Below are 143,349 nucleotides of genomic sequence, written 5' to 3'. Positions count from 1 at the left end.
GAGAAAAAGGAGAAGAAAAACAAGACGAAGCAGACACAGAAATTGAAGAAGGAAATCAATACAAGCTAGAAGACGACGGGTTGACCTTGTTAGGGGTGGTGGTGTTGAGTTCAGAGACAAGAATGACTGTGAACACTTGCCAAAACATCGGAATCAACATCAAAATGGTGTCAAAGGAGAACATTTCCAAGGCCAGAGCCATAGCTATCGACTGTGGATTAATACCCATGCGCAATCAAGACGAAGATGGATTGGTGATTGAAGCAAAAGACTTTAAGAAATACTCAGAAATGGTTGATAAAGTTCAAGTAATGGCTGGATCTTCTTCCTTCTTAGACAAGTTTCTCATGGTGGAGTGCTTGCAAAAGAAAGGGAATGTAGTCGCTGTCACTGGAACAGGCATGAAGGATGCCCGTGCATTAAAGGAAGCCGATTTGGGGTTCTCAATGGGGCCTCGAAGCACCGAAGTGGCAAAAGAGAGCTCAGATATTATCATTTTGGATGGTAATTTTTCTTCGGTCATCGAGACATTAGTGTGGGGAAGGCGCTTTAACATTTTCATTCAGAAATTAATTGAGCTCGAGGGCACAGGGAATATCACTTCGTTCGTCGTAAACTTAGTGGCAGTAGCTTCATTAGGCCAAACACCACTAACGGACTTTCAAATGTTTTGGTTGAAATTTTTTATGATCATTATCGGTCATTTTGCTTTGGCCGAATCACTACTTAATGAGGAAATTGTGAAGAAGCCTTCAATCGGTCGAAATGTAATGGTGGCAATCAAGTTCATGTGGAGAAACATCTTCATTCAAGCTCTGTTTCAGATTGCCATTTCATTGACCTTGGTATTTAAGGGACAAACAATTTTTGGTGTCGATAAGGCAGCTAAGAAAGCTTTGATTTACAACACATTATTTCTCTTCCAGTTCTCACATATGTTCAATGTGAGAGAGCTAGAGAAAAAAAAATTCTTGAAGGGAGTGCTTCAGAATTGGTTATTTTGTGGGTTGGCTGGGATGGCTCTTTTCTTCCATGTTGTGATGTTGGTAGTTTGGCCTAAATACTTCGGTGTTGGGCGATTAAATTGGAACCAATGGGGTATGTGTATAGGAATGGCAATTATGTCTGGGATAATTGGGTTGCTGGTGAAATGGATTCCCATTCCGGATAACCTAACGTTCTTCCCTGGCTTTCGAAATGGACCTTGTTGCTTCTACTCAATGGTATTGCGTACCGTGCAGGATTCCTACAGCCGCGTCCTTCATGGGAAAAGAAGTGGGAATGAGCCACAGCGTGTACACTCTGCTGTCCATCGACCAGAAACAGAGTTCACTGATATGCCAGATTGTAAGTGTTTGTAGTATTACTTTGTTTCTTTTTTTCCTGTCAAAGTTGATTATAAGAAACTTGCAAGCATACAATGTTCAGAGACAGTTGGAGTTCTTGTTATTGCTAGTGAGGTACCTATGAAGATCAGTGTAGTGTGATCGACATAATCAAACATCCGAATCCGTTCTCAACAAGTGGACACGATTATGAACAAATCTAGTATAAGATTGTCATATATCTATGAAGGAATGTTCAGGTACTCGGAAGAAAAATATAGGACACATTCAAATATTCTCTCTTTTTCTTCTCTTTGCCATTTTAACTGATTGTAGAAATTCTTGAGCTCGGTGTATGGATGAGACTATTTATTTTATGAATATATACGTAGTGTGTTAATTGCAATTTAAATCCTCAGCATAAAAGAAAGCAAATTTATTGAAATTTAGGAAGAAAGGCCATTGGCTCTCAAACAATAAAAATATCATCATTAAGAAATTTGACCCAAGGTCTAACGTTTCCAATCATGCATGTTGACGTGAGGGGTTTGTCTTTTATACAGTATGAGATCATCTTACATAAGTCTGTCAACAGATACTTAGTGGTCCGAATACAGTAATATCCTAATCCAAATCTGAAATTTTTATCTGATATCAGAATTCGAATTTGAATCCGATGGATGTTCGAAATTTCTATCCAATTATCTTATCGGATATCAGATAATATTCAATTAGAATTCGAATAATTTGTATATTAAAAAAAGACAATTTTTCCTTATCCAACTGATTTTTCATTATTAAAAAATATTTATTATATATTATATTATTTATATAATAAATAAATCGAATAAAATAATATATATTATATATTATTTCAAATCGGATATTATAGGATTTGAGATGTTAATATCCAAATCCATATCTGATAAGGATTTGAATATATGAAAACTATCTGAATTCAAATTGGATTCAAATTTTCGACTATCCATTGACACCCCTAATCATACACTCTGGTGCTTGGGACTTTTTTTTTGGGGGTGGGGGGAGAATAAGAATTCAAGAGCTCTGTATTTGCAAGGTTATCCAATGATAAAGTTCAGTAAGGATGAACCCCAAAATGGGGGCTTTGTTTATGGGAAAGGAAAGGTCATATAGCCACACCAAGAAAAATCATTTCAAGACACTCGTAACAAAAACAATATTGGAAAGCAAACACCACTACCAAGAAGAAAATCCATTTAACACTACCACTACTAATACAACAATATCACCAGTACAAGAATCAAAGGCATTACAACCCCACTTTGGTGCTTGGGACCTTATCTTTCATCATGTACGGCTGAAGAATCTGGTATCAACAAGGTATCAGAAATCAATTGTAGAAAATGTATTGAATCACAACCAGGAAACCTGGCTTCAAAATGAAGCACTGCAAGCTGACCCTGAGAGGGTCAAGAATAAGAATCTGCTTTGCCCACAGATTCAATTGGTGACAAGTTTACAAACAAAAACAACCAGATATAATGCATTCATCAATCCAGGCCCAAGATTTCCCTCGTCAAAGAAATACCGACTGGATACGATCTATGTATTCTGGTCTTCGTTATTGAATTATTTTTGGCAGGTTTGTCATTGGACTCATTTTGAAAAATTGGGGTGATCTTTGATTTTTCTGCATCTCCTGACTCAGCAATGAATTGAAGCCCCTGAAAGATTACAATCAAAAGATATAACATAGAAACAAGGAAACATCTTCAAGAAAGTAAAACTTATTGGACCTGGGGTGTTTTATCTTCAAAAGTTAACGTTGAACAGTCTGGTGCGAGTTTTGCACTGATATCCTATAACATTTAAAGAAAACAATTCATCAATATTGATGATCTCAATTAGGGGAAAGGCACCTGCGATGCAGATGATGATCAAGTATATTAATTGCTCAAGTGCTTCAATGAATAATAGATTATTTTTATAAACATTGGACAAAATTAATATCAGAGCCAACCCCAAATTCTTGGGATTGGACTTTGATGAAAATAATGAAAAGGTGAAATCGCTTTTACTGAAAGAAGTGGTCAACTTAAATAATTATATTGGTATTCTTTACCAAATTTTTAGCTATTAAAAAATTATAAGTTTTCAGAGAATTAAAATGAAAATAAATATCAAATTTGATATTTAATCAAGATTTGTAAGTAATGGAATCTCAATGAGAGCTTTCTAGCAGTTTTATTTCCAATGCAAACCAACTTCCAGATATGAAGTTCAGTAAATTTTGATTAATCTCACAAAAAAGAATTACTTAAAAAGAGGAGAGAGGAAGATACTTATGGTTTAACTCTGTTTCCAGTAAAAAAATTGGAAAAAGAAGGATAAGCTAGCTAACATAGTGATAAAGTGGCCGGCACTTTTGTACATTTTTGCAACCTAATGGGAAGTTTTGATGTCAGAACATAGGTTTTAGCAAAATGCTTGTCTTTGGAACTTTCAGGAACAAGAAGTAAAAACTAGTACAGGAGCATGTATTGGCAAAATTTCTCAAATTGCACCAAAAAACACATCTTCATACTTGTAATTAATAATGGCCGTAGTTTAAAGAGACTGTTAGAACTCTAAGCTGCAAAGAATAGGCTTGCATCCTGAAGAAGGATAAATATATATATTTTTTAATTCAAGAAAGCATAAAAATGTCTGACCTGAAAAGGTTTACCATCAAGTCCATCTTTAATGCCCCCGGCAAATTGGCATAGATAACAGAGACCTGAATTAGTGATATCCTGTAAATTGAAGAACACAGATAAATCAATAAGTTTATGAAATTCAAAGGGTACAAAGTGTAAAGGTAACTACTCATGGCAAGTACTGAAATAAAACCTGTTTGTTTTCAAGAAGTTCAATCTTTCCTTCCTGTGCACAATGAAACAACAATGAGAACATCAGTAGAATACCCATCCTGTAAACCTAACTCAAATTCAGCATGCCTAAACATTTGTTATTAACTTACCAACCCAGATACCATTTTCTGGATTATTTCAATGTCAAATCCAATTTCAGAAAGATCGGACTTCACCTCGTTTACCTGTAAATATACAAGTAACAAATGAATAGAAATGACAAGATTTAACCTCACCTAAATTCAATCTAAAACTGAGAACAAATGAGTGATATTATGCTAGGTGCAACATGGGTATTTATGAAACGTCTGTTAGGGAAGAACTGTGATTAAGTCCATTTGGAGAATGTGATCAAATAGGCTGGAACTTTCTTTACTCCAAGCCTTAACTTGAGTAATGACACCCATAGTAATAAACGGAAAGTAATTGATGATTAGGAAATACCCCAAAGCGGTTGTTTTCACTACCTTGGGTTCTATTATTCATAGGGATGGAGAGATTGAAGAGGATGTTGCCCACAGAGTTAAAGACGGATGATTAAGTGGAGTGCGCTTCTAAAATGCCATGTGACTGATGCATCCCAATCAAATTAAAAGGGCAATTTTATATGATGGCAATAAGACACGCTATGCTTTATGGAACTGAATGTTGAGTGATCAATAAGCAACTTTTAATAGCTTGAGTGTACAAGTAGTTAGAATGCCAATATGGATGAGAGGAATGAGAAAAACAGATAAAATTAGAAATTAACAAATCCGTGAACATGTTTCAGTATCCCCAATAAGAGATAAACTAAAAGAAAGCCAATTGAGATGGTTTGGTCGTGTACAATAAAGGCCGATCACAGCCCTAGTTAGAAGGAACATGCAAGTTGGATTTTCTAAAAGAGCGTGAGAAAGACAAAGCAATGTCAATTCAAATAGTGACAGTGGATGTGAACACACTTGCAATAGAATTGAATGGAAGAAAAGGATCCATTCAGCTGACCCCAAATATCATTCAGCCAACCCCAGATGGAAATTTAGACAAAATTTTCCTTCAAAGAAAATTTCTACTGTTTAGGAATTTTCAGCAAAATATAAAATTCTTTTCTAGGAAAAAAATTTCAACGCTTCCATTCAGGGGAGATGAGCATAAATTTCTTTTCTATGAATTTTTTTTCTAAGTTTCCATAACAGGGCCTTAGAGAGCCTTATTGCAGAAGACTCGAGCAATGTGCTAGATATGGGCATTGGGGAAAAGAATGTGGCCTTGAGATTATCTTATATCTTTAAACTAACCAGGGAATTGGCCTAGGTCATGAACATCTTGTTCTCCCTTATTCTGAAAATGGCTAATGATAGAGTGGATTTCTCAGCCAAAGGGAAGAGGAGGAGGAGGAGGAGGGGGGGGGGGGGGGGGGGGGGGGGATATGTTGTGAAGTGGACAGATAAACCTTAACAAAAGGAGTAACTTATAGTTTTCTCTCATAAATCCACACTTATAATTTAGGTAATGAGAAATCCTATTTGATGATGATTCTGCACCACTGGTTTTTTTTTTTCGGTTAGCCAAAAGGTTTCCTCCACTTGGATTTGTGCCACTGAAATACTGATAAGTTTTCCATGCAAGCTATCCCTTTAGCTTTCTAGGAGATTTGATTTAAGAAAAGTTATGGATGATACAATTCAATCCTTCACTCAATGAACAAAACATTTTCTTTTTTCTTTCTTTTTTTGATAAGCGAGAAAATCATTTCTAATTTCTTAATTAGCATATAGAATTTAAATAATCTAGAACAAGGGAGAGAACATTTTCTAATCCAAAAACAAAATATTCTATATGTTACCTCATTCATGATAAGCTTTGATGTTTCCTTCTGCTCATCGAGCTTCCCGTCCAAGTTCTCAAGCCTTTGTGTCAGATGTCTTTTTGTTGACTGGAAAATAAAGGTGATGATAAACTTCAGCAACTGTGGTGAAAAATTTTACAGGAGATATGATTGTTGATAGAATTGAAAGGAGCAATAGGATTCATTTTGCAGAGCCCAAATATCAAGGACTCAGGACAATGGCTCTGATAATGATGATATGATAAACGAAGGGGAAAAAGAGATGATCACTCAGTGGGAGTAACCATTTTTTTTTTCTTTTGGATAGGTTTATTGATGGTTCTTAACATACAGCTAAAACAGCAGATACTTGTTCCAACTGTTTTGACACATTGGCAACTGCATTGGCCATGTTTTGCTTTGTTACAAACATAACATCCGAAAAGGACAAGCCCTGCACAAAATAGAGAAAAATATAAAGCGTGTAAAAGAAGAAAAAAAATCTTATATACAATCCTTGCAATACACATGTAAGATCATATTTGTTCAGATAGGCTCTGAGAACTTATCAAACCATTAGTTGTTAAATCTTGCCTTCCACCACATATAGCAATATCCCATTGCTCCAACTGCAGCAGCTGGCACCAAGTAAGATGCAAGATTCCCTGTGTAAACAAGAAAAAACATGTCAGCACCTCTATGGGAGTATTTAACTGAAACATGGATTCATAGAACTTTAGTAATTACAAGCATAAAAATCTAAGCTGAGCTGCATGGTCATGCAAAGAATAAAAAATGTTAAACATGAATATCAACTGCGCATGAAGGTGGAAAGGCACACACTTGTCTACCATTCATCTTTCCTCTGCTAAAACTGATGACCCAAAGATCGCCATCAAATTCCACACCTTATCTCAGCTATTTAGTACCGTTCAACCCTATCTAATGTTATATCATCTGCCAAGGCATGTGTCTTCATATCACTTTTACTACCTCAATCCATTTCATTTCTGGTCTTCTTGCCTTTTTCAAACCTCAACTTTCTCCAAAGCACTCCTCATTAGAATTCTTATTGGTTGTGTCAAATATGAATAAACCATTTCAATCAACTTCCTTTTACTTTATCTCAAATTGGGGTATTCCTAATTTACCCCCAATGTGATTTTTTATTTTTCTATTTTGCAATTTTGGTTTTATCTTCCCTAGCCCTTCCAGTTATCATCTTAGCAATCTCATCCATGCTATACCCATTCTATTAACATGCTACTTCTTTGCTTCTCAATATTCATCACCATAAAGCATAGCTAGTCTTATCGCAGTCTTGTAAACTTTCCCTATAGTTGATTGTCTCCTTTTTAGCCATCCAATGCTAGTTCTAGTGGTAACATCATTATCAATCACTTCATCTTTAAGGATATAAAACCTAAATAACAAAAAATGCCACAAAATTTAGAATATCTAAGGCATATGTGGATAGACCATAAGACATCCAGATATCGGCATGGGTGACATGTACGCAAAGTGGTGAATTTATCGTGACCGTTTAGACTATATGTTTTCTTCATGGCTAGACATACTTAATCTTTCTAAGAGGAAAAAAAGGATAGAATGGATCGGATGCTGATTATCAGCCAATGATCAATTGTTTCCAAGGGAGTATTTCCTATATGGACAACCATGCATTGTTGACAAATGGAACTCCCATTAGTGAGTTTGCTTTCATCATTGACAACTTAACTACGCATTGAATAACAAAAGTGAATAGTGTACATACCGCTAGTGTCAGAATTTCCATTGAAAATGGTCACAGGCCTGGATAATGTCAACTCCCTGATCTCTTGTGTCAAATGTCGAATCTAAAAGGTAAGGGAAATCAAACAATATTAACACATAAATATCACCTTATTTAAGGATGATGATGGTCAATAAATAATTAAAAAAAAATTTACAGGTAAAATAATGACTCAAACCTTCACGATTGAGTATGAAGCTAAATACTTCAAGATAGGAGAAAATGACAACAGAGTCTTTCCCGAACATGTCATCACACAAAAAGAATAAGAAAATGATGAATAACTTGAACACTCTGTCCCCTAAAATGAAGACTTCTGACCACTAAATATATTCCCCTTCTTCCCTTTTCTGGTAAGTAGGCCAGAACTAAATCCATGACACCATGACAATGGTCACAATCAAATCTAGTTAATGAGTAAACCCTTTAAACTACAAAATAACATTAACACAAACTGTAACTACTCATGGCACCTCTTACACAGGAATAATAATATTAACCTTGGTGCTAATTTGGATTGATACATGATTAGCATGATTAAGGTGTTTAATAAAGACTATAATTGGGGGAAAATCTTAAACATATTGCACTTACCTGTTTTATGTGTAGAGGATGAATTTGGGTCAAACTCGAGACATCAAATTTCAACCTCTAGTTTCAAACTCATAAGACAGGTGATAAATTCATACAAGAACTGTGTTGTTTTCCAGGGGGAAAAAGCAATAAAAAAAGAAACTTGATTGTTTTCAACCTAATGCTAAAAAGGGCCTAAATCATTTTACCTAGTTAATAATAAATTAGGCCGGAGAAACTACAAAGAAACCGGATGTCTTATAAACACATATTGGCATGAGTAACATGAATCGTCTTAATGGATACAAATACAACATAGAAAATTCACCGAACCGAATATGTTCTATTGAATATCTAGCGTGCAAATATGTGGCTATAAATTTCAAATGTTTGTAACACAGAGAAAACAGGAAAGGAAGAAAAAAATACAAAGCGGATTCCACAACCAAAGCCCAGAAGAAGATACCTGAGCTGCAAGAATTGCATTATCATACTTGCCAGATGAGATATCAACTTCATTCACACCCTTCATTAGTTCCTAAGAAATAAGAAGCCAGATCAGACCACTTCATTATTTTCAACAGAGACTGAAGAAACCAAAACAACACAAACACACAGCCGAATACATAACCCATGCTATCAAGTTGTTTGTTGACGCAAAAGGGAAAAGAAAAACAAGGGATTTTCACCACATATCAATCCAACAATCCATTCGTCTTATTGAACATGAGTCCTTCCTTTGAATAACTAAATGTTGGCTAAGGAAGCAATCAGCAGTCAGCACAATGTTTTTCTTGGGTTTAGGAACTTCAACAAAAATAGCTTATATTGCAATACGATAAAGTTAGGAAAATTGATCACTATCCGTATTATATAAAAATTTCTCTATTTGTTCTATTGATTTCTATAATTAAACAATAATATCAAGAATTTTCATGGCTAAAGGTTACGGACTATTAATGTTGAGAAGTAAAGTTTTCAGGGTGAAGCTTGGCTTTACTTGAGTGCATCATTGAAAGTTTCGATCTATTTTTTTTAAATTCATTTATTATAAAAATTAGTAGCCATGACAGATTTTACTTTTAGTAATTAATTACTATGCAAAAGTGGTACCCATGTTGAAACATTCACAACAAAACACATTGTTTTTTATCAAGAGGAGTTGTATTTGTGAGTGTTTCAAATATTCTTGGTAACAGTCAACCAAAAGGTCCAACATCAAATCTATTTAAAACCAGGTAAGTGTAATGTAATAGGAGGAAAATGTTAAAACCAGTTTTTTTCTCCACCTCTATGTTGGATGAAACAAAACCCTTGATAATATGCAATCGGCAGTTATTTTCCGTTCATGGGCAGAACATTGCACAATGCAAAGATTTGCATGAAATATGTGGGATCAAAAAAATTATTACCTGAAGTTGTAAAATCACATCAGATAATCGACCACTCCTCAGAACAACTGAACCAGTCAAACCTAGGAAACAGGAAATAAAAAATGAAGGTAACTCGTAGTACAATTCAAAAGCACAATTGTATACGCCAGAAAGGGGTGTGCATACAATTTTCTTCAATCAATTAGAATCATTATCAAATAAAGCTACAGATAAGCCTTCATATACGTAAATTTAACAGGACGATCTTTCAGAAAAAAATTATTAGAACCCATCAGCTAATATACATTCAACTGGCAGACAAAATTCTCAGCAAATATATATATATATGGTTAGCAATTCACCAAATCTTTTGTGAAACCAAGGGAAAATAGACTAATTTGACAGCCTAATCCACTTAAATCTGTGATCCACAAATTGACACTAAATCTTCTTTCCCATTTAAATCTGTGATCCACAAATGGAAACCCACAACCAAACACCATCATAAGGTTGGTCTTGGAAAAAAAATAATTAAAATCACAATTTCTTTTTTTTTTTATGAATAAAAAATCACGATATTTCATTTTATAATCAAGCTAATTTTAAAAAAAAAATTTGTTCCTGGACTCGAAAATTGAAGCTTTTTTGTTCGTTTTGAACCATTAAAAGGTTCCATTGGATGAACAGATCCGCTGGAACTCTTAAGCACATCAGGATTTAAGCAATTTGAATTAATTATGAACTTAAAAATTATAAGCTAATATTCAGAAAATAAAAACGGAAATAAGAAAGATAATAATAGGGTGTTCAACAGCAAGTCCAGAAGTTCTCAAGCGAGTTTCTTGGAGATCTTGGGCCTGTTATATCTTTGGTCCAAGCAGAATATAGATTTCCGGGGAATTACTTTTGATGATTTTATTTTTAGATGGAACTCTTCTTGTTATCATGTTGTATTTTTCTTTTCTTTATTGCTGTGAGGCTTTCTCGGCCTCCGTGTTTCTTGTATCCCTCCTCCCTTTTTTTCAATATATTATACTTTTCAAAAAAAAAAAAATTGATAAAATAACACCAAGTTTCATAAACATACTTGGATCGATACAACACAAATAAAACAGAAAAAAAAAAAAAAAACGAAATTTAAAGAGATCGAGAAGAGTCAGACCTGCTCCAACGAGAATCAGAACTTTAGAAGTTGAAACTCCCGTCTGCATCGCCATGTTTTTTTTGCAGTTTCGGAATCGATTCTTCGACGGCTATGTGTAAGAGAGAGAGAGAGAGAGAGTTGCTTTTATATATTTTCTCTGTTTTCGTACTTTTCATGCGCAGCGTAGGAAGACAACAACTAAGGTAAGGCAGACACTTTAGTGGAACTTGGACCATTCAAGTGTTATTACACAATAAACCTTTTAATTAGACATACCCCTCCCCTTTTTGATGAATACTAGAGATGCCCCATGTTTTCGAACTGATAACATGCCTCCCTTGACCTAAGTTTTGTATGAGAGACTAACGTAAAATGACCTGAATGCCCTCGTCTTCACCATTTAGTTAAAATCCTTTTGCTTTGGTCCCCCAAAATCTGTGTAAAATAATTTGTAAACTGTTTTTAACCTATTTAATCTCCTCTTTTATTGTCCAGTAGAAAACTTTTGATCTTTCTATCCAAAAATCCATCCATGTACTTCTCCAAAAATCTGATCTTATCCTTGAGATTTGAAGGTTGAAGGAGAGAGAATTGAAGATGAGTTCAGCCCACAGTCGTGTCATCTTCAAGTTGTTAATCTCTGGAGTAAATTATATTTAACCTATCCGATGTCTCGAAACCAGCTACACAGTATTGATGGTAGGATTTTCAAAAACTAAATAGATCACAAAATATAAAATATTAATCATAGAAGTTCCTTTTATTGACAATCATTTTAAAACTAGAATACAACACTATAAATCCCAAACAAACACATTATTTTTCAAACACTAATGCTGGGGTGACATTGGATTTACTGAAATTCTCTCATTTCTGACGTGGAGGTGCATACATAACCGTAGATGCTTTTTACGCATATCTTGAGGAAACAATCTACGGTTATGTGCGCACCCCACGTCAGAAATGTGAGAATCACAGTAAATCCCAATGTCATCCTAGCATGACTCTTTTTCAATCCCAAACATAAAAATTAAAACAAAAAGTGAAATATACTAGCATCAAACGAATGGCTGGGATGGAAGAACATTTTTAGAGATTACCAAATGAAATGGATCTCTAGAAAGCGAGTACTGATTTCTAGGAAGCCCATGTCCTTCCTCCCATCTCAGCCTTATGTTAATGTTGTGTGTCAAACATTATTTGAGGTTATAAATAAAAGAAGTCCATGAAAAATACTGCCAGCATCCTCCCTTTGAACCTACTGTCGTAACATCATCCATCATTTGGCCCAGTAATGGTCCCCTTCAATCAAACTGCACAAATGTCAAGAATCATAAGTTCTTATGGATATAGGGACTACATAAACTACGGAAAGAGAGAAATAGAAAGAAGACCTTTGGCAGCCGACACCTTCTTTGGGGATAAGGTATCATTCTTGGTTGTCTTCTGAAGATTAAATGGGCCACGTCGAACAAAATTGATAAAGCGCTTTATATCCTGCTCTTCGTTTTTCCTCCATTGTAGGTTGTTCCACCACTCTAACTCCCCTTCAATGTCTATTTTACGACCGGCATTTACAATGTCAATGAGGCAAAGGGGGAGTTTATGCAACTTGGGACACAATTTTGGCAAGTACATATTGGACGCACAAATACTTTTTAGGGCCGAAAGCTCCCAAAGGCATAAGGTGTGTTACTGTGGGAACGGGGAAGAACCTTCTATCATTTGTTCTTCACCTTCATCATCTATTGTAGCCTCTTCAAACACTTTCTTCAATCTACCAAAAATCTTATTTCCAGCTTTTCTAAGCTTCTCAAAAGCCCAGCTTCATAATGTCCCCAAGAGAAAACATTCATGAGCATTGGGCAATACTCCAAACATATATGTTTTAGATTCATAAAGCATTCCTATTGAAATGGTCCCCTACACAACGTCATTAATCTTGAAAGATTAGAGACCCGAGGTCTCTGTAAGGAACTCAATGTATAGGAATTCGGAAACTCTTTTTGAGTTAAAAACAATCTCCATTCCATGGCATTTCTCAATCCAACACTTAACACTGAGCTTGAGTATCATATAGATCAAATTGCAATAATGATTCAACAAAGTTGTTGTTGCGTATGAACAAAAATTGGGTACACTTAAGAACAGAATTAAGATGCTTGGGGAGACTATTACCACCCTTGATCTCCAAAAACCCTACTTTGCTCATGCTCGTAAAATGAGTAAAATGTACGGTAGGGGTGAGAACCTCAATGTTCATGGAGGAGCGAGAGGATGAGCACTTGTGGTAAATATCTGAATAGAGGAATTGTTCCCTTTGAAAAGAAGGATGAGTGCCCTCTGTTCCTCCCCGCTCTGAGGAAGGATGGATGGTGGCATGGAATCTTGACAAGCTTTGTAAGAAGTTGGATATGTCCGTAGGTGGAGGTCCAAAAAGTTTAGTGTCACTACATACTGATATAAAAGCTCCACCAAGTGTCTCTTGGGGTTTATGGTCAAACTAGAATGGTAAATTATAATCTGAGTCGTCGGTGCACCGATGCTTGATTTTTTTCTAATCTACTTGACATAGGTGATTTGTGCCTTGTAGATACAGACGCTTCAGAGTAGTTGTCTCGTAGGAAAATTGTTTGATTTTGGTACCCGAAAGATCAAGCACCCCAATGCTTGTGACCCCTTCCAGCTACCGTCTCTTAACGAAAGATGAAATATGTGGGTGTTGGTTCTCGAAAGGTCGAGAAACTGGAGGTTTGGTAGGTTAAATTGCCCAAAGAAAGAGATGTCTTGTAGGAAGACACAACCTGATAGGTCGAGAGACGTAAGTGCAAGTAATTGACCTAAGTGAGTAACCATGATCCTTAAACTAGAACAATCTCTTAGGATGAGATACTTGAGGTTGATGCAGTAGGAGAGGGAAGGTATTTCTAGTAAGGATCTGTTAGATGAAACATCGAGCTGTTGGAGATTGTCCAAGTTGGAAAAGAATGATGATGGGAGGAAGGAGAGGAGATGGTTGTTAGAAAGATTGAGGAGACGAATTTTGCATGAGCCCTCAAATGAGATTTGTTTGTTATGATGAAAAGCAAGTGAAGTATCTAAAAGATCAAGTATATCCAGGTTTTCTAGAACTTGTATGGAAGTAGGAAAATCCTTAATGTAGAGACACTTTCGTAAGTTTAAAACTCTTAGATTTCGGGCCAAGCAAGTGAGAGAGGTAGGCAATGATGAGAGAGGTGTACCTGAAAGGTCTAGCACTCGAAGGCTAACCATTTCATTAAACAAGTCATCGGGGAGGTACTCCAATTGGGGACAACTGCTAAGCAGCAACATTGAGGCTTTCAGGCATTTCAGTGAGTTATGCATCCGCTGAAAGTGACAATTCGCCAAGGATATCCAGCTGATCTTTTGGTTATGAAACTTGTCATTCTTGTCTTCCACAGATGGGAGAAAAACAGTAGAGACCTTAATAAATCCGTTATGTTGTATACGGTCACTTAGCACTTAATACATCAGACTCTCCCGGTTATATGGAGTTATCAAATCCTGTTGTGTGAACTCTTTCATCAGCAGATCTTGCACCTTCTTCCACTCTTCAATAATGTCGAGGCGGATGTTTCCGCCTCCAATGAATCTGTCTCCTATCCAACAATAAAACAAATCAGCATCGAGAACTCCATTCTTACCAAGTATAGCCATGAATTTTAAACACCACATAATGGAGTCGAGGGTAAGAAGGCCATGGAACTTTGGAGAATCAACGAGCCCCGAGCACACTTCATCGACCATCTTATAAAATTCTACATCATCATCTGTGTCGAGCACGATATCTCTGTTGGTCTGCTCACCTTACAAACATTGTGATAGAGAGGTGATCAAGATCTTTCTTGAGTTCGTTAGGCCAATATGTGGAACACCAACGTCTACATACCTGATGCCTTTTAACAGTGGATCCTCCAAAACCAACAAGAACTTTATATCATTCAAGAGACGGTATATTTTCTTGGCTAGTTCCTTCTCATCCCACTTGTACTCATCATCATCGTCTGCTGTCATGTATGATGGCGACTCAAATAATCCCAGTTTCTCAAGGATTATCTTTTGGATCTTCTTCGGACCCCATTCCCTTTCAGATGACATTGAAATCCATATCACAATATCGTAGAGGTGACGATCCGTCGCTGCCTTCACAATATATTCCGTAGTCCTCAATCTCCCGAATCCAATTAAAGAAATAATTCCAATTTCCTCGTTTCCAAAGCATGCCAAGGCCTCTTCCCTAGCCTTTTGGATTATTGATGAGTTGCAGTTTTCATATCTCCTCTCCGACATGTTATCTCCTGCTTGCATTTTCTTTTTCTACCAGAGATTTTTTTTTTTTATAAAAATACACATGAGTAATTGTGGCTTTTCAATAGGACTTGTTTTGGTATCTGAAGATAAAGAACGAATTAAAAGAAGACAACAAAAACCATGAAGAGAACTATTCATAAGAACAAAGTAAAAGATACTTGGATAACTTGTATTAGCAAGAATAAGTGACCTACTTGAAAGTGAAAATCTTTATTCTTAATCTCATTATTCGTCTTTTGTTAAAAATGATTGCCAAATAATTTTCCAAAGCAGTACTTCGAAAATTTGAAGTACAAGATACCCAGGTACCCTGCAATGTGCTCTTAATCTCATGATTCTCCTTCGGGACCTCCTCATGCTTAAAGCAGAATTTTCTGGTCTGTTAACCAATGGAAACCGTAAAAAGGTTAAATCGGTGATTTGTTATGAGGGAGGTAATACGGGTCTGCAAAGAGAAGAACAGCCAGCATCTTCAAAAGTTTTTTTTCTTCTTTTTTTAACTAAAAAAGATATTACTTACTTCTGTTGGAAGTAATGGTATCTGTTAGAAGTACCAGATTCTCAAATCTAGCTCAGTGATCTCAGACTCATTCAACTCTGGAAGAAACAGTACCGCAATTCCATCAACCCGGGGAAACAAATTCTGCAATACCCAAGAAATAGGATCTGAAACTTCGATTCTCATTCAGCATCGGAATAAATGCAATAATATTTGGAGGGAATAGTTTATGTAATATCTTTTGGATTATTGTGTTAAATTGATAACTCAAATCATTCTTAAATTTATAAAACCGTTAATTTACCTAATTACAAATTAATCATATTTATCCAATTGTCACGCTCTTTTGTAGTTTTTTTAAGTTCTAGCCGACATCTTTGCAAATTTTTTACCGTCTAAAGGAGGCCATTATTCGCATAGGGAATGTATCGGCTCCTACCCGAAGTGTGGACCTGCAGTTGGATCATCCATCCGTTGTCGAATAAAATTTCAGGCAATTAGTTCATTGAATGAGTGGTAACTTATGTAATGCTTTTGAGATGGGTAGAAAATAAAAATTAGCACAAAAAAGAAATTAAGAAAAACAAAATTAGATATGATGAGGTGAGAGAAAACATTTTAGATTAGATGAAACTCAATAGCAACAAAGCTTACAAACAGAAAAGCTTTCAAATCCCAGTATAAGTTACAGATCACCCCAACCTCTCCTCCGTCTACTGCATCAACTAGACTAACTACATAATAATTTCATAGATGTAGCTTCGACTAACTCTCCTTCAGTTATTATCATGGAGAAGATAGAGTCGGCTCGGTATCAGAAACATGTGAGACTGCATCCTCTTTTGATATAGCGACATAGTTCACAGGAGCCACCGGCCTGGTATTGTCCTTCTTTCCTACTTTAGTTGTAGACTTGACACCATTGCCGCTGCTTTGATGAGCATTCAGAGACAACCGCCGTGTAGGAGTACCATTTGTTCCACCTCCATTGGTGCGTGGGCCCACCACCTTCTTCGGACCAATAGATCTGTTGGGACTCAGCCTTGATCCGAACAAGGACTCTTGTTCAGTGGTTAGTTGCTCGTTGAATCGTTTCTGATCCTGTAAACCATTAGCAATTTAATCAAAATTATGCAACTAAAAGAGTATAAGATGGTATCAATGGTCGATACACTAACCTTCATTCTCCGCTTCTCTTCTTCTCTTTCATGCCTTAGCAGTGCATATTCATCTAGCATCGCAAGGAGAGGAATGCCATCATACACAAAGGGCATACCGCGATCCTCCTCCCAAGCCCGAGTCTTGGACACCAAGGTGTCAACAAGAGCTGTGTGGCCAAGAAAATCAGTTATGAACTTTATGGGGCAAATTTAGGGTAAAAATTTAGTTAAATTCAACGATTTAGTCGTCGATGAGCCATGAACATTCCCACTAAGAAAATTCCGATATATCAAAAGTCAAATGGATTGGTTATTTATCCTAACTATACTTCTAAATAATTATTCTAACTGGATAATCTCACTCCCTCAGTAAATATTATAAATGAATATTGGTATTTGTGAAGTCCAATCATGACTGTTTTGGTGACGATGAATAATAATTACATTTAAAACTATGGTGCACTAGCTCGAACAATACCTGGAATTTTGTTCACCAGAATGCGAGCTTTCTCGGCGCGCTTGAGATTTATGTGTGCACCTCTGCTGGAATTATACCTATTCTCATCCTGTTGTAGTAAAGCACACGTCAGAGGTGAAAACCTAACTCAAATGTGCAAATAACAGGACGAGTGAATGCATACTGTAATTTGATTTTCATGTTTTCTTACAGACAGGTTTCTTTCCTCATTATGTCTGACCTCCTAATCTTTAGACAGCAAGCATCTGATAATGGAGGAACAAAAAAGATCATAAAATACCCGATTGTAGTCTTCAAGCCAACTCTCTCTTCACAAGCTGACATCCATTTTTCAACCTTATCCAATATTTCTTTTCTGCTGAGTGACTCCTCTTTCGCATTTACTATCTGATTGTCCATGTCAGCTAATAACTCCGAAGGTTCAACATTCCCAGAATCAACTAGAGCCATTATTTTTTCTCGAGCAACCTCTGGATCTATTTCGATGTGAGCACAGAGGTATATCTCTTCAAGCTCAGCTTGTTTCTTAAAAGCAATTTCCTTCATCCGGCTGGCTTTTAGCTGATCAAGTCTTTCAACTTCAACCTCAGCCTTCAAGCAAAAAAAAAATGAGGGTACAACAAGTTGATTCAAATCATAAATAGTAGTATACGGTTCATTGGTATACTCAGGTTCATAACTCTCCTTCACTACTAATTACTGGCCACTAATCTCGCTTGCCTAGTAAAAGAAGAAAAAAATCATTAGTATACTTGGCTAACCTGCTCAATCAGATCAAAGGCGAGAGCCCCAGGAACGGTGACGTCCTCCACTGAAGCCGCGATGTTACAGGTAATATGATCAAATAAATTGCGCTCCTCCGTGGGGGTATCCATAAGGTTCCACAGGTCAGATAGCTGTGCTGATAGCTCTTGAAGCTGAAAGACGTTGATTAGCACATTGATTAGTTGTTGCATTAATCAGACAATTCGAATTTACTTAATCTCATCAAACAAAAAGTGTGTAAATGGTTTGGAAAAGGTGTATCAATAATCTACTATGAATAAATAAAAAAGTGAGAAATCCAAGAATCATAGTGATTTTGTGCTTCTTATTAAAACAACGTGCACGGACATTAATTCTCCCCAAATACATATATGGAAATTTATGTTCACACACAGGTTCTTACACTTGGGACCCACACCCAGATATGAAATACTAGAGAATTACCTTTTGCAATCTCTGTTTCTTATCTTCTTCAAGTGTTAGTACAGTCTTAGCCAGTTTCGATAGTGTGTCATTGCTAATGCTCTTGGATTGCACACCAATCGAGTCATCTAAGCTTGGGTGAACTTCAGTAATAGTAGTAAAGAAATCCATCCCTAATACAGCAGAAAGGTCATGCACAGTGCTTACAAAGTCAAGGACCTTGTGCAATCTCTCACTCTGCCAAAACAAAAATTCATTTGAGATCATCATCAATGGAACAAACGAAGTTCCAAAAATTACTAAATCCATCAATTTCAATTTGATAGGTCATGGATTGGAGTAAAGAATTGTAGAATACTACCTTTTCTTTTTGAAGGTCTTGGAGTTGAGAATGAAATTCATCTAACTTATTCAGAGATAGGTCAGCTTCATCAACCATATGTGTCCCTTCCTGTTCACTAAATTTCAAGTTCCCGGCAATTTCTCCACATATTTTTTGAATCTGTGATTGAACATCGGAAAACTCCTTTATTCTCTCTTCTTTCAGCTTCCATAGTTGTTCCAGCACCGGGGCTATAGCCGCAAGTTGTTCCTTGATTGTCCCTGTTGACTTGTTAGGCTGTAGAACAATACATAGCATATCCATTAAGAAATGCAATGCCCATTCCCAATTCAATTGATAAAATTGCACCTTTTTTACTATATACAAGTAACAAACATATTGAAAAGTGGGAATTATGAGGTACGTGACCAATTTGGGGATAAATGGCGTAGTTGTCTACTCACTACGACAATAGATTTCTCTCCAAGGGCTAAGACAAGACTAGATAGTTCAATTTTGGCATCATCCAAGGCCTCGAGAAGGTGTGCCCTCGACTTCGCAGCTTGGTCGACTTTTCTCTTGTACACATCCAAGCACTCCTGATCTAACTGAAGCAGCATTTTGTCCCGTTCGTCATTACTCTCACCAACCTCATCCCATATTTGCTGCAATGAAAACCCAACCATTTTTATTCAGTTTTTCTTTATTTATTTATTTATTTTAATATCATTATAAAATGCAAAATAACACAAATAGCATATTACCTGTAAGTGCTGCAATAAAGACCGACAAGTAGTTTCTCCAACAAGTGGATTCTGAGCATCAGTGATGGCCATTAGAATTTCTAGAAAATTACAATCTCACCTGCACCACACACACACACACACTTCATAAGATATGCTGAAATAGTTCACATGAGAGAAAGCAAGAGAAGCTAAGAAAACGGGTGGCAGATCTACTTACCTTATAGACCCAAAATAGCACTTCACCAGAGAAGTGAAACATACACACTTGTTGACACTGTTCTACAGATTAAAATAAGACCCGGTCAGTAAAGATGATCAAGAAAGGCATGAGTTAAAGAACAACCAAATGAAGAAAACCTGGACTGGTACAATCTAGGGAAACTACGTAATCAAGCTAACCTTCTAATTTTATCTACTCCCAAAGCATTTCAAAAGCACAAAATCCCATAGAATGGGAACATTATACACAATCAGGGTAGAAAACTAAGAAAATGTGAAGTAAAATATCACCAAAGCTGACATTGTAAGAATTCATCTATCAGAGATCATCTAATTTGCATTATAGAAAAAAACTAAAGCAGTCTACTTTCTCAATAAACACTGTTGCAACTCTTGCCTAAGTTAAAAGCTAGTTTGGTCAGGAAGGATGTCTGGATCTGTATTTTTGGATCAAATAAAGAATTTTAAACCAAAAGATGGTCTCAAAACATCTTTTTTGGGCACAATATGGACGACCCAAGTTGTGCTTTCAACTCAAGATCTCAAACAGAACTAATTAAAAAAGAAAAGAGAACATTTAGATACAACATTACAAGATTTTGATCTCCTGAACTCTATAATCCTACTTCATTTGAACTAGAACAACTTAAAAACCCCCAAATCCAACACTCAAGTCAAAATCAAAGATCAAATACTCAAAAACAGCTAATAATTTCGCCACACTTAACTGCCAGTAATACCCTCCAAAATCCTCATTCATCCAAATTCACGCTAATCCAGTCCAAAAAGCTCACATTCAACTCAAAACCCTAAGATCTTCATCTCTCACGAAACAAATCCATTTCAATTCCCCAAAAGAACAGTAATCAAGAAGAGATCGAGAGATGACAAAGTATATATCATAAGAAGTGAGAAATGCAGTCTTACCAAGATCGTTCTTCGAGCTAGATTTGTGGGATTCTGGCTTTAGATCTGAGTGTTTATTCTCAGTGTTTGTGTCAACGGAGATTAGAAAGAAAATGTAGTGCAGTGCGACCGTTACCGTCAGTGATGAGCGTTTAAGACTTTGTTTGGACTTTGGAGTGAGAGTACGGTACACCGACTAACCTCTTGAAGAGGCAACGCTTTTTATATAGCAGCACGTGACAAGCTTCAGCTCTACTATTACGCTACAGACAGAATAAATAAATAAATAATCATTTTAGTGTACTATTCAATTTAATTTCGAAAATGGGTACTATTTTATAAAATATAATTTTTTTTTACTGCGTATTAAAATTAATTAGTTAAATGTTCTAATTCTCAAAATGTTTATTTACTATTTTTCAAGGAATTGTGATAATCTAATTACCACACGTGGCAAATTCAATCGACTACTCTGTCTTGACAAATTCAGGAACTGTAGATCTGTGCAATTGATGGAAGGTTCGTCTCAAACAAAACTATAGCAATGTGGGTCTTATAGTTGTATTTTATTATATAAATATAGTCCACATGTAACAATTTTATGGGGGGGGCAGGGGGGGGGGGGGGGGGGGGTTACATGTCCCATTTACTCAAAATTTTGTTGGTATAAACATCTCATTTGACTTTATTTTTTATAGGACTCACTTTATTATCTTTCATTTTCTTCCTTTTTAACGTTATTATATTTCATTTTTAACCATTTAACCCACTTTATTAATCATCATCTCTTAACCTCAAATTTTTTATAATCTCTCTAACATTTTTTCACTTTTACCCCCCTTAACCCTAAAGATGATGTTTGAGCACGACCAAACTCTAGCATTGATAATAAAACACAATCGTAGGGCTCACTTTTGTGGGGACAAACTTCCATTCAACTAAGATAAGCATTTCATCCAACAATAATTTATGTGAGACTACTTTATTTCCTTTATTCTTCACCCTTCTAATGTTACTATATTTTCTTTTTTACGCATTTTAACCCACTTTATTACTTTTCATCTTTTACCCCTTAACTTCGAAAAAAATTAATAATACCCCAACTTTATTTTTTTCACTTACCTCCTTAATCCCAAAGAAGATACCTAGGTTATTAAGCACAAATAAACTCTAGTTATATTATATAACATACCAATCACTAAATTATGCAAGTTTGTAAGGTTGGGGATAACCACTTTTTATTTTCTTTCCACAATCATACATTTTTGTTCTTAAAGCTCCAAATCAAATAAAAAAAATAGAGAAGTAAGGATGGCGTGGTTGAATTATCATCACGAGACATTTTTTTTTTCCTTCAAATTTTCACCAAATTGTAAATTGGCGTCTAATCACCTAGAAAATTTGTAAGGGAAGAGGAGGGGGGAGGGGCGATTGGAAGGAGATGAGGTGTTGGGGGCAACAAAGTCAAATGGGGCATGCCATTAGTTTAAAATGCGGGGATATCTCAAATAAAATCATAAATGTAAGGAAATAAAAAATAACCATACAAATTTGAGCGGAGACAATTGCCCCCATAGGTTCTTTACTAACTTTGCCCATGTCTTTCTTCTTTGTTGCAGCTAGAGACATGGGTAAAAGAAAACAAAAGCAATGGATTGATTAGTCCTAATCATAATATCATAGAAAATCATGTGTGAAAAGGGATGATAACAATCAAACTATAAGAAAAGAACATGATGTAGAATTCACGTTATTCGATAAAGATGCATATATTATTCATTATATTCGTGAAAAAAAATAGGGTTACAATCTCTCAATCTCACTATCTCTATAAATATATATATATATATATATGAAAATTATCATAGATCCCAAAACAATTTGTTTATAAATAAACATGTATAAATCTTAGAAAGATGAAATTGCCCATGAGGGTGCACCTTCATTTACTTAGTGCTTGTGATGTGTGGGCGTTGCATGTGCTTAGTCCTGGCTCTTCCAGTCTAGTCGGACATAAGTTCAAATTCCCCCATCATAAAAAATAAAGAGTTGTGTTTGCATTATTTACCCACATACAATCTCTTCAGCTAATTAAAGTTGTCGTCAACAAACGATAAGGCAAAAAATTTGTATAATAAAACATAAATATGGATCCTACCTTTTCTTTTTGATAAGTGGGTTTCCATGTAAATAACGGACTGAGCCCATACATGGGCTTTGCCCAATCCATAAACCATAATCTTGTCCAATGACTAGTCTCGAGACATGTGCAACGCTTGCACATCACGCACACTAGGTAATTGAGGTAGCACCCTTGCAGGTGGCCCTTGAGGAATTAATGTTCATACTGGATATCGAATTCACGACCCATGGGCATTAATCGTTTTTCGATCCAAAATTGCCATTGAGGCAACCCCTCAGGGTTGGATCCCACTCTCTTTATAACTCCGATAAATAGAGGTTGGTATTTAATTTCTTTTCAAATCTCAAGAATACTTTTACTTGTATGGTCCTTCCTCTTCAAAGAATACCCTCCTAATTTTATTATCTTTCCTTTATTACCTATTTTTCAATAATACCCTCCAAACTTATCATCCTTTCTTTTGTACAGCACGAACATCCTCTTGTAACAAATATACATGATATATGATATGGCTATAATATAATTATAAAAAAAGAAAGAGAACATGGTACGTGAGAGGGACTCACACTAAGTTTTTCCCTCAAAACATAATTGTATTAAAAGCAGAACTAAAGATGGTGGGTTATAGGTAGGGTAGGTGATCATCCAACTACTTAAACTTTATTCAACAAATATTCATTATGGACCAAACAACAGTTGTTTCGAGTAGATTTTGACCGTTAATCAAAACAAGTCTCATGTCGACCTGACGTTAATTTGGACGGTTCCCACAGAGGGTCACATGATGTCGAGAATCGAGACTAGAGACCCAACAGCTTCCCTATTATAGACAAGGAATATATGGACCTGCTTGGTTGCATTGAACCGGCCAAAAGCCCTCACATGCATTATGTTCCCTCCAACATTAATATATAATTATCATCTTACATAGGTGGGATCCCCTTATGCATGAAAAAAATACGAAATTTTGTCTGTTAAAATAAAATTTTCAACTATCTGAATTTATCGCAGAGATGCATGATTTTATTCAGAAAATTATAATCTATCATTTTCAGAATTAAAATAAATAATCACTGAATTGGGAATTTCTCAATTTTCAAAGATTGATAAATCGGCTTTATTTGCAATTTATAAGTGTATAAAGATATGAGTCATGCTGGAGTGACTTCAATGTTATACCTTATATTGCACATCTTGACGTGATTTTCACTTGAGGTCAATATGTGCGATATGAGAAACAATCTTGAGGCCACTTCAGCCACTTCAGCATTATTCTAAAGGTAGTGACAAGACCTTAAGTATCAATGAAGGCATCTTCACTTATTGCCATTCGTTCTGGATTCTTAATTTTGATTTGATTTAGGCTCGAATCAAAGTTGTGTCAATACAAACATGACTCATGGCCTAGTTGATATCAATTCAAGTTGGGTTGAGTCGTAAGTCACGTATTTATTTATTTATTTTTATTTCAAGTTTGACTTAAACAATTCATCGTAAAATAAATTGATTTCATTTACGCTTGCTTTTTTATTTTTTGACAAGTAAGATTAGTGGTCAATAATTAATGGGCTCAGACAAATTTTGAACCTGGGTCCTCAATGACTTAATTAAACTAACTTATCAAGTTGACACTTTTAAATTTGCTTTTAATATTCTAAAATGAATCCAACTAGCTTTACTAAGATAGTAAGGCGACAAGGCCTTACTAAGCCTCATCCATCATCAAAAAAACTTTGAGATGCACAAAAAAAATCTCAAGGTCTTGTTTTACATATCTCGAGTCTTCTTGACAAGGGATGAAGCTTAATAAGGCATATTTTTATTCCCACTATCTTAGTAAGAAAATGATTTCTCTTATAAAATAGTGATAGAATTTAAGATGAAAAAGAATTTGGATTAAAACAATAAAATAGATTTGGAGACTTCAAATTAACATTAATAGACACATGTCTTATGTCTGATATATATTTTATGCATCTCGAGGTCTTTTTGACGGTGGATGAAGCTTAATAAAGTCTTTTTATCCCCACTATCTTAGTAAAGAAAGGGTTTATCTTCTAAAGTAGTGATAGAATTTAAGATGAAAAAGAATTTGGATTGAGACAATACAATAGATTTGGAGACTTCAAATTAACATTAATAGACACATATTTATGTCTAATATATATTTTATGCATCTCGAGGTCTTTTTGACGGTGGATGAAGTTTAATAAAGTCTTTTTATCCCCACTATCTTAGTAAAGAAAGGGTTTATCTTCTAAAGTAGTAATAGAATTTAAGATGAAAAAGAATTTGGATTAAAACAATAAAATAGATTTGGAGACTTCAAATTAACATTAATAGACACATGTCTTATGTCTGATATATATTTTATGCATCTCGAGGTCTTTTTGACGGTGGATGAAGCTTAATAAAGTCTTTTTATCCCCACTATCTTAGTAAAGAAAGGGTTTATCTTCTAAAGTAGTGATAGAATTTAAGATGAAAAAGAATTTGGATTGAGACAATACAATAGATATGGAGACTTCAAATTAACATTAATAGACACATGTCTTATGTCTAATATATATTTTATGCATCTCGAGGTCTTTTTGACGGTGGATGAAGTTTAATAAAGTCTTTTTATCCCCACTATCTTAGTAAAAAAAGGGTTTATCTTCTAAAGTAGTGATAGAATTTAAGATGAAAAAGAATTTGGATTGAGACAATAAAATAGATTTGGAGACTTTAAATTAATATTAATACACACTTGTCTTATGTCTGATATATATTTTATACATCTCTAGATTTTTTTGATGGTAATGAAACTTAATAAAACCTTTTTATCCCCACTATCTTAGTAAGGAAATTATTTCTCTTTTAAAATGGTGATAAAATTTAAGATGAAAAAGAATTTGAATTGAGACAATAAAATAGATTTGTAGACTTTTAATTAACATTAATAGACACCTGTCTCAAGTCTAATTATATATTTTATGCTTCTCGAGGCCTTTTGACCATGGATGAAGCTTAATAAAATCTTTTTGCCCTCTCTATCTTAGTAAGAAAAGAATTTCTCTTCCCAAATAATGATAAAATTTAAGATGAAAAATAATTTGGATAGACAATAAAGTAGATTTGGAGACATCAAATTAATATTAATGGACACCTGTCTTATGTCTTATTATATAAGTGAATGAAAGAATGTGATTGTTTCAATCAACCACAGATTTTCGAGATAAGATTTAGCTCATGATTACGTTTGTACTCTATGAATGACTCTACAACTGGCAGCCAATAACTGGCCAAATATTTTTTTGGCCTATCCCTCATTTCTCCTCCTGCAGGAAAGTCTTCATCCAATTATACTCTGCCAGGTGGCCAATGAACGGTTCACAGAACAAGAGATCAAGACCCGCTAATCAGATGAATTATCCAAATTCTCCATATGATTAGTCCACGTGGCAAATTAATATTAGATGACGTGGCAAATGCATTTTGCAAAGGCGGTTTATCAAACTTTGCTACAAGACAAGCTATAATGAACTTTTGTTTCAAATAATTATGCTTTGCTTACATTTGGAGAGTAGAATGTGTTCCAACTCCCAATAGTAAGGTTGGGGGTTCATTTAAAAGTTGAAAAACACTGCAACTCTGCAACTGGTTTATATTCTTCGCGGCTTTAATCTTTCAACCCTAAAACTCTCTCTTCTCTATCTCTATCTCTATCTCTACCTCCCTCTCTCTCTCTCTCTCTCGATATCGATCTACAGCAGAACTACATTCCGATCGAGCATGAGCACCACAGATTTAAGGGCTAGGGTTTCTTCGAAGTTTTAGGGTCTTCCGCAATAACGACCTTCATTTTTTTCCACTTGAGCTACCGATTCTAATTTCTAGGGTTTGGTTTATTTCTCAAAGTATTTTCAGGTATGTAAATTTTATTTTCTTTATTAGTTGCTACGACCTTTATCTGTATTCAATTTGATTTACATCTCTATATGTTTTTCTTTCTTTGACTTTACACCAGGGAGGATTGCCATTAATGACAGTAAATTGCTTGCGCAATATGGTGTTGGTGACATCTTAAAAGATTTGGTGATTATTTTCACAGACCGAAACGCATTTATTCATAGGGTAGGCACCCCAATTATTACCAAGGCCCCCCACCACCATAGCCAATTTTTTCCTATATGGGTTAAAAGTTTCGGAATGAGCTGATTTTTGGTGAGGATGATATCTATAGTGAGGAGATACTCACCAAAAACCAGCCCATTCTGAAACTTCTAATCCCATCAAAAGTGATTTGCCAAAAAAAAAAAAAATGGACAATTTACAATTCTTCAACTTGTTTTAATGGGATTAGAGATCATCCTCACCAAAAATCAGCTCATTCCGAAACTTTTAACCCGTGTATGACAACAATTTGGCTCTGGTGTGGGGTGCCTAAAACGCTACTCTTATTCAGAGTTTATTTCTATAGGTATTTAGTAAAATGTATTGGACAAACCAGCTATATATAAGGGTAAATTACCATTTCGTGAGCCGAATTTGACAAAATTACGATTCCTGCTAGCTGTTCATTTTAATTTCCAAAACTTAAACATGCGAAATCACAATTTTTTCAAGTGACGAGATCGCAGTTTAAAGTGATGATCTCACTGGTTTGTACAATGATGATCTCGCTTAAAGTAGTGAAACCTGCAAGATAATCACTTGATACCTGCGCGATTATCACTTTAAAACCTTCGATATCGTTACCGTTCAAATTTTGGTAATTAAAATGAACAGTGAGTTGGAATCGTAATTTCGTCAAAAAGTTGGCCACATTTTCATATATATATATATATATATATATATATATATATATATATATATATATATATATATATATATATATATAATTCCAATCAATGTTTAAAATTTTGTCTCGAGGCAATGTTTCTGTCAAGAGAAAAACTCATATGATCTCAACTGATACAGTTCCGAAACATTCAATGTTTGGGGGTCAGTATATTGGATATTTTAATCACGATTCCAATAAATATTTTCAAAACAATTAAAGCAGTGAAAATTTTCATTTGAGACACAATTTGCTCTATTTCTTGTCTTATAATAACTTTCCTTGAAAGTCCAATGTAACCATCCTGTACAAGTATATCTTATTGATTTCCCTCTTGTTTGTGCTTTTCTTTTATGAGGAACAACCCTACATTTTACTGGTTTTTATATTTTTCCTGCATGTTTGAGAAGGTGAATTAAAAGAGCACCACAACAGTCTCTATTAGAGAGAAATCCTATAGAGCGATAATAAATTTTTGGGGATAATATGTTTTTGGGGAAACTTGTGGTTACTCCTCTTAAAGTACTCTTTATTTTGCAATTAAAACACACTTTATTTTTTCTCAATTATGATGTGCAAACAACAACTTGGCATTACGAGTTATCATTTCTATATCATATTTATTCATCATCATCAAGGCTATATCTTACATACATTGAATCATGTTTCCTCATTCAATTCTATATAAACTTGTCTACTGTTTATTCAATTGTCCTCAAACATATTCTCACTACATCAATTCACCACCTTTTTGGTGTTCCGCTTACTCTTTTATAACATTCAACCTACTTGTTCCTTCTCACTGGTGCTATTTGAGGTCTTCGTTGTACATGACCACAACATATCAAACGAATTTCCCTTACTTCATCACCTATTTGTTCTAATACATTTTTACAAATACGTTCATTTCTGATTTTATCTATTTTAGGCTTTCCACATCCATCTCTGCTACTCTAATATATTAATTTGTCGTATTTTTTAAGAAAAAAGGATAATATGTTCTAATAATTCATATTCCCATTGTCTTTGATATATAATTTTTATAAGAAATTAAAAATTATAACAACCATACATGACTCGATGGAAGGGCTTCCTACTATCTTCAATAGACTATTAGAGGCTATTGAGTATAAAGACTATAAATTATGGGAGGTCCTGTTGGTAGGCTCTCTGATATGATATGAGTGTTCCAAGGGCATTCACACCATAAATTTCATTTTGTGTTTGGAACTAAGGTATAAATGCCTCATAAATGTTGACCACAACCTAGATGTTCAAGAAGCAATAAACTTTGTATGCCTCAACCCTGCACTATGACAACTCAAAGAAAGGAATGTAATCATGCCTTGGTGGGTAAGGAGTGGAAGAAGCCAATACTCAAAACTCTATATTGTCAAAAAAGTTACATTTGAAATATGTTCATATTGCTTAATTTATTTGTTTTTCCAGTATCACACTTATTTTTTTTACTTGCTTCAATCATTCATACTTCTCTTCATTTAAATAATGGTTAATGGACGACGGATAAAAATAAATGGTGAATGGATGCTATATTGTCTCATTGAGTAATGTACTGTCCGATTTGATGACAGGGACATTTTCTCTGCAAATATTTGGTGATTTTAAAGTCAGAAATAAGCATGACAACCGTACAGAAGGATAACAATACCAGTGCCCCATCAACGCCTTCTGTGAGAATTCGACACCGTAGACGCTCAAATGAGGTTACTTACTTGACTCCTACATATTGTTATTAGGAGATGTTTCCACACTTCTCTGACTGTTGTTCAGTACATTTTTTTTAAACTTTATTTCAATTGTTATTAGGACACCCTTTCACAACCAAAAAATAAATAAATTTGTAAAGCTTCCTTTAAAAAAAAATTTGCATTTCTTGTTCTTTGATGACAGATTCCTCCTGAGGCAAGTAAAGCAAATGGTGGTCATTTACTTGTAAATGATCAAAGCAAATACAAGTCAATGTTGATCCGTGCATATTCATCTGTGTGGATGATTGGGGGGTTTGCTTTTATTATCTACTTGGGCCATCTTTATATTTGGGCCATGGTGGTTGTTATTCAAATCATTATGGCAAAGGAGCTATTCAATCTACTCAGAAAAGCTCATGAAGATAGCCATCTTCCTGGATTCAGGCTGTTAAATTGGTCAGTTAACCAATTTATCATCAACATGTTTTTGGTTTCCAAAACTCTCTTTGGAAAAGCCTAACATATTTTACATGTCTTTCTTGTACTTGTTCTCCAATTCTATTCACAGGCATTTTTTCTTCACGGCAGTGTTGTTTGTATATGGCCGCATCCTCAGTCAACACCTAGTCAACACCGTGACTTCAGATAAATTCTTATACCAGCTTACAAGTGGACTCATCAAATATCAGATGTTCATTTGTTATTTCTTATACATTGCAGGTTGATTACTACCTTTATCCCTTTATAATGCATTTGAGGACTCTTTATGTCAAGCATTCTCTTTTGTAAACATATGTTTCAAATGTGGATTCCACATTATTACATTCTGGACCCTGATTAATCGCTCTTCAGATTAGCACCATTATGCATTGCTGCTGAAATTCTGGCTATTTGTTTGCTTTTGCTCAGGATTTATGTGGTTCATTCTTACACTAAAGAAGAAAATGTACAAGTATCAATTTGGCCAGTACGCATGGACACACATGATTCTAATTGTGGTGTTTACGCAGTCTGCCTTCACTGTGGCAAATATTTTTGAAGGAATTTTCTGGTGAGATGACTTTCAGAAATTCATGATTTATGCTTGGTCCTTCTCCTGAAATATATGCCATACATTAGGTTTTATTTGATACTACATTTTCCATTTAAGAATTTATTCATATTTCAATTATCAATATATGCTGTAATTGCATCTTTACGAAGTTTGATAAAATCTATTGATACTATTACTCATAGTGCATAAAATGAAGGAATCCTTCAGTGGTTCATAAGATGGAATGTCAAATATGAGACTGAATTCTCTTCTACCACAACTTCCTATGATATCTGATAAGTAGTTATTCCTTTTTTTCGATGTTCAACCGAGTTGGTCCACGTACTACCCATTGGTTGCCTTGGAAATTGATTTGTAAGGAACTGTCTTCACTTGATATTTAACTTCTGTTTTATATTTGTGCAAATAATAGTTTTTTTTTTCATAAAAGAAAATGTGTTTGGTGACTGTTTTTTGTTCACTCGAGATAACAATTCCTATAATAGCTAATTGTTTGACTTTTTTTCCTCCAGTTTCTGACCATTGTTAGGGTTTAATGCAGGTTTCTTTTGCCAGCATCACTCATTGTTATCAATGACATTGCTGCATATATCTTCGGGTTTTTCTTTGGGAGAACACCTTTGATCAAGTTATCTCCCAAAAAAACGTGGGAGGGTTTCATTGGAGCATCTGTTACAACTATTATCTCTGCATTTTTGGTGAGTAATTCTCTAATGATTTCATACATGCTTCCAAAAATGTTCAAGTAATGATTGTTCTCGGGAAGCATTCATGTTAGTTTGCGTCCATGACTTGATCGTGAAAGGGATAATACTGTATTATTCAAAGTGGAAACATTGGATGTTCTCTCATGGAAAAATTTATGCAAACAACCATTTTATCAAATGCACCATTATAAGATTGCAACTTATTGCTTGAGCATGATGGAGGAATACTCTTCAAACTATGCACAATGTAGACTTTTGCAGAAATTCCCAAGAGAAGATCTAAGGCTTGAAGGTCACTATAAGTATTTATTATAGAAGAATTCTCATTTCTAAATGATATCTTAGTTAAGCAACCAACTTTTGTTATCTGTCTAAAATAAAAAATTAATATAACCCTGAGAATAAGTCAGCTGTGTAAGTCCTGACATTGTTAATGTGCCCAATTTGAGGATCTCAAGTTTTGAGATAATCAATGGAATCTTGCAAGTATGGAAACAACATATTAGAAAAATCTTTATAATGAGATTTGGATGGCCTCAATCAAATATCAGAATTGAAAGTAATACATGTTGGAGGTGATTCTCTCAGCCCCCCTACAAGATTGTTGGGTGATTTGAAGATCCATGTCCTTGATACTTCTGTGTTAATCTTTGGATTTTTGGTTTAAAAAACTTATTATTGTGGATTTTTTTCACAAATGAGGACTCCATTTAGAACTCACTTCTCATGTTTCAAATACACTATTTTAGCTATTTACTGTTTCAAGATATTCTACCAAAATAGTCTTTCTGTCATCACGAAACTAGCTGTAGCATACTTATTATGAGATACAAGATTCTGATCTTGATACGATGGTAAGAGCGTATAAAAAGAATGCATATCTTATTTTATTGTTGAGAATCATTTTGTTTTTTAGTTGATGGGGAGGGAGGCTGGCATCCAAAGAAGGGAAGAGGCTTCTACATTTTAAGGCTTGGTGTTTTTGCACTAGATATGATTTGTCGAGGAAGTGGGATCTTCATCATCTTGAAATTGCTAGTTTCACTCCCTCTTAATTATAAAAAAGAGAGGCTTCACTTCCACGTAGATAGTTTGATATGATTATTTGAGTTTTCTCAGTTGGCATTCATGTTTATTGAAGCCTTTGTAATTTGCTTTCTTTAGTTTTTGCATAGAGAAATTTGCAATTTGTGAACATATCTGCAATAGTTGAACGTGAATATTGATTATGCAGGGATGAAGGGATTCAGTGTTTTTGACATCTTGTTTTACATAAATTAGAGATTTACTTATATGACATCTGAACGTAATGTTTTATGCAGCTAGCGAACATCATGGGCAGTTTCCAGTGGCTCACATGTCCTAGGAAGGTACTTGTTTTTCTTTTTTTGTGGACAAAATGTACATCTGAAGAAATATGCTGATGTATTATATAATACTTATTTCGGTTTATTGGGGAAACAAGTGCAGGATTTGTCAACTGGGTGGCTTTATTGTGATCCTGGACCACTGTTTAGACCAGATAATTATTCTTTGTCAGGATGGGTTCCTCAATGGGTGAGTGAGGGTATTTTACTTAGTTGGACCTAACTATATTATTTGTCTCTCTTTCTCTCTCTCTCAATTTGAAATTTGATTACGATGTAAAATAAAGAATTAAAGGTGTCTTACTCATAATTTTCCAAGCTCCTTCGTTTATTGTTAATTGATTGAATTTTGCATTTGAACACATTACATGTCCATGTAGATATAATCTTTGAGATGTTCCCTAATATATTTTACCACCCTAGAAATGGCAATTTTTGCTGCTTTACTGACATTTGTTTCATGACTTGGCTAGACTGCTGTAGTCAAATATTGGTTCTGAATGTGTTGGAGATCATGTCTGCATGGTGGTATCATCATTTGATAAACAAACTTTTATGGAATGGGTTGCTTAAAATACCCAGAACTATAGAAAGCAAAACTTAAATTATTGTAGCACTCTATCCTAGGATGTAGATGGTGTGGTTCGAATGGACTCGTATCACTTGTTGGGTAGGCCATGGAAATTTGAAAAGCATACCTATCAATGATATGCAAAATAACACAGTTACCTTGTTTACATGAGGGTGTGAAAGTGATCTTAGGTCTGTCAGTGAACGGAAGACTCCTAATTCTGAAAGGGAGGAATGTTTGAATTTCCTTTTAATGGTTGAATTCTTTGAAAAAACAGATGGAAGTGTTGTGTGTTGAATCACTTGGGTCTTAAATAAGGTTTTAAGATTTTGCTGTTCTTATAAATATTTTTAATGAGAACATTATGACACTTTGATTATTGAATAGAGATTTTCCCTTAAAGTTTTCTTTAGCACCGTTATGAACTTTTGGGTTTGGTTTGCTTGGATTAGCATGATATAGGAGGTTTTTCCTGAAATTTCCTCTAAGAAATCCAAGCTTCGATATTGATCGAAGTATTGTCATGTACTCTTTGTCCTACCATTGTTGCCTACAGCAGAAATGTTTAAGCTTCATGGAAGGAACATCACTAACAAATCATTTATCTTCACCACTCAAGACATATCATGGTACTGTGCATGGTCTCTTTGTAACAAGTCTGATCTTTGGATCATTTTTTTTACACAAGCTCTATCAGAATCTGTGTATAATATTTTGTTCTCATTGTTCAGTTTCCGTGGAAAGAGGTGTCAATTTTGCCTGTGCAGTGGCATTCCTTATGCATTGGTTTATTTGCATCAATCATAGCACCTTTTGGAGGCTTCTTTGCAAGTGGCTTTAAGAGAGCTTTTAAAGTCAAGGTTTGTCCTAGTTGATTATTGGGCTGAATTTTAAGTGATACAGAAATACATGATGAGTTTAATAATTGTTAATGTTATGTTTGTTCAATTATAACAGGATTTCGGTGATAGTATTCCTGGACATGGTGGCCTTACTGACAGAATGGATTGCCAGGTGAGCTGCTAAAACTGTAAAAAATTTATATTGGTAATATTTGTGTCAATATCAACTCATGTTTTAGTTGGGAATAAATAGATCTTGCAGTTTTAAAGTAGCATCATATCATTACTCACGTGTTCTTCATGGGTTCAAGTCCAGCTTAATCAATAAAATAAAACATGAGTTCTTAAATTTGTTCTCCTATTTTCAACATGTAAGGGCTATGCCTTCCTACAGAAATATCGTGGTGTTAGTTGCCTTTGAAGTTCATGTCATCTTGTGGAACAGATCATTGTATTGGGATGATTAGAAGAATGCTGAAAGTATCTTACGAGAAATTTTTCTTCCATTCTGTGATTAATATGATAACATTTCTGTAGATGGTTATGGCCGTTTTCGCTTATATCTATCACCAGTCGTTTGTCATTCCTCAGAGCTATTCAGTTGAGATGATCTTTGATCAGGTGAGTATTCAATATATCCAATAATACATTCATGATCATTCATGTTCATAATATTCATAAATTGGATAGATAATGATACGGGTTGTTTCTGTTGATAGATATTAAGAAACCTTTCTCTTGATGAGCAACGGGCTCTATATATGAAGCTTGGGCAGATCTTCCTTGATAGGCAGTTTGGTCAAACGTGAAGCAGCATATTTCCCATGTAACTATTACTTCTCATTCTACTTAGCACGTTATGTACATGAAGTCGTTTGCTTTTCCAAGTGCAATCCCATTTAAATGTTTAGGCATGCAGGCTTTCTGCATAGCGTGCAAGTGCTGCTAAGTTAGATTTGTGCAGGCTATAAGTGTAGAGACTATGTGCTTATTCCCTCATTGTTCTTAACGGTTTAGCTTAAGTTCTGTAATAATATGATTCCCAAAATTTTGCCTTTTCCCACAATCACGTGCCCCGCACTAAAAATTGATGCCATATGCCATAATCACATTCTCATCTGATCTGTTTGGTATTTTGCATAAACAAAGGTGTAATGGGACTGGTTTTGCCCAATGACTTGATTATTGGGTGGAGCTTCATATCTTAATATCGAAGTTACCAAATAATATCCGTGAAATCCATTCCAACATCCTGTTTCTGTGTGCAAGTTTTCTTAGGGGTAACAAGAAAGTGTTCCCTCAGTTCCCGTCAAGAGATTTGAGTACTTGACTTCGCATTTCAGGGCTACCTGAACCACACAATTAATGGATTCCTTTAGGAGTACATGCCGCTTAATTGTTACTCAAATAGTTATCATCATTTGAAGTGCCAACATCACTAAGTGGTAAGACGTGAATTGTTGTTCCTACATCCTAGGTTCAAAACCCTGTTGAGCCCAAGTTCATTTGCTAATCACCAACTTTATACCGATCCAAATATATATATATATAGGATTAGGATCCGTATACACATAAAGCTACTCATAAAGTTACGTGTTTTGTCTTATATGGGCAAAAATGTTTGAAATGGGCCGGTTTTTTGTGAGGATGATCTCTATGGTGAAGAGATCATCCTTGCCAAAAATCAGCCCATTATGAAATTTCTAGCCCATGTTTACAAGTTGAAAATTTTTAGACCGTCCAATATTTGTAAATCATTTTTGATAGGGTTAGAAGTTTTGGAATGGGATGATTTTTTGCAAAGATGATCCCCTCATCATAAAGATCACCCTCACAAAAAATCAGCCCATTTCAAACCTTTTTAACCATATAAGACAAAAATGTTGTAGCTTTATGAGTAGCTTTATGTGTCTTCGGAACCTAACCCATATATATATATCATGAGTCCAATTTACAGACCTCAGTTTTTGTTCTGTTATGGGTAAAATTATATGAAATGCTTAATGCAAATATATAGTTACAAGCTAAGGTTTAAAATGGGGAAATTACTTGATACTCTGCAGTAGGAATGTATTCTTAAATGCACTGTGACTTTTGGGGTGGTTTCTTTACAACTTAATTTGGGAAATTTTTCTTTCTTAATGGCCCCTCAGAAATCCTTGCATCAAGGGTTCGTTTAGAAATGCCCTCCTCTTCAAAAATTCTCTTCTAGGCAATGTTTCCATGGGAAAAACCTTTGAAGCTCCTATCCCACTTCAAAATTTCGGTAGAACCCTCTCCCTTAGATTACACTTGGTATGTCCAAGGAGGTGTTCCAAATGTTAATGAAAAAGTAGGGGGGTGATATAAACCCATAAAGCTCCGTGTCATCTTATGGAGGGTTTCTCCAAAATTTTGAAGGCCACTTCAAAGTTGGACTCCTTTCCGTGAGGAACAAATTGAGAAATTGAGACGGTCTCTGTATTTTGAGACAATGTTTTTGGGGTTGGTGAGTCTTTGCCGTATTGACCAAAATCAAGATGCTCCACCTAAACATTCCAAGATTAATAAAACTTTGAACAATGATTATTAGATTCGTGGACAATTTTTTGGTAGGTCTAAGATAATTAAATTGATGGAATCATGGGAATGCCAATCTAATATTTCTTTTTCTTTTCTTGTGTTTTCTTTTAGGTGTTGGTCTGCTTGACCTCCCCGCTTTGTTTGCTGTTTTTTCCCGTTATCAACAAAAAAAAAGCAGCAATAACCCCTCATAGTTTTAGCTAAATTTTCAGATACCCATGTTTTCGTATTTGATAACATACCCTCGACAAGTTTTGGTGACAGAATCATCTTTTATTTACTATGGATTTCTGGATAGAAAATTAACCTGAGATTTTTGTTCACTTTCTAGCAGACAATAGGCAAGGGGTATTGGTATATCTAATGAACTAAATCAAATATTCTTAAGATGCTGATGCGTGGGCAACTTTTGCCATCAAATGTCTCTCCATCGTTCTCATAAATCTACAAGCTGGGGCTTCACCTTCAAAGAGCACCTATGGCCATCAAGGCCAAAATAGGTAAGCTTCAAAAAATTCTCCCAATTCCTCGCCGCCGCCGCCACCACCCCCCACCCCCACACCAAAAAAATTAAAAAAATTTGGGGCTCTTTCATATTGAATCAAAATCCAGTAAGGCCTACCATTCCTATCAGCTCCCAAGCCGTTATCTGCATGGAATGCATCCCTATATGTTTTAATCTCCAACTAAAACGTGACACAGACACCTATCAAAAGGAATGGGACACCTTACTAGATCATGTCTCTTTCATCTTGATGGAAATTATTCCGGAGAACTTTCCAAAACTTCCCTACAGGAATTTAGGCTCTGAAAAAGGGGGGAAAAAGAGAGGAAAACAGAGGGTAGAATTGCAGCTGTTTGAAAACAACCAATTCAAGATAACTGTTAGCACCAATGGATGCCATTCAATTCACACACTAATCAAACATTCTAAGTCCTTGGACCAAGACATAATTTCAACAACAACAAAAAACAACTTTAGGTGATCAATAACAAACTCTCTTTTCTACTATAACCAAGAATGGTGAAACAAATTCCCCAAAGTCCATGTAAAATTTCCTACAACCAGCTCATATAAATATGTTACACTGAAAGAGCTAGTAGTACACTCGAAGATTCTGATGAAATCAAACCACATTTTTCTCAATCCAACCAACCACATCAGTATCTATCTGACCAACATTTACCTCCATAAAGAATGTATATATATATATGTGCTCACCTGCCAAAAACCATGCACCTCTGAAGAAGAGTTGAAACTCCATTCTCCCAGGCTGCATCTTCTTCTTTCATTCGGTCTTCGGCTTCTGAATTTTCACATAGGGGAAGAATCCCATGATGTGGACAACCCTTGGACCCCATCCCAGTTGCTGAGCACGGCAGAACATCAAGAATGTGTTTGCAAAGTAGGAGTTTAATCCCATGAAAACATGCCACAATGCATGACCTTGTGGGTTGATGTACCAGCGAGAAATCTCCTTGCAGAACAAACGATCGCAGAACCAACACAAGGTGCCTAGTAATATAGTTAACACATAAAGCTTGGCAAGTCGCTTCGCAGAGACATCTGTTGTGTGAATGTAGTATTTATACACACGCGGGATGCAGAGGAGACAGAGGATCACATAATGGATCTTGAAGCCAATGCCGAAACGCACCTGTGAATGGACAAAGGCGAAGACAGCTCCATAGAGGAACAGAAAGGTGGGCATTGTGCTTCGGTAGTGCCAATCGGGTGAGTAGAGGATATAGATGTAGAGGAGCACCTCCCACACCATTGGTGTTTCATCGCTTTGCTGTTGTCTGTATGAATAGATTTCAAAATCATCAGCAAAATAATCATGTGAGTGGGATGGTTAAGATCATAATCGAATTATTGATGATTTTGACCTAAGGGATCTCCTAGATTGACCCACAGAAAGGTAGCTACATTTCCTAGCATTTTTGTCATGTGTTAAGGCTATTGGGGTTTGGAAGGATAACATTCCATCCTTGGCAGAAGATTTCCCCAACTACCCAGAGTATTGAAGTACAAAAAGCTCAAAGAGAAGCAAGGAACAGAGTAACAACATTCCAAGCAAAATAAAATTTTCCAAGTAGCCTGAAAATGTTTAATATTGAAAACAAGTTATAAAAGGTACACTTTGTCAACCACCCTCCTTTAACATGGTGCACACACATACAAGTAGTTAGTCACCTCCTACATTGTCAACAAACCTAAATGGAGGAAAGAGACCACTCGATAAAGCAGGAAATGCCAAAACAAATATGATAAAGAGAACATCATCATCCTTGCATAATGCTACTGTTGAAGCAAATTTAGTCTCTTGTGCAAGAAAGAACACTGTCATCATCATCAATATCATTATCTCAAAAACTTGGAGTTGGTTAAATGAATCCTACGGTAACAGTTACATTTATACTGAAGGCATCAGCATTGAAAGCGTAAATAGCATTGACAACAGAGTTCCACAGGATAGAAAAGCTAAGGTAGATAATGGAATAAATCACCAAAAGGAGATGGCATAGCAGAGGAAGGACACTCACACATGTTGTAGTGTGGCATGGAATAGCATGCTCCCAATGGCAAGTGCCATATTAGATAAATGAAGAACACTAAACCTTTTCTCAAAACGTTGTCTCAAGGCATTTATAAGGCCAATGAGTGCTAAAAGAATGCATGGAATGTTTGATGTAGTGTTGTAAAATTCAGCAATATATGAAGAATAGGCATAATTCCTCTCACACCACTCTGTGGTGGATGTTACGGGACCCCAAAAGCTTGATACTTTATCTGTCATTCTCAAATATATATATGCCCACGGAGAAAATATGTGCAATGCAAGCACAGTTTGTTAAGTTGCTGAAGTGAAGAGAAGGGCAAATCAATTGCCTGCCAAAATTCAGATGATAATATGTTAGCAATAGAATGATAGATATACCATTAGCACACTTCAAAAGAGAAAAAAAAGGTATGCATCCATCATTTATAAGCAACGCATAAGTCACAACACAAGTTTCCTAAAATAAAATGAACCTTGACAGTAAAGGTACATAAATATCATAAAATAGCATTCCAATTTATTATACTAACAAGCAACTACGTAACTTAAGAAAAGCATGAGAAAGATATCAACTCAGACACTACCACTATGAATAGGGGAAAATAGAGAATAAAACATTATTTTTTAAGTTGCAGCCAATTTAACTTGCTTGAGTCAGCTTGAGCATGGCAAAAGACAGTTCATAATCTAGCTCATCATCATCATGCCTTATTTGGATATAGTTTGGTTGGCAATATGAATCCTATTTTGCTATTTAATTCTCACTAGAGCCATATCTTTTGTCAAGACACGTATCGTCAAAAATTTTCTTCCTCCACCCAGGATTTTATGATGATGACGGGGCTCAAACACAACAAATAAGCACATTAACAAGACATTAAATTAGACTCCAATACTACAATACCATATGGGCACAACTTCAACACCATAATTTTGCTTTCAATTTGATCCTTACAAGATATTCAAAATTCAAAACTTATTTAAAAAAAAACCCAAATAGAACATATGTATATCAGATTATTTATTTCAATATATTCTTTCCATATTGCGTAAAACAAAACTGCTCGAATCTCAACATTCCCTCAAACAGTCCATTTGAGGTCCAATGGAGCCTACCGGCCCAGCCATCATTCATTCGTTCCAACATATGGAGATGGAGAAATGGATGGATTGTTGCATTCTTTCCATATTGCATACTTAAATAAACTACAACATTTTGAAGCACAGTGTATCCGATATTGACACATACCATGTCAAAGTTACAGATGGTAAATGATTTTTTTTGTTGTTTTTTGAAAAACCTCAACCACCTAGAACTTATGAATGGGACCATGTCGAAGACAGTGATGAATCTCCTTGTGAATTGGTCCATCTGCCTCTTTCTCACCAAAAAAAAGAATGCTTTGCAAAATCCTTCCATTAGCGATTTTCAGCTGATCATCAAAGGGAATAGAACAATAAGGTTTCTAATGGGTGCGGGAGAAGAAGATATCTAAATTAGCGTCTTAAACATTAAAGGTATTTTGTTCAAAAGAGGCCGGAGAATCTGAGACTTTCGTGGAACCTTCAATAATCATGGACTATTTTGAAGATTGTGTTTAAGCAGGATCCTCACGTGAATGAGGGACACTAGTTTGACTTAGTTTGTTTTTGTAGCTTTTCTTTGTAAGTTCCCTCTACCTACATGTTGTTTTGTCTTTATACTTCTAGTAAATTCTAGACTTATTAGAACTAAATTATTTACTATTATTTCCATAGTTGTAACAAGTCAATTAATGCCCTAAATCAAAAATCATTTTTTGTTCTTCACCATAATAAGCCCTTTCCATTCAATGTGCAATGCATATAAAAGCTTTATAAGAGCAACCTTTTAGGCTTTCTTGCTACTAAGGAAAATAAATCTTTCAATAAATTTGGTTCCGAAATCCATATAGAATAAGCCGGATGTTGTATTAAGACACATTCATTGTCAATTGAACACGTAGGCAGCTCTGAACCATATTTGGCATTAATTAAAACGCAGTTGTTTCTCTCTTTCTTCTAAATAGCTCTTATGGACAACTTCCAATCCTAAGCTTGCTTTATGTCTTGCATTTATTTCAATAAAATAGTGAACCATTGAAAGCAGGGCCGGAGCCAGGATTTTGCCCATGCCAGGGTAACTAAGAGTGAAAAAAATAATCGTGGGGGCAACTAAAAATGGAAAAAAAATAATTGTGGAGGCAGTAGCAACGTATTTTTTTACCCATTGCTATTATCTGTTGCAATAGCTCATAAATCCATAGACTTTGAAAATTCTTGCGGGGGCCAGTGCCTCCGCTGTAAACTCACCCCTAATTGAAAGCAAAACAAGTGGATACGTAAATATACAATTATATATTTAACAAAATTGGATAACACCCGCTAATCTTCTTCTCCTTATACGATAGTTGGTATGCCGGATACTTATAAAACACAATGCAGGTGATCCTTCCAATGGTGTGGATAAATTAACATAAATTATAATGTAAATAACAGGAAATCAAAGGAATCGCTCTACAGATCAACCAATTTAGACATCAATGATAAAATTTCCAGAAAACATAGAATCATAAACTGCATGTGTTAATCGCAAACAGTGCTTAGAATTAATCAAAATAACTAAAACAACCCAATTTACAGGAAAACTATATTTTTACAGATATTCTGGGAATCAATGATAAATGAAAGAGATGTGGAATTCTGCAAATCGAGGCCATTTTTTTTGCCTGATTCAAACCCATCAACTCCAAACAAATAATAAAAAATTAAAAACTAACAAATTCATACGTTATTTGCATGGTCATCAAAGAACAGAAAAAAAAAATCCCTAACACAGTAGATAAGATCACAAAATCCTTGAAGCAGAAATGCCGGAAAAAAAAACTAGATTCTTCAAACTAGCAGAAAAAAAAAAGAGAAAAATACCGAGATTTGAATCCTTCCTCTCTTTGTCTCAATCAGATTTTAGAAGTTCATCCAATGACAGATTGAAGACGAAAATCACGTTCGTAAATCGATCGAAATCGAATAATTTCTTGAACGATCGACTCGAAGAGATATGGAGAACATATTTTTTTATATTAAAGCTAGGGTTAGGGCACAGAGAGAGAGAGAGAGAAGAGCTGTAGACAGAGAGAGAAAGAGGCGCGCGGCATTAACGCGACACAGCCACGCATTGATTGCGTTGCACAGATAAAATGCAACGATTGGCGAAAAAACTGCCGTCAGGGCGTTTTCTCATATTTTGTCTTTACAGCATTGCATCCGTGCAACGCAGGGCCCATTCCTTATTGAACCTTGATAGTCTGCTGAGTAATTACTAGCCATTGGATTATGGGTGGCTCATTTGCACACACCAAAGTCGTCAATTGCATCCACTTAAAGAGAAAAATGTAAAAATAAATATAAAAAAATTGAAATTATATTTTTACCCTTTTGTGTTTTTGATTGCACTCATCAAAATCAACTGAATAAAAAACCCACTTCTTCCTCTCTCTCTCTCTCTCTCTCCATATTCATGTCTTTTTGAGTTTTGTGAAAGGTTAAATCAATGAATATTAAGTTTTAGATTTTTTTTTTCAAAATTTCTTATTTTTAAATTTTTTTTTGCATTTAATCATCTAGAAAGATTGAAAAACTATCATTAAAACCTCTAAAATGATAATTTTGAATCAAAGAACTTCAAAGATTTTTTGACAAATTTTGTTTGATAGATTCAGACCGAATTTGTGTTATCAAATTCAATAGGTGCTTATCGAATAAAATTTTCTACCAAACGTTACAAAACATATTAGGATAGGAACCCGACGAACAAAACTCTCATGTGAATGACTTCGACTCAATTGGAAGTGTTAAGGTAAGAAAACAAGTAAGATTAAAGCTTAAAAACCCTCATTGAAATTATTTTAGATGCAAAGAAGAAGGATCGGTAGGCTATTGGTGGGTGCAATGAGCCATAGACAAAAAAAATGAGGAATTAGATGTATGCAATAAGACATTTTATCTTTAAGGTGGGTATCACAAGTAGGTGGGTGCAATTGACTATTTCGGTATGTGCAAATAGAGCCACCCTTCGATTAAATTGTTTATTTCATCATATATTAGAGTATATGAGTCCCTTGAGAAATTACAACGATGATTAAAAAGCGAACTAACAGTGGAGCATGAAGAATATTTGAGATTGCAATATTTGGAAATTACCAACATAAAGGAATTGGCAACTTAAGTTTTCTCTTAGTGTTATGAGATTGCATAGATGCTTTTGGTATATACATCCATAATCTATTGGATCTTCTTCTCACTATTTTAAGACAATGAATATTTATTCTATATGGGGTTGTAAGTGATTTTTGCTGGACATGTCCAAATCATCTCACCAAGTTCTCTTGGTTTTACACTATTGGAGTCATCCCTATAAATTTTAGAGAATTGCTATTGGCACCCCAAATTGTTATTATTACACCTCAATTAAAAATAAAGAAAATAAGTAAATGACTGACAACAAGTAAAAGAAGCTCTCCCATTTTTTTCCCCTAGATTTTTATTTTTTGGGTTTAAGATTTTATGACCCTAATCAAATTTTAAACAATAGTTGAAATTGTTTGAATGAGTGTTATAATGTTTTGTACAGTTTAGATAATAATATGAGCCATACCTTTGTAATGTTTGGATGGAGTGTTTTAATATTTAATTAGGGTGTGATAAATAGTTTAAGAAATTGGGGTGTAATAAGTAAAAGTTCAGGTGCTAATAGCAACTCTCTATTTTTTTAATGGGTAAACTAGACTTGTACCTTACCCCTACATTTTTTCTAATGTGTTCATTTTTAATTATATATTTCCTAGTTTTTCTACTCATCCATCTTAACATTTTCATATATCTTACGTTCAATTTATTAAATAAGAGTCGTGATAATCTAAGACCCCTTTTTGACATACGCCCACATCACAAAATCGTAGATCATTTGCCTCGGGATAGACAAGAAAAAGAGTGTAAGGGGTGGGGTGGGGGTCGTCAATCATTGATTGGAAATTGGGTGGGGGTGAGGCATCAATAATTGATTGGAAACTCAATGGTGATTGTGGAGGAATAAAATCGTATTCCATCCGGATCAATCGTTCGCATTATCAAAACACATCCTGAGGCAGGCATGTGACATCATTTTAAGAAGACTCTATTTTATTAAGGAAGAATTTCAATTTAAGAGGATTTTTCCCCTTTTTATATAATTATTAATTTGGATAATAGGCAATGTGGTCAATCGTAACTTAATTAGGGTTAAGACTCTTTTTAGGATTTTTCTATTTAAAGGCATTGATGCCATTGTAAGAGGGGAGGAAGAAGGTAAAGAAAGAAAGAGGGGACGTGAGAAGGTCATGTAATCGTGAGATTTATAGTGAAACAGCTCCTCGAGCCCATGGAGGTAGGCATGTTTGTCGAACCACATAAAAAATTATTGTTTTCTTTATTTTTTATGTCCTTTTTATTATTTTGTGGATTGAATGATGAAATCGTGATCGAGGTCGATTTATCACAAAATCGACCTCCACAATTGGCGTCATCCGTGGGAATGAACAATGAACCATGAGAAACCACATGGTATCGTCGAGGTCTCAATCAGAAGTAGGGGTTGTCATCGATACAAGCCCTTGGGAAATTAAGATTTTGATCTAGTTCTGTTAAGGGACAAATCATGATCAGATCGAAAGATATTATATTTAAAAAAGGAAAAAGGAGAGAAAGAAGAGCCATTCGTAATTTCAAGTTTCTGCGCATCGATCACATTGTTCTTCGCTTCTCCGATTTCATACTTTTGAATTAGAATGTAAAAGACCCTAAGAAAATTCACCACATCGATTGAAAAATGAGGATTTCGATCTGTAGATCCGTGTTTGAGTTTGCTCGCTATGCAAAAGAGGTGCGGATTGTAGGATCTCTCAGCTATGGCGTGCGTAAAAAACGTCAACAGACATGCTTCGATCGCCTTCTTGCCCGATTCACCTTACCTAGCAGCGGGTACCATGGCTGGAGTAGTTGATCTGTCGTTTAGTTCTTCAGCCAATCTCGAATCTTCAAACTTGATTGCCAATCGGACGATCGAGAGCTCCCTGTTGCTGGTTCGTTAGGAGTGTTGGATAATGCGCAGCAGAAGAGAATGATAATCTGAAATAGGGGCAGCAGCACACCCTCACACATTAACAAAATTTTGATAAAGAGGAAAGCAGGGAGGAAAGGTGCAAGGCAGCCATTAATGATAGCTCCGGTTGCAAGGTATGTGTAAAGAAAAAGAGAGATCGATCTGATTTGGAACTGATAACTCTCAACGGTTGCAGTTATGAAGGAAATGTGAGCAACCAGTTATGAAATATCAAGCATGACACCCTTCATGGCCAGCAACATGTTAAAGGCTTTCATAGGTAGTTTGGGATTTTTCTAAGGGGAATATTAATGAAAAGATGTGGTTTTGTATGATAGATGTTTGAAACAAAGACTGTTAGATTCATCTCCGCGTCCGAGTCATTTGGTAAGGAAGAGTTCATGGTGGATTGTATAGCACCTTAGTGAGGTAGAAAGGTAAAGTGTCACATCGACTGTGATATTACGAGGAAGTGGTAGTGGTTGGGGGCCATTTACAATGGGAAGGATATCTCCAGATCAGCATGAGTACAACCATATACAAAAAGTTATTGATAGCATTAATGAAATCAATAGTATGTTAGTTACTTTTTATGACTTTATCCATACAATTTTCTTTAAAGTTGACAACAATAAGGAAAAAAAAAAAGTTTAATGCATCATATGTGCATCAATTTTGATGTACATGCAAAGGTGGGAGTTGATGTTTGTGCTTATGAACATCAATCATGATGTGCATAAATCCCATGTCAATGGGTAAAAAGAAAAGGGTAAAAAAAATAATAAAAATTAAAAATAAAAATTTGGATACATGGTATATGCATCAATTTTGATGTATGAGATCATTTTTTGTTGTTGTTTAAAATCAAGTAATTAATAACATTTGAAGGATAACAATACTCAATGCTTGACATGTACATCAAATATTTGATATATATTAAATCCACATTCTTGTATAAGGAAACAAAAAGTTAAGAAGGGTACATTGGTCCAATTCAATTTATTGGGGACCCCAATTCCCACCAAATCGCATCAAGTTAACAAAGTCACTTGAGGGCTTAGTCACGCTAATTCAATTTGTTAGTTGGATCGGTTTTACAAATAAGGTTAGTGGACAACTATAGTGCTGAGAAATTATATTACTTAGGGGCTTAAGTCATGCACATAATAAATTGCCACGTGACACAATTTATTACTTGAATCAACTCAGCATAAAAATAAGATGGGGGCTAATGGTTGGGGGCTCCGTTCGCACCCGTAAGATGGATCCCATGTGATACAATTTGTTTTGTTTGGTTGTTCTGACAAAAGAAAATTTTGGGGGTTAATTTTATGCCTAACTCGGTCGAGTCTACAGACTTCGTTGAGTTAAGTAACTCAATTTATAATCCATTGGTATATGTTTAAGGATTTAATTTGAGCTCATAATAAGGGTCCCATGTGACCAAATTTGTTACTTGAGGTGGCTCGATTTAAAAGTAGTATGGGGGCTGATCTCGTACCCAATTTGATTGAGTTCATGAAATCTGTTGAGATAAGAGGTTCATGCCATAATTCTAACCTACTGAGATAAAAAGTATACGTGGAGCCCAATCACTAAAATAAAATGATCGTACATGGGGGGCTCAATCCAATTATAATTAAGGACTTGGACTTGGGATTACATAAAATAAAATATTTTTAAGGATGATATTATAAATTATTTTTCTTGAAGTTTTAAATAAGTTTTTCAGGTTAATTCGAAAATTACAATAAGGCAAGAAGGTCAGTTCCTCTTGGAATCAAGTATCACTTTATAAGATGAGTGATGCAAAACCTAATAAGGCAAGAAGATTGGTTCCTCTTGGACCCGAGCATCACTCTATGAGGTGAGTGATATGAAATCCAAATAAGGCAAGAAGGTTGGCTCTATGTGAACAGAGCTTCACTTTGAGGAGAGTGAAACAAATTTTTACAAGGCAAGGGCAGTCACAGTTCATCTATTATTTATCTAAGTCTTGGATAGTTTTGGGATCCAAGTCTAATCTGGAATTTTGATCAGTTATTCTATTATATATCTAAGCCTTGGATTGTTTTGGGATCCAAACTCAATTTGGGACTTCGGTCGGTTATTCTATTATTTATCAAAGTCTTATATTGTTTTGGGATCCAAGCTTGATCTAGGACTTTAGTCAGTTATTCGATTATTTATTTAAGTCTTGGATCATTTTGGAATCGAAATTCGATCTGGGATTTCAATCGATTCTTCTATCATTTATCAAAATTTTGTCTCATTAAGAAAAGCAATCCTACCTCACAATAAATTATATTATTGAAACATCTACTTATTATGCGAGCTCGACCAAATTGAATATCAAATTTGCAAAAAAAATGAAGAAAATAAACTCGAGGGATCAAAAATCATATCAGTTTAAAAATCAAATATGATACTCACATATGTCAGAAGTATTTCTCGAAGGTGGATCTCAATACATCAATTTTCACCTTCGAGAAGGGGCTACATAGAAAGATAAAATTGTATTCAATCCAAATCGTTCATCGACACTATCAACATGCACCCCAAGACAAGCACGTGGTATCATTTGACGAAGACTTTATCTTATTAAAGAAGAATCCCAATTTAAGAGGATTATTCCCTTTTTTATGTAATTATTAATTTGGATTAGATGCAATGTGGTTAATCGTAACTTAATTAGGGTTAAGACTCTTTTTAGGGTTTTTCTATTTAAAGGCCTTGAAGCTATTGTAAGAGGGGAGAAAGAAGGTAGAAAAAGAGGAAGGGGAGGTGAGGAGGCCATGTAACCGTGAAATTTATAGTGAAATGGTTCCTCGAGCTAGTGGACGTAGGCACTTTTGTCGAATCACGTAAAAAAATCCTTATCTTCTCTATTTTTTTTTATGTTCTTTCTATTATTTTGTAGATTGAATGATGAAATTGTTATCGATGTTGATTTATCACAAAATCGACCTCCATAGTGATCTCATCTCATTTTGCTCTCATACTAGTCTTAGTGTTTTTCAACCTACAAATTATCTTTCTTGTGTGCTGGTATTGCACGTTCCCCGGGACTAATCCTTAGATAAGATCATGGTGGACTGGGCAAAGTCCTTGTGTGCTGGGATTGCACATGCGTCAGAATATCATTACTCTTAAAACAATACTTCTTGATTGTCCAATATTCAATTCAATAAATCATAGTTGATCTTATTATTATTTTATAAAATTCTTCTTTTTAATTGATTGGTTGTGCCACATAGAACTCTAGAAGTGAATTTCATTGTAGTTTCACCATCGTTCTTCTCTGATTTTATGAGCAACGTCATCTTCAATCTCCTTATGAATAAACCTGAGAAAAAGAATGTGACCTCTTCAGGCTATTTCAAGATAAAATACGCTTAATTTATATTTCACATAACCATATTAGTTCTATTTATTATAAAGTCTTTGAAATCCTACCTCTCTCTCCATAATTCAAATTTTGTTTGTATCATTCTCCAATCACACCAGCTAATGTCACATCATCCTGCAAGCACTAATAATGTCTCTTAGGACAAACAAAAAATAGCTGAATATATTTGATGTAAATAATTGATTGGAAACTCAATCATGATCTCATCACATTTTGCTCTCACACTAGTCTTAGTGCTTTTCAACGTACAAATTATCTCCCTTGTGTGCTGGCGTTGCACTTGCCCCGGGCCTACTCGTTGGATAAGATCATGGTGGAGTCTGATCCGCTTGTCTATAAGAATATCTGATTATCAAAAAATAAAAAAGTAATCTCTCTTGTACTTTAACTTATGTTTTATTTAACTAAACAAAAACATGTAAAAGTTATTTCTCTTCTTTGTTTTTATTTGATGATTAGTTTAAGTTAAATTGTCTTTTTTTTGTTTTTTGGTTTATCAACCTTTTTTCAATCATTTTTTTCCCTACGTTTAATTTTGGAGTGTTGATTTTGTAACTCAACCTAACAGCATGACTCAAAAACTCACTGACGTGTTATGCGCAAAAAACCATAGATTCTTTCATTCGGAATACACAACTACACATTTGGGATACATAACTGCATATGGTAGGTAAGTCAGGTCGGTTGTGTATCCTGAGGAAAAAATCTACGATTCTTTGCGCATGTCATGTTGGTGAGTTTTTGAGTCACCCTACTAAGTTGAGTTACAAAATCAGCACTCTAAATTTTGTTGGATCACACTTTTTTGACATTTATTATAACATGAATACAATCAAATGAACGGTTGTGATAGTTTTATAAGATTTCGAAGAAAATAGATATTAGAAAAGTTAGCACTGATCCTCAAGATATATACCTATGTTTTTCTCATCTCAGCCGTTCTTTTGATGGAGAGCTTCCAAATAGGTTGTTGGTTAGAAAAAAGCTATTTAGAAACACCCCCCATAAAATTGGTGATATTAGGTTTACCCCCTTGACAGTAAGTCAACATTGTCTTTTCTTGATGATTTAATAGTGAAATATTGATATTTTCCAAATTTTGATTTAGCAATTTAAGTATTTAAATAACACTTTAAAAAAAAAAATTCAAAATTTCACCTTAAATCATTAAGAAAACACAACCTTGACTTCTAATTGAGGGGGATAAATCTAATCTTGCATTTTGCAAGGGGGTAAACCTAATATCACCAAATTTACATAGGGGTGTTTCTAAAATACCCTTAGAAAAATCCATCTATTAACTATAGACTTCAATCAATACCATGACACTTTGCATACATATATGTGACTTGACTCACTCGGTTCTTATTAGGGGTGTCAATGGGTACCTATTTAACCGAAATCGAATCGGAATTAGAATCGAAACCCTCGGTTCCGATTTCATTTTTATTGGAACCAATTAGAGTAGGGTCTAAAATAGAACTAAACCAAAAGGAACCCGAACCGTTAGGTTCTATCCAATGGGTATCCTCGAGTACTTGGAACCAATTTATTTTGTCATTTCTTTTCATACTATAGTTGATTTAAAGTATTCTTTTAAATCAAAATTAATGCATGTTCTGTAAAATTCTTCAATATTTCTTATAAATTATAAATTGGAGCTTAAAATGAGTTATATCTTCTAAAAATTTATTACTTTTAACTAAGATAAATTTTATTTTTGAAAAAAATCATTAATTTGTATCTTTAATATAATAAATTATAGTTACGTTAATAATTTTGTAGGTAATATGTTGTTTTTTTTTTGTTTTTTTATTTTAAAGAAAAGAGTTTTATAATGATTTGAAAAAAAAAAATTTCATTCGATTTTTGAGAACTGGAATTGATGGATACCCGTGTTTATTGGTGGTTCTGATTCCAATTCTATTTATTTTGGAATCGAACCCGTAATTGACAAGAATCGAAATCAAAATAAATATAGTGATTATGGTTTTAAGTTCCTTAAGAACCGACCCATTGACACCCCTTGTTCTTATTCGCTTAAACTTACACATACAATTGACTTGGTCTTCATACTTTCTTAACTTGGTTTGAAGTTAACGATAACTTGGGCTAAACTTGTGGATTGACTGATTTGTCTATTGAACGACTCTCGCATTGATAATGTATAAAGATGGAATGGTAACTCGATCCAGCCCTTTTCCACCTCTTATATGATGTATTATAGATAGAAATGGCTTGTGTAGCAACATTTCCTACGATGAAATATCTGTCATTAGATGGATCGATCTTTCTCATTTTGCATGCACAAGAGGTTTTTTTGCTTACAGACATTTTAGTCACATTGCTCACAGAGCTCTCCATTGTATCCAACATGCCATGTCAAGCCTAACTAAGTAGTTCTCTAAATGAGTCGTGCTACGTTGACTTCATTGGAAAATGCATTTAACACCGTGTTGATGTGGCAGTGCATAGATAACCTTAAATTTATTTTCTCGAGACATAAATTAAAAATCAACGATTCTCTATGCATTGCCAAACCAGTGCACATTCAACATTTTCCTTGCTAAGTTGGGGATATCATTAAATACATGCATGCGAGCTGAGCTCATGTGATTGGTGGATCTCTAATCCCCTTAAGTTTAGTCTTAATAAAATGCAATTAGTGAATAATAGCTAATTGGAGATGATGCAAATGTGTATTATTGGGAGAAATTAGGTTCAATGAATGTAGACATATTAGAATGATCAATGAATCTGGTACAGAAGAGAGATTCAATGTATCTGGACATGTTTAAGTATCTCTTGCTAATCATCATCTAACTATGGAAAGTATTTACGATCTCTTTATTTTGATGACGTGTCAGAAGAGAAGGATATATCCACGTGGAGGAAAATATCTGCGAACGTTTAGTGAGTGTGCTGTGGACCGCGACCACGAGCCGCCAGTGAGTTTCACGAGTCTGGCTAGTGTGTCATTTTGGTCCCGCCTCACCATTTGTACTTACGAATAATGCAGTATTATATCAAAAGAGTGGTGATAATCTGACTTGCCCACGTGGCACATTTAATGGGCACTCCATCAAGTTCGGAAATTGTAGATTTGTGTCTATCACGGAACAAAGCTATATATTTTTTAAAAAAAAATGGAGTTTTGTATCTCGAGAATAGCAATTCTACGTTTCTTAACCTATCACGTCAAAGACGTCAATTGAGCATGCCATCTGGGTAAGTCAGATTATCACGATTCTACATCAAAATTTTAGAAGAGAGATTTACTATTTTGAAAATGAGTTGTTATAATCTGACTTACTCACGTGACATATTCAAATGATACTCTTGGTGTGACATGTTTGAGAATCGTAGATTTTCTCTTCTTGAGACATAGAATTACTATCCTTTATAAGGAAGCATAGTTCTATATCCCGATAAAAAAAAAATCTACGATTTTTAAATATATCTTGTCACGAGTATTGATTGAATATGACATGTGAGTAAAATTATTACAACTCATTTTCAAATCAGTAAATCTCTATTCTAAAATTTTGATATAGAATTGTGATAATCTAACTTAGCCACGTGACATACTCAATAGACATCGAAGAGGGCAGATCTACAATTCTTGAACATGTCACGATTGAGTATGCCACGTGAATTAGTTAGATTCTCAAGATTCTTTGAAAATTACGTGTTAAGTTGATGAGTCAATGGCTCAAGGCCATGTTTACTGAAAAATTACAATAATTAAAGCACTTAAAGTTAAACTGCTCCCAAATTTTCTATTGGAATATTTCTTAAGTGACCAATTGCTCATTTAATACAGATGGCGTCATGCCCTAGCTTTCATCAACTTAGCATATAACTTACAAAACAGCAAAACTAAGTTCAAAATTCTATTGAGTTACGAAGCCCACTTAACGAGCCTTATAAACGTCCCTCCTCCGTCATCTCTAACGACGCCCACAATTTCCGTTTGAAGTGTATGCTTTCTTCAGCATACAATTACAAGCATCACCCTCGTTACCTCTCATCAATCCCAAACTCTCCTTTATAAGCCAAGCCATCGCTTGTCCACTTTTCAACTAAAAGAATCCAAAACTAACTGAAGAAGGAAAAAATAATATTCCTTTAAGATAGAGAGAGAAAGAGAGAGAGAGAGAGAGAGAGAGAGAGGTCTGCAACTTTTCCAAATCAACAATGGCGAAGATTCCGTTTCGATTGAAAAGAATTGCAGAAGCATTTGCCGCAGTGCCTCAGACTCGTTTCTGCTTGAGCAGTGGGAGCGAACACTCTGCTAAGAATTCAGTCGAACTCTCAGATCTCATCAACTCGTTCATTGAGAGAGATGAAAGATCCGAAGGAAACGAAGAAGATGAAGATAAGAGAGAGAAGGAGACAAAGAGTTCTGATTTGGAAAATTACAGGTCCGTTTCAGAGACAAAGGAGATGTTACAGAGCTTGCTTGGCTGCAACTTATCCAAAGGAGTAGAAGAAAATGATGTTAAGCTAACGATTCTTGAGGAGACCAAACTCGCTTGCCGAGTTATCGGCACAACTTCACATGAGGGCTTTAAACGCCAATTGATGAGTCGATTACGAGAAAAAGGTTTCGATGCAGGTAACGATTCAACGGGAGATCTTGTTTAATTCTTTTTAATTATTATTTTTCTGTTTTTAAGATTTTAAAATACGCTTCCTTTTTATCAAATCATCAATTAAATCTTATTTCTTAAGGTCTGTGCAAATCGCGATGGAAGAAAATTGGTCGATTTCCCGCCGGAAACTACGAATACATCGACATTGTCGACGTCAAAACTCGCTACATCGTTGAATTAGCCCTCGCTGAAGAATTCACAATTGCTCGGCCGACTAACGATTATCAATCCTTACTTGACGTCTTCCCAAATATCTTCGTCGGAAAAACAAAAGAGGTGAAGCAAGTGGTGAGGCTAATGTGCACCGCGGCCAAAGAGTCCTTGAAGAACAGAGACATGCATGTACCTCCTTGGAGGAAGAACGGATTCATGCAGGCTAAATGGTCAAGTTCTTATAAAAGGGCTACTAATGCTATTTCAGGTAATGTGGCGTCAGATTCCGGTTACGTTACAGCTGAAAAAAGGTCGGTTGGTTTTGAGACATCTCCTGGGATTCTCAGTTATTGTAGAGGTGAGATTGTGATGAAGAGGTTGAGAGTTGGGAACTTGGCTTTGGAACTCAATGGCATGTAATTGTAAATTTGTAATTAATTTGGTTCTTCCTTGCAAAAATTAATTTGCCAATTAGTTCTTTTTCTATTATTTATTGTTTGTAGTTCTTTTTTGCTAAGGACACGTCAATGTGACGTGGTTATGGATATGGGTTTGGAATTTGGAGAGGGAGTACAACTCTTATGCTATTGTTCGATTGAGAGAAATGGAGAGAAGACGGGAGAAAATAAACGAGTTTCTCTCCAATTCTCTTGTTTAGATTGTTAAGTGGGGGGAGAAGAGAAAAGAATTGGAGAGAAAGCCTTATAAAATATTTTACAATTCCAACCCTACACTTAGATCTCTATTATGATATTTTAAAATTTTAAAGTTGTCCCAAGTTCTCTCCTGTCAATTCAAACATGGTGGAGAGAAATTGAGTTTCTCTTCTCTTCCCTTCTCATCTCTTAATGAGTTTCTCTTCTTTCCACTTCTCTCAATCCAAACATAGCCTTAATCATTAAAATATACCAGTTGCACCCCATCACTTAAAAATCACTTGTCCTCCAATGTTATAATTGCACTCTAGAATGAAAAAAGTTGCATTGCTTTTATTTTTCTTGAAAATCAAAGCGGAACCACAACACTAAAGTTTCATGAACTCTAGATTTTGTCTTCAAGGCTTCATGATATTCAAGTAGGGTAAAAATCTAAAGGAGCTTTCGTTAATGATAAGTTTGGTGTAAAATTTGTAGGTGCTTCTTGGGATGATGGGTTCTTTATCATTAGCATTGGTGTAAAATTATTTTGCGAGATGTAACAAAGAGGGAAATGATGGAAATTTAAAAAAGAAAAATATATTTTTAGGTTGGAGTGCAATCAGTACTAGGTGATTTGCAACTAGTTGGCTCTTTGATAAAATTCACTTAGTCTGTGGATAGAATAGAAAAAAATAATTATAATGCTAATTAGATACCAAACACATTCAAAAATTTAATTTTTTCTATTCTACATTGGAAACGTGAAAATCACAATAGATTTCCTTTGTCGTTTTTTAATTGCATTCTAAATTTAGGTAACCACTCCTTATACTTGATTTTATTTTTTAAATATTAATAAAATAAAATTTTCAACTATGTAATACTCAAAAATGTTACTTTTAGTAGCATTTTGTGTGTGTGTTTGTATTATTTTTGAACTTGTTTATAAAGTAAGTTTTGAAGGGAGTTATTTTCACTTTTAAGGGAGAATTTGTAAATAGTACTTGGAGTTGGGCTCTGTTCCACAAAAGACTCTAAAATTAAGTTTTTCACTAAGCAAACTTGCTCTCACTTAAGTCCATGGTGAATAATTTTTATTTTTAACAATATTCAAAAAAGGTGTTTAACATCAACTTCGTTAATTATTTTTTGTTTGAGTACTGTAACTAATTAAAATTGGTGCGCCAGTAGTATTATTCGTGTTGAATGTTTTGACATCCAATTAGACATTATTCTTCTTCTTTGTAGTATTCTTTCTACAAAATAAGTGAGCTTTCCCATTATGGATGAGGGTTATTTTTCTCTTTAAAATTTACAATATTGGAGATTAAAAGCAATATTTTAAAACCACTAGACAAAGTTATCTTTTATATATTTTTAAATGAAATAAATATTTTAATGGTTTAGGATCAAGAGTTTTGATAAATAATTTAAATAATAAAATAAATACATACAATCATGACCTAAGCTTTAAATTTTATAGAGATTACAGAATACAAAGACCTCAACAGGAAGCAATATCCGATTCCCTAAGTAATGCTTAGCTCAACCAATCAAATGGGAGAGAAACAACACAAATGTGAGGAGGTGACGATTTTCTTTCTTTTTATGAGTCATATTCACTCAACGTTTTTTTCCTATCTTGGAAGGTCTTTATAAAACGGGTAACCACAACCCATTTTATTGGAAACGCTTTCGATTACCATTCAGAGTTTCTTACTTGACCTTTATAGTATACTTGCAAGAAAGCAAATGTATAAAAATATGTGTATGAGCCCGACCATAAAAATATATTTTCCATTTTCTTTAAATTGTCAAAAAATAATTGAGTAGAATTAATACATGCAAGATTTAGAAAAGTTTTCAACCATTTACAATTTAGAAAAAAAATATATAAAACAAATCAATTTCAAATATGAATGGATACCGATTGGATAGTGTTGTTAGTTCCAATTTGTAAATTGGGGATACCTTTTAATACACAACGTCCTAATATTGATCATGAAATTTTTTGAATTTGATGGCGTGTCAAATTATAGCTCAAAATTCACGTGGAGACAAGTTTTTGGCTCACCGTTTCTCGTATCGTGGGTTGAGTTTTAAGTATAAACGATGTTTGACATTTACCATCAAATGTAACCATATTCGAAAAGAATAATGCTGGTTGTATCATGTGTGCACTCTTCCATGTCAACAACGTGTAAATTGAGGTCACTCTTGAGTCACTCCAGTAGGACTTATTCGGCAAACAAACAAAAAAGAATAAGAATAATGTTGAAGTGACCTCAAGATTGGACCTCATATTGCATATCCTAATGTGAAAGTGGATAAGAACCGTAGATGCTTTTCCTTGAAATATAAGTGAAAAAACATCTATGGTTCCAATCCACTTTCGTGTTAGGATGTGCAATATGAGATCCAATCTTGAGGTCACTCCAGCACGACTCAAAGAATAATGATGAATGCATGCGGTTTTGGTACGCGGCTGATCTGGTAAGGGCACGTAACTGCACAACTTTTTCATGGGTATCCCAATGAAAAAGATCTATGATTCTGTGCTCTTGCCAACTCAGCCGCATACCTAACGCGTATCAAAACTGCGTCCGTTCATCACGACTCTACAAAAAACTACCAAAAAAGATATGATGGTATTCTTGAACATTATAAATCAAAGAAATAAGTAATTAGAAATAAAAATAAATAAATAAATTGCCTAATATTACGTTTATTGCTTCCTGTTGGCGTTCAAAATAGGAAACTAAAGAATAAAGGAGTTTTATAGTTGAATTGTTATATTTAGGGATCTTGTAGTACATCAGCTGAGGACGAACACTTGGAATTTATATCAAGAATAATAACGGGTTCGGAAATCACATCAAACCGACGTATGTTTAGATTGAACCGTTCCTTTTTTATCCATGTCAGTATTTTTTTCGTATAGAAGTTATTATGTATGCAATAGTATCCCTACCCATGACGAACTATAATTATTGGTGCCATTTGGTGTCTATGCTCAAATTAAGTTATGATGTTTGATGAAACTTGTTTAACTAGGACTCGATGTTATCCAATCTTGTAAGAAATATAATCCTTCGTATCATAACCGTTCGATCCTTTTTCCAAAATTTCTTGCAGAAATGGATATTGTTAGGAAATCTCAGTCAGAGAAGAAAAGAAAAGAAAAGAGTGAATCTATGATGAAATTGGTTTTGCAAATAGTGAATCTATGACGAATGTAAAAAGTAGTTGAGTTTTCCAAACTTTAACCAATAAAATGTAAAGAAAACACTAGCCTTAACTCATGGTTGAGGCTTTCCATCACATAAAGGTTGATATATGTGCCTGGGATTCTAAAGAACGAAATGTAGGAAAAATTATTAAAAGAGTGTAAAATATTTTAATATTTATAAAAAAATATTTATTTTTTCAAAAATTATCAAAAACGAATTAAGTTGTTGGACAATTCAACATTTTAAATTATTGGGGTGTTGAAGTAAGCTACGTTTTAAACATTTTGAGAGTATTTTTGGTAAAATAATGTATTTTAACACATTAAAATGCTCGGTTGTCTAGCAACTTCATTTGTTTTTGGTAATTTTTGAAAAAAATATATTATTATTTTTAAATATTAAAATATTTAACCCTCTTTTAATAATTTTCCCATAAGTGTATCCCTTGAAAAGTTGTACGAATCTCTAGCAAATTTGTGTTGCTTATCTATCTTAATGATTTATTTGATGGAGAGACTCAACCGAAGCTAGAAAAATCCCAAAATGTAATTCTATATAATAAAACACAGTGATAAATTAGAGTCAAAACAATATCTGTCTAGGGTGGAGGATTGAAATCTTCCTCCTAGACCTTAACACACATCACAATCCAAGAAATTAATGCCTAAAATCTCTATTTTTTAAATTTTCATTATATTATGACTTACGTGACTTGTGTTGAGGTGTGGGAAGAGGGTTTTAATCCTCCACCATGGGTGCATATCATCTTGACTCATAAAATTGCTATTGCATGTATCTCATAGGAGCAATATCAACTTTATTCCCTCTATCTTTTTTTTTTTTTTTTTTCAATATTCTTCAATTTTATTGCATTTTTTATTCTACCCCTTTTTATTAATATCTTTCCAAATTTATTTTCTTTCTTTTTTTCCACCATCTTTAAATAATATCCCTTCAATTTATTATCTTTGCCTTTCTAACTTTTTTTTCTTTTTTGTCCATTAATAACTCTATAACTTTATTATCTTTCTTCTTTTACCCCAAAAAACGATGATCCCATGCAAACTCTAATAATAATGATAGGGTATGGACTCATCCTAAAGACATCATTTTGTTTGAGAATTTTCTAACTTCAAACATTAATGTTAGAGGCTTCCATCGATTAGACGGCTAAGATATGACGGAAAACATAAATTTTCTAGAGAATCAAAAATGGAAAGAAAAAGAAAGGAAGCAAAATGAGGAAAAAACAGACGTAGAGATATAAACAATTTTCTCAAGAGACAATGAGAACTCTAATTTTTTTTCGATCAACAATGGCAAAAATTCCGTTTCGATCCAATAGAATTGTGGAGATTTTAAACAAAGAATGTCGCGCTCCTTTCTCAATGATCAGCGGAAGTGAGCACTTAGCTAAGAATTCACCCAAAGAAGAAGAAAAAAAACCTAAAAATGACAGAAAAAGTTTCGATTTGGAGAATCACTGTTCCATTTCCGAGAAAAAGGAGATGTTATATAGCTTGCTTGGCTGTGAATTATCCAACGGAGTAAAGGATGACGATGTCAAGCTAATGATTGTCTCGGAGACAAGGCTTGTCTGCCAAGTTATTGAAATGTCTTCGAACGAGGTTTTTAAGCATAGGTTAGCGAGTGGATTACATGAAAGAGGTTTCGATGCAGGTGATAAAGAATGAAATCTCTATTCTTTAATTTACCTAATTTGTGTGTGTGTGTGTGTGTTTTTTTTTAAATTCTTGAGAAAGAAAATATACTCAAATGTATATGGTTAAGATGGGAAGAAATTCCCATTAAAACTGGTGCTAGAAGACCAGGGTTTGAGATTATGAGAAAGATATTTTACATTTTTTTCACTAGGGATCAGTTCTGATTTTAAAGATGAAAAGTATATTCGTCTCATACGATGTTTGAGGCTCTCCATCAATGAAACCCTCCATTTGCAGGTCTTTGCAAATCCCATGGGGACATAATATCTCAGTTTCCTTGCAGAAACTACGAATACGTCGACGTTATCATCGCAAGAACTTGTTATATCGTTGAAGTAGGCATCGCGGGAGAATTCACCATTGCTCGGCCCACGAACAATTATCAGTCCTTACTTGATGTGTTCCCGCAAATCTTGGTAGGTAAACCAAAAGAGATGAAGCAGGTGGTGAGTCTAATGTGCATCGCTGCCAAAGAATCCATGAAGAGAAGAGACATGGACGGGCCTCCATGGAGAGAACCAACGGATACATGGAGGCTAAATTGTTAGGTTCTTACGAAAGGACCACGAACATCACTCCGGCGAGCATGGTGTCAGATTCCGGCGAGGTTTTGCCTGCTAAACAATTAGTCAGATTTGAGATAGCTCAGACGATTTTTAATTATTGTCGAGGTGGTCAGATTAAATTTAAGAATGGAGGGGTTGAGAGTTGGACAATCAACGGTGTAGAATTGAAATGAGTCGTGATAATCTGACTTAGGCACGTGGCATATTCGACTAATCTGACGTGACAGTCATGAAAACCGTAAATCTGCTGTCCTCCGGATACAAAATCACACTTTTTTTTTTTTTTTTTAATGGTGAACTGCAGCTTTGTATCCCAAGGAGACTACAGTAAGCCAATCACATCAGGTAAGGCGATTGAATATGCCACGTGCCTAAGTTAGATTATCACTAGTGAATTGTAATTAGGGAAAATTATCAAAAAAAAAAAAAATATTATTTACAAAAAACAATCTAATTTTTAAAAAATTTGAAAAAAGATACAAAACCGGTCTTTGGAAGACCAGTTTTTCTCTCTCTTCAATTCTCTCAACTCTTTCTCTCTCCTCTATTATTTAAAAAAAAATGAATTTTTTTTAAAATACCGATTTTTCTCTCTTCAATTCTCTCACCCCTTTCTCTCTCCTCTATTATTTAAAAAAAATAAATTAAATTTTTTTTTTAATTTATTTATTTTTAAATATAGAGGAGAGAGAAAGAGATGAGAGAATTGAAGAGAGAGAAAAACCTACACCTCTTTCTCTCTCCCTATTATTTAAAAAAAATGAATTTAAAAAAAAAATTTAAAAAATTCATTTTTTTTTAAATATAGAGGAGAGAGAAAGAGGTGTAGGTTTTTCTCTCTCTTCAATTCTCTCACCTTTTTCTCTCTCTCCTCTATATTTAAAAAAATGATTTTTTTTAATTTTTAAAATTTTTTTTTTTAAATAATAGAGGAGAGAGAAAAGGGTGAGAGAATTGAAGAGAGAGAAAAATCGGTCTTTGAAATATCGATATTTAAAAAAAATTCATTTTTTTTAAAATAATATAGGAGAGAGAAAGAGGTGAGAGAATTGAAGAGAGAGAAAAATCGGTCTTTGAAAGATCGGTATTTTAATTTTAATTTTTTTAAATAATAGAGGAGAGAGAAAGGAGTGAGAGAATTGAAGAGAGAGAAAAATCAATCTTTGAAAGATCGGTACTTAAAAAAAATTCATTTTTTTTTAAATAATAGAGGAGAGAGAAAGAGTTAAGAGAATTGAAGAGAGAGAAAAATCAGTCTTTCAAAGATCGATTTTGTATCTTTTTTTGAATTTTTTAAAAATTAGATTGTTTTTTGTAAATATTTTTTTTTTTGGATTTTTTAAATAATTTTCCCTTGTAATTAATTTGTCTATTTTGTGTAATAATGAATTTGATAGTTTTTAATGAAAAATTCGTTGAATTTGTAATAGGAAAGATCAGTGATAAATCAACACACCATAACACGTACATGGATGACACTCTGTACACAGATGACATGGGAAGGACACGGAGCCATATATAGATGTTTTTATTCGAGGTACAGGAGGAAAAATATATATGGTTCTGCACCCTTGACGTGTCAATTTATCGTTAGTTAATAGTATATCACAAAGAGTCACGATTCACTGATGCTTTTGTGTGGAAGCGCATAAACTATACATCTTTTTCTTTACGGTACACAAGAAAGATCATTTTGTGTGCTGCCAAGACAAGAGCGCCAGTTTTAGAACGTCAATTTATCATAAGTCTATTACAAAGCATCATAATATTATGAAGAATCGTGAGAATCTAACTTACATTTTAATACATTTTTTTGTATATTCCCTTCACAGAACTATAGATCTTTATGATTTTGTTTGATTCTACGAAGGAAATGTACAAAATAATGAGTCAAATTATTTAGACTCTATTTTGAAAGATAGAGACTGGAGAAGTAATTAGGTAAGAGAATTTCTCCTCTTAAGAAAACTTTTTCAATTATCATTATTTTATTTAGATTATGAATATAAAGTATATAATATAGAGTTGTGCTAGGGTGACATAGGATTTACTGTAATTCTCACAATTCTGATATGGACATACATACATAACCATAAATGATTTTTACTCATATCACGAGGAAACACATCTATGGTTATGTACGCATCATACGTCAGAATTGTGAGAATCGCAGTAAATGCCCTGTGTCATTTCAGTATTTTCCAAAAAATTACTCTCGCTAATGAAATTGAGACAACGGAGGATTGACCATTGAAAATTCAATGAGATGTAGTATTGTAATTAATTTCTTTATTTTGTGTAAAAATGAATTTGTGAGATTAATTTAACATCCAACACACTTCGAGAGAAGGCAACACTGTTGGACGCACTAGCCAATCATGGAAGTTTTTGTTCATCTTTCCTAGCTTTTAATTTTTTGTTCTAATCATCTTCCATCTTTGTCAATACAAGCCTTGATGGGTGATAGTCTTGGTCTCTCGTCCATTCGGATTGCAAGTTAGGCGACTCCCCACTTGTATATTTCTCTTTAGAGTCGTGATAATCGGACTATCCCACGTGGCACACTCCATTGATTTTCCTGACGTGATAAGTTTGAGTACCATAGATCTGTATGTCTCGAGATACACATTTTTATGGGGAAGTGCATTTTTGTATCTCAGGGATACAGATCTCTGGTTCCGAACTTGTCACGTCAGGAGAGTCGATTGGGTGTGCCTCATGGGTAATCAGATTATCACGATTCTTCTCTTTATCAATGCAAATTTGGCACACTTTACAAAAGAAAAATAGGTATAATGTTATGTGCCTTCTTATTTTTAGCAATTTTATAGATATTAGGTTACTTTGAAGGCAACCAACCTCCTAAATAATTCTGATTTTTTAAAATTTGGCTTGCATTTTCCTTCCAATTAAGAGATGAATACAAAACTTTTTTAAGAACCACTCCTATCCTTAACTAACTACCTATAACAATAACTCCTACACAATCCGTAACTACTCTTAGACGTTACATACCTGCACAATCACACGTTATATACATATTACATAAGACTCCTTAACTAATTGTAACTCTAAAACATTTAAAATAAAATACATCAAGATACACCAAATCTTGATATAAGAGGATAATTTTTAGGCACATAACATACAAATGCTCATAGACACGTCTTGCAGAAAAGACATAGGGAGGAAACAATGTTCCTAGGATGTTACATAAACCAAGACTCAAATCTTTATAGCCAAAGAAAGAAAGACAAGTGCAAGGGAGGAGAACTTTAAAGATACTTTTGGAGGAAATTGATTTTGGTTTGTCATTCTCAATCAATAACTTAAAAAGAGGAAAAACCTCCAAAAGCTACTTTTGGAAACATTTCAATTGAGAGATGGATGGAACATAAACACATTGGTAGGCTGGGTAGGCGTTTGGGAGCCCACATTTTTTTTTTTTTTTTTTTAGGTGGGGAGGAGGGGCTTTGTAGTGCTCAAAAGCTCGTGTTTCTGAAACTAGAATTTGGTGAACCACGTAATTCCAATTTTTTATACAATAAAGATTTTGCTACTTGATTCTCTTTTGTTTTTGGAACCTACCAACCATAAATGCTTTGTTGCCCTAACTTAATATATGAAACTGATTGGCGATCTCTAAATATTGGATTTGAACATTTTCTTATTATATATGGTTTGCCACTTTGGAGGTTTTTCAATGGATTGGACAAAATTGGTACATCTTTTATATATTTTTCCAACAAGTAATAGGATAGTCACTCCAATTGGATCCGGACATGATTAAAGCAAAACATATCCATTTAGTTGTCAAATTGAATTCTTATTGGGTCGTATCCTTCTCAAAACCCAAGATAGAGGACTTTAATGGATAAAAATAGCAGCCAGAAAGCATTTACTCAGACACAGGGAAGATAAACTGAAAAGCCTCAAGCAAGAAATACTAATCAGTGCTCACTTGTACATTAACTTGCCTTCCCTTCATAGCCAATACATAACAGTGTCTTCTCTCCTCACCTTTCCTCACCTCATTACATACTGAACATCTGCGTGTTCTCTCAACCATTCAAGCACCTTTGCTCCCTCTAGGATTTCTTGCACCTACATATAATTCAAGTAAGCAAATTTTATCAGTATCATGCATTGTATCCTACATATGACACGTAGAGTTCATTGTGGTGGTTTGATTACTGTTCGATCGGATGCCCATGACTGGTATGTAATTGGTTATCCTCTATCTATCGTTAACACTTATCAAATAGTGATAATAGAGTTATTGGGGGTCCAGATTGCACAAACAAGTCATGAACAGAAACTAACAAATGAAGATAACACATAACAAGTTGTGAACATACTAACCTGATCTTTTACACGGTCCTCATCATATTCTTGCTTATTGCGTTTGAATTCGGCTATGGAATTCTCAACTTCTTTGAAAAGCTCTTCTGTAGGATACTGCAAAGAGATCCAACAATTGGAAAATGACCTTCATTTTTACGTATATGTATGTAACTTCTTACATGCATGAAGTGGTATGGATTCTTCTCAGTGGGTTCAGACAAGACCATCGTAAATTTCATTTTTTTTTTCCAGTTTTCTTTAGTCTACTACTTGGATGGTTTGGAGCTTAGGATTTGCCAGCTGATGTGACATTTAAGCCACATATGCATTGAAAAACAGCTCATTGATTGAACAGTCTAGATCTGTGGTTATTGTATTACGAAAAAATGGAGCTAAATATTAACAGAAATACCTACCTCCAACTTTTCACGTTTGAATATGTCTGCAACTGCCAGATTCTGTTTTACAACATTTGTAATATTCTCTCGTTGGGTTTCTAGGAACTCATTTACTGCTCGTGGACTTGAAAGAGAAGCAAGCTGCTGTTCATTTAATTTCATGTTTGCCTGTTCACATATTAGACTAAAATCAGACAAAGCTTAGCTCAAAAAACAGAGGAAATTATCAAATAGTTTGAAAGCAGTGAAATCCGTGATCCAAAATTTGAAAACATGATGATTTAATCAACCAAAAAGTGTTGCTAATGTTGGCATGCTTTGAACACCATAGAGATATCCACTATGCAGAAACCTTCAAACTATTTAATATCCAAAAGCAACCACAACTGTATTTGAGCTTTTGACCTGTATCTGTAAAAGTTTAGCCCCATAAAGCTGCCTGCCTTGTTCCTCAAACAAAGATGGAGGAATATCAACTTCGAGCATCTGAAACAAGAAACAAAAGATGTATTTATAACTTGTCACTAATATAGGGAAAAAAATGTTGTCTAATGTTATTCCATCTTGTATAATTAAGTTGGGCTCTACGTGTCAATGCATCAGATCTATGGATCTGTGATAAATTTACATAAGATTATAAAGCTAGATGTATATATACATTGTTAGGGTTGGAATATTTATTTTATTGTTGCAGAATAATTAATTGTAATAAATTATTAAACAAAAATTATATCTAATCTAGGTTGATAATAAATTTTGTCCAAAATAGACATTTAATGAGTTCCATTCCATATATTTCTCAAAATTATTTAGATATTAAGACCAATGAGTTAATTACATTTACTACTAAACTATTGAAACAGAAATTAATTAGTATTTAAAACTATAGTTCAAACTCATCATGGTTGTATGCGCCTATGACCTCCTCAAGTCAGTCTTGTGTGTTGTGTTTAAATTTATTTTATTGAGATTACATGACTCTAGAAATATTTATATGTCTAATCTGACAGTCTCAAATCTGTCACCAACCACCTAATCTTCCTTTTACTCTAAATGGTTGTTTATGGAGTTACGAGTGGTTGTCATGCTGGTTTATGTCATTTCCTAAAATATTACTGCATAGAAACCCACATCTAGAAAGGCCAAAACTTATATTTAGAGTGATGTCAAGGTCATACATGTTTGTACAAATAAATGCCTCAAAGAAATGGCTTAAGTATCAATGACACGACTAATGACAGTCTAATCACCTTGCACAGCTGATCCAGAATTGCATTATCTGTTGCTTGATCTCTTGCTGTTTGTTCCACTTCTTTACATCTCTGCAATATTGATTCCCTAACCTGCAGATTTTATCCGGCAAAAAACTTCTATTAAAGGGTAAGAACAGGAATGATTTTACAAACTAATAAAGTGGCAAGAGTTTAGGAGCCTTAAGGAAGGTGGGGGGCACTACCTGACTCAAGGTACTGCACCCAGGAAGAAGCTTTTCGGCTAGAGAATCATCCAGCGGTGGTAAATCTCTATAAAACAGTTCTTTGCATTCAACCTAAAAAATTGAGAAGGAAAAAAGAAGGATTTTCACTTTCGAGATAAACTGTTGATTTTTTTTAAGTAGCATTTGCCGTGAAATCAATCAAAAGATATAACAATGAAATGGGAGCACACACATCACTCTAAATTTCCTTTAACTAAGTGTATCCCTTCTTCTAAACAGATGGCGACTTGTGAGCGAAAGCTAATTCTTTTTCTTTTACTTTATTGTTAAATACATGTATTTCTTCCAATAGAAGAGAACTCACAGTAAATTGTGCATGAACACCACGCAGATTTTCTTGTTTCCATGATTCTGGAAATACAAGTGAGAAGGAATTTGTTTCACCTTGTCGAATTCCTATTATTGAGTCAAGGAATCCAGCAGGAAGGTTATCAACTTCTTCCGTATCCAATTGAAAACCTGCAAAAACCAACCACGTACTACTTCATGAGGAATACAAGATAAGAAAGTCAATTAAATGCAAGATCAATCAAAATACATAAAACAAATTTCAACAAATAATCTGGGAGCAGTTAAAAGCTTTCTATTGCATATAAGAGTTTCCAGAGAATGAAAATTGTGGATAAAGATAAAACGGTGATGTGGGGAAGAAATAATGCTAATGAAACATAAGCTGGCTAAAATATCTTAAATAGGAAACATTTCATGATCCATATTAGTAGAAATTCTGCATGGGAGCTGTGTTCTTCGTCATATACTTCTATGCCCACCCAAACATGCTTCTTATAGGACCCATCTCTTTTCCAAAATTTTATGAGAACTATTTTTATCAAACAACATTTCCATTCAGTAGGCAATTCAATTTGTCAATATGAAAGTGTGAATATCATATAATCAGCTCATTATTTTATTGATTTCAATCTGGTTACCAAAATTTCATACATTATTGACTGGTTGATGAAAGCTAAAAAGTAAAATAGGAAGTATGGTTAAAAATTGAATACCATCAAAGCCTGCCCTGAGTTCTTTTATTACAAACCTTTACTCTCCGCAGATGGAATTTTTTCAACATCAGATTCATCTTTTGTAACTTTTGAGGTCGAGATATCGAGGATTGCGACATCACCAACCTGTGAAACTTCAAATATGTAAGAAGTAGGAAACTTTTTGCCTAATTTATCAAATTATTTTAAAACACTAAAATGTCATAACAAATTTCAGAGGTGAACATTATAAGGGTTGAGATTCTTCAAACAAAAATTAACAGAGTATTAGAGAAAATTTGAATGCAATAGGAGCATGATAATGAGGAACAATTTGGGCTATCTAGAAAAGTGAAGAAGGTGTATTTAATTAATAGAACATCCCCATCATTCTATTCATGAAAACCTCTTATCCATTAAAAATATCTAAAATATCATTTTCCTACTCAGTCAGTACTCCATAATCAAGGTGGTGAAACCCTAAACTCATAGCCTAGACTTTTTCTATCCTTTTGTTCAAAAGTCAGTGTACAGTACCGACATCCAAAATCGATCCCTAGATCTTTCTCCCATTTACTACACAATGAACAAAGATAGAAACAGAAAACTCTAAATCTTTTTTTTTCCCCATTAAGGAAAACTTCAAAACTTTAAAATCTCGTATGATGTGTATGATTTTTATTTTTATTTTTTTCCACTTGACACATGTTTTTCCTAGGTTTTCTAGAAAATTTTCCAACTACACTACCTGTTCATGAAATCTCAATCAAACATATTTCTCAAGAAAAGAAAACATCAAATATTAATCAAGAACTACCTGCAGGCCTCTTTCAGTTACAATCCTTAGTGAACCTAGAGCCTTATGACGACGCTTAATCTCAGCTTCACAAGCCGTTTGCGCATCAATATCATTGTCTATCTCAACAACAATCTTCAAATTCTTATATCCACTCTCAGGAATCCATTTAATCTCAGGTGCCACATCGACAATAACATCATATCTGGGCACAAAACCAAACTAGTGAAAAACAACTAATGGATATACATATAGATATCCATCCTCAAAGGACGCGAAATCGCAAGAAAATACAATAACTTAAAAGAACTAAATCTGACAAACCTCAAAAAATCTACCGGAGAAGAAAAAGATTCTTCCATCTCAGAAAATTTAGTTATGATGCGAACAGAATCTTTCAAGGACCTTCCTTCCACCTGAGAAACAAAATCCATAGCTAAAGTATTAGTTTAAAACTTCAATATAACAAGAGGAACCTAAGAAAAAACCTCAAAAAAGTGTGATTTACATCAACATATCTACTTAGATTATCCCCAAAGACAAAGCAAGAATAGAAATAATTGAATACTAATATGACATACCGAAGACATGGCGTGAGGAAGGGTCCTATTTAAAATGGATTCAATTGTAGCCCGTCGTACGTTTTTTTTGCCAACATAATTTATAAGGATACTATCTGGAACCTTCTTTCCGGGGCGAAATCCAGGGACCTGTGCAAAAGAGACCAAACTTTAAAATGATAATGACACTAGGAAACACTTTTTCTTATAATGAATGGTAAATTTGGGTCCAAATCAAAACCAATTGGCAACGAGTGGAGAGGCCCAAAAGCTTATAAAGAGAGAGACTAGTCAATTTGTGTCCGATGTGGGACTAAACTCAACAATGAATGCCATCTAGTCGAGCTTCAAACAAGTTCAACCACATTATTCAAAACATTGACTTATTATGTCTTGGAAATTTTTAGTAGGAAAAAAAAAAAAGATGGCTTTTTAGAATTGAGGGAGAAATTAAAAATATACATCAATAATTACACTACGAGCTTGACAATAAATAGAGCAACATGAACTTTATTTCAAAGAATTGTTCTCCTTCCCACATTTAATTTTGGAGTGTAAAATGAATATAAACTTAGTTGTAATCCGAAAGTACCTTAGACTGCTTTGTTAATTCGGCTAAGACCCTTTTGTAACAATCCTCGGATACAACTGGAGGAACTTTCACACTTAACCGAACCTAAAGATTAGAAAGCATAATAATTGACATAAAAATAATAATAAAAATAAATAACAATAAAAAAATGTATAACGAATTTAATTCAATTAAAATTTTCAACAATGAAGAAAATAAAGCAGTCTCCCAAACACAGAAACATAAAATCTGAAGCTCTTGGAGAGAAAAAATAAATAAAGATACACTTAAATTCTCTCTTAAACTGACAATAGAATATTTATTAAATTTAGCTATAAAATTGAAACACCATTGATCATAAAAAGAGAAAAAATTTATATATATCTAGGAAAAAAGGCTTACTCTCGAACTGGGTTCTTCGGTTTCAGTGACCTCGATATCTGCTGGCAATTGATCTTTCTCTGTATTGAGAGCCACGGCAGAAGAAGAAATGGAGAGTTGACTCGGATTTTTTCGAGTTGAGGATCGACAGAGGAGAAATTGGCGGGAAGAGGAGGTGGGTTTTTGGAAATTAATGAATTTGTGCTTGAATTGAAGAGGGTTTGATAATGGAATTGAAGTAGAGATAAGCGGGATACGACAGAGACAAGGTTTGAAATTGAGTGTTGTGGAACTCAAGATCTCCATTTTTTTTTTTTTAATGTTTTTGAGCTCAGAAGATAGAACTCTGTTTGTTGTGGATATATTTCTGTAGTTTGTAACGGAGCTTGGAGAGTGGAGAACCAACTTTCACAAACGGGGGAGTGAAAGACGAATTTGCCCTTGATAACGTGTAAGTTAAAACTTAAAACAATACCAAGGACAAAAATAACAAGGATTAATTTGCATTTACAGAGGGCAAATTTGTCTTTTTCAGTGTAAATCAAACTGAAATATATCTTTGATATATATATATATTTTTTTTGAAAGTACGTGGTTTTACCATGGTTTCAAAAGTCGGTTTGCCGTCTAGAATCGGATGAGACAATCCATTTAACATGATTTATATTGATTGAATTTTTTTTTTTTTTTGATATATTTAAATTAAAATAATCCTATTTTTTTAATAAAATAAGATAGATTAGCAAATATTTAGTGATAAAATCATGTTTTATTTGTATAATAAATATTTAAATCATAATAAAATTAATTATTTTAATTAATATCTACAAAATCCTGGTTGACTCGGACGAGATTTTTAAAATATTACTCTCACGATGCGAATGTTGAGACACCGTGCATATCACCGTATCATTGTTGAACGAGACTGAGACAACTCGGACAAATCAACCCAAAACTCGAATTCCGATAGTCATTTATTAGGTACCTCCCAAGGCGCGGGAACTATCATTCTAACTATACAAGACTCCTTGAAAGAGGCCAGAGTACCGTGCAGAGATTGATCATGTTCCTAAACTCGCCTGACTAAATTGCGGAAGTCTTCATGAGAGAACCAGACTAATCTTGGAGGAGATTTAAAACCATGGGTTTTACTGATAACTATGATATATTATGCTAATTTTTTTTTTTTTAGGCAGAGTTGAAATTATAAAATATTTTAAAAGAATTTCTCTCCTCTTCTCTCTGATTATTTTCTCCTCTTCCCCACTTAACAATATAAGAGAGAAAAATGAAAATACTCATTTATTTTCTCTTCTCTCAATCCAATCCAATCCAAACACAGCGTTAAGCCTCCACTACCACAAGCATTGTAACGTGTGATAAGAGGTGGTTTGCATTTCCAAACTTGATTTATTCGATCTTTCTTGAAGTACAGATTCACTCTCTACAATCATTAGTAGCATTGTTTTGATTGTGGTAAGATAGGTGACCCTTCTCGAGCTTTAGGCATCCCTTGCGCTTGACTCCTTATCATCCACAACACATTGCATATTTATCTGCCCCATCAGTAGCATTGTTTTGATTGTGGTAAGATAGGTGACCCTTCTCGAGCTTTAGGCATCCCTTGACTCCTTATCATCCACAACACATTGCACATTTATCTGCCCCATGGTTAGCCTCCAGATAATTTTGGGCACTCTGTTTTTATTTCTACAGACTTGTATCATATTAGTTGTTTCTTTTTGGTTTGTATGAAGGCTTCAACTAATGCCACTGGGCTGTGAACAAGAGCCACTAAAAAATAGTGGTAACAGTAGCCATCTACACCTTATCTCTCAATTATTCGGGTCGACAGCCTTGTAAAAAATATCTCAAATCATGTATTCAGTTTAAACTGGTTCATTTTAAATTTTCCTTTGAACACCATCTGTATCATCTTGGTTCCTCTTCTTGTCCTTTGAATCTCTCACTAGCAATAGAATGCTTCTGCTTACTAGAGTGCAAAATTACCAGAAGATCAGAACAAAGAGGACAAGAAGTGAAAAAAATACAACAGTTTCCTATCCATGAAGCCAACTTAAGCAATCGGAATTTCTCAGTCAAGCTTAAAACTGTAAGGAAACATTGAAAAATGTACTTGAAGCGCTCTTCTTGTGGCATTGTATGCCATAAATTAACATTTGAATAACTATAGATAACATGGCAAAATTGAAAAAAATAAAACAGTTTCCTATCCATGAAACCAATTTAAGAAATAAAATTTCTCAGTCAAGATTAAAACTGTAACAAAACAGTGAAAAATCAAAATGTACTTAAAAGTTCTCTTCTTATGGAATTCCATACTATAAATTAACACTAGAATAACTATAGATAACACAGCAAAATTTTGTCCAGGCATTGCACTAGAAATTATTTCTAAAACTGATCTGTTGTCTCTAAAGACGATTCTAATACTTTCTTTTCTCTCACATAGAATTGTACAGGTTTCTCAAACAAATGCACTAGAAGACTTGAGGAAGTACTGCAAGCCATTCTTCAAGCTTCAGAACTTTGCTCAGTCTCATTGTCCAAAGCAACAGTAACACCAACTTCAGCTGGCCGGATAACACGATCATATAGCATGTATCCAGGCTGCAATACCAAAAATACAAGGATTTTAGTATGCATTCATAATTACATTCTAATTAAGCATGTTTGATCATTCTACTTTCTAGTTCATAGGGTTGTAATTCAATTTTTGTTCACAATGCACGATAGATGAACAATATGTCAACCCCCTCAATTTGAGAGAGAATGCTGTGAAATTCACTAAAGAGAGATGAACCCCAACCCTCCCACCCCCCCCCAAAAAAAAAAAAAAATAGAGATCAAGAAAAAATTGATCGATAAAGTTCATACCTTCAGAACAACGGCAATGGTGCCAGAGGGCTTTGAACCATCGGGAATTTGGAAGACTGCATTATGCCTGTGTGGATCAAACTGCTCATTTATGGGATCAAATTTCTCCACTCCAAACTTCCTGAACACCTGAAGGCAAGAATATACAGAAGACTTAAATTTGTAAACTGATCTTGCCACTAGCACAGAACCCACCACATTAATTCCTATAAATACCACCCGACAATGGAAAATATTCAACTAACTAAAATGGGTTCACATAGAACGGTGATCAACAAGCAAGTACTGTGACACTGAAAAGAGAGCTCGGTAACAATTTCTGACTTGTACAGTTAACATGTAATTTGTGAGCAATTGAAATGTATAGAACAAGAAAGAATGTAGAAGAATGCATATATTATAAGAAAACCCAACCATCGAAAATGGGAGGTCAAGAATTCAGAATGCGGAGATAATCTAGAGACTCATTTGTCACCAAAAGGCCAGAGATCTCCGCTATTATGCTAAGGCTGTAAATGGAGAACTCAATCATTGCTGTCAAATGAAACCGCATACGCGCATCTGCACATATGCGACTGCATAGGCTGTGATGGCATAAGCGATTAGATCATTATCCCAATGCATATATAAGTATGCAATGGAAATATTTGCCTAGTTTTGACCTGTGCACAAAATCCTTTTCTTTTTTAATAACATCCCCCATTGTCAACCCCCCCCCCCCCCCCCCCCCCCCCCCCAAAAAAAAAAAAAAAGAAAAAAATCGGACGACGTTCGAACCTATTTCTATTCTACTTCCATTTTAGCTCCCTTTTTAAGTTCTAACATTTTTTTTTTCCAATTTAATAGCATTCTCTATGCCTTCTACTCCTTAAATCATCAGCATCAAGCTCAAGCAGCAAGATTTAAGATTCAAAAGGCATTAAAAAAAATATTCAAGGTTTTTCTTCCAACATTTAAGACGCAATATTTTTATTATTTTTTTCCTGAGTTTATGCATTCCATCTCCCATCAGAACTTGTTAAACATGAAAATATAATAAATAATAATGAAAGTGAAAAAAAATAATTTCCTAGAAGTATAGTTATATTTACAATATTTTTTCCCCATTTTCCCTTGTTTCTTAATAAAAGAAAGTATAAAAAAAATATTTTTGGGTGATATGTGACTGCATGTGCTATATGCTGATCACATGCACCGCATATGCCATTTGACAATGTTGAACTCAGTAGCAAAATAGCACAGATTGCCGCCATTATGTGATTAATAGAATTGGTTACCTAAGGTGAGGTGAAAGCATTCAGAAAATTGTAAAAACAAAATGAAAAGTAAATGACACAGGCCGATGGAAATCTACAAGATACAAAAATATTAAAATTAGTTGGGATTTCCACACAGAGAAATCCCATATGGTAATCTTTGGGATAAGGATGCGATGATGAAGTCCTGAAGTGGAAAAGCAACCCTCCAACTATTGGTAATTAGATGAAATACACGAGACTCCAACGTATAGAACATGCCCTAATGTCCCCATGCTAGACTCTGTCTAGTAGGCTCTAGTGTCATAATCTTAGAAATTTCATAATGGAAGGACCGTGTGGCACACTAAAGGCGGTCCAGCTGGCACAATCTTGAAACCATCAAGTATATTGGCGCCTTCATAATTGTAACTGACATGCATGCATAAGTCTGAAGGATCTCCACACCTATAGCACGATCCATGGGTTATCACGAACTAATGAAGGTAACCGATATCACACACTGGACACCCAACCAAAGATTACCATACGGTAAGTTGGCAAGGGAAAAAGTCGAAAAAAAACGAAAAAATCCAAATAGTGTTAAGACAATATATTTTTTTCTACTAAGTGATGTTATCATTTATATCATCAAAACCTATTTTAAACTTAAGAATAAATGGCCTTTGAAAAAACCCTTTCAAAATAGCTTGCTCAGCAAAAAAAAAAAAAAAATCACATTTTTTGTGTTTAAATCGAGACTTTTTCAAAAAGTCACGATTTAATTGCCAGTCTTTAAAATCACGATTTAAACATGATTTTTTTTAAAAGTCGGCGACTTTGGTGACTATGATTATAATCCCCTTCAAGGTAACCACAATGAAGCGACCGGGGTGTTGGCAAGGAAAGGCAGGGTAAGCACCCTTCCTTGAAGATGATACTAAGCCTTAGTGGGAGAAAGGAAGCATAGAAAATTGAGGCCAATCATTCTGAACTTTCTCTTTGCACACACAACTTAGATTTGCGATCCATCTATTGTATGGAACTCATCTTTAGATCCGATGCAACCATGAGGATCTCACCACCAAATATGCTTTTCTTGACCTCTAAAGGCCAAGACAGAGTAGTGGCCATGTCAAGAACATAAAAATCACAATGACGATAAGTCGGATCAAGGGGGTAGGCAAACTTTGGACCCATGACACAGTTCCACTGTTAGTGAAATTCAAAATCTAAGGTAATCAGATTTTAAGCAACACCTTACTTGAAATAAGCATAAAGGGGAAAATAATTATATTTTCTCTTATCAATGTATTTACAGCTAATTATTTCCAAAGAAAAAGAATATGTTAATTACCTCTGAAAGCTGTTTCTCGGTCATTTCAACACCTTCCAAAAGAGTTTTCAGGAGTGGCACAGCTCCAACAGTGTCTTTAGATTGGTCGATCTTCAAAAAGCTATCTTTGACAACTGAAGAAGCTCTTCCCAGGTTGTCCGCGACATCTAATAAGGCTTTTGCAAAGTTCTACAGGATACACCATATAAATATGAAAAAAGAATGAGACAGTTTGAATGAAGTAACCTAGAAATGTAATTAGAAGATCAATACTAGTATTTAAATATAGCCGTAGGACACTAACCTGTATAGCAAACTTTTTTGAGTTCTCTGCTTCTCGTCTTGTTCTATCCAAAACATTTTCCATCTCAGCATAAGTACGGAGAACTTTCTCTTGCATTATTTCAATCTCCTTGTGCTTCAGCTTCAACAACTCTTCCTTCTCAGCAACAAGCTTTATTAAATCCTCAATGGAAAGATCCTTTTCAGTATCTGAATCAGAATCAGAAAATGCAGTTCGTTTAGTACTTTTTCTCCTCTTTTTGACGGATTCGGACATGGAAGGTTTAGGTTCGGAACCAGAATCTGCATCCTCTGTTTTCTCTGCAGCTTTATCATCTACATTAGCCTTTGCAACGTCAGCTTTATGATCTCCAACAACTTCCTGCGAATCTCCACGCTGATTGGTTTCCTTATCAGTAGGTTGAGGCGATGCAGATGATGAAAACCAGAAACCTCGTGAATTAGCATTATTGAGCACTGGATGACGCAATGAAAACACCTGGCAGGAAAATTACTAGCATAAGACATATATGCATGAATAAGTTACCATTAAGAATAACTTTTGGTTCAATACTTGTAAGAACAAATTACAAAACTCAAAAATTACTTTAGTAACCCATGTGATTTACTTTAAGAATGGATTGTAGCGCCAATTCTATAATCACATCATCCCATATATGCTTCACTAAAAAAAAAATGGGGTCAGCAACATGAATCTATGTGCAACTCCATATTGAGTCATCTTCAGTCAAGGCATGCATCTTCATAATTCTTCATCGTCTCATCATTTCAGAGTATGACTTGGAACCAAATCGCTCTTTTTCACTTTTGCACACTAGTGATATTTGTTGTACTTGTGCAAACCATGTCAATAGACTTCATTAATTTTATCTCGTATTGGAATTCTTCCAAATTTCTCGTCTCAAATGTGATCATTACTACTTTTTTTTTCTTTCCTAATGTTACCACTCATCCATCTCAACATCATTTAATCTGCTACACGCATTCAATGAAAGTATTCTTTACTAACTTCCTAAAGTTTCAGTTTCATGAAGCATGGTTAATTTTTCTTTTATCTAGTAAATTTTACTTTCAGTTTGATCAATACACCTCAAAAGCTTTTCTCCACTTTATTAACCTAATACTGTTACACGAGTAAAATCTGCACCAATCTTTCCATCTCTATAATTGAACCTATAATTAAAGTGGCTCTTTTGAAATATTTCTTGTCTGTCAATCTTAATTAAGAGACGTGATGAATGCATGCAGTCCAAGTACACAGTTCGGTACACAGCTGACGTGGCAAGTGCACAGAACCATAGATCGTTTTCATCGGGATACACAGGAAAAATATGTGTGGTTCTGTGCCCTTGCCACATACCCAACCGCGTGCATTCATCATTGTTCCTTAGTTAATGTCTCATTCATACGAGTTTCGTTGCTAAAGTCACACTTAATATTCTATTATCTTGGTCCTACTTATTATCTTGAAAGCCTTAGTTTCTAGGGTATCCATCCATTGTTCTAGCTTTTTATTTACTCCCTATATATTTTGGTTAGCAAACACTACATTCTGCAAATAATATGCACCAAGGACATATCTTTAAACATGGAAAGTTATTCCATCAATAACTAGTGCAGAAAGATATGGACTTAGGGTTAATTCCCCACAAATCCATTGAATTATTTGCAAATCCGTCACAAAGCCAATAGTGATTAAGACTTCTGTTTCAAAACCATAAATAAATACTAATATAACTATACAACCCAGAACATCAAATTTCAAGCAATAAAACTTGCTCTCATCCTGAATCCCGCATAGGAAAAAAAAAGGATCTTTTACTCTAAACACCCCCCACCCGGAAAAAAAAAAATCCCCACAAGAAATCGAATGAAAAAAACAGAAACGGATTTTCAAAAACTGAAAAAACCCAAGAAGAAGAAATAATAAAAAAGGCTCGACTTTTGTCCGAAATCACGTTAAACCCTGAACCCTAAAACCTAAAAAATAAAAAATAATAATAAAATAAAATAAAATAAATGATGATTTGTGAGCCTTACCTTGTTGGAGGATTCAGTCAGGGAATGAAAATTATTAATATAAAAAGTTGATGGCGATTCTGGACGAGAAGAGATGAGGACTCGGCATTGGTTCAAGCCCTTCCTTGTAATCCTAGAAATAACCCTCGAAACGAACATCTCGAAATTAGTTTGAAATAGCGAAGAAAAGCTTCGACAATAAACGTTGAGGGGGGCGAGAGAGAGAGAGACAACAGAGCTGTTCGGTCTATAATCTCTATGAAGTATAACCAGACACGACGATTTTTTAAATTGACTAAACTGGCCCTTTACATAAGGGTTGAGGATGCTTCTTTTGGCAGGATATGAAGGGTAATTTCGTTCATTGACAAGGATGATTTTAGTAAGTTATTGGTGCCCAACAGGAGAAGCGTCTGGAAGTATTGGTAAATCGAGCTTGTGTTTATAATAGTTGATGATGATCGTCCATAAGCCAATTGTTAAAACACGTGGCAAACATGTATGATGTCTATATCAGTAGATTCATGAAGAATCCCACTAATGCAGTAATTTGATCAGGTTGGAGCCCCTGGAATGGATATTTCAATCAATGAAAAAATTCCATCGAGCATCGGTTCATAAACTCTTATACATTCTTGAAACATTTAGTGCTTTGGAGCTGATGTTTTGTATCGATCACAATCAATCGAGTCATGCTGGAGTAACACAAACGGAATGTGACAAAATGATGTGGTGTCGCGTATATTACCATAGATACTTTTTCACGAGATACAAGTAAAAAACATCTACGGTTATGTGCGCACTACATATCATTTTTGTCATCTTTATGCCTCCGTTTTTGTCATTCCAGTATTTTCCCAATTAACGACATATGTTTTAATTAGTGAGTTGGGGAAGACATATATGGGGGTTAATTTTTCACCAATGGTACACCACCATTTTTTGTTAGAGCTTAAAATGGGTTGGATTTGTGCTAGATATGTGTATACCCATATTCATATTCAAATCTTTAATCCGAGACTAGATCTAAATCTGACTTGAATCTTATTAGTTCAAATTATATTTGAATTTGTTTACTTTCATTAAACCCATATTCGGATCTGATCTAACCGAATTAATTGATTCGGGTTGGTCGTGTCCAATAATTTCAAATCATTGCAAGGAAATTTATTAAATATGTGGTTAAAAGCTGACTTGAATTCAAGATATCTCATTATTCTAAAAAAGACCTTATCCATTACATCTAATTCTTGTTGATTGATGAAAAATAATTTGAAAAATATAAAAATATAACATACAAAATAATATATCATCTGAATGTAGGGATGGATCCGACTTGAATCAAGGGACATTAACCATATCCGATCCATATTCTAATTCGAATATATTTGAAGGAACCAAAGATTCGAGTGGGACAAAATCCCAAAGGTACCAATTGTTTAGATTCCCCAGTCCCTAAGCTAACATTGAGTTAGTATAATAGATCAAGTCATTAACTGATTGTCCGAAACATCGAACCTAGACGACAATCTAAAAAATAGGCATCAATGTTAGTTTTGATTAATATCTAGAAAGAACACCTAAGAAACTTCAATCTTTAGAATTCGTATGTATAATACTTTAACATCAGAGAGATTTTGGTACAAGTACACCCAACACATACTTAGAAGACATCAAAAAGCCAAACGTTAAATGTTCACTTTACCATATAAAAAAAACCCATCAAACACCCCATCAAGGATTTAAAGAATTTCAATAGTTGCATTTTATAATCACAACAATTTACATTGAATTATTTTTTTGGGTGTAATAATAAGAGGTGATCTAGGAGACTTTCGGGGCAATTTTTAGCCATATCCCTCTTTATTTTGAGAAAACTTGACTCAACTCACGCCCACGGCCATCCAATAGAATCCAAATTAGACAACTCTTACACATCGATAAATATTTAAAAATTTTAAAAATAATTATTTACTATATTCTGGTAAAAATATTTAGATATAATACACACCTCTAAATTCAATCGAGCTGAGGTGACTCAATTTTAAAACTGTAGTTTACTCACCTGAGTTTTCAGGTAACTCAGCCACGTTTTAGAACCATGATTAGGATGTCAGATTCAAATAGCCAAAAAAGATAATATTTTGTATAGAATTTGCAACTAGGAGGCAAAATTTATCGACAAACATGATTGAGAAATAAAATATATCATCCAAAAGTATACTCAGGTTACAGTTGAACCTTAATTCTAAAGTATAAGATGATGACGACGCTGCCCAAGAGCATAAGTCCATCCTCATCACTGGTACAAACCAGGCAAGTGTAGTAATCCTGGTGGCATGGGATCCCATCATCCCACTCAACCTCCAATCAAACAAACTGTAGTTACCAAAATTTCTATTGGCAAATAGGAGGTTTCGAAATCCATGCCCAAGTACTTATTACTTCTTTGGTCGTAATTTCTGTCTTATTAGGCTCAGTCACTATAGCTGAATGGTATACAAATTCAACAGAATTCAACCAATCCAATAGGGATTATGGTTACACAAACCGTTGAGGGTAACTCTAGATCTGGTTCAAGACGAATGATCGAATACATAACACAGTTTGAATACAAAATCAGAATGCAGCATATGGGTCCATCACCCCCAAAATAAAATAAAAAGCCCTAAAAGATTTTTGTCATTATTCCTTTAAAGCATCCTTTTCTGTCTCTGAAAAGTAATCGTGCCTGAAAGAATGAACATGGAAGATAAAAATGTAATAAAAACAAGCAGTGATTATAACACAACTGGAAAGATTAAGCATATAAAATCAATCAGGGCTGTGCGTGTCATGCATTAGCCATAGCTCAATAATTGCAATTGTGTGATACCCCTCACATACTTTACGTCAGCGAATAAAATTAATGGAGCCTTCATTATTTTGAGTCGAGATCCCATATAATGTCTACGTGGCACAATTTGATTAGGAAATAAATACATTGGGCTGCGTGAAAGGCTTGATTAGGAGCCCAAGGTGTTTTAAACACCAACTAAAGTGTGCCATGTAGACACCTAACCTATTTTATAGGAACGGGCCACCGTTTTTTATTATTATAGATATTTTGAAAGCATTGGGCTGCTTGAACGGTTTTAAACACAAACTAAAGTGAGCCACGTAGACACCTAACCAATTTTATAGGAAGGGGACAACGTAGTAGATCCTGAGTCTATTATTTTCAGTTCCGAAAAGAATGAACCCCCCCTAATGAATTGACCATAGCTCAAAAGAATGTGATTGGAAAGCCATGCGCCATGACTTCCCAATCTAAGCATCTTCCATGCAAAGCAGGGACGGAGCCAGGATTTTGCCCATGTGAGGGCAACTAAGAGTAAAAAAAAATTGTGGGGGCAACTTAAAGTGAAAAAAACATTTTGTGGGGGCAACTAAGAGTGGAAAAAATAGTGGAGGCAATAGTGGCGAATTTTTTTTATCTGCCACTAATACCTGTGACAATAGCTCATTAATCTATAGACATTGAAAATTCTTGTGGGGGCAAGTGCCCCCACTGTAAATCCGCCCCTGATGTGAAGTGAGTGCAACCCGAGGGAGGTTCAGAACCTCCCTACAATCTTAACCACTATAATATACTAGGGAGGATGCCTGTAATGGCTACAAGGATAGCTTAGGGTTCTATATCGTGTAACAAAGAGAAGTTCTCAAAATTATGAAGTTTTTACGGAATAAATAATAGATTATTTATCAAAAGAGAGATAAAAAGGTGGGTAGAATAACTGTAGTAACAAAAATGTGATTTTCTCTCCCATTATACACATGTAACCTCAAGACAAGTACTACCTGATAAGATCCTGAGATCAGTAAAGCATAGTCCCATTCTAGAAGTTGGGATGATTGTCGAATGATCATTGACAATTACGTCAGGCAGCCAAACACAAATAATTTGGTCATGAAAATAGAAAAAGATCAAGGAGAACCCCTTGGGTCACAGAAAAGTTGTGATCAAGTCAAATCATAGGAAGAACCTCAAAAGTAGGGAACTTACTAAAAAATAGGTACTCAAAAGTCTATAAATAAGAGGGGTTTAACATGAAAAAATTCATTCAATTTCTATAGGACAGACTGTTGGACAATTGCTTGACTTGAGCAGTGTTTTTGGCAGGTATCCCATAGGTAAGGACTAAGGAGATCAAGGTTGAGAATGTGGATCCCAAATAGGCCTCCAAAGAAACAATATTAACATAAACATTATTGTTGGTTGCAAATTTTAAGAATAATTGGTAATTTTCATAATACTTCATTATTTAGTATGGGTCCCATTGTAAAGATCCCAGTGAAAATTATCTAACAATACTATTTTTATTTTTATTTTTATCATACACCAACTAACTGATTAGAAGTTAAATATATGGGTTGTTGTGAATTGTGAAAAAGTGGCTCGGCGGTACTGTAAATTTAGGGAACTTGGGGGATAGCATAAAGGTGCTCCCATTAAATTACAAAACTCCCTAAATAATGGTTTTATCATGAATTTATTATCTAGGGGAAAGCTTGGGGAAAACTTGTCTAAATGATGAAGGTCACGAATAGTTCATTTTCATTATATATATAGCAGAGAGAAACAAATAAGATTGGAACCGAACAACTGCATACCGGATTTTGCGGGATAGTTGGTAAATTCCAGTCCCAGCCATTGCAACATTAACACTGAAAAGGTTCCAATTCTTCTGCAATCCCAATAGGACATACTCAAATATTAGAATTAAATGCAAGATATAGCTCATACAAATTGCAGAAGACACCAATCAATAAAAGAAGATAATGCAATCTAGATAAGACCAATAAACACAATCTATTAGTCAGTTTTTGTTTTCTATTGTTTTCTTTTCAAGTTTTCAGTTATAATTCATCCCAGTCACATGATTTAACTGGACTCTCTCAAATTTTGGCAAAATTCCTCTAGTTTTACCAGGAGAGAAAAAAACAACTTGAATAACTTCCTCTGTACTGCGTAACCAATTATATTAATAGTCAAGTAGAATCTAACCCCATGAACATTACAGGATCAAAAACATCAAATATTCCAATTTGTAATCGATGAGAAGATCCACAAATATCTAATCTGAAAATGAATAGTTATAAAATAAAATAAAAAAACTGGTTTTTCCCTTTCTTTTTAATTAGTGAGCATTGGGAAATATGATCATGATAGATATCCAACCAAAATGGAATATGATACAACTGAAATTGTAGAAGAATATATATTAGATCCTTATACGTTCACAAAGTCAAAAGTTCTACGGATGTTTTCCAAAACAAATGTTGTTAAGTATTTTATAGTTTTCTCAAGGAACATATTTAAAAGGAAAAAAAAAAAACTAACAAAAACAAAGGAAACAAAAACCGGGGATCTTAGTGTTCACATACGCATCACATTCTGATGGGGAGTTGAACTACAGACTTCAAACTCAATGGTTAGACATGCCTACTGCAAGAATTACATAATTATGTGATAGTAATACCTTCCCATATTTACTTTACAAATTGTTAGAATAGTCCCACATCGCCTGGGTACTATTGGAAAGTGCAATGTATAAAACGGGGGCAACCCTCTCCTTGCAAGCCGGTTTTGTGAGGATGAGTTAGGCCCATGGGCTTTAACTTGGTATCAGAGTGGGTGACCTCGAGGATGGGTAGTAGGGTTAGTATCTCCAGCCCTGCGTAGAAGGGGAGAGCTGAGTGTCTCCGGCCCTAGCGTTGAGGGGGGGTGTTAGAATAGTCCCACATCACCTGGGTACTATTGGAAGGTGGATTGTATAAAGCGGGGGCAACCCTCTCCTTGCAAGCCAGTTTTGTGGGATGAGTTAGGCCCATGGACTTTAACACAAACAATCTCTTATTAATTGTCATCCTTCTATATGTCAAATCTAATACCCACAAGATCAACTCAAATTCCTCTTACAACAGCACCTCCTTTCAATAAAACAAGTCCTCCTAAATTGTAGGCCTTGCATTAGAGCGTTCATGTCAAATTTCTCTACAGTCTTAAATTTTACTAGGTTGCCTTTTAAACCTTCTTTTCAAGAATATGTTCCAAGATTTTGAGGTATGTTAACCAACAAACTACTTCAAAAGACCGATCTGTTGGAGAGGGGGAGAACTATGAATATAAGAGGGGTCACGGGAACTGAGGTATGATACACCCGAGAGTGGAGGAAAATAAACATTCAACACTCCCCATCACCCATAAGGGTGGAAAGAAATCGAACCCGTGACCTATACAAAACTAGAGCTCTGATCCTATGTTAACCAACCAACAAATCCAAAAGAACGATCTATTAGAGAGGGGGAGAACAATGAATATAAGAGGTTCATGGGGCTTAACTGGGGTATAATTCATCCGAGAGAGGAGGAAAATAAACACTCAACAAGGTATAAATAAGTTGGTCAATTGGGTGAGTGAAAATACGACAGACCTGGGTTCAACAATCAACCACTAACCTATTTAAAAATTAGAAAACAGATCTAACTCAAAATTGGTGGTTTGTTGATTAATATCAGAAATTCTAGGTAATGCATCCAAACAATTCCCATAAATATCCTTACATAGTTGGCTAGCAAAATCCCCACCAAAAGATGAAAAAACACCGGGATCAATGACGCACAAAGAAATTAATACTTCAGAGAAATTGTCCAAAGTGCTATAGCAGAGTGGTAGTGCTCAAATAGACCCCACAGAAGGCCAAGTGGTAAAGGTTAAAGAAACATGTCAAATTTTTTCTTTTTGACAGGTAATGAATCATGTCAAAATTGACTTTAAGTCTAATCAATAAGTCAAGTTTTCTTCTAATAGTGAGAGGGAGAACATAAAATATAACATCCAAATACAATCACATAGGTTCTATATTCCCCCAGATACAAGTTAATAACAAGATCAGCATGGTAACAAGTATATCCAAAGTCTGCATCTGCTATGTCATAGATTGGGAGTAAATGTCATACATATTGTCAGAGATAAATTTTGCATAGATATTACAAGTACCAGATTATAATTTGTTAGAAAAAGTGAACCATTTTTGCATGTAATCCAGCTTACCGGTGTAATTACTGTGCTGTAGCGTGACCAGATAACTCCAGTACATGTAACAGCTGGAAACCACATAAAGGGATGAAGTGGGTATTTATATCAGTAATTTGGAATTCAATGCCTCCAAAACTCATAAGCATCAACTTTAACCATTGGCCGATAAATACCAATTTGCTGAGGATACGAGAGCTTTTCAGGTGGTTTTGCGAAATCGACAGCATTCGCTATGCTAATACCCCATTTAAAAGTTGGGGCCCAAAAGTGAACTGCAATTATGAAGTAAGTTACCAAAGACTGGATAATGTAACCAATATCATGTATATCTATCCAAACATAATCATGAATCAAAGAATCAGAAGGGCAAGTACCTCTTGAGCTAGCGATCGTTCCATTTTATCACTGTATGAGGTCCTTATCAACATTTATATTTGGTTGTCTCAAAGAGATAAACATATTTATGTATGAGGTGCCAATCCTATTAAGTATATTTGGGAGCATAACATTCCAGTGACATGGGTTTCCACTCCTATTTTTTTTTTTTTAAGAAAAAAGAAAAGGGGGTCCACTCCTTTTTGATGAATCCCTGTTAGTTGAATGAGAAAGACATTAATTACAATATACATTCTAAAGAATATGCCTCCAGAGGCTCTTTTTAACTTATTTTTTTAATATTAGAAATCATGGAGTCCAATAATCTGTTTAACAATTTAAATTACAGTTTTTTTTAAGAGGAAAACATAAATTATTTGAGTTTGTCATGTGGCACATAAATCAAGCCAACCGTCAAAAGGCTTCATTGGCAACTTTGTTTGTGTTTTTACTTGTTTGGGTCCAAATTTTTCTTACCACTTTTATTTTTGTCAAGATCAGTTTTAAGTGAGTTAGATTTATTACATTCTACTTTTGAGTTTTTCTTTTTTTTGTTATTTTAGGAGTCCGATATGAGTTTTTTATTTTCTCATTTGATGAGGAAGCTGGACTTGAACCCACGACCTCAAAGTTGCATTGCAATGTATCAAGCGAATTAAGCTATGAGCCTAAGTCCAATCCAATTTGAGTTTGGGTTACTATTCACATCATTTTTCCTTAGGTCTTATTTTCAAAAGTTCAAACTTATCTTATTAATTTGATTTTGTGTCATTTGAAAGGTTATTCAGTTTCCTATCAAATGAGTCCTAGATTTTGCAAATCCAATGTATTTTGAGAAAATTAAGACCACTATACTAATAAGGTTAAAATAGATCGTGAAGATTCATGAGAAGAGCAACTAATAGGGTTAGAAGGGGATTAAATAAATGAGTACTTTTTGTAAAGGCAACTTATGATTTGCAGTTAGTTGGCCCATTAAACATTGTGGAAAAAAAATCTATAATTTAGAGTAAATTAATACAAATTAGAAATTTTAAATATGAAATATGAATCATCTATAATTGACTTGATCGGTCGTTCACGAATTTATTCGTCTTGTTATTGCAGATAAAATATCTGCGCAAAATTTCAGTAACACAGTACCAAAATCCCATATTCCGCGTGTTTCCGTAAAATCAACTCATAGTTGATTATAAAAAATAAAAATAAAAAAGCCCTAATTTCCTTACTAGTTTTCAGATTCGATTGAGCAAGTATCCGTCAACGATGAAAATCCCTAGATCTATCTATAAGTCTCTAGAGACGGATAGAGATCTACCTCGCAAAAAAAGAAGGAATTACACATTTTAAGAAAAGCTATGAACAGAATCAAACCAAAAGATCAAAACTGAATCAAGAGATTATAAAGGAAGATAAAAGATCAAACAACATAAAAAAGATGGAAAGAATCGGAAACAAATAAAAACATAAAAAAGAGGTCAACGAACTGGTTTTAGGTCCTGCAGGGTGGTTCCAGAGAGCTTGAAGCTTCGAAGACGCCATTAAATCACTTTTCTCTCCCACCTAACTAAACCGCGATGCAAAGGATGGTATATTTGTTTTGGTAATTTAGACATACCTCCTCCATAGTTTGGTGAATATTTGAGATACACCCTATTTTCAAACTGGTGACACATCCTACGACTGCGGTCTTATATGAGGGAGATTTATGTAAAATGACCGAAATATCATTGTCTTCACTTGTTCAGCGTTTCACCCTCTAGCTTTACCAAGATCCACTATTTTCAATCTCTCATTTTTTTTTTTTAATGGCAAAAAACTTTGATTTTTTTAGTAAATCTTGAAAAAAATTCAAATTTGAAAGTTAAGGATTTGTTGGGAAAAGCAAGCGTTTTATGGGAGACACTAATATTTCTTTATCGGTAATTAAAATTTTCCACTCATTTAAGGGGCAAAAAAAGAGTAAAAAAAACCTAAATGACTTCTTATATGAGATCCAAAACAGATGCAACCAACTGAATGATTCATGGGATTTGAAATAATTTGATGTTCATGCAGGAGTTGAACCAAACCTGCCTGATTTCTCGGCCACCCCTCACCCACAACAAATCACATTTCTTCTGCTGTGAGGCATGGCCTGAAATATCAGATCAGTGACATGCATTGAACCTTTGTTGTTCTCATAAATATATTAGGCCCAAAATCTCCAAAATCATAGTATGGGTTGTACTCACCTTACTTTAGAAGACCTTATTTCTTTCTCTCCAAATACCCAAGAAATGACAAAGGAAGGATAGTCGAAAGATGTCTTTTTCTAAAAGAAAAGATACTGAAGGTCCAACCTTCCAAGAGGGAAGTGAAAGAATGAGGAAAAACCCAATCCACCTAGAAGCGAAACAAGAAAAATATCCAAACATCCCTGGAGAAATGACAATGAATTAAAATGTGATTCACAGATTCCTCATTCCTCTTTTGTTTCATTTCTTCCAGAACAATAACAGACACCTTTTTTGTCTACAACTTGAAATTCAATGAGTAAATTTCAGATTTGTTTGTCATCGTCGTTTCGCAGAGTACAGTATGATGGATGCCGCAATCATACTTGGGCTGTACAATTTATCTGGGTCCAAATCTTTTATATTTCTTTCAGAAGGAAAAAGCATTCCAAGAACCTTTTCAGCAGCGTTGATCTGCTCTTTGCGCAGACCTTCATCATGAATCACTTCCCTGCAATACGACAAGACCATCATCACCCTTATAAGAACACTAAAATTTGTTTTATATGCATCTCTGTAAATCATGAATATGTAAATAAGTGGCATTTGATATCCAATTTTCCACAAGCTCTTTTACTTCTTCCAAAGAATCTTCGTCCTTTTCAATTTATTTATTTTTTATCGATAAAGATGAATTTATTGAAGATCAAGAAAAGGTAGGGGGTTGAGCCAATGTCCACAATATGAAAATTCTCTGGAAGAGGTAATCGATAAAAAGTCAGAAAAAAGGGAAAATAAAGATGTCATGGATAGATTGGGGAAGAACATTACGTGAGTAATACGGCTAGATTCTTAGGTGTGCACGAACTAAAAAGCGCTTCAGGAACAACAGCTGAATCCAAAAGAATATTAGGGAGGGAAATATTTGATACATTGGCCTTGAAACGAATGAACCATTCTGTTAAAAAATGGGCTCGATAGGCAATGACGCAGGGTAACCGAGCAAGTTGTAACTCCAAAGCAGCTGTCCCGGAAGTACTCAACGCAGCTCTGCTTGCCTGCAAGGAATTCAATTTACCTCAATAACAGCCACAAATGTGACTCCAGACCCTGGCCCACACGGCCAAACCTTTTTTTGATAGATGGTTCAACACTTGCGGCATAAACCCATTTTTGACTAATTGATCCCAGTATCATACATGACTCAACCCCTCTTCTCTGATGGTCTTATGTTAGGGATGGGGAGGTCACTGGGGTTGTCCTTCAATGGGAGTCTCATGAAGAATCATCGATCATATGAGCTGAGTCCAAACAAGTATACTAATATATTGACTGAGTTGACACAAAAACCCCTTCATTCTCGCATCATAATTCACAACTTGGCCGACTTGCAAACGACTGAAATTTAGGTTACTGGGTGCAGGCTCCATATATACTGTCTATATAGGCTTCATATATAGTATTGTGATTCAACTAAAATAATAATATGAGAAGTTTGTGGCATTGCCTTACACTGAATGCATCATATTTCAGGTGTGGCGATTCCCCGGAGATCAGTATTGTAGAAACAGGCCATGTCTCAATGGCTCTACTGACATAGTTTTTAACATGCTCGTTTGGTGCCACAGGGATAACTGTTGCCAACTCGGTGAAGGAGTTTTTTAAGAGTTCCATAGTTTTTGAAAAAATCGGAAGCATGCGAGTGACCTCTTGTAATCTGCTTCCAGGAAGCAAGGTAATGACAGTGGCTCCTATCAAAAGTAAGACAGAAAGATCTTGTAAGTAGCTAAAAACCAGAAAATTCATTGAAGGGAATTAGCTCTGATAACAAGTTTATATAGGACAATTATGTTTGATACCAAAATTGATGTACTATAAACAAGGGTTTGATTGAAGTAAAGTTTAATAGGGTCTGAAAAATTGGATTTAGAGTTAAGGTTTATGGTGGGAAGATTTTTAACAATGTAAAAATTTTAGAATGACGTTACATGACTCTTTTGGAGGCCTACAAAGAATAGCATGAATTCAGGTTTTAGGGCTTTTATGGTTTGGTTATTTGATTATAAAAACAAAATTGTAGAAAAAATAACTGAGTCCCACCAGTTACCTATTTGCACAGAGTCTCACCACACAAGTAGAAACTCACACACAAGCCAAGCAAAATAACTCTCTTCACTCAATTAACTTCCATAACAAAACAAAAAACAGTGAGAGCTTCTGCAAATACACAGTACCTGAAGATAATCCATATTTTCTTCGAAAGCCCTCCTCATTGCCTTGCACGTTCCATTCATTCGGCAGGGAACCTTTTTCCTAACATGGTCACATCATGTCCCCGTGTTAGTACATATCCATAGATGCCATTTATGTTCAAGCTGAAATCAACAGCAACAGTGCCACTAAGGAAAGTCAAGAGTTCATTGTCTTCTCAACAAAATAAAGATGCCAGTAAATGTCTAAGTGTGGTAAGGGGGTGGGTGGCAGTTTCTTTCTTATAAACCCACATTTCCCTAAACATGTATTGTTCGTCTTTAACAATGCACTTGTTTGGAAAAAGGAGATATGATCAAGCATACAAATCTGTAAAATTGAGAAAAAATTATGTATAACTTTATATTTGATGTAATTTTTTCAAGCTCTATCTAATGCATTTGTTCGACGAAAAGTAAATCCCTACCGAATTCAAGTCTAAAGCATCTTCCAGTATGGGATGGCCAACAAAAGTCGCAGACAATCCATTTGATCTGCAAACTTCCTCCTCAAATGGAAGAATACACAATACATGATCCACAAACTCAGTTAGTCCTTTGAGCCTCGCTTCACCACCTTTCCATGCCCAAAACGATGGTGCCACATAATGGACATGTACTGGACTATCTAGTCCTTGTTGATTACACATAGCTGCGATAAACATTCCTCATTTTCGTACATAATTTTACAATTGAAATGAAAGGTCTTTAATCAAACTAAAGGTTGTTGCACATTACCTCGTAGCTGCCTTAGGAGACGAAAAGAGAATCCCTTGGAGTCAACCGTGACTACAACATGAGGCCTAAACAAAAAAGCAGCATTTGCCACTACGTTTAACTTCACCTGTTATGTCCAAATTCAAACAAAAGAAACCAAATCAAGCCAGTTTTATTGTTTGGTGAAGGACCCTTCTCATGAGGGAAAGAACCCAAAAAGAAGAAGAAAAACAGCTACATTTATGTGGAGGAAATCATACTCCTCAACCCTCACCCTAATCTTATTTAGGTGTGGCAACAATTCCCAGATGCCCATTACAGCAATATCCTCCATAGGGAACAGAGATCGCAATCCTTCCTTGGACATCAACGATCTGAGTGCATATAGAGAACTTATATTTCTATAAACAAATAAACCAGAGGTACAGTCCACAAAGAACAGCTAACTCATGAAAACAAGCTATTTACACTGATTGCAATTTTGTATAAAATCTTTTGGTGACGGAAAGAAAACAGAAAAAAAAAATAATTTGTGCATCTACTATTAAATGAAACACTGTATTAATTGCTTTCCTCTCATCATACCAGTAATGATAAGACAAACTGGTCTACATAGCAGTAAAATCTCTACCTACCAAGCATAAAAAATTTCAAATGGAATGTTTGTTTCTGTTGAGTACTCGAAATTTTCTTCATTGTTAATGGTTTTCCAATATATAAAGCCTTATCAAGGCCATATTGGGTTCACGACAGAAATACTATTCCACTGTATCTAGGACCATATTTTCTATGGAAATAAAATTAGAAAATCCCCTAAATGTTAAAAAGATGTATGAAGAAAACATGAAATAGAAACAAGAGATTGAATTAGAGCTTAAAAAACCCAAATCCATGAACTGATGCATTAGTTATATGAATCAAACACAATAGTGAGAAGTCAAAATTACTCGAAAAGAAGAAAATCGGAATCCTAAATTCATCAGGACCCATTAAATATTAATAATTTCTGTACTCAATTCATACCCATAAAAACTTCAAACTGATACAAAATGGCAGTAAAACTTAAAGCAGAGAGGTAACAAGAAAAAGAAATAATTCAAGAATGTTCACTCACCCTCCAACACTACCAACAAGGCAATAAACTGAACTTAGAAAAGATGAAAGAAAACTCAGTTAAGAGCTTTTTTTTCATCATCTACGTTTTATCTCAAATGTTGGGACTGGAAACATCAATCATTTCCCCCAGTTTAACTCTATATCTTGAGCTATATCTTCAAATCTCTCCTTATAAATTATAGTTGCAAATGCTCAAACACATCATACCCATCTCATGAATTCGTGTTCTATGTAAGTAAATCACTTAAAACAGTGATTTTTTATTTTATTTTTAAAAGAAGAAATAATGACGAATAGCTTGATAATCCTTCTTAGATTTTTCATAGTTCTCAGAGTTACAGAATGCATCAAACATTAATACTCAATCTAAAATTTTCTTAATTTCTATATTTGAATCATACCCAAATCAGATTTAAAAAATAATAATAATAAGAGAACCAAAAATGGAAAATATAAAAATAAAAATTTGAGAAGGTTTTAGCTTACCCACCAACACCGAAGAAACGAAGAGGTAAAGGAGAAAGCTTCTTAAGAGAAGACATGAGACGAGAAGCTATGGTGTCTCCAGAGACCTCTCCAGAGACGATGAACACTCTCAACTCGCCATCTTTAGCGGCCATGTCCATTACATTTGTGCTTGAAACCGAATAAGATCTCGTTAGCAACCTTGTGAACCTCTCTTTAGTCCAACTCTTCACCATCCAAATCGTTCTGGGCATCATTTTTGCGGATAACTGTTCGATTATGTTCATTTGTTTCCCCTTGGGTCTTGTTTAATGGTTAAATCTTGAATTTATTTGATGGGAATGACTAGTTGAACACCACCTAAGTACTGGTTGCACTCCACTAAAATTTTTTGAAAACTAGAGAGGAGGCAAGACACAAAAGATTCATAAACTTTAAATTCAATTTTCAATATGATTTTAAATCTTGCCCGAGATGACTCGTCTAATTCATCCCGGTATCGTCCACAAACAAGATGGATAGACAAGTCATCTCAAATAGTAAACCATGCTCAACAGTTTGTCCATTGTTTTATTTGTTGAATGAGATGGCTCGGTCTTGTTCATGGACAAGAGATGAGACATCAAAACGAGTTTTAAAATCATAATTTTCAAAGCTTCTTTCCAAAGTCTAATTTTTATTTTGGGAAAAATAAACCTGTCTTTACTAAGTAAGACATCAAATGTTACTCGGGGTCGCTGACCTATATGGATTGGTAGGCAATCCAACACAACATCCTTCTAAATTTCAACAAAAAAATTTTAAAAATATATTTTTTCTAAAATCAATCCAAGATATTGGAAATGGATGAGTACAAAATTCTCCAAATTGCCAAAACTTAAAATTAAATTCAACGATAAAAAATTATACTTCATTTTTTTTTCTAAGATCTTAAAATTCGTCCTCTAAAAGTCTTACGCATCCAATCATGTTTTTGGATGTCAAGATGTGAACTCACAACACTTAGTAAAATTTGAGTCCACCAATAACGTTTTACAACGATTTTCTCTAGAATAAGGAAAGATTTTGTGGCAAAATTATACTAGTTCCTAGGATAATACTGATCTCTAGATAATATGTAGTCAATTTATTTCAATATATAAAGGAAAGAGAACTCCAATTGCCATACCAACTTTTGCTAATGCCGCCCCAAGATGTGTCCGTGATGCCAACCAAAATTAGTGTGGCAATAGAATCTCTATATATATTTAAAAAAAAGTTAACAATTGCATAATTCTATATTGGCCCCCTAATGTTTTAACAATTGCATTCTCCTCCTCTTTCTCAACAGTATTAAAGTTCATATGGTGTTTTACCCCTCAGTTTTTTTTCTATATAAAAAATTGAAATTAGAAAAATGTTTTTGTCTAAGTATTCACAACAAAACCCATTTTTTTCACGGGATAATTTTAGAATAATGTTGAAGTAACCTCAAGCTGGAAACTCATATCGCACTTCTTGAGGTGAAAGTGGATAGGAACCATAGATGTTTTTTCACTCATTTATGATATGAGTGAAAAAGCATCTATGGTTCCTATCCACTTTCACCTCAAGAAGTACGATATGTGGTTCCAGCTTGATGTTACTCCAGCACAACTCATATTTTTATTTGTAAGAATAAAAATATGTAGTCAATTTAAATATATAAAAGAAAAGTCGTGATGAATGCATGCGGTCTTGGTAAGTGATTGAAGTGACAAGGGCACAGAATCATAGATCATTTTCATCGGGATACACAGGAAGAAGATGTACAATTCCCTGCCCTTGCCACGCCAACCGCATGGCAAGACCGTGTGCATTCATCATTATTCATAAAAGAAAGAGAACTGCAATTGGCATACCAAATTTGCCTAATAACATCCCAAGATGTGTGCTAAAAAGTGGCGCCAACAAAGGTTGGTGTGGCATATAAAAGGATAAATTACATTTTGACCCTTTGTGGTTTGGCATAATTCTATGTTGACTCCTTAATGTTTTGACAATTGCATTCTCCTCCCCTTTTTTAACGGTATTAAAGTTTATATAATATTTTACCCTCTCATTTTACTTTATTTTCTATATAAAAAATTGAAATTTTAAAAATGTTCTTGTCTAAGTATTCATAAGAAAACCCATTTTTTCAAGGGATATTTTTATTTGTAAGAAAATAACAATTTGAAAAGGGTAAAATAATCTTTATAAAATGTATTATAATAATAATAATAATAATAATAATAAATCATATTTTAATTGTTCGATTGAGGGCAAGTTGATGGAAGGTGGTAAGAGAATCCAGTAGATAACTACAGGGAGGTAAGTACAATTATCAAAATGTTATGGGGTCGACATAGAATTATGCCAAAGCATCACAGTGAAAGTGTAATTTACCCTACAAATATAATTACTAATAAGCTAGGAAAATGCTGAAGTAACATTGAAATTGACATCATTTCACATATTGCTATGTGGATGTGTGTAGAGAATCATAGGTGATTTTCATCGATATACAAGTGACAAATATTTATGATTCTGTGCACACCAATGTGTGAAACTATGTCAATTTCAGTGTTAGTCAAGCACAAGTCAATGTAAGTAAATCGTATGTGTAAAATTCTTACTCTAATTACGAAACCCCCGAAGAACAAAGAACTTCTTATTTAAGACGTCCCCCATCTCTCTCTCTCATAAAACTACAACGTGTTTTGTCTTATATGTGTAAAAAAGTTTGGAATGAGCTGATTTTTGGTGAGGAGATCTCTATGGAGAAGAGATCATCCTCACAAAAAATCCGATCATTTTGAAACTTCTAACCCAAATTTACAAGTTGAAGGATCGTAGACTATCCACCTTTTGTAAACCACTTTTGATAAGGTGAAGAAATCATCCTCATCAAAAATCAGCCCATTCCAAATCTTTTTGCCCATATAAGACAAAACACATCGTAACTTTATGAATAACTTTATGTGTCTATGGACCCTGACCTGTATATATGTTATTTGACTCTCTATTTATGTGAGAGTTCGAAGGTGAAGCCATGACGTGCGTTCCTTGGAGAAACAACAAGGATTTACAAGAGAGATATTCAATGGTGATGATGATCATATCAACAATCTTCCCGACGAACTTTTACATACAATCCTCTCTCTCCTCCCAAAGAAAAGTAGGAACAACCTCCATTATCTCCAAAAGATGGAGGTATCTATGGAATTTTATCCACAATTTGAATTTCAACCAATTCTTCAAAAATATTAAGAGATTCCAACACTTTGTCAATCAAACTCTCATGCCACACCGTAAGATTCCTACATAAGATGATGACAACGACAAGAGCATAAGTCCCATGGTTTCAAAACTCACCCGAAACCAAGACGTATCATCCGAGTCATATTGGTATCAGACACAGACGAGATGGACGAACAAGTCAGTTTTTCGGATAAGATATAAAACCCCACGTTTATTTTTTATTTTTTTGAACTAGACGTCTAAAATGTATCGAAAAACTCATCCGAGATGACTCGGTATCTGGTGTGTACAAGATGAGACGCGAAACTGAGTTTTAAAACCATGATAAGTCCATCCTCATCATAGGTACAAACCAAGCAAGTGTAAGAGGTAATCTTGGATCATCCCACGCAAAATCTCCAATCAAACAAATGGTAGTTGTAAAAATAAATGTTGATTAATATTTATTTAGATTTGATTCAAATAAAATTAATTTAGTTTATTTTAAAATGATTTTTGAAAGTTACTTAATGATTAGTGTACTTTTTTATTAAAGTAAAAGTAAGTATTTTTTATTTAGAACATTTCTATTGGTTGATATCTTTTCATATAGATTGAAGATTGTAAAAGTATTTTGTGACTCTTTCATTGAGAGCTCCTAATGACTTTTAGTTATATAAAAATTTTAATAATATATATATATATATGGAAATGTTCAGCACCCAACCATTTACCCAACAATTTGCCCAACATGTTTTGTCCTACATGAGTTAGAAGTTTTGGAATGGGCTGATTTTTGGTGAGGATGATCTCTACGGTGAGAAGATCATCCTCACCACCGTAGAGATCATCCTCACCAAAAATCAGCCCATTCCAAAACTTCTAACCCCATGTTTACAAGTTGAAAAATTGTGGACCGTCCATTTTTTGTAGATCATCCTCACCAAAAATCAGCCTATTCCAAAACTTCTAACCCATGTAGGACAACACATATTGGGCAAATTGTTGGGTGCCGAAACGGATATATCTATATATATATATATATATATATATATATATATATATATAAGTTTCTTAATCCATTTACGAATGGATGTGACTTTTGCAATTGTTCTCTATTTATAGAGATTAATTATGTTAAAAAAATATTTCTAACTTTCTAAAAAAAAGAGGCATTCGTGTATCCGAGATTCTGTGTGACAGATTTTCTCAAAATAGTGTAAATTTTGAGAATATACAATTGTGATAAAACTGAGCTTTGTTGTATCCTGAAGATAAGTTCGCCAACAACCCATCTACATCTTCGTATTTAATCAAAGTGGAGGCGTATGTTGTCTATAAGATAACGTACATTACTACATGCCTCAGAGCAATTTTCTTCTTCATTTTCAAGATCTATTTTTCTAGCAATAGTTACTATTTACAAATGTAATAACACAGTTTGAATGCAAAATCAGAATGCAGCATATGGGTCCATCACCCCAAAATTCAATAAAAAGCCCTAAAAGATTCTCGTCATTATTCCTTTATAGCATCCTTTTCTGTCTCCGAAAAGTAATCTTGCCTGAAAGAATGAACATGGAAGATAAAAATGTAATAAAAACAAGCAGTGATTATAACACAATTGGAAATATTAGGGATGTGTCATTTGCACTAGTGTGATACCCAGACCACTCACATACTTTAGGTTAGCAAATAAAATTATTGGAGACCTTCATTATTTTGAGTCAAGAGCCCCTACGGTGTCTACATGGCACAATTTGATTAGGAAATAAACACATTGGGCGGTGTGAACAGCTTGATTAGGTCTTTTAAACACCAACTAAAGTGTGCCATGTAGACACCCAACCTATTTTATAGGAACAGGACACCTTATTGGATCCCAAGTCTATTATTTTTCAGTTACAAAAAGAATGAGCCCCTTAATGAATTCACTGTAGCTCAAAAGAATGTGATTGGAAAGTCATGCATCTTCCATGCAAAGTGAGTGCAACCAGAGGGAGGCTCAGAACTACACTCGTCGCCACTATAATGTACTAGGGAGAATGCCTGTAATGGCTACAAGAATAGCTTAGGGTTTTATAACGTATGACAGAGAAGTTATCAAAATTATGAAGTTTTTAAGGAAAAAGTAATAGATTATTTATTAAAAGAGAGATAAAGGGGTGGGTAGAATAACTGTGGTGACAAAAATGTGATTTTCTTTCCCATTATACACATGTAAACTCAATACAAGTACTACTTGATAAGATCCTGAGACGAAGAATGAGATCAGTAAAGCATAGTCCCATTCTAGAAGTTGGGATGATTGTGTAATGACCATTGACAATTACAATTACGTTGGGCAGCCAAACACAAATAATTTGGTTATGAGATAGAAAAAGAACAAGGAGAACCCCTTGGGTCACAGAAAAGTTGAGATTAAGTCACAAATCAAGGGAAGATCCCCAAAAGAAGGGAACTTACTAAAAAATAAGGACTCAAAAATCTATAAATAAGAGGTGTTTAACAAGAAAAGATTCATTCAGTTTCTATTGGAGAGACTGTTGGACAGTTGCTTGACTCAAGCATAGTGTTTTTGGCAGGTATCCCATCGGTAAGGAGATCAAGGTTGAGAATATGTGGGTCCCAAAGGATCTCCACAGAAACAATATTAATTTAAACATTATTGTTGGTCGCAAAATTAAGTTTCTAAGAATAATTGGTAATTTTCATAATACTTCATTATTTAGACAAAAATATTTAGACCCGTTTGATAGAAAGTAGAAAGTAAAAAGTAACTAGGAAGAAAGTGCCCTTGGGAGAAAGTAGTTTCCTTTTCCTTTTTAAAAAGTAACGATTTTTATTTTTTAAAAGTAGTTTTTTAGAATGAATCCAAATGAGCCTTTTAACTTTTTAACTTCCAAAAGTAAAAAAGTTACTTTTCTGTGTGTATCCAAACGGGCTCGTAGTATGGGGCTCATTGTAAAGATCCCCGGTGAAAATTATCTAACAATAATATTTTGTTTTATCATAGACCAACTTACAGATTAGAAGTTAAATATATGGTGGTTGTAATAAAATGGCTCGGCGGTACCCTAAATTTAGGGAACTTGGGGGATAGCATAAAGGTGCTCCCATTAAATTACAAAACTCCCTAAATAATGGTTTTATCATGAATTTATTATCTAGGGGAAAGTTTGGGAAAAAAAATTGTCAAAACGATAACGGTCACAAGAGACAAACATATAAGATTGGATCTGAACAACTGCATACCTGATTTTGCGGGATAGTTGGTAAATTCCAGTCCCAGCCATTGCAACATTTACACTGAGAAGGTTCAAATTCCTCTGCAATCCCAATAGGACATGCCCAAATATTAGAATTAAAGGCAAGTCATAGCTCATACAAATTGCAGAAGACACCAATCAACAAAAAAAAGATAATGCAACCTAGATAAGACCAATAAACACAATCTATTCGTCTGTTTTGTTTTCTATTGTTTTCTTTTAAAGTTTCCCGTTATAATTCATCCCAGTCACGTGATTTAACTGGACTGTCTCTCAAGTTTTGGTAAAACTCCACTAGTTGTACCAGGAGAGAAAAAACAACTTGAATAAATTAACCTGTACTGCGTAACCAATAATATTACCAGTCAAGTAGAATCTAACCCCATGAACATTACAGGATCAAAAACATCAAATATTCCAATTTGTAATCGATGATTAGTTATAAAAGAAATGGTTTTTCCCTTTCTTTTTAATTAGTGAGCATTGGGAAATATGATCATGATAGATATCCAACCAAAATGGAATATGATACATTTGAAATTGTAGAAGAATATATATATTTGATCCTTATACATTCACACAGTCAAAAGTTCTACAGATGTTTTCCAAAATAAATGATGTCAAGTATTTTATAGTTTTCTCAAGGAACATATTTAAAAGGGGGAAAAAAAAAACCAGGGATCTTAGTGTTCGCATACGCATCACATTCTGATGGGGAGTTGAACTACAGACTTCAAACTCAATGGTTAGACATGCCTACTGCAAGAACTACATGATTGTGTAATAGTATCACCTTCCCATATTTACTTTACAAACAATCTCTTATTAATTGTCATCCTTTTCTTTGTCAAATCTTATACCCACCAGATCCAATTCCTCTTGCAACAGCACCTCCTTTCAATAAAACAAGTCCTCCTAAGTTGCAGGCATTGCATTAAAGCCTTCATGTTAAACTTTTCTACAGTCTAAAATTTTACTAGGATGCCTTTTGAACCTTATTTTCAAGAATATGTACCAAGCTTTTGAGGTATGTTAACCAACCAACTACACCAAAAGACTGATCTCTTGGAGATGGGGAGAAGTATGAATATATGAGGGTCACGGGGCTTAACTGGGGTATGATACACCCAAGAGTAGAGGAAAATAAACATTCAACACTCTCCCACACCCATAAGGGTGGAAAGAAATCGAACCCATGACCTATACGAAACTAGCATGCTGATCTCATGTTAACCAACCAACAAATCCAAAAGACCGATCTGTTAGAGACGGGGAGAACAATGAATATAAGAGTTCACGGGGCTTAACTGGAAAATAAACACTCAACGGGGTATAAATAAGTTGGTCAATTACATGAGTGAAAATACGACAGACCTGGGTTCAATACTCACCCGCTTACCTATTTAAAAATTTAAAAACAGATCTCACTCAAAATTGGAGATTTGTTGATTAAATATCAGAGATTCTAGTTAATGCATCGAAGCAATACCCATAAATATCCTTACATAGTTGGCTAGAAAAATCCCCACCAAAAGATGAAAAGACACCGGGATCAATGAAGCACAAATAAATGAATATTTCAGAGAAATTGTCCACAGTGCCTGCGGCAGAGTGGTAGTGCTCAAATAGACCCCACAGAAGGCCAAGTGGTAAGGTCAAAGAAACATGTCATTTTTTTCTTTTTGATAGGTAGTGCCCAAATAGAGCCCACAGAAGGCCAAGTGGTAAAAGGTCAAAGAAAAATATCAATTTTTTTTCTTTTTTGATAGGTAATGAATCATGTCAAAATTGACTCTAAGTCAAATCAATTAGTCAAGTTTTCTTCTAATAGTGAGAAGGCGAAAATTAAAATATGACATCCAAATACAATCACATAGGTTCTATATTCTCCCAGATACAAGCTAATAATAAGATCAGCATGGTAACAAGTATATCCAAAGTCTGCATCTGCTATGTCATAGATTGGGAGTAAATGTTATACATATTGTCAGAGATAAATTTTGCATAGATATTACAAGTATCAGATTAAAACTTGTTAGAAAAAGTGAACCATTTTTTCATGTAATCCAGCTTACCGGTTTAATTATTGTGCTGTAGCGTGACCATATAACTCCAGTACATGCAACAACTGGAAACCACATAAAGGGATGAAGTGTGTATTTATATCAGTAATTTGGAATTCAATGCCTCCAAAACTCATAAGCATCAACTTTAATCATTGACTGATAAATACCCATTTGCTGAGGATACGAGAGCTGTTCAGGTGGTTTTGCGAAATCGGCAGCATTCGCTATAATAATACCCCATTTAAAAGTTGGGGCCCAAAAGTGAACTGCAATTATTAAGTAAGTTACCAAAGACGGGGATAATGTAACCAACATCATGTATATCTAGCCAAACATAATCATGAATCAAAGAATCAGAAGTGCATGTACCTCTTGAGCTAGTCATCGTTCAATTTTTTCTTTTTCTTTTTTATTCTATTTTGATTAGTAAGCTGGACTTGAACCGACAACCTCAAAGTTGCTTTGCAATGTGTCAAACCAATTAAGTTATGGGTCTAAGCCCGGTACAATTTAAGTTTGGGTTACTATTCACATCATTATTCTTTAGATCTTATTTTAAAATGTTAAAATTGATCCTATTAAGTTGATTTTGTGTCATTTGAAAGGTTATTCACTTACCCATCAAACAAGTCCCAGATTTTGCAAATCCAACGTGTTTTGACAAAGTTAAGACCAAAATACCGATAAGGTTAAAATAGATCGTAAAGATTCATGTAAAGAGCAACTAATAGGGTTAGATGGGGATTAAATAAATGCGTACTTTTTTAAAAGTTAGGAAGCAATAGGCAACTTATGCTTTAGGGTAAATTAATACAAATTGGATAATATGAATGTGAAATATGAATCATCTATAATTGACTTGATCGGTCGTTCACGAAGTTATTTGTCTTGTTATTGCAGATAAAATATCTTCACAAAATTTCAGTAACACAGTACCAAAATCTCATATTCCGCTTGTTTCCGTAAAACCAAATCATAGTCTTCAACAAAACCAGTGATTTTGATTATAAAAAACCCTAATTTCCTTACTAGTTGTCAGATTCGATTGAGCAAGTAACCTTCAACAATGAAAATCTCTATATGTTTATATTTATGTCATAAGAGACAGATAGAGATCGACCTCGCAAAAAAAGAAATAATTAAAGATTTTAAGAAAAGCTATGAACAGAATCAGCTAGAATCAAACCAAAAGATCAAAACTGAATCCAGACATTATAAAGGAAGATAAAAGATCAAACAAAATAACAAAAATTGAAAGAATCGGAAACAAATAAAAATATAAAAGAGAGGTCAACGAACTGGTTTTAGGGCCGGCAGGGTGATTCAAGAGAGCTTGGAACTTCGAAGACGCCATAGAAATTACTCTTCTCTCACGCTTCCTTTCATAAACGATTATATTCAATCATCTAAAATCTAACGGCACCACAAAATCGGCGAAGTTCACTCTTGAAACACTGACCGTTTAGAAGTTAGAATAGAATCCAAGATTTGGCAATTTAGACATACCTCCTCATTTTCAATCTAAGTTTTGGAAATTTAGAAATACCTCCTCACTTTACTCTGGTCTTATATGAGAAAGAGAGATATTTATGTAAAGAGTCGTGCTGGGGTGACACAGGATTTAATGTGATTCTCACAATTCTGACGTGGAAATGCATCCATAACCGTAGATGATTTTACTCATATCGCGAGAAAACACATCTACGATTATGTGCACATCCCATGTCAGAAATGTGAGAATTGCAGTAAATGCCCTGTGACATTCCGGCATTTTCCTTATGTAAAATGACCGAAATATCATTGTCTTCAATTGTTCAGCGGGTGCAATCTCCCGTTTAATTCTTATAAAAAAAATGAATTTTTTAATTTTTTTTCAATGAAAGTATTACTCTCCTGATTATTGAACTATTTTTAATAATTCACAGATTTTAAGTTTAAAAAGAATAAAACACAATTTTTATGATGTTTACGAATTTATTATAGAACTTAGTAAAAAAAAATGCTACTATGTTGCAAAGTGTAAACTTGTAAGTTGTGATTGTGTAACACAAGTCTGATTTTGAAGCGGTCATACTTCAAAATTTTGGAAGAATTTACATTTTTACGTGATAAATGTCCCTTTTATCTTTTAAAAGATAATGATATGACCCTCTTCATTTATTTGAGATTATACTTTAATTTTTCAAATTGATGATTTGTCCCTTGAAACTTTTTTCCCACTACAATTTTCTACTCTTTTAAGGGGCAAAAACAAGAGAGTAAAAAAGGCGTAAATGGTTTCTTATATGACATCCAAAACGGATGCAACTAGCTGAATGATTCACCGGTTTCGAAAACAACCAACCTGCCTGATTTCTCAGCCACCCCTCACCCAATCACGCCGAAAACAACCAAAAGAATGCAACATGTCTTGAACTGTAATAGTACGCCTACCCCAAGTGTTGACATACCCTTTTTTTCTCATCCAAGTTTTAGCTTGAAACAATAAAACATATATTTGAAAAACAAAGAATAAGAATGTGCATTGCTAACACTTCATAGCAGCTAAAAACAGAAGCAAGAAACTGCAACAAGAGAAACGAGACAATAAATTTGGATCCAAAGAAAAGTGCCACAAAATTGGCATGTACATGGTCCTATCGATGATCTAAGGACCTATGCATCTAGCAATAGATAGAGCAAGAGTTTCGTACAGTAAGTGTACTTGTTCTATTATATTTTTTCGGTCAACAACCTGAAATTCAATGAGTGAATTTTTCAAATTTGTTTGTCATTGCCGTTTCACAGAACACAGTATGATGGATGCTGCAATCATGCTTGGGGTGTAACATTTCTCCGACCCAAATCTGTTATATTTCTTTCATAAGGAAGAGCAGTCCAAGAACCTTTTCAGCAGCGTTGATCTGCTCTTTGCGCAGACCTTCATCATGAATCACTTCCCTGCAATACAACAAGACCATCACCCTTAAGAACACTAAAATTTGTTGTATTTGCATATCTATGCAAATCATGAATATGTAAATGAGGGGCATTTGATATCCACATCCACATAAATGTGTAAAGAAGTCATGGAGAGATTGGGGAAGAACCTTACGTGAGTAATGCGGCTAGATTCTTAGGCGTGCACAAACTAAAAAGCGCTTCAGGAATGACAGCAGAATCCAAAAGAATATTAGGGAGTTAAATATTTGATACATTGACCTTGAAACGAATGAACCATTCTGTTAGAAAATGGGCTCGATAGACAATGACGCAGGGTAACCGAGCAAGTTGTAACTCCAAAGCAGCTGTCCCGGAAGTACTCAACCCAGCTCTGCTTGCCTGAAAGGAATTCAATTTACCTCAATAACAGCCACATATGTAACTCCGGACCCTGGCCCACATGGCCACACCTTTTTTTGATAGATTGTTCAACATTTGCGGCATAAACCCATTTTGACTAATTGATCCTAGTATCATACGTGACTCAACCTATCTTCTCTGATGGTCTTATGTAAGGGATGGGGAGGTCACTTGGGTCGGCCTTCAATGGGAGTCCCATGAAGAATCATTGATCATATGAGCCGAGTCCAAGCAAGTATGTTAATATATTGACTGAGTTGACACAAACCCATTCGTTCTTGCATCATAATTCACAACTTGGCCGGCTTGCAAACGACTGAAATTTAGGTTACCGGGTGCAGGCTCCATATATACTGTCTATATAGGCTTCATACATAGTTATTGTGATTCAACTAAAATAATAATATGAGAAGTTTGTGGCATTGCCTTACGCTGAATGCATCATATTTCAGGTGTAGTGATTCCCCGGAGATCAGTATTGTAGAAACAGGCCATGTCTCAATGGCTCTACTGACATAGTTTTTAACATGCTCATTTGGTGCACAGGGATAACTGTTGACAACTCGGTGAAGGAGTTTTTCAAAAGTTCCATAGTTTTTGAAAAAATCAGAAGCATGCGGGTGACCTCTTGTAATCTGCTTCTGGGAAGCAAGGTAAGGACAGTGGCTCCTATCAAAAGTAAGCCAGGAAGATCTTGTAAGTAGCTAAAAACCAGAAAATCCATTGAAGGGAATTAGCTCTGATAACAAGTTGATATAAGACAGCTATGTTTGATACCAAAATCGATGTAGGATAAACTAGGCTTGATGTGCTTGTTCTAATCTAGGGTTTAAGTTGTCAGAATTTATGGGTTTATGGTCTGAAAATTTGGATTTAGAGTTAAGGTTTATGGTGGGAAGATTTTTAACAATGTAAAAATTTTGGAATGAAGTTACAGGACTCTTTTGGGGCCTACAAAGAGTAGCATGAATTCAGGTTTTAGGGCTTTTATGGTTTGGTTATTTGATTATAAAAACAAAATTGTAGAAAAAATAACTAAAGTCCCACCAGCTACCTACTTATATGGAGTCTCACCATACATCTAGAAACTAGCACACGAGCCAAGAAAAATAACTTTCACTCTTCATTCAATTAAATTAACTTCCATAACAAGCAAAAACAGTGAGAGCTTCTCAAAAAACATGGTACTTGAAGATAATCCATATTTTCTTCGAAAGCCTTCCTCATTGCCTTGCACGTTCCATTCATTTGGCAGGGAACCTTTTTCCTAACATGGTCATGTCATGCCCACGTGTTAGTACATATCAATAGATGCAATTTATGTTCAAGCTGAAACCAACAGCAACGGTGCCACTAAGGAAAGCCAATAGTTCATTGTCTTCTCAACAAAATAAAGACGCCAGGAAATAGAAATGTCTAAGTGTGGTAGGGTGGGTGGCAGTTTCTTTCTTATAAACCCACATTTCCCTAAACATGTATTGTCTGTCTTTAACAGTGCACTTGTTTGGGAAAAGGGCACACAATCAAGCATACAAATCAGTAAAGTTAAGATTTATGTATAGTTTGATATTTGATGTAATTTTTTCAAGATCTATCTAATGCAATTGTTGGAGGAAAAATAAATCTCTACCGAATTCAAGTCTAAAGCATCTTCCAGTATGGGATGACCGACAAACTCAGTTAGCCCTTTGAGCCTCACTTCACCACCTTTCCATGCCCAAAACGATGGTGCAACATAATGGACTATCTAGTCTTTGTTGATTTACACATAGCTGCAATAAACATTCCCTCATTTTCGTACATAATTTTACAATTGAAATGAAAGGTCTTTAATCAAACTAAAGTTTGTTGCACATTACCTCATAGCTGCCTCAGGAGACAAAAAGAGAATCCCTTGGAGTCAATTGTCACTACAACATCATGAGGCCTAAACAAAAGAGCAGCATTTGCCGCTATCTTTAACTTCACTTGTTATGTCCAAATTCAAACAAAAGAAACCAAATCAAGCCAGTTTTATTGTTTGGTGAAGGACCAAAGAACCCAAAAAGAAGAAGAAAAACAGCTATATTTATGTGGAGGAAATCACACTACTCAACACTCATCCTAATCTTATTTAGGTGTGGCAACAATTCCCAGATACCCATTACAGCAATATCCTCCATAGGGAAGAGAGATTTCAATCCTGCCTAGGACATCAATCGATCTGACGCATATAGAGAATTTATGTTTCTAAAATCGGTACTCTTGCCACATCAAACAGAGTGAAAATTTTCGAGTCAGAAAATTGGGAGTCATTTTACAACGACTTTCTCTAGAATTAAAAAAATATTTTGTAGCAATATTAAACTAGTCCCTGTCAATTTAAATTAAAAGAGAGAGAGAGAGAGAGAGAGAGAGAGAGAGAGAGAGAGAGAGAGAGAGAGATGCCATTGTCACACCAACTTTTGCTAATGCCACCCTAAGATGTGGGCTAATTATTTACATATGAATTGGGGTGGCATTAGCAACAGTTGGTGTGGCAATAGCATATCTCTAAAAAAAGGTAAATTACACTTTGACCCTATGTGTTAGGCATAATTCCATGTTGAACCCTAATGTTTTGACAATTGCACTTTCCTCCCCTTTCACAGACTGTTAAAGTTCGTATGCTATATTTTTACCCTCTCATTTAATCTTTTTGCTATATAAAAAATTAAAATTATAAAAATATTCTTGTCTAAGTATTCACAAGAAAACCCATTTTTTAGGGGATATTTGTATGGAAGTTCTTGGGTTATTGTTTATTTAGGCGAAGCTTAACAAGGAGTTCTTCGGTGTCTCCTTTGAGGACTTTGTTTTTAGATGGGTTTGACTTTGTAATTTGTAACTAGTAGTTTTTTATTTTTTGGGTGTTTTCTTGCATTTTTTTTTTCTTTTTTCTATTTGCTTTCTTATTTGGGGCTACCTTTATATTTTCTCTTTGATTTTTTTATAAAATTTTATACTTATTAAAAAAATACTAACCGTTTGATTGACTGCAAGTAGATGGTAGGGGATAAGTGAACCCATTAGATAACTTCAGGGGAGCTGGGAGAGGCGTGCCACGAATCTTCTTGTACAATATTTTCTGATTGTTGCAAAGACGTAAAACATCTTAAAGAGAACGACTTATTACGTGCCTCAATTCGAGATTAATTTGAATTTGCAACATTTCAATTTGGGAAATTTGCTCTAAGTATTAACCACAATTGATAACGTGCTCGTTTGATTCTAGTTGCAATATCTTTGTATTATTGAACAACCCATTGTACCAATGATTTTCATTCGGAGAAAAGCCCATATGGGATGTTTACAAAATCTCAAAACTCTATCATTCACTCTCATGGAAATCACAGAAGAAATGATTTAGCTTCTGATGTATAAATTTTGTGTCCTAGAGAATTTGGAGTTATTTCGATTCATCACATCTCAACACCTATATGTATTCATTCGGAAGCTTAAGAGGTTGGTATTGGATAATTGCAATTGCAAAAAGGTTAGGATCAATGCTCCGAATCTTCCATCCTTCAAGTTACTCCCAACTTGGTTTGTGTTTGATTTGAGGGACAGAAGAAGCTTTGGAAGGGATCTCAGAAATTTATAGACTAAAATCTCGAGGTATTTCCTGATCATGGCACATCGAGACTGAATAATACAAAATTAGCAAACCAACCTTTTTTCAAGGTTGTAACTGAAATCTTCAAAAGCAAACCAACCCTTTTTCCAAGGTTGTAACTGAAATCTTCAAAAGCAAACCAACCCTTTTTCCAAGGTTGTACCTGAAATCTTCAAAAGCAAAACAACAAAACCAAAGAAGCTTCTCTCTCTCAATTCAAATTGTCAGCCCAAACTAATGTGGTCCTACTCACGAAATAAGCCTCCCTAGCTTTCACATGCTCCATGTGAGGCCTACCCTCTCACCCTTCCCATTATATCAACCCAACATGAGAGGGAGAAGAGAGAGTAATCATGGGCATCATAGGAGAGAAGTACTCTATGAAGAAGTTCATCAAGTATTGTAGAAAGTTGAAGAAGAAGGTTACTTCTCCTATGAGTATGAAATTTGATCCATTGGTTTCGCTTTCCCCTCCTCGTGCCGTTTACTGTGATGAGCTTTTTCAAACAGCCGAAGACAAGTGCAAGGGAGTCGGGTTAGATAATGGTGACAGTGACCCAATCCTGGCTGCTTACATTTTAGCCCAAAATCATTTCAGTCTCAAGCCAAATATCCACATCTAAGATTAATAAGGGACTAATTTTTATTTGTTGGTGTTTTGTTTTCTTAGGAGACAAAAGTTAGAATTGGTGTTGTTTTCTTTCAAGTACTATTTCTCCTATTTGTTCATGTTTTCCATGCAATTACTATGTGTCAACAAGAATAATGATATATTGGTCAGGTTTGTATCGTTTGGTAATATAAGCCATTTCGTGATCTGAGGAAACGACTACCAAGGGATCTCAATAGAAGGCACCATATTTAATTTTATTGTGAGGTATGTTTGAAATAAAGTTGGATTGGCAATATAAGCTCCTTGAAATCCTATGATGTTATCATCAGCATTGTTTGATAATGTTTGAGATGCTTACACCATGTAATATGTTGTGGAGAATATGCTCCATTGATCGACCCTAATCAATTGATTGATCACCATCTCCAAGGTGGACCCATTACTCCAATGGTCCAGATTGATGTGCATATGCACCATGTGGCATCACTTAGGGTTGTATTGCTATACTACAAACTTAACCATGTTGGCAATTTTTTCAACTAAAAACTTCCCCAAATGAACAACGAAGTAGAATGAGGTATTTTCAGAATTGGGCTATGGTTTTTACCTTAGTAAATGTAAATATGACCACAGTCAACTCCAATTACACAATGAAGAGATACAAATCTCTTAGATTAATTAACTAAGACAAAAAAAAAAAAAAAAAATCATCAAAATTGCTAGTAATGAATAAGAGAATCCCCACCGAATCACCATTTTGATGATCTCAATAAAGCTTGAAGAAGGCCATTAGAGGCTCATAAACAACTTGCTTAGCATTCATGCCCATAACAAAATCTGCATGAGCGTAGTCCTCAAGGTACTGAACCACTAACTTATCTTTGTCATGATCTTTGAGGCTTTCAAGCAAGACCTTCACATCATCAACATCGGAGAGTGTGTCCTGCCCTCCATGGGTGAGGAACAGAGGAAGATCTTTGGGGATGCTTCTCATGTCATAGGCAGGAGGCTTAGCTTGCCCATAATGCTCCATGTTCTTATCTCCGTAATCATACTTCGCTAAAGTGCCTTCTCTAGTCACTACAAATAACCCCATAAACCCAAATTTCCAAAGTAAACATAATATCACTTGGTCTATTTTTAAATTTTGGTTACTTAATTTTGTGAACCATGAAATTATAAGACTTACTCTGAGATAGGTGGATCATGTTCTTCGTTGATGTTGGTTGAGGCTCATGTTCAAGAAAAACTGCAATTGTCGTAGAGTTGAGGCAGCAATTCTTGCCTTCAAATAGCAATTACATGAATTGATTTAGTAATAATGGAGATAAACAAAGTTAAAATACTTAAGATATTACCTGTGAAAGAGTCCATGTAGTCGTAGCAGTTGAATTCCTGTTTCTTGCATATACTTTTGAGAAAGTCAGACACAGCCCTATTCAATTAGAGAAAACAATAGTCATGAATCTTGTTTTCTTTTCGAAAGAAATTTTTATAAGCATGAGAGATGTTATCTCACCCTACTGGATCGAATTCAATGATACCCGCTTCATAGAAGTTCTGTCATAAAAAGTAACTAGTCAGTAAGATATATACTACATAGATGAGAGGTTTTTAAAAATAAAAAAAATAATTTTACTTCGGCGACATAGTTCTCCGCTGCTTTTCGGACAATGGGCGATGACACCTGACCCAGATAAGCGACTGGGCTCAATAATGCCGCTGATCTCAACATGTTTAATAGCTTCTCTTGGGAAAAGGAGGCCAAAGCAATCAAAGTTCCCTAAGAACACCATGGTTCAATCTTAGTATCCTCAATTGATATGTTGAATAGGAATTAAGAAGAAATGTAGCGTAAATATTTACCTGGGAATGCCCCACGTAGTGAAGTTTCTGACTCGTCTGATCATGCACGTATTCGAACATGGCAGGAAGTTCATTCTCTACCAATTGATCCCAAGTCCAATTCCAATACACCTACAAATATAAAAACTGATTAATTTACAAAAAATAAAATTGTTTCACATAATTGAGGACCAGAAACATAGTGAAAAAGAAGAAAACCATATCATCCGTGCTAAGTGATGTGTGCCCACGACTATATTTGGTCCCACGGGTATTGGCAATCCACACGTCAAACGAGTTATCGGCCAAGATGAATGCTAAAGATTTTTCGGGAGAAGTCAACAGCCATGTTATCCCATCCTGACAACCCATACAACATATTCTTTTTATCGATCAATTATAGTCATATAAGCATGAATTTGATGTAGCAGAGTTGTAATTCATGTGAAATTCAAACTTACCATTAGTACTCCATGTTGTAACAAAACAGGAGGCCTGTCTCCTGTTTTGTTACCCGATCGTCCCATCGGAATTCTTTGCATACTGAGAATATAACCATCTCGTGTCGTCACCTAAAACCAAACAATTGAAACCATAAGCACCACAATTATGTAAAAGAAATATGATATGAGAAGGTAAAACACAGTACTGTATGTTCTTCGCAAAAGTATCCATATATCTCCACCATTGCTTTACAAACACCATCACCAGAAACTGGGACCGATTGTGAGGTATGGTCACTTGTGAAGATCTTGGTTCTTGCCCCAAGTGCAGACCCACAAAACCAAAACATGAGAAGAACACATGTGAGAGTGTTGGCCATTTCTAAATGGATTTGTTGTTCTTTGCTACAATCATCCTCTCAATCCTTCAAATTTAACATGTGGGGAAGATGGATAACATACAAAATTGAGTATATGCTATGTCACAAGCTTTCAAAATGTTACATAAATTATTGTACTTAAGACCTAAACTAGGAATCTGGTGGAACCTTTCAAAAGAAAAGAAAAAAAGGAATCTGGTGGAACCCACTGCCCATCTATATTTTGGATTATTCATGTAAAATTAGGGCTGTCAAGGGATGCTTATCGGTTCAGATACAGTAATATCCGAATCCGAATCCGAAATTTTTATAAGATATCCAAATTCAAATTCGAATCCGATGGATGTTCTAAAATTCTATCCGAATTCGAATCCAATTATCCTATTGGATATTGGATAATATCCTATTAGAATTCGAATAATTTGTATATTAAAAAAAAATACAATTTTTCCTTATTCAATTGATTTTTCATTATGAAAAAAAAAACTATTATATGTTATACTATGTATATAATAAATAAATCAAATAAAATAATATATATTATATATTATTTTGAATCGGATATTATCGGATTCGAAATGTTAATATCCGAATTCATATCCTATAAGGATTCGAATATATAAAACTATCCAAATTCAAATCTGATATTCAAATTTTTTGGATAATATTCGATTTCTCGAATTCAAATTGTCGACTATCCATTAACACCCCTATATAAAATAAATGAAGGTATTTCAAAAAATTAATTTTTGATGGTTTTTTTTGTACCTTTGAAAAGAAATTGAACCCACAACCTTTTGTTTGAGTTTTATGGAAAGAAAGATATGGTGGGAATTTTTAAATTTGCAAAAAAGTAAAACAAATTCTCTCTCTCTCTCTCTCTCTCTCTCTCTCTCTATAGCCTCACATTAGACAATTGGAGACCTTGCCTCTAAAGTCTAACCTACACATAGGCATGAAGGCATACCTAAGTGACACATTGAAGCTTATAAACCCAGGGCTCAAGTGGGTCTAAAGAACATATTTTAAAAAATAAATAAATAAATAAAGAGCTGAGAAATTTACATAAATTTTAGGGGCATCATCCAATTCTTCTACTAAGATTGTTGGAGTTGTGATTGGTCAATGAATATGTTATATTAATAGGATATGATGCAATGTAATAAAATGTATTGCATATTAATTTTTGGTCTTATCTTGAGTTGTTAGTTTATGGTCTTAACTTGAGTTTTTTGGGCGTCAGTACAACTTCTAAGAACATTTTCGTAATTAGAAAATGTGTGTTTGCCCCTAGGATGACACACACACAGACACACACACACACACAGATATATATATATATATATATATATATATATATATATATATATATATATATATATATATATATATATATAGGGTCAGGTTCAAGGGCCATATGAGAAAACATATGTAAAAGCTTTCGTTTTTAATAAAATTTTAAAATATGGGTTAGAAATTTTGGATTGAGCTGATTTTTTGTGAGGATGACCTCTATGATGGGAAGATCATCCAAAAAAAAAAAAAAATCAGCCCAATCTGAAACTTCTAACCCCATTAAAAGTGATTTAGAATGTGGACCGTCGATTTTTTACTAATTTTTATCACTAATTTGTAAATAACTTTTGATGGATTTAGAAATTTCTGATTGAGCTGATTTTTTGTGAGGATGATCTTTTCATCATAGTGACCATCCTTGCAAAAAATCAGCCCAATCCAAAACCTCTAACTCTTATTTTGAAAAATGAAAGTTTTTTCATATGTTTTCTCATATGGCCCTTGAACCGCCCCCATATGTACATATATATATCGAAGTTCAAAAACTCTAAAAAAAAGTATTATATTTTTGTATTTTTCATCAATAAAGAATTATCATCGTTGCCCGTGAACATAAACAATTTTGTTGAACCACATAAATCTCGTGTTCTTTGTTTTCTTTATTTTAGTCTTCTTAATTTATCAATCTTGATCAATAGTTGGGAGTTTTTCCACAACACTAAATACACCAAATTATATATGAAGAAAATTAGGAGATTGATTCTGATTATGATTAGATCTAATTAGGAACCATCTAATTATGTTTCTCCAATTGGTTATGATTTCTTATATTTATGCATAAATCTTACTAGATTTTGTAATCATCATTCAAGAGAATCTATCAAGTTTCAGTTCATTCGAACATAATCGAAATCACCAAAGCGAGATTTGAGTTTTCATTGTATTATGAAAATTGTTTTTCTATAACCCTTTCTATACTCGTAGAATCCACGAAGTCGGACAAAATTCATTTGAAAGAAATTGCTTTTGCTAAAAGCCTCAAAGCCTAGGGGACACTTATCAATTCTACATCTATTTATTCTTTATTTTTACCCCCACCTCTTTCCCTTAGTCTATTAATTTTTCCATCACTATGATTGCTCACCAACAAAAAAGTGATTTTAGATTTCATCATGGTTGTAATGCTGTTTTTTAAAAAATAATCTTTAACAAACTTTTCATCCAAGGTGGCAAATTTTAATTTGGACACGTGGACACTGTGGGTCCTTTTCATATTTTTAAGGTTTTTTTTGCTGACAACGTGTGATGAGCAAAATGTAAATAAGGTTAGGGTATATCTCTTCACCATTGGATCATAAGTGATCTGGATCATTCCATCATGACTATTGGGTTAATCAGTCTTCATGACTATTAGAACATTCATATTAGATTTATATAAAGATATGTGTACTCACAAATTAGACCACACAAAACCTAAGCATCCTCTACAATATATAATTCATTAATCTCTTTTTTCAATCGAGAATTAATTAATCTTTGTTTAATTAAGTTATCTGGGTAATTCTACGTCATTACAAGACGACGATTTATAGTCAAGGAGATTGGATTCATTGTGTGACAAAATCGAATAGCAAAGAAGACAAAAACAAACAAACACAAGGATTTACATGATTCGACAGTATGCCTATGTGAACAGAACAAGAACAATCATTATTTTCTTTCAAGTTTTACAGTCCTATAGATCTCTATTTATAAAATTAGGAGTTGCTAAAACACAATTTTCTTCCTAAAATAAAAATCCCCCCAAATAGAAAATTCTTGAGAAAATATTACATGATTACCCTTTTCATACCCTTAAAAATTTGGGTTGGGGCTTCGGCCTTGCACTCCTGAAAAGGGATAGCGCCTTATTAGAGTAATTAGTTATGTTGCATTGTAATATGGTATATTACGATACACCGTATCATATCTATTGAGATTAAGATAGGGTTAGATTGATTTGGTTCTATAAAACCCTATTCTAAGAGAATCAATTCTATCTCATTTTTCTTTATGCCCCCCTTCACCCCTGCCCACTGACCTACAAAACGATTACACGACACATTGTATCCTATAAAATACATTGTTAGAAAACATTTTGCAATCTTTGGTTCATATTCAGACAAAGACTAAATAACATTTTAAGGAAAACGATTCCCAACATCAAATTCATCGTCTCTTATATTCTTTTTACAATTAATGTTCTCAGATTCTAGACCAATATTTGTCAACCGCTTATAACTGTTTGGGTTGTCTTGGAGCAAAGGAGATGAGAGATAAGATTCAAAGCCAAGAAAGAGAGGCAGAGGAGATGTGAGAGTCAGTCCAATATTCTTATTGTTGGTTGGGCCTATGAGGCCTCGTTGGCAAGCCCTTATGAGCTCAGATGGATTTCCACGAAAGCGCACTCACATGGATCCCCACCACTCATGTTAAGTGTAAGTGGTGCTAAGTCTACCCATAGATGAGGTTCCACTTCCCATGTAAAAGATACCCAACTCATTGGCTTATAGTGTCTGGACTCTTTCAGTCAAGGATCAAACATTCAAGGAGGCTACTAAAAATTTTAATTAATTGAGGGAGGAATATCAATATGCTTCTTTATCAAGGGAAGTAAGTAAAATAACTCAATTAAAATCAGGAAGAGAAGTTAATAGAACTCTTAAAATGATAAATAACAACAAAAAAAAGTTGGACGAAGGCTTCTATTCTCATAAAGAAACAAAAGAAGATACTAAAACTGTTATTTATCCGACGTTTACTTGAGCATCTTAAGATAGATAATATCAGTAGGAATCCTTCATATAGGTCAGAAGCAGAAGGTGAACAGTACAAAGCTAATTTTAAATGTCATTGTCACGACTCATGGACATAATCACAAGACTGTGGGAAGGGGTTTAAAACAACAAGAAAAAAATAAAAATATATAAAAAATAATACAAAATGAAATATATAATATTTTTTTTCAACATATTTTTCGGGAAAAAACAAAAACGTGAAAAAGTCCATCGAATTTTTCATTGTTGGATTATTTTTTTCGAAGGATTGAAACCGTCAAATTAATGGAAGCCGTTGAATCTGGAGAATATCAAAATTTTCAATGGCCCTATATTATCAAAATTCGGTTTCTAAAATTTGTGAATTTTGGCCCGTTGAATTTTCTAATTTTCACATAGTGGACACACTATGGAACAAAGTAGTACTCTTAAGATCAAGGATTTATCGTTGATTTTTTTGGATTTTAGAAGTGGCAAGCTCGTCTTTTCCAAAAGATCATAAATTTCAATCTAGAAATCTATTTGACTATTATTATAAGGTCTTGATAGCATGTTAAAGTGCAATAAAACACCGAGGGATTAAGCATCTAGGGGTATAAGGGTATTTCAATATATGTTGTGATAACAAAATATATGTCAGAATCAAAAGTTATAGCAATTTTTGCAACTTGCCACTGCTAAAAACACTATAACTTTTGATTCCAATATCCGTTTTGGTAATTACAATGTATATTTTTTTTGAGTATTTTTCATAGATATATCCAATAAACTATATAATAATAGTCAAATGGATACTTAACTCAAAATTTATGGTGTTTTTAAAAGCGATTTGCTCACTACTTCTAAAATCACCCCCCCCCCCAAAAATAATAATAATAATAATAATAAATAAATAAAAAGTTTGTAGTTTGAAAATTAAGTAAACCGATGAGCTCATCGCTTGAAAGTGACGAGTTCTCCGTTTTAAAGCGATGAGCTAGTCACTTGTTTGCTGATTTTTCAAGCGATGAATTTGCCACTTATACAATCCTAAAAAACAGCAAGCTCCTCGTTATGTTGATTTTCAAGCGACGATCTCACCACTTCAAAAATTCAAAAATGCAACGAGCTTGGCATTTTGTCGATTTTCAAGAAACGAGATTGTTGTTTTGTTGATTTTTCAAGCAAAGTGCTTGTTACTGAATAAACCTTCACGAGATACCCAACATATATGTATAATAATAGTCAAATGGATGCCAAGATTAAAATTTGTCTAAATCTTGACATTATGAATATGTAGTTGTCCATTTGTCATGCCTCATCTTAAAATAGATCTAAAGTTACATCTAAATCTTTAAAAATATGAGTATATCATTCTCTATTTATCGTTGACTATATCAAATCATCGGAATGGATTATAAATGTCGTTAAAAAATTCAAGTAGGTTAAAAGAGGTGAGAAATGAGTAATTTTTATGCTTTTAAACTTCTATTATGATTAGGGTGTAATAAGAAAGAATTACTAATTAGATTATCAAGTTACCACCCAAAAGATAGGTGGAATTACTATATATGGATTTTAGATGACCAATGACTAATAGAATGCACGAAAGATGCACATAGTGAAGAATGGAACAAAAAAATATGGGTGGGGTTACAACTCAAATCTATAAAGTAAACCAAGTATAAAATCTAAGGGAAAAAGAGTATATTTATCTCAAGGAAATACATTGTTAATTGCTTCACCTCAAATCCAAGGAACAAATTGAATAAAATATGTATTAAAAAAAAAACGAGAGAGAGAGAGAGAGAGAGAGAAAGGAATTTGGATTGTGGGTTTTATCTTAAAGGGATAAAAGAGATCTTTAGAAGAGATAAAGAACGAGATGAGCCTTGCATGACTTGAAGGTGTGAGTTTAGGAAGCAAGTGTTCGGTGGAGTTGCGGGCCTCCCTCAACAAGGAAGAGGTCCTGAGCTCAAACTCCCTCGTTAGTTACCTATAAAAATTATCCTGGCTTAATTGGTATGTGTGGGTTGTACCTTAGTATTAACAAAATAAAAATAAAAAGAACTTAAGAAAATGTGTCAAGATCCAGTTACTCATGTTTTCTAGTCATTTAAATATAAAATCAAACGATTGAGATTTATTCTCAAGATAAGTATCTCTGAGATGTGTGTTATGAAAATACATATAAATCTTCACCATTGGATTTTGTATTTACGATTAGGATTATGTGTTTTCTCTCAAATCATTGGAATACAACCTAATAGGTAATGATGAGTCCAACTAGCCTTACTATGATAATGAGGAAAAAAGGCTTAGCAACGCCTTTTTCCTCATTATCATAGTAAGGAAAGAGTTTTTGATAAATAATACCCACCCTTCTCTTTAAGAGAAATTAAAAAAAAAAAAAAAATCGATAGAATTGCTATTGGCACCCCAACTTTCACTTATTGCACCTCCAATTAAAAATAAAGAAAATAAGTTAATGGTTGAAAATAATTAAAAGTTGGGGTTCCAATAGAAACTCTCTTGTGTTCTTTTTTTTTTTTTTTTTGGTTAGATTTCTATTTTTACCATTTAGGATTTTATATGAGCCTAATCTTAATTTTAAACAACTACTGAAATTGTTTGAATGAGTGTTATATTATTTTGCAATTTTGAGATAATAATTTGAATCAAACCTTTGTAATGTTCGGAAAAAGAATGTTTTAATCCTTAATTAGGGTGTGATAAATAATTTAAGAAATTAGAGTATAATAAGTAAAATTTAGGGTGTCAATAGAAACTCTCAAAATGAATCAACATACATATAATGAGGTCAGGATAAGAATGACTCATGGAAAAAAAAAACATGATACGAATCTTTAAATGCAAAAAAAGTCCAATGATTAAAGTTTATCCTCGGGATTAGTATCTCTAAGATTTGTATTATCAAAATAATCATAAATCTCAACCATTGGATTTTGCGTTTAAATGGTTGAGATCATATGTTTTTTTGTTTTTGTTGTTTTATTATTTATGAGTCAACAATCTCAACCCTTATATAAAACCCTCGGTTCATTGTATGAAATCAGAATCAGAATGATTTAGAGATATAATACGTCTTAATTCACGGTATGCGAACCAAAATGGGTCCACCATGAAGAACTAATTACTGAAAATAAAATCTACTAAATGATTATTGTTCAAAATATAACGTGGGGGTTAGAATCAAATATTTCTTTCTTTTGTAGTGATGATGATTCATGGCGTTCTGACCTGAGCATGTAGAGAAAATTATGAATGTTTAGATTTACTTTATATAAGAGTAATAATATTTCATAATGTAACACAGCAAAAAAACACATCAATCTCTCACCCTTATTCCTTTTCCAGGGACTGCAAATGATGGGAATCTCATCTAGGAATATCAACCCGATCCATTCTGATCCAATAATTTCGGATATGGATCTATGATTTGGATTCTAATAAGGATCTGATTGATAAATTCTTGGGTCGGTTCTAGATCAATCATGACCCGATCCCGATAATGTAAATTATATATATATATATTCATTAAAATATATAATGTTTACTTATATTTTGTTTATCAAATGGGTTTTGAGCCAATCCAATAAGATCAGAAGAGGCAAAGGCATCACCATTAAATACCCATACTCGCCTCTTTAATAAATCTAAATATCGAAATCGAATGGTTGAAATCCTATAGTGTGAGTTGACCTTTTGACTAGGAGATCCAGATGGCATGTTGCATGGATTGGTCACAGGTTAACTTATGGTGCGTTGCACCCATTGTATCATGTTCTCTGGGTTGGTCAAAAAAGATGGATGATGATAATAATAATTAAAAAAAAGTCTACCATAGGATTGGTCGGTTTGATCATTAGGACTCGATCTCATCATGTAACACAACCCAAATGATACAGGGATACTAGTGTTGCTTATCAAAATGTATTTATTAATCTAAGTCGTACACATGTCACTTCAAGGGATGGATGGGAATAACAATTAATCATCGTTGGAGTTCGGGAATAATTTAACAAGAGAAAACTTGGGAAAAAATCTGCAAAAATCGATAAAGTCTGAAAAATATCGGATAAAATTAAAAAATAAAAATAATTGTTTGTATACAAAAGTTAATAAAAAAAATGTATTCTATATATTAAGAAAAAAAAAAATAATGAAAAAAATGTTTAAAATAAAAATAATCCATGATTTAATCAATAACTATCAAAATCATGATTTAATCGTGATTTTTTCAAAAAATCACAGATTTTGGTCACTACGATCCAAAGTGGTTAGGCAGGCCATGGTTCATAAGGTGAAAAAGGAAATATTTGTTTCATTACGCTACTAAACTTCTAATTCTATTTTTAAAACTACTCCTCTTTGGAAGAGGTTTAGCTCTTGTTGTGGTAGGTCTCTTGTGCCTTATTTTAGTTGTGTTTTTTTATTATGTTTCATGAGTTAAAATTTCATTAGAAATGCAAAGGAAAGGATCAAGTCGCCAAACTAATACAATAAAGAAAATAAGGAAAGAGAAAACGACTTTAAAGTAAGTAGACACCCACATCAAGAGTTGGGGAAGTCCAACCATAAATTAGGGATCCCTAATACCATACACGCTATCTCATCTAAGTAGATAATCTTTGAAAGCCACTCATTTCAAGTCAAAACAATTTTTGCTATAAAAAAAGAGAGTCTAAAATGAAAATAATGATCTCTTGAAATGACTATTAACACCCTTCAAACATTTGCAAGTTCGACTTCTTTCAAATACCATACTGCAAATGGTATTACCAGCCACAACCACAAAACATCCTTTCTTCTTGTTTCTGTTATTTTATTTAGTTTTAATTATAAAAAAATAAAAAAAAAAGTTTTATCCATGAATATATATGACAGCATGGAATTTCACCTTAATTGCCATGTTTAAGATTCCTGAGACGAACAAGTTCCATAAATACTAAAGCAAAAAAGCACATCGCGGGAGAACACGTTGTACAACAACTTCCATTATCCGAAAGAATCCAACTACACTTTCATGATTGATATTTGCAAAAGACATCGTCCCCGTCATCTGCCTCACTAACCATTCCAAAATACCCATATATCTTTTATAAATAATCTTATGTTATTGAGTTAATTGCTTCTTATTTGATCATCGGAATGTCTTTTATAAATATATATATATATTTGTAAATCATGTTTCCATGGTTTTTCTTGTTTGAAGGTAGAAATTAACATAAGTTGTTTCTTAATCTTTTATGATAATTTTTTTAATTAGCCAAGAACAGTAGTTTGCTAATGGCACGAGGTTCAAAAAAGCTCAACTGAGAAACTGGCATTTATGTTGACCATCAGGTATGAAGAACATGAGAGCACCACTTTTGATAAAATTTGGTACCACCTTGGATTCCCTTACTCATTGCTTAAAGAAGCACATAATATACTTTTACAACTAGTAACTATAATGGTATTTTGGATAATAACTATTATGTTCAAACTGCAAATTCCATGAAATTTACTAGTAGACAAAGTAGGGCTTAAATTGCAATCACATCGTCATGTTGTTCACAAGATGCAATATTGAAATATATTTCACAGAAAACCAACTATACCAGATCACGATCCATCGTTCATCGCAAACCAACGTTAATAATGGACTCTTCCAAGTAATCGTTCAAACGATACGATTAAGGCAATTTATTTTCTAGTTAAAGACTATGATGAAGCTTAGCAAACCCACTCCAACACGAAAATAGCACTAAACAGTAGAAAATAGGAAGAAACACAGGTGGTCTATCTCCAAATGGTAACATATAGGACTCACTGGTGGCTATGGAAATATTATCACAGAAAAAGACCAAAGATTTCTCTATTTTGGTGATAGAGATTACCAGAAGCAACTCACATATCATGCCCACACGCATAAAAATTACATCTTTAAAAAAGTGTTTCTATGTTGACAGAGATACAATGAACAAAAACAAAAACATCTCACAAAGGCACATACATACACAGCTAGCTAATCTATCTCATCTTATAACGACCACAAGATATGAACTTTACATCACATGTGCAATAAATATGGTTCTTATCAAGAACCCTATCAACATAGATACCAAACCTGACAAGATGATCATGCACCCCTCCAATACCTCTATTTTACCCATCAAGTTAGGTTAAGATGACTTGATTCAGAGTTTCAGACTTGAAGGAAAGATAATCATGAAAGAGATTTTCAGAGTTTCTCAAAATCCAAGTCAAAATTCAATGTGTGATGCTAATGAGATTCTCTAGTTGGATTAAACAAACCCAAATCAGACATCAAGGAGGAAAAAAAACCCAAATGTTAGATCAAACACCAAACTCCATCTGATCCCTCAACAATCTTTCATGCATCCACTCAAAATGAACAAAAAAAAATTATAGAAACTCAAAAAGTAAAGGAAAACTAACATAGATTATGTTTATCTTTCTTGTTCATTGAATTAGATAATTTTTTGTACAGAAAAAAGATGGTAAGAGGGACATCAGATCAAGAGGAAAACCCCTCCAAATAGCAGATCAGATCCTCTAAATATGATTTAACTTCAACATAATAGACCAGATTTGATGCCCATGAAGTTGAAGATAACCCAGATTTACCATAAACACAACACTACTACACATAATCTAACAATAAAAAAGGAACAATTTTTTTTTTCTCAACCCCCCAACCAAGCGAGCGATTCATTGAAGAGAGACATAACCATCATCATCGTCATCATCATCTTCATCTCAGCTTCTTCTCTCCGAATTTTTAAAAGAAAGAAAAAAAAAAAAAAAAAAAAAAAGAGAAACCTCGAAGATCTCAAGATGGATAAATCATTTTCAAGCGCATCAGAGGCATAAAGCTGTGCTATGGAAATCATCACCAGCACCATCAAGGTCATCTGAAGGCGGAAGGTTGAGATCAAACGGAAAAGGCTTACGAAAAGATGACGACGCGATATCTCCGTCAATAACCGAAGAGTTAGAATCACAGTCGCTATGACAATCATCATCTGGAAGGATCGGTGGGAGAAGAGAGTGTTGTCGTTGACGTATCCTTGGCGGCGCCACCACCACAGGCATCGCTGATGAGAACTTGGGTCCACTGAACGATTCAACGGTGCTGCTTAGACTACTAGTCGTTGGCCTGTGAATCTGAGTCTGCTGTTGTTTTGTTGTTGTTGTTGTTGTTGTTGTTGTTGATGAAACTGATCGTTATTAGGGTTTGGTTGGAAAGCCAAATGAGGAGAAAACGAAGGTGGAGAAGATAAGGGGAAATTGGTTTTAGCTTTCGGTCCTCTAAGATTCCTTGCGGCTGCATCGTATGCTCGAGCAGCATCTTCAGCTGAGTCGAAGGTACCAAGCCAAACACGAGTTTTCTTCCATGGATCTCTGATCTCTGCAGCAAATCTTCCCCATGGTCTCTTTCTAACCCCTCTGAATCTCATCTCTTTCATTTGGTTTCTTGATCCTTCCGCCGCCACAGCTGCTGTTGCGTTTGCTGCTGCAGCTGATCCTCTCCCTCTTCGCATGTTGATCTCTTGTTGCAGAGAAACGCAGATCTGAAGGTTTTTTTTTTATAGGAAAATTTCAAGATTAATAGATCGAGAGAGAGAGAGAGAGAGAGAGATGGGGAGGGGAAGGGAGGAGGGTGTTAAGGTTAGAGAGGAGGAATGGTTGCCTTGATATCTGGCCTCTCTCTTCTCACCTCTCCTCCTAACAAATTAAAACATTTGTTTCCTTTTTTTTTTTCTTTTTCTCTTTCTCTTCTGGATTTCTCTATTTCGCTTCTCTCTTCTCACCCCACAAACCGACTTGATTGTTTCTTGGGTTGCTTCGTTTTTCTACTAGTTTTTTAAATTGACGAAAACGCCCTCGTCTCTTATATTGATGACGAAAACAATGTTTTGTTTTACCTTGATTTTATTATTACTACGTAATAAAGTGGAAAAGTAGGTGGTAAGGAATCAAGATCTAAAAATACTTGAACTATCTCAATAATATTTTGACTCCCTTGTTCTTCATCATCATCATCATAATTTTAATAAATAAAATAAAATTGAAATCGATCGAACAAATCATATAGCTTCATGGGTAATTCAGAGAGAATAAAGAGAGATTTGTTTAGATTCGATATTGATGTAAAATACGATGAAAATTATTTTTTCGTTTACGAAACGACAAATTAGAATATTGTTACCTACCACTTTAACTAACCCGTTTATCCAAACAACGAATCCATGCATACGAGAAATCCAAAACATGATCACCTCGTACAAATTTAAGTGGAGTAAATGAATCAAAATATTACTATTTTGAATTTAAATAGGATGATCTTTTTGAAAAATAATATAATATAAAGTTTAGAAATTACGATAAAATTAATATAAAAAAATGTGGGTGTTAATTATTTTCTAGTATCTTGTCCGCGCGTCAGATAGATCCATCTCATAAATATAGTTGAAAACTAGACAAATGGAGACTTTCAAGGAATGATTCATAGAGAGTTGAAGCATTGTCTAGGGTTTAAAACTCTAGGAGGTTGATCCAGTTTCTTAGTAAGACAAAAAATCAACAACGAAAAATTGAACACACAATAAAATATGCATGGAAGTAATAATGAAGTTGATCTACATTCTTAAACCACTTATGTTCAATATATTGCAGAACTACTTCTTAATGATCCTAAAGTAATGCCAAAGTCTAGTCTTTCATGACGTCTAAGGTTATAAAAAGTTATGATTCAAATGCAATGTAAGCAAACTTGACTGTTCATAACTTAAAATCTATTAGTTATCAATTGACTGAATCATTATAGTGTTTTCACCACCGTCCCCGAGAAGGATCTTGGGGAACGAGAATCAAATAAGAAAAAAGACTTAACAAAAAATACATGAATTTAGGTAGAATTAAATGAAATTATAAAACGCTATTAGGTAAGACTTTAATAATAATGAAAAAAGACATTACATAAATAAACCTCAATGGCAACATCAAATTTTACATTTATTTATAAAAACATTCCTCATTGAGTAAGGGTTAATATGAATAACATGTTCTGCAAGGATAGAGGAATACATAGAGTTGAACATATGAAATTGAGAAATTGATGTGAGAATAAGAACAAATTGTAATTAAAATAATTCTTAACAAAAAAAAAACTAATATTTAGACAATGATCACAATATTAAATTGAAAATTGTATCAATCACTCGAAAATTAAGATATTATTTTCTATCCCACCATGTGAAACTCGAATAAACAAAAAAAAATTGCCTTCTAATACCTAATCGAAGGAGAAAGTAATTTAGTTCTATATACAATGAAACATCTCTAAGATATTTCTCAAACACTTCAATACTTCTCAAAATATTTCTATGCTTCAAATTGCAATTCATTTTCTTTTTTTATGACAGTGCTTCCAAACTTGTAGGCCCAACTAGCAATGGTGAGGGAACTGGTTTTTTCAAATACTATATCTCGCTCAAATCCCCAATACATGCAATCCTCCACAAATCACACTTATCCAGTAAACAAGGATAAATTTCCATGGATGGCCAACTGGGATTTGATCTTAAGACCACTACTTTTTTGGAGAGATATCTTAGCTACTACACCCAACACTCGTTAGTTCATAATTGCAATTCTTACAAAAGCGACTGAAAAAATAAATGATTATTAAAGGTAGAGAATACCAAACGAAGCTTAAGTAAAATATATTGTTGGAAGTGATCATATAAATGTAATGCCACTCTTAGAGATACAATAGCAAAATAAAAAAATAATATATATCAAAAATAAATCCCCAATACATGCAATCCTCCACAAATCACACTTATCGAGTAAACAAGGATAAATTTCCATGGATGGCCAACTGGGATTTGATCTTAAGACCACTACTTTTTTGGAGAGATATCTTAGCTACTACACCCAACACTCGTTAGTTCATAATTGCAATTCTTACAAAAGCGACTGAAAAAATAAATGATTATTAAAGGTAGAGAATACCAAACGAAGCTTATTGTTGGAAGTGATCATATAAATGTAATGCCACTCTTAGAGATACAATAGCAAAATAAAAAAATAATAATAATAAAAATAAAAAAATATACAAAAATAGAAATTCCTAGGGGTATTTTGGTCTATTCAATTATCTTGGCATGTGAGAACGTGAATACAAGAGCATACCATGTGCGGTTAATTAATTAATTTTAAAGAAAAATAAAACGTGAGGGGTATTTTGGGTAGAAAATTACGGCTCTACTGTAGGTAACCCACAGGAAGCAGTACGCTAGTGTAAACGGTTGGAGAGTTCTCCAAAATTTCACCTAAAGTATGATTAAAGTACTTAAATATCCAATTTTTTTCCAATATCTCGGTTTTCTAAAGTGAATTATTATTATTATTTTTAAATTGAAATAAAATAATTTATAGTACCTAACTCCTATTATCTTCAATGAGCTTCGTGCCCTAAATCTATTCAAACTACATGGAAAATAATAATAATAATAATAAACTTCCTTCAAATGAAAGAAAGAGACATAGAGGTGCTATTGGCACTCCAAATTTTATTTATTACACTTTAATTTTTTTTTTAATTATTTATCATCAATTAAATATTAAAATATATTTTTTAAACATTATAAAGATTTGATTCAAATTACAACCTCCCCATTACAACACTCTCATTTAAATAATTCTAGTAGTTGTTTACAATTGTGTTAGGCTCATATAAATTCTAGATCTAAAAAATAAAAATTTAGTAAAATATATATATATAGAAATGTTCAGCACCCAACATTTTTCTCAACAATTTGTCCAACATGTTTTGCCTTACATGGGTTAGAAATTTTGAAATGGACCGATTATTGGTAAGGATGATCTCCCATAAATATCATATTCACAAAAAATCAGCCCATTCCATCATAGAGATCATCCTCACCAAAAATCAATCCATTCTAAAACTTTAACCTCATGTTTACAAGTTGAAAAATCGTGAATCGTCAATTTTCTATAAATATTTGTGATGGGATTAGAAGTTTTGAAATATGCTGATTTTTTATGAGGATGATCTCCTCACCATAGAGATTATCCTCACCAAAAATCAGCGTATTTAAAACCTTCAAACCCATGTAGGACAAAACATATTGGGCAAATTGTTGGGTGCCGAACAAGATCTATATATATATATATATGGGTAGTGTTTAATCGCTAACTTTTTGGCAAAACATTTTTCAAACAGGAGATCATCATCATCATCAAAAATCAGTCAATTCCAAAACTTCTAACTCATGTTTTAAAAAATGTTTTGCCAAAAAATTAGCCATTGAACGGGACCCTATATATATATATACAAAAACATACAATTTTTTTTTCTAATTACAATTTTGATACATTGTTCATTTTATTTACGAAAGCATGCCCAAGATGCATTGCTCACTTTTATACATCTAAGAATTTGTAAGTCGTAATTTAAAAGCGATGAACTTACAAAGAAAAAACTGAGAGAACTTTTAAGGGTACGGCAATTTTTATTTATTTTTAATTGGTGTGTAATAAGTAAAAGTTGGAGTGCCAATAACAACTCTTTTATATGAAAAAAAAAAAAAACCAATATAAAAACCCAGTTCAATTGATATTCGATTACAGAGAGTCCATTGAGGATGGTGGACTCGAATTATTCGTCAAATAAATCGAGAAGGCGGCGAAGAGACGCATATGCTGTCAAATATTCTTCACGTTATCGTTTAATTTAACGGAAAGTGCTATTCTTCTTTATTAGTTAGGGCATTTTCGTCAGATAATAATTCATATAATAAAGACATACAAATAATGGACAAAATTAAATATAATATTTTATGTGACTCAGTGAAAGAAACGAAAAGTTGTAAAATATAGACTAGATCATGAACTGGTCCCCTCCCCCACTCCCTCTCTTATCTCTTCCATCAATTGATCTACACCGTCTATCTTTAGATTGATCTGATGATTGTAAGAGAGAGTTAATTATTTCTAATGGACCTAAACTTTCTGATTAAGTTATAAAGCTCGTCCGAGGGTTCATAAAACATCTCAACCGTCCGATCTATAGCAAAACTCAAGAAAAAAATTCATAAAATCCAAGTGTGAAATGAATCAACATCAAACTATAGGTCCATTGAAAACGATAAACTTGTGGTCCATATTATTTTTCGGAACGGCAAATTTTTTTCATCAATATTAAACTATAAAATTAATTATTTAAAAAAATAATAATGATGATGAAGTAGCTGTAATGACAAAGCCCACAAAAGTGCCATGTGGCAATTTTATTTTGTCTTTTTAGGGCCCACTGATACCAGTAACGTTGGGCCTACCAAAGGGTGGGCCAAATATTTTCATGATCTATGGGCCTAGAAAAGTTGTAAAATGGATTCCATCATTTTTTTTAGGATACAAATGCCATAAAGATTAAAGTGTTACCCCTAAGTGATATTGGAGTTGTTGACCACGTTATCGGGACCCACGCGGACTGACCCGCCAGCCACTATCCAGTACAGACCATTCCACTGACCCACTCGTTTAACCCAAACCCTAGTAGAGTTGAAAACACTCCAACCTCGAAAACACGGATGTGGGCCCCACAATACGACACGTCAGCCACAGATATATTGAAGAGATCGAGATCGAGATCCCTCCAACCCACTACCATCCATTCACCAGTACCACCGGTAAAACCAGTCACTATAGAAAGGCCGGCATGTACAAAAAGCAGGATCTATGACAAGGCGGCCATCTCTGACCTGACTCGTAATTTGTGACTTTCTCTCAGGTTAACCGACAGCTGTGATGCTTTCAGTCGGCATTAACGCAATAGCTAGTGGACACGTGTCCAGCTGTACCTGGTTGGACGATTATTTAAATCACAATGTTGACTGGTTGGGTTTCTACTTCGAGGCGTGGACAGCGCGTGCGCCGATAAACTGCTTGGGTTCATGTGGGACCCACCAATTTAATGACGTGGTTGTTGTTATTTTTTTAATATTAATAAAATAAAAATCAAGGGGCACCCATCATCAACGTTTTGGGGGTTTGGTTCATTTGTTGCTTCTAATGTACGCTTAGTGCGTAAGAAGCATGCTTCTCCTAACGCGCACGTTAGCTTCATTTGCTTTCCTTTAATTTGATTACGCGGGAAGAGAAGGCAGTGGTGGTGGGTTGGTGTTTACGCAACTCCCTTGTTTGTGATTTTTTTTTTTTTTTTTGAGTGGTTGATGGGAAAGACGTGATGGTGGACATAAAAAATTATGACGATGATGATGATGATGATGATGATGATGAGAGATCGTATGATGCGACTACCACCAAAATGGACGGTCATGATGTTCATCATTAGTTGTAAAATCACAATCAGAGTGGCCTGTTCTGATGTGGGACTATTCATCTGAAATTTCTTTCTGATTGTACACGTGCCAGGTATGGAGGGGAATTGTGGGTCCTAAATTCATGTTTAATCTCTACCGTTGAAAATTGGGGGAAAATCGAATGAAGTGTGTAAATTAAACACGTCACGTGTGAATGTTACGAGGAAAATAGAGGCCGGCTTTTGAGTCCAGCTTCTCATTTCGGTTTGTTTTCTTTATTTTCTTTGAAATAAGAGAAAGAGAAAGTGATGGTGGGCCCAGATGAAATCAAAAGTGTGAGTCCACCACATTTGAACGGTGGAGAAGGTAGGGTCCACTTGAGTGCTGTAATACAGCGACGCAGTATTAAATACTCTCTCTTGCTTTAATGCTTCTCCCATCCAAAGATGGACATTAACAAATTGGAGAAATGGTGGAGGGAAATGAAATACGAGCGCGAACTCATTTCATGCGACTCTGCTTTCCATATGATTGCTTCTACGAAAATAGCCTAAACTAAACTGACTAACATAGTCAGATTTCATATCTTACAAAGGGTTGTGAGGAGTTCACACCTTGGCATCAAAAACATGATCCCATGCTGCTGATTTGTTGAGGATGAAATTTATAGAACTGCGGAAAAAATCAATAGAAATATTATTTTTCACCGTGTTAATTTTGAATTTTGGAAGTTTGGTGGCCGTCCATTTTTTCATGAAATCTAAAAGACTGTTGTCTTGAATTGACAATGTGGTAATCCATATAAGCCAATGACCTTACTAAAATTTTGAAATCTTACTACGTTAGTAAGGAAAGTGTTTTTCATCACATAATAACACGGAATTTATAGAAGTAGTGAAGTACATTTATAGTTTCTAATTAATTGAATGCTAATGATTTTCTAACTCAAAATTTTTCTCTCAGTCATACTAGACTAACATGGCAAGGGCACAACATTGTTGATTGTTGATCGTTTTCCTTATGCATCCCGAAGGAGAAGATCTATGGTTCTATGCCCTTACCACATTAGTCGCGTACATATTGAGTGAAAATTTTCGAATTAGAGAATCACAACTCTTAATTGAAAATTTGTACTTCGCTAATACTTAAATGTCTAGACATTTTCATTTTGACCTTACAACCTTATGTTTATTTCATTTATATATGTAATAGAAATTGCGTTTATGCTCCAAACATCTCATGTTACATTTGTTCATTATTATTATTATAATAAATAAATTTTAAAATGAAAAAAATCCTAAGTTGATTAAAACTTTAGTTTTGGTGATTCCCCATTCTTAATTCTTAATAGAATTTTGGTTATTCCTCCTTTCTCAACAATTAAAAAGGGTAAAATAATCTTTAAAAATGTATAGTTATTGACAGAAATGGTTTAAGTGAATCCATTTAGGAGGAAATAAATGCAATTATCAAAATGTTAGAGGGTCAACATGAAATTATGCCAAATGATCAAAGTGTAATTTATCCCATAAAATATATAAAAATCCTATTCATTTAACTTATGCTAAAATTTATGTAGAAAACATTATCTAAAAGTTGGTCTACAAAACTTTAGCTTTTGGATTTTGGGTGCTAGAGCCTTTAATGGATTAGATCAAAATAAAAATTTGTTTTGTTCTTGTAGGGGGTAAAAATGGTATTTACTTCGGTCCTTACACATGTCATAATCAAGATCAAATTTCGAAAATGAGATTCTCCATGATCAAATTTCGGATTAACACAAATCGAAAAGTAAATCCTTTGTTGAGAAAATCCTATTTAAGGGAGGGAGGATCGAGAGTTAGGGGATCTTTTTAGCTCTCCCCTCAATCGAGTGAGTTTGATTAATCTTTTCTTCTTCATCTCTAACTTGATCGTCAGATAATTATTGATAGGTACCACACCGATGCCACCACAGAGAAGCATAGAACATCCTGGCAGAGCAATAGAGTAGAGTAGCTAAAGGTAAACTCAGAAAGACCTCTATAGTTCCAATCAAATAATTTTAAACACAGAACAAGAATATAGGTACCAATAAGGTTTCAATTGATAACCGATCAGATTATGTTATTGGATCAGGTTTGGATCCTAATATTGTTATCTTATAAAATCTTTGATCTAACGAGTTTATTCCGATACATATTGGATTAGTTCCGAATTCAATTCATTCTTATTGTAAAAGTGGACTATCCAATGAGATGCTCAACAACCCCTTAAAAGGAAGTACATACTTGAAAATTTTGAGAGATTTTAATTCTATGCTCAATATTAATCATCCAATGATCCAATATAAATTATTATATTTTTATTTATTTATTTTAATAATGAAGATATGGCTTGAAACTTATAGTAAGTGTAAAAGCATTGAGTTATTAGTTGGGTGAGATGACCTCAATATTTTGCTTCACAAAGTCATGAGTCATCATTTCAAATAAGGGATAAGGACAACAAAAACGGCAGAGAAAGGAAATAAAAATAAAGGAGAAAGTTTGATGGAGTGAATGCATTTAAGATTATGAGTGAGATAACCTCATGAGTGCTTTAAAATCAAAGATAAAAAATGGGGTCCTAGTAGTGATGGTTTTGGCTATATGATCTCATTCATCTCCAGGTTTGATGTAAAATGATGGAGGTACTCTTTTAATCGAGATCTCCGAGGCATTAGGACATATATGGGTGCAAAAATCTCTACAACACCTTAAGGTATGTGGTACAATATTTAAAGTCTTTATAGTCTTTTCCTATCTCATTAGGAATTTCGGCGAGGTGTCAACAGATCATACTCAGCCGACAGGTCAATTTTTATTATTATTGAATAATTTTTTGACGCCTCCCTTTGACATATCCAGCCGATGCCCTCATCATAGAATTGTAGATCATTGCCTCGGAATATATAGAATCGTACAATTTTTTCTTGTGTAGCCCGAGGCAAATGATATATGATTCTATGATGAGGGCGTATGTAAAGGGGGGATCAGACTTTTTATTTTATTTTTATGCAATGTTAACTTAAGGTGGATAAATTTGTATATGTCAAACTTTACTGACCCTCATTTTATAGGCATTTTGGAAGGAATAATGTTGATGTCAACTATTGTATATCCGCCCCATCATGTTTGGTAATCGTGTAGTGATCAACGTTAGACGTTCATCTTCTAATATAGTTGCCTTCTCGCATTTGCGTCTAGGGGACATGATTTGTTTCTCAATTGGCTAAGAGGCTCTAATTAATGGTTTTGACGACTAATTATCATATATGGGGTTTGAATGAGATACGCGATCTTTTTTTTTTTGAAGTAATTTAAGTATTTATGAATAGATGATATATTCATAAAGAGTCGTGCTCGAGTGACATTGGAATTGACATTGATTCACACATTATTGATGTAGAGGTGTTCTCATAACCAAAGATGTTTTTACTCGTATCTCGATAAAAAGCATTTATGGCTCCATACACACGTCCACATCAGCAATGTGTGAATCAATCAAATGAGGCTGAGTAGGGTTACAAATCTATAATAGGGTAATAAACAAATACAATGGAGGCTTTATTGTGGACGAAATTTTGGTAACGGCTTAAATTTGGGCCTTAAAATGACATTGGGCCCCCATGGATCAAGGTGAGGATGATTATAAAATATTTGTAGGTTAAAATTACAAAGATTTAGGCTTCAGTCAAATAAGAGTTCTTTTGGAAAAAAAAGAAGAAATTACGCATAGATGAGACAAAATAAGGGAGAAATTTAGCAAAGAGAAGTGATTCAAGGAGAAAGAATATGGCCTCTATTAGTGGAAGGCTTGTACTAGATGGGTCCAATACTTTTAGAAATGCGCCTTAGGGCCTAATGGACTCCCACACAATTTTTTTTTCTTCTTTTTTTTGGTACTTTTTTTGTTTTTGTTTTCTTCTTCACAAAATAATAATGAGGTCAAAGTGATGGAAGAGGTGATCAGTTTATTTATCTGCTATTTTTTTTTTTTGTTTTTTTTTTTTAGGGGTAACCCAGGGAGTATCCCCAGTTTATATCCATCTGCGATTTACAAAAAAAAAATCAAAAAAATCAAAAAATCAAAAAAAATCAAAAATCAAAAATTCGACAACTATGATGATGTTACCGCTCTTAAGATAAGAATAACAACTCTGATACCCTGAAATAGTTTATAATCTGAATAATTAGAAGATGGTAATGTCACCGCTCAAATTTTCTTTAAAAAAAAAAAACAAAAACAAAAGCAAGATTAGTGATTAGTAGGAGAAGGGGGGTTTTACATACTTCAAGCAACTTTACAAGTGGGCACCTTCTTGTTATATCGTTAATTTATTTTGGTTATTATTTTATGTAAACTTGATAGATCAAAGGATTGATATTTTATATTTCTGTTTGCAATTGTTTGATAAAGATGATTAGATGACTAGACCATATTTTGTTTCCACGGGCACTTTTACATTACATATATGCCCATTATATTTTTCGATATAAAAAAGTGAATATTTGAGTTGTTATAGTTGGATGTCCTTCCTCGACCATTTTCACCTATTTAGATGATAAATTTCTTATCAATGGAAAATTTTCCCCTAAAAACAGTATAATTTTTCCTTGGAATACAAACCTCATTAAGAAACTTAGGGACTGTTTGTTACGATTTGTTTTTTACGGCCTTTGGGCTTTGAGTCGAAAAATTCAAAAAAGAATGTTTGTTGGTAATAACTTATGCTTCAATAGTTTTTGCAGGAAGTCCAAAATTATGTTTTTGAGAAGCTTTGTTGGGGCTACTTTCTCTCAAGAGTCACTAATAAAAGTCACCACCGAAAAACATATGAGGTAAAATGACAATTTCACTACTCATTCTTCTAAACTCGTCTAAGGGTGTGTCACTGGGTCGGTTTCCTTTCAAAAATTTAATATATTATCAACAAATTATTAACTAGTGAATAATTTGTAATACTAAAAATACAAATTCATGATTTTTTTTTTTCAAAATAAGAATTTATCTTAATTAAAAAGTAATTATTTTTTAGAAGAGTAATTCATTTTAAACTCCAATTGATAATTGATAATTTATATGAAAATTTGAAGAATTTTATATAATAAGCATTTATTTTGAAATAAAAAAATACCTTAAATCATCTAGAGTATGGAAAGAAATGATGATAAATCGGTGCCAGGTACCCGTGAGTACCCATTGGATAGAACCTAATGATTCCAATTCCTATCGGTTCGATTCCATTTCAGACTTGGTTTTAATCGGTTCCAATAAAAAGGGAATTGGAACAGGGGTTTTTGGTTCGATTTCGTTTAAATGGGTACCCATTGACACCCCTAAACTCATCGATTAAATAACAAAATCAATTCGACATCTCTCTACTATTTTTTCTTCAACTTCTATAATGAACAAGATTCTCCTAGAAGCAACTTCTCAGACTTTGAGTTTTCGCTTCTTCTAGATACAAAATCTTGAAGGAGAAGCTGGAATCTGTAACAAACAGACTCTTAAATTTTTTCACGACGATAATTTGTTGGACAGTGTTGAACAAAACTTCTTTCTCCTCGTGACCTCCAAACCTTTGACCTCACTTTTCATAACAACATCCGATCAAAGCGTACACCTAACTGGAGTTGGAGGCCTAGCCAACTAGACACCACGTGTTATTGATACGATGAAAGGATGCCAAGTGGCAAGCCTACATCACGTTCATGTGAAATTTACTCTCATTCCTCTCCCCTTGAATTACAACATTAGAAAATAGAATGACAAAATACAAAACAGGAAAAAACAGAGGGGGACAAAGGAAGTATAAGGGGGTGGGGGTCGTGGGGGGCAAAGTCAAAAAAAGAAGGGGGGGGGGGGGGGGCATCTTTAAGTTGCACTGCATTTGTGGTCGTGCTGCTGAGTATGCTTTTTTTTTCAATGGGAGGTTTAATATCAGGACATTGCATGCCATACTCAACACAACACAGGGCCCTACCACAAGGTACTAAGAAATTTTTTTTTGTTGTAATCTAGGAATTATGCTTCTTTAATTATTCACTCAAAAGCCAACTTGATGAGATGAACTTTTGCATTTTTTGGAGCCACAAACCATCAACGTTCATGCTCACAACTTGGTGCACATAAACACTCACAAATCAGCTTGATTGATGATTTCTAGCAATCGAAATTTGAGGATGTTTCATCATTTCTTTAATGGGTCCAAGGAAATTTCAAAACCTGAATCCAAATAGTGTATACATCGGAAACGTCTAATCGAATGCCTAGGAATTCAAATTCAAATATGGGGCCATCCTGAAAAGGGAAGTAGGTCCGCTAGATAAAAGCGATGTGTGAAGGGAACCAGGAATGACAACAAATCATAGAATGTCCCAAAGCGAGAAGAAAGTATGGTCACTTGTGTCGATATGGATTATTGTGCTTCTCAAAAGAAGAATAATGGAAGGAAGATTTGATACCATTTGAATTCCATAATAGACTCCAAAGGATGCACGATTCCATATTAGAAAAATCAAGGAACAAATAAAGGACATACCCATGTGTCAACCAACCGAAAACAATTGAAGATGGGCTACTGCTCTCATGTATCTCAAGGTGTTGGTACTTGATTTTACCACCACAATGATGTGTGTGTGTGTGTGCGCGCGTGCGAGCGAGAGAGATTTCTGTGATACGATGTAGAAATCTGCAGATACAATTGAGCCTATTTATTCTAGGTAGCTACGTAGCACAACACCTCAGTTAAGTCCAACCCCTATATTGAATTGGGTAACTAGTTTTGTAACCCAAGACCACACTAACTTAAATGTGTTAAGCTCAAGCCTGACCTAATGTCCACTTAGGGGTGTCAGGTATGTATCATAATAATCATCAAAACCTTATCCCCAAGGATTATGGATTAGAAGAACGAATCCTGCAGCATATTCAATGGTCTAGGTAGGATATGCTTGCTAACCAAAATTTAGGCTAGAGTTTTGTGTGTGATGCATGGCATTTCAAGGGCAATACCTAGTGTTAGATGGAACCTTGCCCATCGAAACAACAATGGCAGAATACAAACCTGACAATGATGTATCAGTTAAGCTCTACCTACAAAGACATGGATGACTTCACGTCCAACAAGCTCAGACCAATGCATTATGCTTGCTTCCTAACACTAACAAACAGAAACATGTCAACCAAGCCTGATCACAACACCTTTGCAGTTCATCAGCTCCTCATGCATAGTATATTCGCATGGGATACCAACCAACGATTATAAATTACTATGAATAAGTCCTGGTGACATATAGAAGCAAAAGGTTGGCAGTACTAAACATACCAACATTTCTTATCCTTCAGCATTCCAATCCAAACCAAGCCGTTACACTGGAACAATAAATATCATTTGTGAAAAAGAAAACTAATTAAAAAAAAAAAAACTGACATTTTCACCTGCATTTTATTCACCACAAAAAAGAGCCTTCCATGCCTCCTGCTTCACCCACACATGGATCTCCAAATAACCTATAACATCACGCAGAATCGCAGGTGACAAGGGTGAATAGGAGGCTCGTTTAAATATTTCCTTTGAACGAACTAGACACAAGAAAGGAAAAATGGGGAATAACAAAAAAGAAAAACTTCAATCCTATTGATCGTGTGGGCACTCCGAAGAAGTCGTGTGTGTGGGAGTGGTAGCTTCTTCTTGTTCTTGCGAAGCTTTTGTATCTGGGTTCTGATGTTTTGTACTTGTTGCCTCAGGTTTCATCCGATCAGGCAACATTGATGATTTGGAGGGAGAAGTTTCTGATGACTGGGTTATTGGAGAGTTTCTCTGATAAGGGAAGAACGACGTGTCAGGTATGGATAGAGTCGGCATGCTCACACCATAGTTATAGAATCCCGTCCAGGGGTGATCAAATTTACAATTTGAACCATACTTGCAGATTCCATACATACTATAGAATGTACATATGGCCTGGCCCTACATGTAAAAAAAGAAAAGAAAATAAAGTTAGTCCTGAATATGAAGATCAAGAATGTGATTGAATGGGGTATAAAACATACAGGTCTCAAGGGTAGTCCAAATGGACCCAAGGAACTTGTGGTCAATGGAGCAATTCTCTCTTTCGGGTGATGATACTTGCAAGTGGATCCAAATTTGCAGGTTCCAGTCTTCATGTAATAATGACATTCTTGCTCCTCTGGTCTCTCAGGATAATGTGAGACAGATGTGGATAACAAATGTACCTGCCCACTCGAACCTGACTCACCTTGGTCCTTAGAATTGTAGACAACATTAGCTCCAAGAAAATGGGAAGCAGTAGAAGATACCGGGTTCAAAGTTCCCTGATTAGTAATATAGGAATCAAAATAGAGGTCAACCCATTGCATACATTAGCAGAGAGGCGATCAGAGGCATTTATCAAAGCTAAGGACAATCTATTATGGCAAACTGCTTCATGTAGCTTACAAGGATGGAACCCAATTTCATGGGTCCCACTGAGAAGCTCCAATACCAAAAGTCAGCATAATGAGATTATCTTAACAGTCCGTTTTATAGACTTCATCACAAACCAACAACAATATGTCATAGACTCATAGTAATTATCTAACCCTAAAAGAAAAGCAATAAGCAGATGCTCACAAATATCAAATTCGATAAAATCCTTTCGCAGGATATCCATGTGGGAATCATGGATTGAAAAGCCAGAATCCCTACTAGTGTCTTTTAGACCATTGTTAGGGTCTAGCTTGATAGATGCCACATCTATTGTCAAAAATAAGAGAATGGAATGCAAACTAGTGTTGGAAGAAAAGATTTGTTTTTACAATAACTTCCACAGACAATGCCACCAATTTCATGCTAACTTGCAAGCAAGTTGACAGTACAACCATGTGATTTAAGTGTTTCAAATGGGAGACAACATAGCACTAGATGATTTTACTATGGGTTCTATCCCAGCACTTGTGTGGTTGCTAGATTATAAAATCAGACAATGCTTTTCCAAGACATACAAAAAACGTTGAGTGATGATTTCAGACAATGAAATCTAAGAATTTGGATTTCAAAACATACTTCCATCCTGTAAGAATAGTGTTCAAATGATACTGTATGGATAAACCTGGTCTTAGCCTCCGAGAAAATCAGACACGAGAGATGTATATGGAAAGAAAAATCTTGGTATCGCTTGAGTTTAGACCTAATGTACCATCCTAGAAGAATGATCATGCCATGAACAAAACCCATGATACTTATGATTTCATTGTCCAGATCTATGATTGCTTTGCCTGTTCACTTTTCAAATGATTGGAGGAAACAAGCAATCTTGCTCTTTCAATAGTTCCAAGTATTTCTAAATTCCTAAATTAAAAAAGAATAGCGCAAAGGGCTCAACTTGGAAAAAAACCATTTCATTATTACATTCCTCATTTATTTCCCCAATTCTATTTAACTGGAAAAATTAAAACTTGAAGGCTCACAGAATACCAGTACAAGAATGCTTTGTTAAATGCAAGCAGATGTAACTTGTTCAAGCCTTCTTCTTTTAGCTACTACCCCTAACTCATTACCTCATGGTTGCAAATGAAAAATATAAGCAAATTAAGATACAGGATCAAGCCCCTTTGCCCAGCTACTTCCACCAGTTAAATGGATATTTGTTTTCACGGTTTCACCACACTTTGCATACATTGGGTAGAATGCCACACAACAAAGGGCACAAAAGGCTGCTAATATATAGCCACAAAAACAACCCACCCACATCACACTAATTCCCTAAATGATTCTTTTTGTAGAAACCATTTCATGCTACATGATAATTTTAAGAGTTGGAGAAGATGATGGGGCACGATATGACAACCTATAAGATATAGGGTTCGCAAGCAAACCATATATAGAACTACGATGGGCAATGAAAACCACGTCTCAAAGGCAGATATCCTTCATTAGCAAAAATAGAATACATGGAGTAGAATGCAGAAGGATACCTTCGTTTAGTTCGAAACAAATAGAAACTTGTGATGTGGAACAGGTATCTTTTCATTGATCTTAATAACCATTTTATCTTCTATTTTCCATCAAGTAATATCACAAGAAGCATTATGAAAATACATGGCCCAAGTATGATAGAAATGCATATAAGCAAATTGCACTTAATTATTCTCACTTTGACACGGTCATCATAGCCCAGGACAGACATCAAAATAGCATAGGAACCAGCAACACTCAGAAGTTTCTTTGTCACAGAAAAATAGAAAGGCACCAATTACCATAATTTCACCTGATAAATTTTTCACAAGGAGTTCTGATGAACCACATCTGACATGATTAATATGAAACACAGCAACCAAAACACATGAATACATGCATCGTAATAAGAGGTTCATAAGGGAATGATAACATAAAAGAAATCATGTGCTTAAATATACAGACATAATTTACAAGAAATTAAATTGAGCACAATTGAAGGAGATGAGCAGTGAGATAGAGCAGAAAAGTGAGAATAGTGATAGCTTGAGTAATTTGCTTATACAACTAGTGGTTGCTCTACATACTAGCACTTCTCAGCACAATGAAAGGATAGAGAAAAACAATTAGAATTCTAATTGCCAACAGATGCATCAGGTTCTTAACTAGAATTTGATCTCCATGTTAGTTTCCAAATAGGGGCAATCATATAATAATGATCAAATAAGAGTTTTGTGTGAGTTTTACAATGGAAATAATCTTTAACCAAGAGTTCAAGAGAGGCAATACACAACCAAAAATATGGACATTTTGTGCAGCACAATCACAACAATAACAATGACACCTAAAAATTCTGAAAATAACCTTCGGGGGGATGCAGTGAAGCTAAAATCAAGCATCAATTTATGTCAAAAGGTAAAATATTTTATGGTTTTATTACTGAGAAACATCAATATAAGTAAAAGCTTAAAAAATGATAAATATGTTTTCCGTTGAATTAGCATGTCTATTTGTGCCTAGACATGTAAGACAAGCCAATTTTCTAGTGTGTGCATGAACTGAAAATTATTGTTTAACCATGGATGTTGTCAATTGTCAACATTCAGATTTGTTTAATATAAAAAAATCGAATACTGACCATATAAGTACTCCACCCTTGTTGTGCAGGTAAGATGCCTTGGGAAGGAGAAAGAACAAAGGGCATGTACGCATGAGGACTTTGCATGGGTGGACCAGACATAGATGGTGCTCTTGGCAAAGACAATGCTGGAACCCCACTTAGATAGTGTAGACTAGATAGAGGTGCAGCTGATGAGCCTGTTGTAGATCCATAGGTAGCAGGTCCAGTTACAGGCAGTACAGTTCCCAGTGTAGGCGGCTGGGGATGATGGAACTTGCAAGCGCTTCCAAACTTACAGGACCAAGTACGCATGTAAAATGGACAAGGTTTCTCTTCCTGTGAAAGAAGATGATCGTTTCAAGATAGTCAATAACATTGTTGGGAGTATTGAATGGGAAGCAAGTCATAATACAGGAAGTCTAGAGTCGAAGAACTAAAATTGTAAATCAAAGAGAAAAAAGGCACCTGTCGCATGGGTAGACCTAAAATATTCAGTGAGATCTGTCCTCCATTATGCCGGTCACGTGGGTGATGATATTTACATGTTGATCCAAACTTGCAAGTCCCAGTCTTGAGGTAAAACTGAAATAATTATGAACAACAAAACCAATAAGGTAGTGTTCTGGTAGCTCCAATAACTTCCATAGAAATAAAAATGGAACACATGCCATATAACAGCATTCAATCTCAAACAGTTTAAACAAAATTGAAATAAATTTCAAGTTCCATTTTACAACACCATCATCATCTTTGCCTATCTAATTATGTCCTTTTCTAATGAATGAAATGTCTATAACCTTTATCATCTTTTTCTTCATTAATTAGTTCCCCCATCTTTATCCGAGAAAATAGAAGACTCGGAGAGACTCGAAGACAATTAAATCAAGAGGTAAAAGGTAAAAGGTAAAAGAGTATATTATAAGAACCGCAATTGATAAATAGACAGGTCACTCTATATGGGCCAATTCGGCAAAGAGTCAGCCTTAAACCATCGTATCTATCTAATATCTATCTATCTATCTTTCCTTGATTTCATAAATGGGAGTCATTTTTGGAACAATTGGAAAGATCATGTACCAGGCAATCAGGTTGTCCAACTCTTTCAGGAAGTTCACCTCTGTACTGAGCAACCTGTACAAACAAAATCAGTATAGCAAATTGGAACGTTTAAATAACTTTGAGAAAGCACAATGGTGTTCTAAACAAATAAGTGCAAGCCAGATCATAACTTGAACAATTCAAAATCTCAACTTCAGATCAAAAGGAACAGATACATATAAACAATTCAAAAACAATGCGATCCTGTTCTCAAGCTCCATCCGAACTTAGACTAGAAACTTCAATCAAACAAAATTTAGAAATAAAGGAGAGTGTTTATACCTGCCCTGCATATGTGGGATGGTTAAAACGACAATTGCTTCCATAACCACACATCCCAGTCCTTAAATAATAGATACAATCTGGTTCACCGGGACGATCCGGATAGGAGCTTGAGTGAGCAACCACTCCATCATGGTTACCATTGGCTTGAATGTTCAAGTTCCGCATGGCATCTGTAATGGGTGAGAACATATAAAACATCAAATTCACGGCATTTAGAACTATGAAAACACATACATTGCATCTCCAACCACATTCTTAAGGAATCAAAAATACCCAATACAAAATCAACCAAAATCAAGTGAAATATGTTACAGAATTATTCAATTTTTAGCATTCCCAACTTTATTAATTAATACATGCAGAGTTAAACCGGATCCTCAACAAATTTAAGTCCACTCACACCTATGAAAAGCATCAAAATGCCTAATTCAAGATCGATTCAAATTAAACAAAACAGGACTTCAGAATTAGAAACAATAACACCATTCAATATGAAAACGATTGGATCTTCTCGATAAAACACGAGAGCGAGATCGAATTACCTTCGAGGTTATTGGTTGAGTCATTAGAAGAAGTGGAAAGAGCACTGTTCTGGACCTTCCAATTCTCTGGCATCGATGATGATGATGATTTACAAACCCTTATTCCAATCACCAATCAGACGAGAACTACTACACAATTCCTCTCCCAAAAATAGAGATTAAATCATTCAAAAAGAAAATTAAATATATAAAATTCTCCAAAATTCTCAAATTTAACCCAAATAACGTCAAAGAACCACCTTGATCGTCCTCTCAAATCAACTACGATCCCTAAAACAATAAGGAAACAAGTAGGAAAACCGATCTTCGCCGAATTATCACCAATTCAGACGCAAAAAACCATCAAATAAAAAAGGGAATGTTGCAGAATCAGAAGTAACTTACAGAGATGAAATCTATATACGATTAGTTTGACATCCAAATCATTAATTAAAAGAATAAAAATCGATCGATCTGTCGATCGATTCGAATTTCTTTTCTTTTTGGGTTTTTGCCTTATTTTGGTACGGAGTCGAGAAAATCGGGGATCTTTTTCTTCTCCTAATGTAGAGAGAGAGAGAGAGAGAGAGAGAGAGAGAAATTGCGTAGGAATAAAAATAATAATTCAAATTATTATAAGCGAGAAAATCGTCGCCGTAAATGCGCGCGAAACCGCATGGGCTTGCGTAAGCGGTTTTGGGCCGTCGGATGAGGGGAGAAAGGAGTGGGACCCACAGAGACCATTACTCACGCAGCCCACATGGTCGAACTAGTTTCTCTCTTTGGTTCTCTTTATTTTCGGGCATCAACAATTTATTCGCCTTGTTCTGCTTGCCCATGCCCAAACTCTACACTACTAACTACCTCTCGCCACCGAAAGACGTGGGGGGTGAGGTTGCTGTGAAATTTCAAAAATACCCTCTAAACAGGTGAGACTTACATTTTTAGTTGGATAAAAATACAGAATTTATATTGCCTCACCAACTTTTGTTAATGCCACCCCAAACGTGTGCTAATTCTTTGATGACTTATATATGAATTAGGGTGTGTAGGAATTTGAATAAGTTGATCATGCTTCAGTCAATCTGGACCAAGGCCTCCATTTGATTCACACCATTAAATATAAATGATTCAGCAATATTAGGTGTATTTTGGTTCGACAATCCTTAAATGGGCCATAAAATGAGCATGACCCGTAAGAATTGTAAAGATAAAAACTATTAACCATCTCTAATGCGGGCATGGTGGCAAAAAGGCCTCAAACTTAGTCTTCATCATCGGTGGGGGACATTCTCACCATGGGCAAGTCAAGGCCTCAAGAGCTTTGTGAAGGTATGTGAGACCTTCTATCCCTACAGGCACTATGGAATGGATAATCGTTAGAACATTTAGGATGATCAAGATTTTCATGAAAACAAAAAAAAATGAATAAATGGAGTGGCTTACAAGTTCTATTAAGCAAGATCTTCTCAATTCTCGACTTTATTCTTTTCGTGATTCCAACTGGGGGTCTTGTGAATGCATTCAATGATTAAGGCAATAACAAATTTGGTAGTGCAGGATTAATTTTAGTTGCAATTTCACATCTTTGCCTCCATTTGTTGCTTATTTATAGGATTCTATTTTGGTTGGTTGTATTGCATGGCATCCTCGTATTAGTCTCAGAAATGTCAACATGTCCCATTTTGACGCTTTACAAAAATCACTCTTTGGCCTTTAAACTCTCGCTTCGACGACTGTTTTCTCGAAAAAGAAGAGTCTATCACTCACAGTCAAGAGATAAATTTATTTTTGCCCAAAAGAAAACGCTACATTGATACAATATCAATCCCTTCTTACATGGCTGTCAAGAGCTCATAGTTCCGCAAAAGGGGATAGTTCTAGGGTCAAAATGCACATTCAAAGTGAGATTAGGTCTATTCTTTCGAAATACTTCAAAGAGAACTAAGGAAATTCGACCCTCCAGGCCATTGACCAAAAAGTTAGGTCTAGACGTCGGAAGAGAATTTTGAGACCTCAGGGAGATAGTTGAAGGTGGGTTTCGAACCATCAAAGAGACACTCGAGGATTCTCATTTTACTCTGGGTGTTAATCCATCTCAATCTATAAAAAAAACATTGCCTTGGGGAGGGATTCGCCTCTAGGAGAAGAGTTATTGATCACATAGCTTGGGTACTAAAAGTTGTGGATCGTATCATTCGAGCAAAGCTTGGGGCACCTTTCGCTTATCCATTTCGTCCATCTAGACGCGACGCCCTTTCTCATTTTCATATACCACCCTTTCTTTCCTCCCGACTATTCACACATGAAGATCATCGTATGTATGCTTGACTTCGGTTGCCGGTGTTATAGATAGGAGTACATTATGGTAGGATCAGTCACCAACTCGTTTTCGAGAGGAAGAGTTTGCTTTTCAGTTCATGTTATGGTATCAGAATGCCTCCCATTAGGAGAAGTTGGATCAGAAACTTATTACATGCACGTACTACTATTGTAGTGAGAGGCGAAGTCAACGATAAGTGGATGAGAATGGAGACAATTGAGAATTATAGGGGGAGCCGTTAAGTTAATTTGAAATTTTGAATTGTTTGGTTTATTAGGGTGTATAGTCTTTTCCTACATGCTAATTACGGTCGACAAGATGTCATGGTCTATCTAATCATTTTGTTCTTATTACTGATAAAGGATGCACATGTCACTAGTTTGTCCTCAAGATCTAATCTACACTTATTTAAGAGTTTTCCTTTTCAAACTAAATAGTTCTCAAATTTTTCCTATTGGTCGATTAGTCAACATACTTCCCAAATTCGAGATGATTATTTCATGTTCCCATAGACGAAATCTA

General features: G+C 34.5%; 13 protein-coding genes and 1 pseudogene across 19 annotated transcripts; 2 read left to right on the top strand and 12 right to left on the bottom strand.

The window, feature by feature from the left end:
- Nucleotides 1–2,526: 2,526 nt before the first annotated feature.
- LOC147411656 (golgin family A protein (DUF1664)) lies at nt 2,527–11,124 on the bottom strand. Of its 2 annotated transcripts, XM_086450893.1 has the most exons (12): nt 10,927–11,119; nt 9,804–9,865; nt 8,858–8,929; nt 7,801–7,882; nt 6,621–6,691; nt 6,379–6,480; nt 6,045–6,134; nt 4,327–4,401; nt 4,197–4,229; nt 4,019–4,099; nt 3,104–3,166; nt 2,527–3,031 (listed from the first exon to the last, which is right to left on the bottom strand). In XM_086450893.1, exons 1-12 carry the CDS (start codon nt 10,979–10,981, stop codon nt 2,858–2,860), a joined length of 960 nt encoding a protein of 319 aa, XP_086307019.1. In that variant the 5' UTR covers nt 10,982–11,119; the 3' UTR covers nt 2,527–2,857. The 2 variants fall into 2 exon arrangements, with proteins under 2 accessions (XP_086307019.1, XP_086307027.1); XM_086450901.1 differs by lacking the exon at nt 3,104–3,166 and having other exon boundaries at nt 10,927–11,124.
- Nucleotides 11,125–16,364: 5,240 nt separating this feature from the next.
- On the bottom strand, nt 16,365–20,984 carry LOC147411655 (65-kDa microtubule-associated protein 1-like). Its single transcript, XM_086450883.1, is given in 12 exon segments — nt 16,365–16,861; nt 16,939–17,087; nt 17,399–17,486; nt 17,679–17,707; nt 17,710–17,989; nt 18,160–18,315; nt 18,608–18,823; nt 18,948–19,205; nt 19,373–19,573; nt 19,673–19,772; nt 19,872–19,928; nt 20,801–20,984. Coding segments are annotated over 10 exon segments (1,764 nt in total). The 5' UTR covers nt 19,745–19,772; nt 19,872–19,928; nt 20,801–20,984; the 3' UTR covers nt 16,365–16,546.
- Nucleotides 20,985–26,470: 5,486 nt separating this feature from the next.
- Nucleotides 26,471–35,042, top strand: LOC147411654 (phosphatidate cytidylyltransferase 1-like). Of its 3 annotated transcripts, none has more exons than XM_086450857.1 (13): nt 26,471–26,831; nt 26,932–26,999; nt 29,337–29,468; nt 29,656–29,909; nt 30,022–30,173; nt 30,363–30,504; nt 31,049–31,205; nt 32,537–32,584; nt 32,685–32,771; nt 33,884–34,012; nt 34,110–34,166; nt 34,532–34,615; nt 34,714–35,042. In XM_086450857.1, exons 3-13 carry the CDS (start codon nt 29,385–29,387, stop codon nt 34,801–34,803), a joined length of 1,284 nt encoding a protein of 427 aa, XP_086306983.1. In that variant the 5' UTR covers nt 26,471–26,831; nt 26,932–26,999; nt 29,337–29,384; the 3' UTR covers nt 34,804–35,042. The 3 variants fall into 3 exon arrangements, with proteins under 3 accessions (XP_086306983.1, XP_086306974.1, XP_086306990.1); XM_086450848.1 differs by having other exon boundaries at nt 26,932–27,038; XM_086450864.1 differs by lacking the exon at nt 26,932–26,999.
- A 2,497-nt stretch (nt 35,043–37,539) lies between these two features.
- LOC147411653 (alkaline ceramidase-like) lies at nt 37,540–42,396 on the bottom strand. Its single transcript, XM_086450872.1, has 3 exons — nt 42,067–42,396; nt 39,104–39,449; nt 37,540–38,359 (listed from the first exon to the last, which is right to left on the bottom strand). The coding sequence occupies exons 2-3, from the start codon at nt 39,355–39,357 to the stop codon at nt 37,846–37,848; spliced, it is 768 nt and encodes a 255-aa protein (XP_086306998.1). The 5' UTR covers nt 39,358–39,449; nt 42,067–42,396; the 3' UTR covers nt 37,540–37,845.
- Nucleotides 42,397–52,710: 10,314 nt separating this feature from the next.
- On the top strand, nt 52,711–53,983 carry LOC147411652 (uncharacterized). The gene is made up of 2 exons (XM_086450836.1): nt 52,711–53,304; nt 53,421–53,983. The coding sequence occupies exons 1-2, from the start codon at nt 52,884–52,886 to the stop codon at nt 53,912–53,914; spliced, it is 915 nt and encodes a 304-aa protein (XP_086306962.1). The 5' UTR covers nt 52,711–52,883; the 3' UTR covers nt 53,915–53,983.
- A 9,587-nt stretch (nt 53,984–63,570) lies between these two features.
- On the bottom strand, nt 63,571–69,546 carry LOC147411651 (trigger factor type chaperone family protein). The gene is made up of 13 exons (XM_086450826.1): nt 69,205–69,546; nt 68,824–68,907; nt 68,253–68,381; nt 67,996–68,087; nt 67,693–67,876; nt 66,932–67,022; nt 66,197–66,351; nt 65,851–65,943; nt 65,645–65,737; nt 64,800–64,880; nt 64,413–64,562; nt 64,015–64,110; nt 63,571–63,756 (listed from the first exon to the last, which is right to left on the bottom strand). Exons 1-13 carry the CDS (start codon nt 69,487–69,489, stop codon nt 63,679–63,681), a joined length of 1,611 nt encoding a protein of 536 aa, XP_086306952.1. The 5' UTR covers nt 69,490–69,546; the 3' UTR covers nt 63,571–63,678.
- Nucleotides 69,547–71,416: 1,870 nt separating this feature from the next.
- Nucleotides 71,417–77,314, bottom strand: LOC147411650 (grpE protein homolog 2, mitochondrial-like). Of its 2 annotated transcripts, XM_086450806.1 has the most exons (6): nt 76,996–77,314; nt 75,232–75,433; nt 74,957–75,144; nt 74,674–74,841; nt 72,082–72,210; nt 71,417–71,814 (listed from the first exon to the last, which is right to left on the bottom strand). In XM_086450806.1, exons 1-6 carry the CDS (start codon nt 77,131–77,133, stop codon nt 71,719–71,721), a joined length of 921 nt encoding a protein of 306 aa, XP_086306932.1. In that variant the 5' UTR covers nt 77,134–77,314; the 3' UTR covers nt 71,417–71,718. The 2 variants fall into 2 exon arrangements, with proteins under 2 accessions (XP_086306932.1, XP_086306942.1); XM_086450816.1 differs by having other exon boundaries at nt 74,957–75,433; nt 76,996–77,279.
- A 2,075-nt stretch (nt 77,315–79,389) lies between these two features.
- Nucleotides 79,390–86,075, bottom strand: LOC147411649 (mitochondrial pyruvate carrier 4). Its single transcript, XM_086450783.1, has 5 exons — nt 85,918–86,075; nt 84,229–84,327; nt 84,071–84,123; nt 81,628–81,701; nt 79,390–79,705 (listed from the first exon to the last, which is right to left on the bottom strand). The coding sequence occupies exons 1-5, from the start codon at nt 85,970–85,972 to the stop codon at nt 79,660–79,662; spliced, it is 327 nt and encodes a 108-aa protein (XP_086306909.1). The 5' UTR covers nt 85,973–86,075; the 3' UTR covers nt 79,390–79,659.
- A 142-nt stretch (nt 86,076–86,217) lies between these two features.
- Nucleotides 86,218–91,584, bottom strand: LPXB (lipid-A-disaccharide synthase B). Of its 2 annotated transcripts, none has more exons than XM_086450763.1 (8): nt 91,215–91,584; nt 89,887–89,986; nt 89,634–89,739; nt 89,324–89,547; nt 88,881–88,959; nt 88,159–88,397; nt 87,478–87,704; nt 86,218–87,157 (listed from the first exon to the last, which is right to left on the bottom strand). In XM_086450763.1, exons 1-8 carry the CDS (start codon nt 91,478–91,480, stop codon nt 86,986–86,988), a joined length of 1,413 nt encoding a protein of 470 aa, XP_086306889.1. In that variant the 5' UTR covers nt 91,481–91,584; the 3' UTR covers nt 86,218–86,985. The 2 variants fall into 2 exon arrangements, with proteins under 2 accessions (XP_086306889.1, XP_086306898.1); XM_086450772.1 differs by having other exon boundaries at nt 91,219–91,583.
- Nucleotides 91,585–95,673: 4,089 nt separating this feature from the next.
- On the bottom strand, nt 95,674–101,290 carry LOC147411647 (mitochondrial pyruvate carrier 4-like). Its single transcript, XM_086450795.1, has 5 exons — nt 101,068–101,290; nt 99,936–100,034; nt 99,778–99,830; nt 97,689–97,762; nt 95,674–95,997 (listed from the first exon to the last, which is right to left on the bottom strand). Exons 1-5 carry the CDS (start codon nt 101,120–101,122, stop codon nt 95,952–95,954), a joined length of 327 nt encoding a protein of 108 aa, XP_086306921.1. The 5' UTR covers nt 101,123–101,290; the 3' UTR covers nt 95,674–95,951.
- A 1,079-nt stretch (nt 101,291–102,369) lies between these two features.
- LOC147411646 (putative lipid-A-disaccharide synthase, mitochondrial) lies at nt 102,370–104,218 on the bottom strand (annotated as a pseudogene). The gene is made up of 3 exons (XR_015181740.1): nt 103,542–104,218; nt 102,863–103,089; nt 102,370–102,708 (listed from the first exon to the last, which is right to left on the bottom strand). The product of XR_015181740.1 is annotated as a putative lipid-A-disaccharide synthase, mitochondrial (transcript).
- Nucleotides 104,219–107,903: 3,685 nt separating this feature from the next.
- On the bottom strand, nt 107,904–110,143 carry LOC147411645 (triacylglycerol lipase 2-like). The gene is made up of 9 exons (XM_086454579.1): nt 109,852–110,143; nt 109,664–109,774; nt 109,422–109,562; nt 109,224–109,334; nt 108,997–109,140; nt 108,877–108,917; nt 108,716–108,792; nt 108,547–108,642; nt 107,904–108,437 (listed from the first exon to the last, which is right to left on the bottom strand). The coding sequence occupies exons 1-9, from the start codon at nt 110,023–110,025 to the stop codon at nt 108,124–108,126; spliced, it is 1,209 nt and encodes a 402-aa protein (XP_086310705.1). The 5' UTR covers nt 110,026–110,143; the 3' UTR covers nt 107,904–108,123.
- A 10,423-nt stretch (nt 110,144–120,566) lies between these two features.
- On the bottom strand, nt 120,567–121,984 carry LOC147411644 (ethylene-responsive transcription factor 3-like). Its single transcript, XM_086450751.1, is given in 2 exon segments — nt 120,567–121,313; nt 121,316–121,984. Coding segments are annotated over 2 exon segments (681 nt in total). The 5' UTR covers nt 121,688–121,984; the 3' UTR covers nt 120,567–121,004.
- A 12,781-nt stretch (nt 121,985–134,765) lies between these two features.
- LOC147411643 (zinc finger CCCH domain-containing protein 3-like) lies at nt 134,766–141,088 on the bottom strand. The gene is made up of 9 exons (XM_086450740.1): nt 140,910–141,088; nt 140,765–140,795; nt 140,526–140,654; nt 139,981–140,153; nt 139,678–139,731; nt 139,066–139,182; nt 138,619–138,936; nt 135,578–135,859; nt 134,766–135,494 (listed from the first exon to the last, which is right to left on the bottom strand). Exons 3-9 carry the CDS (start codon nt 140,596–140,598, stop codon nt 135,159–135,161), a joined length of 1,353 nt encoding a protein of 450 aa, XP_086306866.1. The 5' UTR covers nt 140,599–140,654; nt 140,765–140,795; nt 140,910–141,088; the 3' UTR covers nt 134,766–135,158.
- Nucleotides 141,089–143,349: the final 2,261 nt, after the last annotated feature.

The sequence above is a fragment of the Akebia trifoliata genome, chromosome 1 (genome assembly GCF_017979445.1).
Source record: "Akebia trifoliata isolate Shusen 1 chromosome 1, ASM1797944v1, whole genome shotgun sequence".
In the NCBI taxonomy this organism is placed as follows: Eukaryota; Viridiplantae; Streptophyta; class Magnoliopsida; order Ranunculales; family Lardizabalaceae; genus Akebia; species Akebia trifoliata.
Note: the sequence above shows the minus strand (reverse complement) of the source record. Positions and strands in the feature narration are given on the sequence as shown.

Excerpts from the sequence above, each read along its gene's own strand:
- LOC147411645 (XM_086454579.1), bottom strand. The coding sequence starts at position 110,025 with ATGGCCAACACTCTCACATGTGTTCTTCTCATGTTTTGGTTTTGTGGG. Across the intron at positions 109,775-109,851 it reads ACTTTTGCGAAGAACATACA|GTGACGACACGAGATGGTTA; the intron begins GTACTGTGTTTT and ends GTTTGGTTTTAG. Across the intron at positions 108,793-108,876 it reads ATTGAATTCGATCCAGTAGG|GGCTGTGTCTGACTTTCTCA; the intron begins GTGAGATAACAT and ends CTAATTGAATAG.
- LOC147411654 (XM_086450864.1), top strand. The coding sequence starts at position 29,385 with ATGACAACCGTACAGAAGGATAACAATACCAGTGCCCCATCAACGCCT. Across the intron at positions 30,174-30,362 it reads TTATTTCTTATACATTGCAG|GATTTATGTGGTTCATTCTT; the intron begins GTTGATTACTAC and ends GCTTTTGCTCAG. Across the intron at positions 31,206-32,536 it reads CTATTATCTCTGCATTTTTG|CTAGCGAACATCATGGGCAG; the intron begins GTGAGTAATTCT and ends TGTTTTATGCAG.
- LOC147411650 (XM_086450816.1), bottom strand. The coding sequence starts at position 77,133 with ATGTTCGTTTCGAGGGTTATTTCTAGGATTACAAGGAAGGGCTTGAAC. Across the intron at positions 74,842-74,956 it reads CAAAAAAGTTTGCTATACAG|AACTTTGCAAAAGCCTTATT; the intron begins GTTAGTGTCCTA and ends TGTATCCTGTAG. Across the intron at positions 71,815-72,081 it reads CCATTGCCGTTGTTCTGAAG|CCTGGATACATGCTATATGA; the intron begins GTATGAACTTTA and ends TTGGTATTGCAG.
- LOC147411652 (XM_086450836.1), top strand. The coding sequence starts at position 52,884 with ATGGCGAAGATTCCGTTTCGATTGAAAAGAATTGCAGAAGCATTTGCC. Across the intron at positions 53,305-53,420 it reads AGAAAAAGGTTTCGATGCAG|GTCTGTGCAAATCGCGATGG; the intron begins GTAACGATTCAA and ends TTATTTCTTAAG.
- LOC147411653 (XM_086450872.1), bottom strand. The coding sequence starts at position 39,357 with ATGACAGATAAAGTATCAAGCTTTTGGGGTCCCGTAACATCCACCACA. Across the intron at positions 38,360-39,103 it reads CATGCCACACTACAACATGT|ACAACAGCAAAGCGATGAAA; the intron begins GTGAGTGTCCTT and ends CTATTCATACAG.
- LOC147411656 (XM_086450893.1), bottom strand. The coding sequence starts at position 10,981 with ATGGCGATGCAGACGGGAGTTTCAACTTCTAAAGTTCTGATTCTCGTT. Across the intron at positions 7,883-8,857 it reads ATGCAATTCTTGCAGCTCAG|ATTCGACATTTGACACAAGA; the intron begins GTATCTTCTTCT and ends CTTACCTTTTAG. Across the intron at positions 4,230-4,326 it reads AGAAAATGGTATCTGGGTTG|GAAGGAAAGATTGAACTTCT; the intron begins GTAAGTTAATAA and ends CATTGTGCACAG.
- LOC147411647 (XM_086450795.1), bottom strand. The coding sequence starts at position 101,122 with ATGGCGTCTTCGAAGTTCCAAGCTCTCTTGAATCACCCTGCCGGCCCT. Across the intron at positions 99,831-99,935 it reads CTCGTATCCTCAGCAAATGG|TTGTTGCATGTACTGGAGTT; the intron begins GTATTTATCAGT and ends TGTGGTTTCCAG. Across the intron at positions 95,998-97,688 it reads CAACTATCCCGCAAAATCAG|GCAAGATTACTTTTCGGAGA; the intron begins GTATGCAGTTGT and ends TCATTCTTTCAG.
- LOC147411649 (XM_086450783.1), bottom strand. The coding sequence starts at position 85,972 with ATGGCGTCTTCGAAGCTTCAAGCTCTCTGGAACCACCCTGCAGGACCT. Across the intron at positions 84,328-85,917 it reads CCCTGCAGGACCTAAAACCA|TTCACTTTTGGGCCCCAACT; the intron begins GTTCGTTGACCT and ends TCATAATTGCAG. Across the intron at positions 81,702-84,070 it reads ACAGCACAGTAATTACACCG|AAGAATTGGAACCTTTTCAG; the intron begins GTAAGCTGGATT and ends TTGGGATTGCAG.
- LOC147411651 (XM_086450826.1), bottom strand. The coding sequence starts at position 69,489 with ATGGAGATCTTGAGTTCCACAACACTCAATTTCAAACCTTGTCTCTGT. Across the intron at positions 64,111-64,412 it reads TCAAACGTGAAAAGTTGGAG|TATCCTACAGAAGAGCTTTT; the intron begins GTAGGTATTTCT and ends ATCTCTTTGCAG. Across the intron at positions 63,757-64,014 it reads AGGACCGTGTAAAAGATCAG|GTGCAAGAAATCCTAGAGGG; the intron begins GTTAGTATGTTC and ends AATTATATGTAG.
- LOC147411643 (XM_086450740.1), bottom strand. The coding sequence starts at position 140,598 with ATGCCAGAGAATTGGAAGGTCCAGAACAGTGCTCTTTCCACTTCTTCT. Across the intron at positions 139,732-139,980 it reads ATCCCACATATGCAGGGCAG|GTTGCTCAGTACAGAGGTGA; the intron begins GTATAAACACTC and ends TTGTTTGTACAG. Across the intron at positions 139,183-139,677 it reads TTGGACAACCTGATTGCCTG|TTTTACCTCAAGACTGGGAC; the intron begins GTACATGATCTT and ends TAATTATTTCAG.
- LPXB (XM_086450763.1), bottom strand. The coding sequence starts at position 91,480 with ATGAACATAATCGAACAGTTATCCGCAAAAATGATGCCCAGAACGATT. Across the intron at positions 89,987-91,214 it reads CGTTTCTTCGGTGTTGGTGG|ATCGTTGATGTCCAAGGAAG; the intron begins GTAAGCTAAAAC and ends ATATGCACTCAG. Across the intron at positions 89,548-89,633 it reads TCTCCTAAGGCAGCTACGAG|CTATGTGTAATCAACAAGGA; the intron begins GTAATGTGCAAC and ends TGTTTATCGCAG.